Below are 102780 nucleotides of genomic sequence, written 5' to 3' on the forward strand. Positions count from 1 at the left end.
GAGCGCCTCCCCGTCCGTCCGCAGGAGGGGGACCCGTCTGCCCCCGGAGCCGCCGCCGCCCGCCCGGGGGCCGGAGCCGCTGCCTGCGGGCGCCTGGCGGGGCCGGCGGCCATGGGAGCCCGGCCCGCGGGGGGCGCTCCCTAGGGCGCGGGCGGCCCCGCTCGGCCCGGCGGCTGCGAGCCGGCGGCGCGGCCCCCCGGGCCTGCGCGGCGGGGCGAGCCCAGCGCAGCGGCCCGCCGCCACGGGGCTGCGGAGCTGCCGGCGCGGCGAGGAGCGCCCCGGGGACGCGGCCCGCGCGGCACCGCCGGTGCCCGGCGCCGCCGGCCGCCATGGGGTAAGGATCTCGCGGGGGCCGCCGGTCTGGTGCCGGGGCGGGGGGTGGAAGCGGCTGCCCGCGCGAGCTGTTGCTGTTCAAGCGGGCGCCGCTGAATGCGGACGGAGGCGAGTGGTTTTACTGGCGGGGTGCACAAGGAGCAGGAATCCTGCTGCGACCGATGCTGTGCATCAGCCCGATGAAAGAGAAGCAGTGCGCTCCGTGAGGGGCGCACCACGATGTGCAGAGGTTTGCCTCTGCCGTAGCCACATCGGATCGCTGGGAGAGCCGTCTTGGCTTCCAGATCCCCACCGTGAGGACCTTCCCCGGGTCGTTAAGGGATGGTCAGTCCTGAAAACGACTGCTTTAAGCTCAGTGTGACGAGGTGAAACTTCAGGGCAGCGAAGGCTCATTTTAACTCTTCTGGAGTCTTCGGAGGATATAAAACAACGTGTGAATCTCCCAATAAAGTGAAGAAGGCTCTAAGGAAACCTGCTTTACAGCGGGTCCCCTAGAAAACTGGGACATCCGCTCGAGGTCTTAAGGAAATGAGAAGGAATAAAAACTTTAAAATGAATCTGACTGTATCTAAATTAGTAGATAAAAAAGTGACATAAATACCTGTGGAAACTTTCCACAGCTGTATCCTTAGTAATTTGTATAGCGAAATGAAAAAATAAACCCTACTACTTGTCTGATAGCCTCTGGAGGGAATGGAAACTCATCCATGTTCAAAAGCAACAGAAACCTGGTATGATTTGGCTGCCTGCAAGGTGGAGGCAGAGTTGTGATGCTGAAACCAAGATGCTGGTTTTCTAAGACTTTATGATGTAGTTCAGAGTAAAAAAGTTACAAATCATGTCCTTTGTATTTTGGTCATTCAGGAATTTGAATGTGAAACTTGTATATTAATATGGAAGTTAAAAGTGTCTCTTTCCTCAAGCCGTTAAGGACACCTGGAATTCTCCAATTCATTAACTTTCTTGCGTGTGGGGTGATAACAGCTGCATCCTTGGCTCTGTCCTAGTCACTGGGGTTCACTGTACAAGACATAGGAAGGAATGACTTCTTAGGCTAGCTTTTATTTTCCTGTTGTCCTCCCTTCCATTTAAAAAAAAAAAAATCCCAAACAGAACAAACCCAAGCTTGCAGCTATCTACATATTCAAGAAAGTGATAATGTGTTTCAAAAACCTGCCAAAAGGCTAAATGATATTACAGTGTTTTTGAGATACATTCTTAAAACTGTTAAGCAGACACAGAATTATGTAGCTTTTAGAGTTCAAATAACGGAAAGCCTCTCATTTATTTAAAATCAGTATTGTGTTTGTAGATACATCAGTTAAGTGTATCATATTACAAATACAGAGAACTGTTGAAGAGGAGTAAACGTTCTCTCTCCAGAATTAAACTGAGCATTTCTGAAAACAAAAACCTGACTTAGACAAAAAAAAAGACTCCCCCATTTCATCAACTCCAGTACTGCTGGTGTTCTGATGTTGTAGCTTCTTAACGAACAGTACAAATCCGTATCTGTAGAGGGAGTTGAAATAATCCTAAATACTGAAGTTGTTGGTATGATGACTTGAGTAGTATGTTGGCACAGTGAGGTCAAGAAGATCTAACAAGGTGGACAAAACCAGAAATGTAGGCATGTGTTACTGATAATCTCCCCGCTCTCTGAATGTGAGCAAGCACATCCTAGCTGGGTCCAGCACCAATTCCGTGGATCTGCGGATAAGTATCAGACATTTCATAGAATCATAGATTCATTAAGGTTGGAAAAGACCTCTAAGATCATTGAGTCCAACCATCAACCCAACACCACTATGCCCACTAAACCATGTCCCTAAGTGCCTCATCTACACGTCTTTTAAATACCTCCAGGGATGGTGACTCAACCACTTCCCTGGGCAGCCTGTTCCAATGTTTAACCACTCTTTCACTAAAGAAAGTTTTAGCTAGTGTTCAGAGCAGAGGTCTTGATTCAGTAGCTATTTTGTATTAGCATCTAAATGCAGTTGCCCATGGATTTCGGAGTATTTCTGGACAAAGGTGTACTGGACACTCAACACTGCAGTTGTAAAAATAGTCTTCTGAGACTCTACTAAGGTCTTAAAATTGAGTGCTCTAGAAGCAAGTTGCAAAATGGTTGATAATCCATGTACCTGGCCACACAAGGGTCTGTGTACTATATTCGGTATTTAATGGGTACTGCTATCCTGCATAAGCTTGTACAGTGAGCTTGTAGTACCTGGCTTGTGGAGAGTTTACCTATTCCAATGGTCAGAACACAGAAAACTTGAGATGGGAGAGAGGAATTGGCTTGCCAAACCAGCAGTGGCTTTCTTAGTCTCATTTGTTACAGTGGTACAGTATATATTCAGTATAGTTCAGCCTGCTCGGTGCATTGAATACCATCAAGCAAGCCAGGTAATTATGCGTTGTGCATGTGGTGGATACCAAGTTGTGGGTGACTGGTCCCTGGACTGGTGCTGCTGTTAAATATTTGTTTTGAGAAGTTTGAAACTAGAGAGTGGTCTACAGGGTGCAGTAGTTCAGGAGACAACACTCTTCTTAGTGCTGTATCCCATTTGTCTGTGGGTGTCTGTCATCTCACAGGAGAAGGTAAACGAATCAAGCTCTGGGGATTGTATAGGCCAGGCGCATAGGATGTCCACTCCTGCTTCTCTACCTGCCTGTAGTCTGTTTCTCGTCTCCTAGTTCCTCATCCCTGTTGCATAAAGACAAGTTCTTATCAATAGTCACTGTTGAGTGATAGAACCATTTATTTGTGCAGGCCCTTCTGGTGGGTTGACCACACAGAATATAGCGTTCTTTAATAGGAAAACATGAATTTTTGTGTAAATAAGATGACCTCAGTACGTTCTGTCCTAGTTCACAACATGTCTCTCTTGTATTCCCAGTATTGAGAAATACAGAATTTGTCAGTATTGTGCAATCAGTCTTCTCTGAGCAGAGGTTTGATTACATTAAAAGTCCTCAAGAAATAGATCTTAAGTAAACATAGTCAGGATGTATATTGGCAGCCTAGATTATTGTATACATTGACCAGGTAAATTCTGTGTTAAAGCTGCAAACCATCATCGTGTTTTACTGGCTATTGGTACTGCTTTTACTTTTAGCTGGGGGCAGAGGAGTTAGAGGTTTGTATTTGTGGACTGTGATGCAGTCATTGCTTAGGCTGAAATGAATACACTTGATGCTAGGCACAGTGTGGAATCTGCACAGCCATGAATTCCGGTAGGGGTAAGAAGTTGGTGTCCTGTTAAACTTAACCTCTTGGATTAATTCCTGGTTTATTAATGGGTAGTCTCTCCATAACTACTTTCCCTTATGGCCTTCTGTGGTGGACAAGTATCCAAATTTCTCTTACTAGCTTTTCCCTTCACTCTTGCTGAATGATAAGGAATTACAAGGTAAAAGCTTCTGTAAGATGTGCTTGTCCCTGTCATGTCACGTTAATCAAGGTGTCTTTATAAAGACTTCAGCTTCTCTTAACTTTTGTTGGACTATATTTAGTATGTTATCTTCATAAAGGTGGTTGTGATATGTGTCAGTTTGAGATGGCAGAATTAGAATACTAGGGTTCTTAAGTTGGCTGGAGAATATTGTGGAAGATGAGTATTTTAGGATGTACTTATTAGCGTTGTAGTTGCCTAGAAATAAGTATTTTATTTTAATTTTTGGCAGTCAGGAAAATGTCTGTTGCTGGTTGATCCACTCCTAGCTCTTACGCTTTTTGAAGGATGGGGAGTTAGTCAAATGCATTTCTTTAAAGCACTCAGGATGCAGGGTCCCATTTTGAAGAGAGGATACTATAGTTGTAGGGGAATTGACAAATCATGCTAATTCTAAACTGTAGGATGTAATAATGTTTACAAAGCCTATTTGAAGCTTTAAAATCTGAAAATATGTGAAAGTCTGTACTGTTTGAACATATGGGATAGACAAATCTTGATGTGGAAATTGGTTTTGGTTTGCTGCCTGTTGACTTGCTTTTTTAGGTGTTTCCAAACCACAGTCTTGTCCTTGAACTTTTCAGTTTCCTTTCTCTAGCTGGGTAACAAGACATGAATACTATAAAGCTGTTAGGAGCCGGAAGCATTGTTGACAGTTGAATGTGACCTGACTCAAGTTCTTTAACCTGTCTTTTTCCCTGCCACAAGGCTTAATGATAGCTCTCCCAAAACTTTGTGTTAGCAACAGTTAGCTGTGCTCCTCTGACATAGAAATACTGCAGATAGTAGAGCAGAAGGTACAGCTTCCTGGTAGTACTTCAGTGTTACTGCAGTTCCTGGCCATCTTGCTATCTCAGGGGTAAAATGAGATGCTTATTCTGTGAAAGCAATGGCAGTGAAGAAGTTTATGCTGTCTTCTGTAGCAGCCTGGAGAGTGTAACAAAAACAGATCAACATCACTTTCTATAGATAACACCCACAAAACTTGATGATCTGAAAAAATTAGTAAGGTATAAATACCTAGACAGATGTACTGTATGTAAATCAGCTTGAAATGGTTCATGAACTACTTTGTCAGGCAGCAGTGTGTGGAGACCTCTACCATGCTTAAATTAACTTCTGTCACAGTAGTTTTATGATCATGAAATAAGCATGAGAAATCTAAACCAGCTCTTCTGGCCTGGCAACACATAAACGAGTGTCCTGAACACCGTGGGGGATGATTTCCGTGCTGATCTGGTGAGGGTATTTGTAATGCCTTAAGGTTGCAATTGATTTGTTTCAGTATTTCCATGCATTATAAAGATTATGAAGACCAGCTCTTTGGGTGAAATCCTAGTTCTGCTGAAAATAAACATTTTAGTCTGTAATGTTCATCATGTTGAGATTAATTTTATTCTCAGTGTCTCAAGGCAAACATCAGATGAATGCTTTGTGTGTATGTTCTCGTGATTTCTCTCCCAAACAGTGCTGGTCCTACCATAGTTCCCGTTATCTTTGCAGGACTTATAACCAGGTATCGAGCCTATACTTGAGGAAATACACAGTCTCAAAGCCACAGGGATTGCAATAGCTTGAAATACTGTAACAGGCCAGCACTTCTAGTCAGGGGAGGCAATGACACCTAACTGGCATTAGAGTGTTTCTGTCTGCTAGTTAGTAAAAGTAATAACTAGAATTCAGATACCACTTTTATGGGAATTTTGTTGGAAAACATTTATTCTTTATGATTGTTTCTTAAGACTGTAATTTGATTTAAAGCTCTTAGCTGATCACTATTTAAATGACAGACTTCCAAATCTATGTCTATGTGTTAGTGTACTACAAAGAGAAGAGCATTATCTCGCAATGTAACACTAATTTACTAGTAGTTCCTTATTAGTATAGGTGCCTGGGACATAATTTTAGCTGAGCCTATGGTCTTCGCGTGTATTCCAGATCAGTGACCATCTAAACAATGCAAACACTTCATATGGATTAGAAATTTAGTTCTTCTACTCTTTCAGATACCTTTAATTCTGAAGCTGTTGAGGCCTAAAGTAATTACCAAGAGCTGATGTCTCTTCTAGTCCAAAAGTTGTAGTTTAAGAGGCGCTTAGCAAGGGAGCGAGTGTAGTGTAGAGATACCCAGTGAGGCTGAGACCAGGTCTGGAACTGAACTCACATGAATATATGTATATATATGCACACAGAAATGAAGTGTGCTTGTGTTTTAACAATGTGCCCTTTGTATCTGAGACAGTCCTGCACTCGAGAAAAATCTCAGGCTTCCCCATGTGTGTGGTTATAGTCTTAGAAACAAACTGTAACAATGAACAAAGGAACAAAGTATTCTGTATTATTTAAAGTAAAAACAAAAATCAGCGTACTCAGTTCATCTTTTTTTTTAAATGCCATGTTAGGTTGAAATGTGTATTTAAAAGCCCTACATAGGTGAAAGCCTTCTGTAAAACATAATTTGCAAGAGCATGCTTTCTAGTTTAGGGTTACATGCTGTTCTCCCTGTGAGGCTTTTTCAGATGTATTCAGTCTTAAAGGTAAAGTGCAATGGGTGTGGAAGCATTGCACTATGAAAAATCGACTTTTAGATCTAATTTTGATAATAGGTTTCTTTTTCCCATTTTGTTGTGAGTATTTTAGTTTGTATTTTTTCCAAGGCTGGGCCATGTGAGATCCACCGAAATTACTATTGTGTTCAGGACAGGGAGGTTAGAGGGGAGAGGAGGCTAGAGGGAGCTGTGGTTTTATTCCACCTGGGCCTTGCACTGTGCAGCGTTGGGCTCTGTTGTAACTACACAGAGCCCTGGTAGTTGTATTAATGTCATCTGCTCCATTCTGCAAAGTAATAGAACTGTGTTTGAATACTGTATTGATTTTCTGGAACTGCATCACAAATATGCTTCTGGCAACACACTGCATTCTGACATGCTTCTCTGGTGGCAAGTAGTGGTGAATGCCAGTCATCATTAAAAAAATTAGTCTAGGGAGACACTGTTTAAACATGCAATAGATGATGCTAGATTGCCGGATACAAGCATATATTGACATTTCCAGTATCTAGTCATGAGGGTTTTTTTTAGCTATAGATAACAAGTTAGCTAACTTAAGCAGTCAGCATCACTTGTTTTGACTAATGGCTTTTACCTGAGTAAAGAGAGAAGAACTTGAAATACATAGTTCCTCTTAGGTTTTTCTTCTTCCTCCATATACATGCAAATGATTCACAGGTACTGTTTTGTCCATTTTTGTGGCTGTATTGTTTGTCAACATCTTGATCATTAAGTTTTCACTGAGCTTGCCAACAAAAAGTGGGAACAACAGAAGACGGGGCCTGCTTTTTCCTGTTGTTGTCTGCAGCACAAAACATTTGTGCAGTGAGCCACATCAGTACTGTAACCGAGCTGACTGCATGGCTGTACAAGTAGGGGGGTTGGCACAAGGGAAGTGTCATTACAGGTGGGATAGACCTACCTTTTGCTACAGCAGTGTCTATTTATTCTGGCAGGAAGTGTTCAAAAAGATCCAGACTCAGAGCTATCCCTGTCCGAGTTTGCTCCTCAGTTTTGAAGCTCAAGTCTGGAAAGGTTTTTTTGAGACTCTCTATTAGGTTGAGGTTCAGCTTTTTGAGAAATGGCATTTTTTCTCCGTTCGATAGTGTCTTTCATAGTAAAAAACAATAGGTAATATTGCCGGGGCTTAGCATTTGGGTTTTTTAAATGCTTTTAAATGACCTATTCTGTAAATAGTATGCTATAGTCTTGAATTGATAGTTAATCTTGAAGCTATTCTTGTAACAGGACATATAATGAGATCTTCCTTGAGTTTTGAAAACTGAAGAATGAGCTTTAAATGGTTAACACTTTACAGTGAAGTGTTGGTGAAATAAATCATCTTTGACATGTATTCTCACAATTCCTTCTTCTTGTGCCCTTCATTTCCAACAGTCTGCTAGCCCTGGCTTGTCTGTACAAAAATCTAAAAGAATATACTGTGTGATATTGGAGAAACCAGTGTTTTCTCCAACACGTGACTTACTGTGGAGTGTGCAGCCATGTCAGGGCTTCTTAGGGTGTGAAGTGTTTTCCATGCCAACAAAAATAAGCACATGGAATAATATATGCTGTGTAGCTCTGTTGTCAAATCATTGCATGCAGTAACAGGTCCTAAGCAGCTATTCGGCCAATTGACTTTGAAACTGGAACATCTGTGCTTTTGCACTAGCCATATTTTTCACTGACTTGTGTGTGACTAGAAGAGTTAACCTGCAATTAGACAGGAACAATTTCTCTTGGATTAACTTACTTTCAGCTTCTGGGTACCAATTTCCAAGTGCTTTCTCAACATCCAAGTGTATGTCCCTCCCATGTCAATATTTGTTCTTTTACAAAACATAGAAGGATTTCCTGTTTCTGCTTTAGCAAGCCTACTACCCAGGCATCCAGAGCTCTCTGCATCTAGACATACGTGGGAACTGGGTTCCTATCAGGAAATGATTGGCAGTGCTTGGGAATAGGTGGTGTCCTGCTGATTTGAGTCCTAGGTAGGCTTGGTTCTTCAGAAGCACCGCACAGCTCAGATGGCAACATGTCTGGCTACGTTCGATAGTAAAACTCCCAGGATCTTTGGGAAGTTTTCTGGAAAAAGACACTGAAGCACATGGTTAAGTAATGATCCATTTTGATGGGATTTCTGTGAAATGCGAGCACTAAACTCTAGATTCCCTAAGTTACCTCACATCTGAATGCAAATGCTGCCCATGTCTCTCTTACAACAGATCTTAATGGACCACTCAAGATCTGAGATAATTTTTACTGATAATTATGTATTTGGTGACCTTAAATGTGAGATACATCTTTTTAAAAAATCCTGCCTTTTTGTCCACATTAATTATGACTTTTTCAAATCAGTTTGGAACAAAAGCTAGAATAGTTCTATTACTGGGATGGACTGAAGAGCATTATAGGGGCCTTTTCTAGAACAACTGCAATCTACTTTTATCATTATCAGGATTGGAGAATTAATACTACTCTGGAGCAAAGTTCCTAGACAAAGGAAAACAATCTGCTACTTCCCCGATTGTTCTTACAAAGAACAATTTTACTTAGCATGAAAATATATTTAGAGAGTCCTTCTCTTCTTCTCCTTAGTAACAACCTTAAATCCTAGATATAAACAATACTGCTGCTATTGAGTGCTCAGAGATGGACCTGGTAATCCTCAAATCACTTACACTAACTCAGCCTTTACAGATAGGACCCAAGTATAGATCTTGTAAAGGTTACCTTCTGTTCCACCTTCTTGCTTGTCTTGTTGTCTTGCTACTTCTGCCACTGGCTATTGTTTTTGTAAAACTCAAGACTTTGCTGATTCAGAGGACTTCGTTGTCACTTAGAGCAACATGTGTAGGATCTTGCATATGTTTCTGGAATTGCTTGGAAAAGAATAGTTGAACACCCTGGTAGGGGATTCTGTTCAAGGAAGAATATTAACTGTCAACACCATGTTCAAGTTCAAAGTGGTTTTACAAAATCCAACCATCCAAACAGTTCTGCAACCTTGGAAAATGCTATTTATGTAGTGGGAACCTGGAACAGAGGTTTGATTTGATGTCCTATATGGCTCTGGACAAATCCTAGTGAGTCTATTTTAGACCCTAAAAATTGCTGGCTTGATGATCCTGCAACTTGTGTATGACAATACTTTTCTGAAGTCCCTCAGGAAGAATATGGCTGGAATTTACCCAGTTATTAAGATACAGACTTTTGTCTTCATGCTGTACAAGTCCTGCTAGCTTCCTCATTGTAGAGGAGAAATACTGGGAGTGGTAGAATGATGATTTCAGAGTGTGGGTAAGTTAACTGATTTTTGGAAAACCAGATCATTGAATGCTGTCTCATATGAATAGCAGTTTTGCAGCAAAGTACATGACTGTGTGCTGCTATTAAGAACTTAATGATAATGCACCGTTTATGATTAGCATTGCTGGTTATGATAACAAAGTGAAATTTCATCTTTCACGTTTGAAAAATGCAGCTAGTATTCTTCTATGAGAAGCTTGTATCGAACAAGAAATATCCCTAACCAGAGTGGCACAATAGCAGTTAACCTTCTTCATTGAAACTTGACAGTCATGGTGACCTGCTTATGTCACCTGACACCTTAATGAAGGCCATTAGAAAAAAGAAAAAAGACAAGGATTCTGGTTTCAGATACCATTATGCTTATAAACTAATATGCTTTGTATGCCAGAGGTTTCAAACTTCACACAGAGCCGGTTAAGTAATGATTGAAACTGATACTTTAACTGGCAGATAACAAAATTTTGCTCTAAATCATCTTGTCTTATGTGTATGCTGTTCATTTTTCTGAAGAACCGTTCCTCTTCATTTGCTTGTAAACACTGAGATTTTTTTGCAGTTGAGTATGGTATTAGTACTTCCTACTCATGGCATTCTATTTACTAGGTTAAGCAGTCGTATACCGTAGTATGTATTTGCTTCTAAGCACAAAAACCTGTTAGAGAGTGGGGAATGACAGTTTCTCCTACGTGGACTTGTATTTGATGCTTCAGTTAAGCCTCTTTTGGAAGTAAACGTGAGCAGCTAAGTGCTCCAGTTTGGGAAGACTATACCACGTTTAGCATACGTGAGTAAAATGTTTTTAAATACAGCTTTCTTTAAAACTGACTTTGTAATGCAAGCATTCTGTAAGTAGCTAGTAAACCTGCTTGTTTCTGGCCACTGTTTATTTCATGGATACAGAAACACTAGGGCTTGGCTTCTTACATTTAATACTTATTCTGATATTTATGCAAAGGAGTGGGTGAGGGAGGCTTTTCTGGTTCTTGGTTCGTACCTAGGTTTTGAATGCATTGAACCCTACCAGTTCATTCAGGTACCATGTAAGGAAAATTGTTCCTGTTCATAAAAAAAGGTCATACTGAAATAACTGGCTAGTTCTTAACAAGCACTAGTTCCTGGTCTTTGATTAGACACTTTATAACTGTAGTAGCATGTATTTATTGCTTGAATATTTTTATTGAACTATTATGTATAGGCCGCTAATGTACGCAATTCCAATTCCATATGAAATAGGTAAGAAAATTCCAGTTTTATCTGTCACACAGGCATGTAGGCCAACACCTGCACAAATTGTATGGTATGCATTTTGTTGCTCAGTTTGTCAAAATGTTGAGCAGTTTCCTGAGATCTGATTTTTTTCCTGTAATTACATTTCCAACAAGTAAAGTAACTTCCATCTGGGTGAAGTCCTGATAACCTACCTACTATCTTGGGGTTAGAACTACAGCCATTGTAGGTGCCTTTCTGAAGTATAAGCTATATTTTGAAGTATGCTTTGCAAAGTGGTTGATAATCTAGTTCCAGTACAACTAACACATAATACTTTGTCTTTACCAGCCTCCACCAGCGCAATCAAAGCAAGCACATGAGCCATCAGTGAAGAAATGTTTCTTTACATTATTTGGATAGCAATACCCAAGGGTAGTACTGATGCAGCCATTGTGTTTCCAGCACAGTTGTCTTCCCTATGAGCTGCTCATCAGTGAGACAGCCTAGTCCAGCTGTGGCCTTTCCTCTCCAGCTGTTGGGGCGCATCCCCATGGCACAGCACTTGGCACAGTCCCTTGGCTGATATTTACTGTGCAGACCTGTGTACCTATTCCCATGTCGGCCTCTGTAGCGGGCTGTGCAGGGCACCGTTTGCTCCATGCACAGTGTGTGGTCATACTGGTATATTTAAAAATGGATTGTGCCCTGTATGCTTGTTGGGAATCTCACCGTTACGGTGGGAAGTTGCCTGACAGTGCAAGGCACATTATTGGGGGAGACAGGATTTGGAGCTGTCCTAGGAATGCCTTCAGTGATCTGACAAGCAAACTGCTCTGGAGGCCTGTCAGGAACAGTATTTAGGTGTCCTGCCTTAGGAGGAGTCTCAGGACGTGTTTGGCATATGTATGGTGTGAACAATCAGGGAAACTGAGATCTGTCACTTCCAGTTACAGCTCAATATAGATGCAACCACTGCTTCAAAAATTCAATAGTGTTTACTAGGCTGTAAGTTATCAGAAGGGAGGGACTCGCTGGCATGGTAATGGCATGCTCAAAGTGAATTAAAGAGGCTTTATAGTTCCTGCAGTGCTCAGTGGGATGGTTCAAATTGATTTGTTACTTATGAATATAAAATTAATTTGTTTACCTTTCTAGGAGTCTAATTCAGTTCCTTGATACAAATGAAATAATCCAATTCTCATCTTGTGATGTGAACCAGTGATTCTTTTTGAAACTTAGCATCCAGCTGTGTAGCAGTCTGGATGGGATTGCAAATTGTTTGAAGACCAGTTGATGGTGATAGTGATGAAATGCATGTTTATTCAGCCTGGTTCATTCTGCTCACTCTATATGTAAGTTCTGATGCTTCCACTGGTGCTGATGGAAGCATGACTTCAGCTTTGAGGTGTCTGCAGTCAATGTGCAGGTTGAGCTAATGATTTTTTTCAGGGTGTTTATTTCTGAGGGTTAAGTGTAAAAGCTCTCAAAACTGACTGTTAACTGACAACTTCTTAATGCTAAATAAGGGGTTTGTGGGTTTTAAGCTGGAAATGAAAGGAATGGCAAGCTCCAGGCCCACTAAAATAAAAAGCATTTTCACATGTAGAAGGCATGTCAAAATTAGTAACTTGGAGATGTGGAAAAAGGTGAGGTGGAATTGATTGATGGGGTGAGAAGTGGTAAGGAGGTGCGATCACTTCACTGTATGAAGACCTACAAGGAAGCAAAATGGAAGTTTAAAGCCAGTAAGGAGGGTGATGAAAGAAAACTGGTGAGAAGCATTACAAGGAGGGGTTGCTAAAGATTGTGGTGCCAAGTGAGGAAATCTTATTTTGCTACAGAAATATGTTTGAGACAAATTCCAAGTGTCTCATAACGAACAAGGAAGATATGTATTCCTTGGTTTTTCTGTTGTGAACAAGTTGCTGAGAGATCTAGTCTGTAGCAAAATTATGACTAGTATTAGTTGAGTATTGTCTCTTGAAGTGAAAGATGATTGGAAAACCAGCAGTTAAACTTAACATCATCTAAAAATACTAATTTTTAAATATTATCACTGTTTACCATATAATTGCTGATTATCTCGGTGGAAACACATGATGAATTGATTCTATGATTTTGTCTTCCTTCTATCCCTCTTCAGGTTCCAAAATTCTCATCTGTCTCTGTTGTCAAATGCCCCAGCTTTGTCTCTGTTGCCTCATACCTGTGAAATACAGCCATCAGAACAGAAGTTCTTGTCATAGGCAATGATGAGACTTGATGGAGCGCACAAAATCACACTGAATGTCAAATTAGAAAATACTGCGTTTACATTGTTTGTTGAACTCTGCCATGGTTTATGGAACTTAAGCTAATGTAGGATTGCCACTCTATTATTTCAGTGCTCTGCATGACTGCGTGTCCTAGTGCCAACCCTCTGTTCATGGTTCCTTCTTGCTGCACTAACTGTGCACAGTGACACTTGTCAATGCTGCTGAAAGATTTCATTACAGCAACTAAATTGATCTAACCAAACTTTAGAACAGAGGGTGTTGATTTTTGGACAGTCTCGTGCTTTCATGTTGGGACAAAGCAAAGAGTGTCAGTCTGTCAATTGTTCGAATGTGCTACTCTGGGTGGCACTTCTCCCGTTGTTGTCTTATGACCCTTATATCCCACCAAACAGTATGATTAACATCAAAGAGTCTTAATGTGCTTGCAGGGTGCTTTTTCCCCATCTGTGCCTTAGCAACAGCACCTAAGTGGCCCCATCCAATCTGGCTTAATTCTCACCTTGTTTAGTCAGCATCAGTTGGTCTAATTAGTTATTTGTGGGTGGCATAACAGCCCTTCTCACAAACTGAAAATTGTATTGCAAAGGAAACTACTGAACTTTAGATCTCAAAGAGTCCATGAACTAATTGAGGGTGTCTGTGAAATGTGACAAGGAAAACATGCCAGGTGGAAATAGGCTTGCATTCTGGACATTGCAGTAGATTGGAAATCATGTCCCATCTGGAGCCTTTCTCCTCCTCCTCCTCCTCCTCCTCCTCCATGCCCCTGGAAAGGAGAGCACTGCTGGGCCTGCTTGTAAAGCAGAGCATGGAGTCCTGGCTTACCAACAGTGTCTGGATTCCAAAGCAACTTGGTGCTCTCGTACTCTCTGCTTCTGTATTTGGAGATCTGTGCTTGTTCTGCTGGTATAGGGGCTTTCTTTCTTTCCTCTTGAATTTTTTTTCCTTAAAACTGTAGGTCGTGTAATGGTTCTGAAGGCTATAGATACTGTCCCTGAGGACCATGTCTAGAAAATGTCTATTTATTTAAACTCGAGAAAACTGGTGGTGGAGAGGGCAGGAAACTGTAACTTACTCGTTGTACGACTCTGTGTTAAAGTGCTGTGCTAACAGTGGACGTTCAAGCTGAACAGTTAAGGTGCTCTATGTTCTCCCTTGAAATATTTGCGTGTATTCTGTAAGAGTAATCTGACTGACAGACAACTCCATTGCATGGGAGATTTTAGATGTAGATTGCAAAGGAAAGATTGCTTTTATACAGAGATTATTAAGGAAGTAGAGGCATTAAAAAGAAAACCTAGTTATCAATTGCTTTTGGACCTTTCTAAACTTTTTTTCCTAACAGGTACGAAAGACATTAGTTCTTCCTTTGCTACATTGTGCTGTGTAGGCTTCATTCCTCTCATTTCTGTTTGTGTTGCAAGTGTGGCAAAGTTGCTTTTCCATGCTGTAGAATGGAGGGAAATTAGTATTTTTAGACCACTGCCTGCCTGTTTCTTATTCCAGATGCAGCTTAGCTTAGTTTACTATATGTAAGGGCTGTTGCAGGAATGTTAAGATCTAGACTACTTTCAGAAGTGTCGCTTTAGCCTGTTGTTCCAGGGTTCTTTGTTCATAGAATAGAACCTGACATTAGGTTGTTTTTCTGCTTATTTCTGGTTAACACTTTCAGTGACTAGATGTGGGAAGTAGCTATACATCTTAAACTTCATTGTCTACTTGTAAAGATAGAAGAACTCCTCTCTTGACTTCCTTGACAAGACTTTTTGGACAGAGCAAAATCCAGGAATAAAATACAACTTTGGATCAATTTTTCCTGTCATGATTACTTAGTATTTTCACTATAGGTAAATATCTATCCTAAAATTGAACCTAACATAGTTTAGCTGCTCCTAAGTCGTTAAAAGCTGATGATTAGTTCTCTCCAATCTTGTGATTTAAAAACAAATTTAAGGTAGAAGTTAATTCAGAGATACCTTTGTCCACTTACTTGCACGATTTAGAGGAATAATCAGTTAGGTACCTAGAAAAAGTCTAAAGATGCCTATATCCCTGGGATAACTTAATAAACTGAAGTGAAAAGCGTGAAGATAAAGCTGAATACTTGTACCTGTACCTGTTGGTCAGGTCAAGTGAATGACTTGCAGTGAGGCTAGAAGGTAGGTCTGAGAGACGGATCAAATAATATGCTTTTTGTTATCTCATCTGACTCCCAAAGCTCTCACTTGATTCACGGTGTGAAAATGAGCTTTTGAAGGTTGGGTGGAAGGACAAAAAAGGAAAACCGTAGAGAGATGGACCTTCATGCAGTTATTGGAGGAACTTTCATAGTCAGTGATAAATTCTTGGTATTGATGTTTCCTGTAACACTTCGGTTGGTTGCCTATCTGCAGAACTGGAGCAGCATGTGATAGCTGGGGGCATTGGTGAACAGGCATTTATTAAAAACCCACAGAATTATAGAAGTGAAAGCAAATCCAGTATTTATCTGTTTTTCTTTTTTTTTTAGTCGGATTAACATTACACTGTACATATCCTCCAGGTACATTTTTTACTCTTTAGCACAAGCAGCTCCATGTTTACCGACATTATACCAAAAATTTAAGAGTTTTGTTGGTTTTTTTTCCTTGCTCTAGAGTAGAAGCCTTAATTTTAAGTAGTATCTATTTTATTCCAAATATAGGAGTTTGCATCTTAACTGGCAAATGTAATTCATTGTGTTCTGTTTTGATCAGGATGAGGGCATGTTGACTCTGCTTGTTAGAGCTCAGCAGGAATGCCTTTACCATCTTGGGAGCCCCAGAAAAAACAGTGCTAAACTGCAAGCTGTTCTGGGCAGTTAGGAGGCAAACTTCTGGCAGAGGTTCAGCATGGTGAGGACAAGCAACTGGTGAGGTACTACCTAGATAGGAGGATGAAATGCCTGAGCTACAGGTGTTATTGAGGCTCACATCTAAGTAAGCCGAATTTTACTGCAGAATCCTGTGCACTATGTCCTGTTCTTTCTCTGAAGAATGTGCATACATTTTCATGTTTCAGTTTTTGCTTTCCCCAATTTTTGAGAAAGCAAAACATGAGTTTTTGCTGTTGATCTGGACATTGAGCATATCTAGTAAGACCCATCTGATTTCACTATATCATGGATGAATATGATCCATTGCTTGTTTGAAGGAATGGACACTGCCATTCAGATTTTACTGTATTCTGAGAAACAGTAATACAACTAGAGAATTCACTTAAGTCTTCTCTACTGATATCTCAAATTTGCTCTGGAAATTAAGACAAGAAAAAATTTAAAACATCTGTCATGCAGTGAAGTTAACACTGACCTACCAAAATAATTTATTCCATCAATATCTCATGAATTTTAAGTTAATATGTTAAAGCCTTCCCCACCTGATGTTAGGCATCTGAAGATGGGATGAGACAAAAGACAATTCTTGGCTTGAGCGCTTTTGCATTTTCTGTGCCTTGTGATATGGTGAGGGCCAAGGAGGGCTGTGAGGGGGTTGTTCCTAATGCAAGATATTGAGGGCAGAACCTGTTTGCTTGGTGTGCTCAAAGTACGCTAACTGAATTAGTGACCAACTTTATTATTTGTATATATAAATTTTGTATATATAAACTGTGTAATATCTTTGAGGTGGATATATGTGTGTGTGTATGTAAAATGATTGATCAGAGCATGTCAAAATGAGTGTTATGTTAAGGCCATGAAGGCAAGCAGGACAAAGAAGAGTATTGGGGACAAATATGTAGGGGACAGCTGTTTAAGGGACCCTTGTTCCTGATGTTTTGTAGGGTTTCACAGTCAGTGAGATGCCTGAACAGAAGTGCTGGTGAAATAGATTGGAAAAGTGTATTTTCTAAGGGGAAGGGTGCCAAGGAAGAGTTGGTCAGGTCAAGTGAATGACTTGCAGTGAGGCTAGAAGGTAGGTCTGAGAGACGGATTAAAGCCAGGTCACTTGGTCCTGGTCTAAGACTCGCTCCATTCTCCTGTGCTTGGGTCTGCCAGCACAGGCAGTGTCCTGTCCTGCCACCACCACTGTCCCGACAATAAACCCATTGGGCCTGGTTTTTCTTGTCCTCTGTGGAGAGTGGGAACCTGGGCACTGATTTGTCCTGTACTTTGCAACTCTGCCAGCTTCCGTGCTGTTGATGTTACTAAATTTGTGAGACTGTAATCTCTGTGCTGTGCTACAGTTAATTTTAAATCTGTGCTGTGGAAGAAGCTCTTTACTGTTCTAAAGTTTGCCATAAACTACTATCCTTCAGTGGTCTCTTATGAATGGGAAGCTCAGACAGAAGAGGAGTGAGTTTAAATGAACTTTCTCATTGCTCTTCATAATTACGTTTTTTTGGTTTTTGTTTGTTTGTTTGTTTGTTTTGTTTAATAGCAAGAGCCTTATTTCCCAAGGTGTGGTAATCCTAGCTCTTGCGACTTTATATGATGACTATAAATTTTAAGTACTCTCTGCAGTTGTCTTACAGTGCCTGCTTGAGGATACTCCGCTGCCTTGCCTTTCTTCTCTCCCTGCCTCCTCTGGAAGGTCTCATGTATGAGCTTCGTGAGCATTTAGTTGAAATTGGCACATATAGAGTGGTTCATCTTTTTCCTGAATGGACTATTTTATAGGATTACATGCTCATAAAGATACCATCCACATCAGTGGATGTGCCAAAATGTTTTCAGAAGGAATTGATTCCAAAAATGTTTTCTGCCCTACATTTTGAAGTTACCTGCTTTCCTGACTTGCCTCCTGAGCCATACAGAAACTTTTATTCATTAATACAAATAATCATAAGTAGACAGTTTTTCTACTAATGAAAATTCATAATCACTGACTTCATTAGAGTTCTGTCTACTCATAGGTGTCAAATTTAGCCTAGCTTGTATAAAACTATATTCTTTGCACCTAGCTGTATACATATGTGTTTTGCATATCCTTCTTAGCCCATAAGTAAAATGTTGTGAGTTTTGGGTGGTTTTTTAAAGCCTAGGGTTTTAAGGTATGCAAATACAGTGCAACTGTTCCCCCTCTTGCCTGAATAGCTCTCAAATTTCCACTAGTCTTTATAGGGACATTGACATTTCAAAGATAACAGATTTCTGAGAATTTTATTAAAATAAAAGCCAGGTCGAAAAGAGTGCTTGTTGAGAGAGCAAGAGTTCAACTCCTAATAGTCACAGAGGAATCTCTTGGGTCAGATGTTCTGCCCCAAAATGCAGGAAGGTTTCAGGTGGAAGTTCCCTTTTGTTAGACACTGTGAGTTAGAATTTTGTTTTAGAATTTTTATTAATTCTGCTACTTGTACAAATACTTAAAAAGCAAAGTTGGTAAAGAAGAGGAAAAGAGGTTGCCATCATCATCAACAGCTCCTTATTGAATGATCAGAGTGTGGGACTGTGTGGTATGCTATCTCTTTAGGATGATACAAAATGATGCAGGTGTAAAATTGGATGAATATGAAGTTCTCTGTCACATTTCCACTGGAACGGGTACCGTGGTATTTCTGTTATGTCTAATTGTCTGCCTTCACTATAAGTAATACTGCTGCTCTGGAGTCTTTTCCTGTAGGCTGTTGTCCAGGGACTTTTATATGAATCCATCACAGAATCACTTCCAGTGGTAAACAGCTTTTACAACTTGGACAGTATCTTAGAGCATGTTGTGATTTCCCATTCACTGGACTAAAGCTACTAAGTCAATCTGAATTCTAAAACCAGCTATGACTCAGTACGTTTAACATTAGTGTCACCATTGTACAGTGCAGTTTAAGTTGGGAGTCCAGCAATGCTTTTGCTTATTTATATGCCCTTTAATGTTAGAATCTGTGTCATCGATTCAGTGGGGGGTTTGCCATTATCTTCTAAAGTTATTTGACATCTAAGGAACTTTAGAAATCTAATGTTTGAATAATTCTTCAGTATTTTCATTCTTCGGTATTTTCAAAGTCTGATCTGTAATATCATAGGATTGGAGTTACTTCAAACCATGTTCTGTATTTCTACCATCTTTGAAACTTCTTTGTTCATGTTTAAGACTAGAGCTAATGAGCAAAGAACATGGATGAAGAAGCAGAGATGCTGTAGTGTGGGCAAAGGTGGAGGGGAAGGGGCAGAGTTTACGGGCTGAGGTTTGAACCTTTCCTTCTGAAAAACAGCCAATCCTGGGCATCAAAATGTCTACTGTAGATTTATAAAAATAAATGTTAAAAACATAGGCTACAGCTTACCCTTGGAAAAACAAAGTGTTGGAGCTGGCCAGGCTGATGAAGCCAGCAGGCCTGGCAGCTCTCTTTTGGCATATCAGCATGATATCACCCATGACAAAACACTAATTTCATAGAAATGTAAATATGAGCAGATCACTAAATGATTTTCTTCTGACTTCCTGTATCTTATGTCCATTAAGTACTGTGTAATATCTGATTTCAAGCTGAAACACTTTAGTTGGTCAAAACTTCATATCCTTGAAAATCTAACATACAGTATGTAATGATGTTTCTGGCAGTTATGTATTTTTTACTTAACGTTATAGGTTTAATGAAAGGTTTTAGATAGTTTTTCTCCCTTCAAATCCTGAAAAATTGCTGGTATTATTTGTGATGGTATGCTAACTCAGAAGTGGTTGAAGATCTAATACTAAAAGCTGATTGTTAAATGGGAACAAAACAGTTCAGAAATAAGCTTGAAGGCACTGCTCTGTGCAGTATTATGTAGCTATAGAACATATTCTATAAAGTAAGCCATTGAACTTTATAGGTAAATAGGCGCATATGTGTATTAACTTCTAACTGAATACAGAAAACTTACCAAGCTTTTTAGGAACAACCTCCTAAGCTTTTGCTGACCTTGAGTAAACCTGATGCAAACCCAAAACATAACAGCAAAAGCAGATCTAAGAATGTAAGTGTAAAACTAGATAAACCGCTTGTGGTATGTGAGAGATTTCAATCTGGTTGCTCGATTGTAACTTCCTTTTTTTTACTATCTCAGTGCTTGTTTTGAGACATTAAAGTTGTTATTGTATGTATTTAATACAGAAAGCAAAATCTTAAGATGTACTAATTTCACAAGTATGCTCAGTATGTTTTGTTCAAGTACTTTATGATTTTAATTTAATTTAATAATCCTGAGAAAACATTGGCCGTGTTTGGATGCCATAGCTGACAAACTAGTTTTGACTATAGCTGCACTTTTAATCTCTCTCGTCATTTCTTTTCAGGGATCTCTCCTCAAGCTGCTTAGAGTAACAAAAGCTTGCTACAGCTTTAAAAACAAGCTAGGGAGAGTATTTTTAAGACTAGCAGGGCACTGGGAGAAAGCTGTAGTCTTGGTATGCTGTCATTCTGAAAAAGCAAAAAAGTCTCTGTCCTATCCTAAATCTGCCGATAATCAGCAAATGCCTGAGAGATCATGCAGGGGATTCATGTTGTCTGACATGGGGAGAAATTACCTTGGATGACAGATATTATAGAGGCTCAGAACTCACTGTGTGTGAAATTACCGCCTGCAAAAACATGCGTGTGATGCCTACTGAGAGAGTTTGCAGTCCTTAGGACTGCCAGAGCATGTGTGCTGAGCATGTAGGCTGCCATGTGGCAGGGTCTGCTGTGCCGGTGGCTGTAATGGGCTGAGGGCAGCACACTTTTTGCCCGATCTCCACTGTGGATAGGGAACTTGGAGTGTGGTTGTACTCGTGTTCTGAGCACAGGGATGTTGTGGTGTTTTTGGATGCACAGGGCATCATCTTTCTCTGAAACTATGAGACTGAAATCCGAAGGGTGGGATCTTGCTCTGTTTGCAACTTGCAAATGTGATGACAAGGACTTCCAAGGCACATTTTGTTGGACTTGTCTTGAAAACAGTCTTGTATGTGGAACCCATGTGCACCAAAAACAGTAAGTCCGGATAATGCACTTTGGAGTTTTTAAGATCCATATCAGGGAAATAGAAATTGCCGAAATGATTGACATAAATACTCATTCTCATGGACTTTTCATTACATGATAGATACTTGAGAGCTATCAAAGGTGAGCTGAGCAGGAGGACCCCATCATGCTGGACCTGCTTATTCATCCCCTTTCGTCCTACTGGTTGGGGAAAATAGCTCTGCTTAGAGATTTAAAACTTCTAGTGTATTTGAACGCTTTGGGGATCCAAGACGCTGTTATATAAAGTATTAGGTCTGGGTTTTGTGTTTGTGGCAGGGATGGAATGTCATGCGCAACAAAACCATTTTGATTCAGGAAATTTAATTCAATTTAGTTTATTGCCAATGAAGATGAAGACAAACAATTAAATAAACACAGAAAACACACCTCATCTTCCCTGTGGACACCTCTCCAACTCCTTCCTGGTCTCCCATCCCCTCACTGCAGGTGGCACTCAGAAGATGGCAGTCAGTGCCTGGGGTGACTCCTTTTATTTTTTTTTTTACGCAATTTCTCCATGGGCCATAGTCCTCTCAGCGTTATACCTGCTCCCGTGTCTGCTGTCTGCTCCTGCTTGGCCAGCTCTTTGCTCCAGCCCCTGCTCAGATGTCATCTCCTGTGTCTCTTTTTTTTCTCCAGCCCCAGTCCTGGTCTGTTCTTGTGTCTGCACAGGGCAGTCCCTGACCTCGTACCACATGGTGCAGCACCCTCCCTACCAAAACTGTGTCAATTTAGCCCAGTATGCAGGGGGAAGGGAGGGGGGGGTGTAATTTTTAAATTTTTTTTTAGCATCATTAACACACCATAAGGGAAGGCAAGTAGGACATCAACTAATGTTGTAGAAGTTTACACCTTCTTTTCAGTGGCCTTATTGTTTTTATAGTAACTAAGACAACAGAGTCCCAGCCTTCAGAAGTTGTAGATATTATGGCAATGAAAATAACTTTGGAGTCATGGTAAACAGCAGCGTGAGGAAAGAAATAAGAGGAAGAAGTCTTCAGCACTAGTGTTGGCACAATCTGGAAGTACCAGACATGTCAAAGAATAGATACTTTTTTAAAAAAAAGCAAATATTAATTATGGATTAGCAAGGAAAGTTCTTTCTAACCTTCTGTACTAACTTAAGCTTCTTTTGTGAAAGCTTTAATTAGTCTAACATACGGAAAAATGAAACCTTAGGTTCTTATATTCAGTCTGCATTTTTTTGAAAGGGATGTGTTAAGATGTCAAAATGGAAAGAGTGGCTGAAAACACTGTTCATTCAACTGTTAGGACACAGGCTTTTCTCCTAAGCCTAGCCTAGGACTGATCACATATCAATGAACGGATTTCTGTATCAATGATGAAAAAAACTGGTGTGACTCTACCTGCTTAAGTGGTACTTCTCATGCTTCTTTAGTCCTCACATTGCCACTCAAGTCCAGGAGGACTTGGCACTTATTTCTTTTTACTCTGTGTTTGACCGTTGTAATGTTGCAGTCTAAGCCAACTAAAAACAGCAGCATATTAGCCTTAATGTGTCTGCCATGCCTGAGCGGACATTTCTAATAGTCAGCTGTGTTACTATGGCATTCTTGTTAGTTTCTTTTCTTTTTGTTCAGCATCAGGATATTTCTGGAAAAGTGAATGACTTCTCTTTGTAATTAGTGATGAGTTCTTGTCTTAGTTCCTATTAGTTTCTTTAATGAATACTAACTACTTTCTGGTAATGAAAGAATGACAAGAAAAAGCTGAAAGAGGAAGAGAAGAGAGGGAAGAGTAAGGAACTGATAAGGTTTTTTTACAGGATTGCTTTTTCTTATTTAAAGCCATTCTCCCTATCTCAACTCTATATAGGCAAAAGTATGTTTTCTAATTTATGTATGTAAAAATATATATTATTTATTATAAAAGATAATTTTTATGTATATTAATTGTCTGAGCACTTAGAAAGGGAAAAAGGAAACTATTCTCCTATTTAACTAATATTAATACTCCTATAACTGATATTACTTCAACTGAATTAATTGAAACTTCCGGACTGGGAGGGCATCATGTCCTGTGTGGATAATGGAAGAACAAAAAATTTAAGTAAAGATTGATTAGCTGAAGTTACAAATCTTGTATATGTTTTATATATTACCTTTTGTTTGTTTCTGAATGTTTTAGCAAATCTAAAATTTAAGTAGCTCTATAGTATGTTGCTACAGAAAAGTACAGATGACCTAATTGTACAGCAGCTTCGAAACACTTCAGTGGCACATCAGTGACTGATTCCATAACACATTTAGTCCTGTAGACATTAGGTGCATAACTTCCATTTGTTTGAAGAAATAATCATTATAAATGTTGATCATCAAGTGTCAAAACGTTGGTCTAATACTAGAGGCATCTGAAGTTTAGGTTCTTTGTCAGAAAAAAATCCTGATTACCCCAGTAATCTGGCAAAATCATGATTTATCCAACTAGTTTAACGAAGGGAGCTATGCTTTTTTCCACAGTGTAGACACCTTGTCATTCAGCAAAGCTGTAGTTTCAGTTAAAACATGGAAAGAAAAGACTGTAACTCTAGTTTTATCAGAAGCGATTAAAAAAGTGTAAGTAAGCTTCATTTATGCTGTTCCATACCTAACTGTAATGTCTATGCCAGACCCACACACGTGCCCTGCAAAGTGCTCTGGTTTGTCTTTGAGCAACACTGCTGGGCAATCAGCAGGAACATGCAGGCCACCTCGTCAAACAAATTGAGGATATTTAGCTAGGGCTATGGAAGATTTTTGTGCTGACAGTGCGGGAGACCAGCAACTGAGGGCTGAACAATCGGGCTTTTACTGATGGTCCCCCTTGCTTCAGTTGTATAGTTTTTGCCTACCTTTTACATATTAAAATTCTAACCTGTGGTATGTTGAAAGTCCCAGTTGTATGATATACTGTGACAGAATTGAGTATTAGTGCTGGTCAAATTTGTATTCATTAACCACACATCTACAGTTTGGATTCAGCTCTTCTTTAGTATTTTTAGTTAATGTGGTCAGAGCCTTTATTTTCTCCTTTCAGTGTCGGTCTTCATCCAAATAATTGTCAGGCTTCTAAGATTTTTGTTTTGATGGGCTCTTTAACCTTCCACAGTTAAAGAACTGGTTGCATTGTGGTAATATGCATCACATTACATTTGAATATGCTTAATTGGGAGGTAAATGCAAAATGTATCTAATATTGAAAACAAGAACTACAGTTTAAGTATGATTGAAGAAGTAATTGTAGATATTCGAAAGAGCATAAGAATTAGTGTCAAGATTCTGTTAAACAAAAGGGCTATAAAAGTCACCTTTGCATAACCTTACTTTGTGTGCAAGGGGTTGGGATCAGGAAAACAGCTACCCAACCTCCTGTAGCGTGGTGATTTAGAAGGAGGTGAGTTGGTGCTGAGGCTACAGTGATATTTGTATGGAGGACTAGCATGTGCATTGATCCCCCTGGTCTGTATTCCTTCTCCTTTAGCTTTCACTTCAACTCTCTGTTTCACTGTCTTTGGTCTGTTCTGTCACTTCTTCCAACACCCAACATAGGAGAACACCACATCTTCTGGCAGATGAGCTTCAAGGAGCCTTAACTCCCAGCTGAGTAATACGATTCTGCTGCTGAAAGCAGCTGGTCTCAGCTGCTCTTGCTGCCAAGCAGTAGAGATTTCTGAGAGTTCACATGTTCCCCTTTGTAATGAGGCCAGATTAAAACCCTTTGACTATGAGTACCCAAAACCATAGTTTTTTCTTTTGCTTTTTATTTTGGGCAGAAAAATGTATTAAAAACTCACCTCTTAAAGGGAAATGAGGGCAGGGACAAAGGTTATGTTTCTTCACATCCTGGAAATGGGAGAAAACAAGAGAGTCCAAAACCCTAAAAAGTTAAATCCAACTTAAAGTTCTGATACTAAATATCTTTGGGATTTGGTGGCAACATTCCCTGAAGAATACAGCAGTCTTATTTGTCACTAGAATGTAGCTAAATTTAAACGGACAGCTATCTTAGAGATACTAAAATATTTTTAGATTTCTGTGCAATATTATTTGTCCTGGTAATGATCATGGGAAAAACAAGTTGTATTTCTAAAGTACAGTAGGTTTTTTTTACCTTATATAATTTTATTTGCTAAGCAGTTAGCTTTGAACCATGTATATTACACATATTTAGTGTTGCTATGAAAATGTTCAGGTGTGAAGCTCCAAAGAGTGAGGGTTTCACAACGCATGTTCCTGGCCCTAATTAATGTTAGTTTTAGAGTAATTGCATTGAATCAGCCAGTTCAGTTTCAGATTATGGCCTAAAATTGATTAGAATAATCAGAGTATTAAAAGATTTTTAAGAAGATGGGGGTTTGAAGTCCTACAAGTTCTGCAGTGTGGAGCGTAATGAGATGAAGTTACACATGTATTAATGCCAGTTAGTTTAAAGGGATAGGTGGAGAGTGAGGGCTGGGGAGATGATGAGACAGGGCTGAATCTATATTAGAGATGTCTGTCTTTATCTGACTCTACAGCTGGGTGCTGATTTTTGCCTTAGAAGGCTTGCATTTTGCTTGCATATGTATATTAATGCACTTACCTGCTCTATGTAGCAACACATACAGAAGTTCTTAGGAAAAATTTATCATGCAGAATGAAATGTGTACATCCCAGTGGGCACAACTGGCAGATAACTTGATATTATGTACAAGTTAGATTCATGACTTTTGCTCTCTGTCCTTCAGGGAACAACCCATCTTCAGCACCCGAGCTCACGTCTTCCAGATTGACCCAAACACTAAGAAGAACTGGGTTCCCACCAGCAAGCATGCTGTTACTGTGTCCTACTTCTATGACAGCACAAGAAATGTCTACAGGATAATCAGTTTGGATGGCTCAAAGGTAAGTTTTATTTCAGAAAACATGCTTGCTTCATCAATTTTTGTATTTATTTTCTAGTCTGATGTCCTTCATGTATCTTCTCAGATGCTTTTGTCATTATCTGAGTAACAGATTACTGACATGTTAAAATGGTAACATTGCTTCATTACATGCTTTAAATGCTTCCTTACATGTTTTAAGTGTTTATTCAAAAATGCTGTTTTCCAAGTGCTCATATTTACTTTGGTAAATCTATTGCTGAATTTAAGGGATGACCTGTTACTTAGTTAATATTAGGAGCAGGCTAAAAAGACTTTCCCTGTGAGATGCACTAAAAAGTACAAATAGGGTTACAATAACCTGTTTTCATCTCTGCCTTCAATGTTCTGTCAGTACCATTGGCTTCAGCATTATGAAGGACATCTGTTCAGTGCCCATAATCACTTAGTAAATCCTTTGTTACGTAATCTTCCAATTTTTGCTGTAGAGAATGTGAGGATTCCCTCCTAATAAAGCTTTCCATGGTAAGCTTTCATCAAAAGTCAATTGGTTTGGGGTTTTTTGGGGTTGTTTTTCTTTTTCTTTTTTTTTTTTTTAATTAGAAAGGATAATGTGTTGAGCTGCTGTTGTAAGAAACCTTGTCTAAGAAATTAATTTGATGTGGAGAAAATACTTGACTGTTCCTTACATTTTACCCCCAGTGGGTATAAAAACAGTAACTTTACAAACAGCATATCAGAAAATTGCAATAAGGACATTAAAGATATACAGAGTGTAACTAAAAGTTGTAATCCTTTCAAGAGACTTTCATTTGCAACTTCTGGAGATGCATCAGTTCATGATGGTTGGAACTGAAATACTTTGTGAGAGCACAGCAGTATTCACAGAGATTTTGTGGCTGTTTATTGAAAGCTGAAAAATATCACTCTGCATTTTTTAAAAATATCCAGAGTATTGCTATTTTAAGTGAGGAAGGAGAATTTCTATCATAAAGTAGTATATAGAAATAGATCTCATAGTCAAAGATCTCTGTATGATACTACTTTAAGTGATTGAGACTCTGGTATCAAAGCCTACCAGAATTTTTCCAACTTTAAGTCTTACTTTGTTTCTTCCCTTCCCAACCTTCCTTCAAATGATTCTTTTAGTTCTGTCAAATAATTAAAATACCTTTTGTGTGACTGTTTATAAATAAAGTCTTTGGGATTGGAACTAGATGCTGTATGAAATCAAGACTACCAGTCGTAATCTGTAGCACCTTAACTGATCTGCGCAGTTTACAAAATCCTTATTCTGGTATCCACTGGGGTTCCTTTGCCTTTGTCCAAAGCTGCAACTCCTGCAAAGTGGCTTCTGAGTTAAATTGTCAAGCAGTTGTTCATCTATTTATTTGTTCTTTTGTCTACTGCAGCATTTCCTTTACATTTGCAGTACTATTGGCAAGGTATATTGATAATGCAATCTATGACTTTTATTTACTCTCTGTGTGATTGCTGCAATCCTAATAAAGTTTTCATCCAAGTGTTAGATGTCTGACTAAGATCTAGGATCCCAATCACGATTAAGAAAGACCCATTGTTTTAGGAATCCCAACACTGCTCTGTAACATACACAGGTGAATAGGAGGGGGATCCATGGAAGAATTTTAAGGAGGTTTTCAGCATAATTCCCAGAGAATTTTTTTATTTTTAATTAAAGCCCCATCTTTTTTAACATGTCTGCATATATACAATATCGTATGTACAAAGGGCTAAATATAAATATAAAATATTCTTAAGTATGGAGTGCATCCAGATAGTGTCTCTGCTATGTGGCATACAGCTGGGTGTCAGTAACTACTGGCAGCTGAACTTGCAATGCCTTATATTGTTGATTGGTCAGGCAGGAGAGTTAAATTTGCAAAGGAGAAAAAGCTGTGCAATTTAATTTTCCCATTTTAAGTTTTGAAATGAAACTGAATAAAGATGATTTTGTGGTTTTTTTTTTAAAACCACATTTTACATTGAAAATGTCTCAAAAACACATGTTGCCAGTGGCCAAAACCACTTGTTGAACCATACTGCTTTTGAAGCTGTCATGCCCCTCTCTCGGAGGGAATAGATCCAACCAGGTTTTATAGTATACCTTGGTGCTGGTGGGGTTTACAGCACCCTGTGGGTTTGTATGGTGGAGAGAATGACGTGCATGTGGCTGCCCAGTGGCTCAGGTGCTGAGCAGTAGGTCAGTAAGTGTTGGCAATTCACACGTATGTTCGCTTAGACTGCAGTAAGGAAAGTCTGAGAGAGATATAATTTAGATTTGAGTGATAATCCTATTTCTGTCCCACACCCTTCCCTCTCTTTAGGTCAGTGGCTTTCAGTAGGATTTCTGGATAAAATTTAACTTTCTTACTGATTGTCTGAAAGTCATTATATCTTTCTTCTTGGAAATAAAGGGCGTTTTTAAGACGTGATCTTCATTCACCTCTGAGGGATGCTGTTGTACATTGCCGATTCCTGCTTGAATTTGCTTGTGGGGGTCTTTGTATTTTGCGAGAGAGGGGTTTTTTCCTTATTCCATATCAATGAGTCTATGAGCCAGATTCAGCTGAGATAGCTCCTATAGGAGCAAGTTCTGCTTATTTTTAATGCATTCTGTGTAATGTTGTTTTCTGAAGCTACAGTCTCCTCTTAAAATACATTGCACAAGAAACGATGCATCTCCCTCTAACTTGACTCCAGAAGATGTTCTAGGACCATGAAGTATGCAGTGTGCAGGCCATATTTTATAGTCACGTACAGTATCTGGATCCCTGATGCCCATGGCAGGGAGATGCTGATGCAAATACTCTGATAGAACTCGAGGCTGGTTTCTGTTACCTCTTGAGTAAATATCTTTTATGTGACCTTTTTCTCCTACCACTCTAAGACAAGAGAAAGCCTGAAACATAAAATTTCTTATGCAATATGACATGACAACGCTGAGCAGTTGTTGCTAAGGCTTTCAGTTCTCATTAATTATATAGTAATTTCACAGCTCCTTGGAAAAATATGTTTTAGTACTTCTTTCTCCTAGGTGACGGAAGGAAGCCTCCATTATTTCTCCAGTAACACTGCAGGCAGACACTAGGATTATTCCCAGGATCCTGCTGTCTTTTCCGTTCAATCTCTGGCAGTCACTGAGAAAAGAAAGGAGATCAAGTAATGTGGTTCCTGCAGTACTAGTTAATTCTCTGATAATTTTTTCACAGATGCAAGATACAAAAAAAGCCCTAATAATTTGTGCTCATCTAAACCAAGAGAAGACTGTGGAAAAGAGTGGTTTTCCAGTCTTCAGGTTCTATGAGCCTTGTATATATTATTTCTGAGTCAAGTCTCCCATCAGTGTTACTGCAATAGATGATCTTTACATTTTAATGACTGTTATAAAATAAACTAGTCACACATTAAAGTGATAAACCTGTTTAATGCTAAATACAAGTTTTAAGTAAGGCCTGTAAGCACAGCTCTTCAGTGATCTTCCTTTGAAGAAGTTAAAAAATACTGTGTGTCTTAATTATTATTGCCATCAGTTTTAGCAGAAGTTAAAATTATATTTGACCACTGCTGTATATCTTGCAGCTGTTGGTTTTGCAGTCAGTAAAATGAACAGCTAAGACACATGCCCTATTTTCTCATAGCTAAACTAATATGAAAGGAAACCATGAAAGCTATTTTATTATTCCGACAAAATCTAAAGATAACAAAATCAGTTTTCTTCAAAAGCTAAATGACTGCCTGTCAGATTGACTATGTTCTGTTTTTAAGATACTCTTGTACATTTATACTAACAACATTCTTAAAAGTTGATGAAATATTTGACACTTGTTATACTGGTAACTCTACAGTGAAATCTGGCGTAGAGGAGAGCAGTTAAAGCGGTACCTATTTGAGTAGACAAGACAGATTTAGTTATAAATTCTAATTTAAAAAATAAATATTTTTCTTAAGCTGAAGACATGAAGGATTCATATCTAGTATTTTCCAGAAGTGGCTGACACCGACTGTATCTGTAGTTTGCTCTAGCATTGCACTTTTTAAAAGCATAATTAATTTAGCATATGAGAGATCTAGCATACTAATGCTTTTAATTCAGAGAGGATTGAAAGCCTTGATTTCTTTGTATAATTGGTAAATCTAATGAAAGGAGACTTTTTTTTTTATCACTGGAATCTGAATGTAGTCTTCCCAGTGAGAAACTTGCTGTCTTTGGACTAATACTGTCCACTGGAGTGGAGCCGCCTCATTTTTCTCTGCTGGAACATAAAGGGAAGAATCACAGCAACTCTTTCTCAATACAATTATTTTTTAAAAAGTTTCTTCCTACCTTTCTCCCTTGCAAGGAAGTAATTTGACAGTGACTGTAACCCAGCCTAAATGCAGACTGCTGTCAAAACAGATAGCCCATTCTGGTCCCGGCAGCCTGTTCTGGGTTCTCTTGTGCAGCCAGCCACGTGGTCAGCTGAAGCAGTGAGCAGTCTCAGCTAAAAACTGGTTGGTTTCTCCAAGGCTTTTTGCTGGGTTAATTTGCAACCAGATATGCCACTGTCACTGCAGCAAATGCCAGTCCTGCAGGCTTTAAACCTGTTGCTTGGAGGTCATACGTCCCTGTCTTCAGAGTCATCTTCTGCATTGAGGAAGATAACATAATACGCACACTCTCAAATCTGTGATATAAGTTCAAATTAATCAAGCAATGGATGGAACTAAGGCTTAAGCAAGCTAGACAACGTAGCTAGAGCTTGAGTTGGGAGGAAGACTCTTTTCTACACTGTCCCCAGGATATTTAATTTCAAACATATTACTGTTGACAGCTTCCACAGCAGGAGAGATTGAGCATTAAGTGAACAGCTCTGTTCTGGGCTTCCACCAGGTTATTTCAAAAGTGGGCTTCCAAGCACTAACACTGCACAAGAAGACAAGAAGCATACAAGAAAAAAAGAGCTCCAGAAAACCACCTTTCCAAGAAGTCCACCTCCCTGTCTCATACTGTCCCTTCTGTCCTGTGTGGCATGGACAGATGTTTTCTATGAGGTCAGTTGAAGGCCATAGTGCAAGTGCAAGCCTGCTGGCTTTATGTGGGCTCTGAACCTTATGCCTAAAGAAAGGAGAACGATGTTTGAATTACAGTGACTTCACTGACCAGCTTCTCTTATCTGAAAATCTGAGGAGACATTTTGTGGACAGTTAATGCTGGAGATGATTCTGCAATCTCTGATCACACAGAAAATCCTGCCCTTGACCTGATGAGGCTTGTTGGTTCAAATATAAGCTTTCAGGCAGTCCAAAATTTTCCAGGAGTTGTTCACAATGGTAGCCAAAACTTGCATTTTGAGGCAACAGTCATAAGAGAGAACTGCCGGTTTGATATCCTCAGCTACACCCAGATTTGTTCTTCTAATTTAATGCGAGTATAGTGGAGCTGCCAAAGCTACTGCAGAAGATGCCAGTTTTGTTAAATTCATCTGTGCTGCAGTATCTTTGCTTGTCTTTCTACATGTTGCAATACAATGTGTTCTTCTGAACTTTCTTGCGATACTCCTCTCTGCCACTTCATCTGAGAATCACCATATGCACATGGGAGCTGTTTGTGGGCTTAGCTGGCCCCTCAGCTGTAAGTTTTTCAAGCTTGCCCTGTAGAATTCAGAGAAAATTTTATGTTGATGGTAGCTGTGCACCAGTGCTACCCAAATCTCAGCAAAAGCAAAGGGTGCTAAGTAAACTCCATGACTACTCATTTTAACATCCACCCAGAAGGCCATCTCACACAAGTAGTATAGACTGATTTTGACTTCTAGAAGACCTCGGGCTTGGGAGAGCAGCACTTGGTCTCTCTGATGTTGACGTTTCTCACTGTCACCATCCTGAGAAAATACTGTTATTCTCTACACATCTGTACAGTTCCTGCTATTCAAAGAATAAAAGAAAGATTTTGTTGTTTACGACAGAGAAGATGGCTTGGACTCTGTGGATTTTGTTGCTGCTCTAGGATTCTTCAGTAATCACTGGCATTAACCTGCCAGGGGTAAGGCAGGGGTTATGGTTTCATGGAAGCAGGAAATGTGCACACTGATGTTCAAAAGATTCCCAACTCGATAGATTAAGACAATTGCAGTAGGACACATATTGACCATAACTTTTGGAGCACAGTAACTGGCATATAAGAAAGATTCTTGCTGAATTGTTCTGCTCACAGTGTGTGCTATTTTCTGGGAAGTTTTAAGGACATTCTCTTTCACGTGGGTGTTACAAAGCACCCGTAATTCATGAAAAGGGCTGTGAATTATTTTACAAATGTGGCTGAAACTCTTAGTAGTGCCAGACAGATGAGAAAGCATGCCTGCATTTCACTTCAAATACACATATCTTTGGGTTTATGGCTAGTCTTTCTCGTTCACGTTGGCTGGTTATAGACTGTGCTAACCATCAGTTTTTTAGTTAAATGGAACCCATTGGTGTCACTATAAGACTTTATCCTGACATACTTTAAGTCAGCTGGACAGTTCCACATCGCAGATTTAGAATATGTTAGACAAACTTTAATGTGATGGAAATACTGTTGAAATCCATGGTAACACTTTAGTTGCTTTTAGTGGAACCAGCATATCATCTAATAGTTGCATTTTTTGTTTACATTAGCAGAAGTTGTATGCTGGAGGATGTTCTTCTTCCATCCTGTATATAACAAGAACTAGAGAAGAAAAATTATTCTAAGAGTAGCTCTTCTTCTGTAGTTGGAGTATGACCCTGTCACTGTTAAGCCTCCTTGTGTGTGTATAAAGGAAAAAGAGATTCTTGTAATACAGAAACTTAAAAAGAAATTGTGATTCTTGTTTTATTACATGTTTTCCAGTGAGAACCACATATGCAACAGGGGTGGGGGTAATGCAACAGTGAAGCTTACAGTGGAGCTTGAGAGGTGTTGCCTTAGGGGACAAAGAAATACACTTGTGAGACAAAAAAGGACTTTGCTAGTTCTTCTGTTCTGATCTCATTAGCCTATGCAGATACTTTAAAGGACTTTTTTTAGACTTGCTAATTATTAAATGACTGCTTGCAATTGCAAACAGGTGCCCCCCCCAGCTTTTGCTCCTTTTAGAGAATGTATGCGGAAATATGCTTTTGTAATTTTAGCTGTGATTGAATTAGAAAACTGTTCCCTAGTTCCCATTGTCTCTCATTCAGTGTACACAGATACTTGACTACAATATTGGCATTTTCAATTATGAGTAGTCTTCAAAAAAAAAATCAAAACCATAAAACCCCTTTTTTACAACTATTACTTTTTTTCAGGCAATAATAAATAGCACTATCACCCCCAACATGACATTTACTAAAACATCCCAGAAGTTTGGCCAGTGGGCAGACAGCAGGGCGAATACAGTCTATGGCTTGGGATTTTCATCTGAACATCACCTTTCAAAAGTAAGTATGACAGTGGCAACTATTCAGCTAGTCAAGTGGCTTAAGACTATTTGATTCCTGCTTCTTGTCTCTTGACTCAGTGCTCACTGCTGTTGTTATTTAAAAATAATTTACAAAAAAATGTTCTGTATCAATCCTTATAATGTAAAAAGACAAGACAAAGTGTGATACCTGCAAGTTTTCTTTTAACTGATGGAAGAAAGGAGGGAGATTTACGCTATCACAGTATATGTTGTTAACGCTTTCTAATTGTTCATTTGTTAGGTTTCTCTTTTTTTAAAGTTGCTCTCCCATTACAGTTTTCCATGATAGAATTTAAAGGAGTGGACAATTTAGTGTTTCTTCTGTATTTAGATCTCCTAGAAAAAAAATTGTTGGTAGTCTTCAGATGCATTTTTGTCTTTTAAGCCACATTCACTTTCACTTTTCTACTATGTATTGCATCAAATTACAGATATTTCAGTGTCTGCAGGCTTAAAGTAAAGCTAGTGGGAAATATATTCAGTGTAAAAGAAAACTACATTTTCTTGTTGGAATACAGAAGTTTGTTTACTAAAGAAGCTCTGTGCCATACGTGAGGTTTTTTTTCTGGTCTACTTGTGCAGGAGGCAACTACACCTTATTCTGAGGAAAGCAGTAACCCGTTTCTCAAAGTGATGGTATAGTTCCTCTGAGCACCAGGAACCTGTACAAGCCAGTGTCATTTTTCTCCAGATGAGGAATTTCAGTTCAGTTTAAGAACATGTCTCTACATTAAGCAGAGAATTTTCATCTTTGAAGGATACAAAAGATCTGGAAACCCAAGTGCAATAAAAGGAGTGTATAGTACATGTTTAAGTAAGGAATAATGATTGGCTTGTTATTTTAAAAAAAAAAAAAGATACCAGCCCTTTTGAGAAAGTAATTGTCGCTATCCAAGGACATGGGCCTGTTAGAAAACCATTAAAATGAGAACCAGTACCTCTGCTTTATTTGGACAAGTGTTAAACTTGTAAGATTTCTTCCTTTCATAGCCAGATAGCTTTCATTTCCATGAAGCAACACAAACACAGGAAATTCTGAATGGTACTAACTTTGCATGTGTGTTTGTGCATCTATCATTGCTTCAGTGAACTTGGAAACTTTGTCACTTACTTAAATTGGTGTGTGTGTCCTGGAGGCACTTGCTTACCAACATGGTAATAACCTTTCTTAATATTTCAATGGATTTAGTATAAATGCTAATTTAGTTTACCTCTCTCATGGACTATCTTGTTTTTCTTAATCACAGAATGCTTCTTTGGAGGCAAAGTATCATGCTGTAGTCATGCACGCTGTTTGCCAGACTTTAAATACTAGGTTATCCTTGCCAGTGAAAATATTTTGGGTTTTTTATCTGTCCTATTCTTGACTCTTTTCTTGCTCTCCCCATGTGGTACTTACTTCCTTCTTAATGACAGTTGTTTCAATCCCATTCTTCCACTGACCTCAAACAGTTGGCTAAGAGTTTTAAGTATGCCCTTGGCTTAAAACTTTATATTGCTGTTGAAAAAATCTGAAAAGCTACAGTAGATATTTTGTCTTAAGTATGTGTTTGATCAGCAGTTACTCAGATTGCTGTGTTATACGAAGAATATGTAAATCTGTTGAGAAAAATACCAAGTGACAGACCTTTTCTGAAGCTTATGGTGATGAATCTTCAGGACCTTTTCAGCAAACTGTTCCTGTTGTGTTATATCTTAATTATCAAACTGATATTCATGTGAGTTGAAATTGCTGATCATTGCTACTAAAATTCATAAAGGTAAAACTTTATTTGATGGGGGAAAGGAAACTTTTCTTTAGATTATAGTCTATTCAGTCGCTGGAGTTGGTAGATATGTTGGTCTTGGAATCAGAAAAGCTGAATTAGAAACCCTGGATCTGTTGTGTAGCTTTAGAGAAATCACATCTATATTCTCTTTCTTGTCTGTCTGCTCAGATTACTAACTCTCACTTCTGTGCACTGGCATTGTAGTCAAGTTTACCAGAGCACTCTTTGGTACCCCTAGCACTGTAGGACATGAAATCTAATTTAGGACTCAAGGTACTACTGGATTTTAGTAATAGGGCTAACAAATAAACTGTATTAATGGATTTGTTCAGAAACAGGTTGCTTCTAGAAGTTGCCTTAAAAATTGATTCTGGAACGTCTTCTGTATTTGATTTATCAAAGTCCTTAAGTGAACAGCCCTGTTGTATGTAATTTGTTTTGCGGTAGCGTCTCTAGGCCCCAGTGAAATACTTCAAGTTCCAGGGAGCAAAAGACAGCCTGCAACGACAAAAAAACTTCATCTAGTCTATGACTGATTTCAACAAGTTAATGAAGCAAATAATCAGAGCAGATAAGAATAAACTATTTATTCTCAGATCATTGTCTGCTTAGCTTATAGTACATGCTTGACTTTAGGACTATTCGTTTTTGGTTCCTGTGCCTTTGTCCTCCTAAACTAATGACTAGGGTAGAGTGCAATAGCGGTAACCTCTTTCTGTACAATTATTCTGACTGAGAATTAGCGGGGTGAGAATATCTGATAGAATAATAATGGCACTCTAATCAACTTCACATACAAACAGTATAGAAGAAAATTAATTAAACATTTATTTATCTTCATTAGACCTTTGCTCAATACGTTAGACCACAAATTCACCTCAAGGTTGTTCCATCAGAAGTCAGTGATACCTGAAAGATGATTCCTGTGTTGAAGAATATTCCTTTCACAGGATCAGGATTTGCTAGCAGAGTCCCTCATGCTGCTGCAGTAGGAGGAATAGAATGTCCCATGATTTTCAGAAAAAAAAGAGATTACTTTCTCATTCAGAATATAATTCTTTGCTTTTGATAGTATCCTGATGTACGAGAAGAAATACTCCTTTTCAGGTTTGCTGTCTGTCTTACCCCTTTGAATTAGTTGACCTGATTTATTCCATATAACTTAAGAGTATGCTAACTGGCAAAAGTGCCACCACAGATACTTGTAAGAGCCTCTTGTACTCTCCCTGCACAATTTCTCATCTTTTCCTTAAAATATTGATCCTCCAGAGAACCTTTCCATTCATACCATGAGATCTCATCTTTATTATTCAGGAATTTTATCAAGAGATTGCTGTTACCCATCACCTGACTATCTCAAGGAATTCTAGTAAATCTGTGAAAATTTCCACTACATTAGTCTTGTTGGCTCTTTCTTAGAATGTTATCTATTTCTCTCTTACATATTTTTTTACAGTTTCTACCACTGTGATACAGAAGATCATATTTACTGCCTTGTATGTCTTCAGCCATTTATTCTAAACCTCAGCATCATGTTTTCCATTTACCAATCCTTTGGTCTTAAAGCTGATTTAAATAATAGGTTACCCATCAGATTTTGAGGTCTATGTACAAGTCTTAAATAAGTATCATCTAGTTCTGGTGATCTGTTGCCGATTTTATCATCTGTTCTGAGACGTTTTTTGATGCTGGATTAGACTTTTAGGGTGGTATCTTTTGTCTCCTTCTATATTCAGGAAACGTATGCTTTTAAATAACCTGACAGGTGGAATATAGGATACAAGTGGAAAAGAATGGTATTTCCTCAAATACTAATAGCCTACCAGGAGAAGTAGTTTAAAGACAGTAAGGTTTTTTAGGTCTTGCATAGCAGGTGAAGTTCTGATTGAAAATAGTTGAGGAGATTGTGTCACACAAAGGGTAGCCTTCGTCCCTTCTAAATACATGCAGTGCAAAACAATTTCTTTGTATGCTGCTGCCGGAGAGATTTAGAAGCTATTGGTGAAGCTTCCAATGTTTTTGTAGAATCATTTCAGTCTTAAGATGATTTTAATAAGATAATGTTCTGTATAAAAGTAGTAGGAAACAAAAACAAATGCTTGGCTAGTATAGCAATTAGTGTCGTGTCAAGCTGAGATCTATGAAGCCAAATTTTTCTCTAGTCAGAGAAACTAGGTCCTATTCTTAATAAATTGATTTAATCTCTCAAATTTAAGGGTGCATGTATTTCTAAATTGCTGCTTTAGCTATTTTCTGGAAGAGGTACTTGTAGCATACAAATCAAGCTTCGTATGGCAGTTCAATGTGCAATTCTTGAATTTAGTGTTCAGTATATGCAATGTTTAGTTCAATGAATTTGTTCTTTGACTTGATTGATGTCAATGAACAATCAAGAAATGAACTTGACTCAATATTCCCACTGCTGCTTTCCTAATTAGCTATTGAAATTATAAATGCTGTTAAAATTTGGGAAGAAATCAGTATTGTTTCAGTCATGAAAGAATGAAGCCCATTGAAAGCTCTAGGCTAATAGTGACCACAGTAGGCTTCAGAACCAGATCGTTTGTTGTCAGGAGGAGAGTAAAACCTGACTCTGAAAGCAGCTGTGTAAGGCAGCTTGTCACTATTATTAGCCATCTCTGAGGTGAGGTTTTTTAACCCTATCAGGAACAGATCGAACTTTGTTGCATCATAATTTTCCTGACATATGAACAGCATACGTTATGTCTGAAAGGTACTGAAATGTATATCACTGTGTAACTCGCTTAAATAAGTATCTAATAAAGAGAAAAATTTAAAAATTCTATTGACAGAATTTGACTTTGTAAAATGTTAAGTACAGCATTCTGTTCTGCATGTAATGTACTACTTCACGCCTACTCTTTCTCTTTTTCCTTTTTTTTTTAAAACATATGTACCTTCAGTTTGCTGAAAAATTTCAGGAATTCAAAGAAGCTGCACGACTAGCGAAGGAAAAATCCCAAGAAAAGATGGAGCTAACAAGTACACCCTCTCAAGTGAGTCTTACTGCCTGATGCAAGCCTAGTACTTTATATCTGTGCTACTTACTGTATTGTATCTTAAACACACATGTATTAAAAATGAATCGGGTACTTCCAAGTTACCCTGAATCCTCTCAACAGTCAGCTAGAAGTGTCAAGAAGTCTAAGAATACATTTAACATACACTACAGAAGTGTCAAAGGGACTTGCTTTGAAATAAAATTGGCCTTTTGTTTATTCCCATTCCTTTCTTTGAGCTTTCCCCAGAAAATGAGTAAACATGGTGAATAGTTATGTAAGTAAATCTATAATAAACACCTTTTGTGGTTTTTCTTACTGTATCTATGAAACTTAAGGCGGTGCACTGTAAAGGACTTTCATAGAAGAATCATTACAACTAAAATCAAAGTTAAAACAGCAAACTTTTTTTACTTATTTCCTACTGTGTAGTATTCACTTATGAAATGTGTTGAAGGAAGATGACAGATTCACATGCTGGTTCTGGAGTTTTATTACAGTTAGCCGTGATGTAAAAGAAGAGTTTATAAAAGGTATCTCAAAACGTGAACTGGGTTAATATAGGCCTAACAGGAGGATAAATTGATATAGTCACATTTACATTAGTCATGCCTAAAATTAATTTACTTGAAAATGAATACTTCGAATTTGCTTTGAAAAAAGAAATTGCACGAGGCTTTTATGCCCTTCCAGTCCCGCCCTCCCCCGCCCAGTGTTTCTGGCTCTGTGTGTAGCTATTTGCTTTGTTTTAAGCAATAGTGAAGACAAAGGTAATTCCTTCTCTTGGAGGATGAAGCAGCTTTAAAACTACAGCAGGGGTTCCTGAGTTGAGTAGGATTAATGCAGCTGAGTCTTTTTTCTGGGGAGTCTTCATTCATTGAATCAGTGCATCTCTTGGGTATTTTGCACTGTAAAATGCTCCTGATCTTTGATGGAACAAGGATGGCAGGCAGTGTGCAACATGCTGTATGAATAGTTTTATTGCCACCAGAAAGCTACATCGTGTGTCCTTCGAAGAGAAGTCAGTGGAAACCACAAGAATGTACACAATGAACCAACCTCATGTTGTTTTCCCAGTAGGCACTTTGCCCAAGTGCTAGGTTGGCTTTTGCTATTAACAGGAAACCGCTTGCTCTGCTGTAACAGGAGAAAAATAAGGCAGTCTTTTTTTATTCATTTTCTTGACTGTCTCTAAATTTCTGATAAATTCCATAAATAAACACAGACATAATGGAAGTAGATATTTCAATATTATAACCTAATATACACTTGGCTTTAGAAACAGTGAAGTGCTTCAGCCAGGCCTCTGGTTACTCAATATTATAGGCAAAACAATTACTCTGCTTCTCTTTTGACATGTTGATTAATAGTCTGGACTCAGAAGTTAAATCTGACACTGTCGAATAGAGTGACGACTTACTTGGTTTGGACATAAATTTGAACTACTCACTCAGAGACAAGATGCTTTCGTCTAGCAGCTGTCCAGAGTTAAAGCTTTCTCTTAAACTATATGAGCTGTTAATATTGTTCATTTCCCTGTACAGATTTCCTTTTATACTTGGAACCTAACATTTTGTACTGTAGGCAGTTACAGAAGTGTTACCTTGAGCGATTCTATAATGCACGTTGAGAGCTACAATTTAATTACTGCACACTTAGGAATAATTTCATATTCAGGCCTTACTTTTCATCTCTTGGCTTTTTGCTGTGTTGATAAGTTAGCGTATTATTCTGAAAGATACAGTTAGTGCAAGTGCTGACACATCAGCATAATAGTCTTCACATACTTAATGCATCTCATTAGTTCCCCAGAGGGAAGGGAGTTGAATCAGGAACTTCAGAGTTTGGAGCAGATGAGAAGTGATGGCTTCATGGCAAACTGCAGCACTTCCATGGTGCTGGGGCTCATTCAAAGAGATTTATAACTGGGGGGAAGATGGGTGCTTGGTAGTGGGGAGCGAAGGTGGGACCCTAGAGACGTTTGAAGGAGCACTTGCTGTCATTTTGATCATCTGCCAAAAAGTGGCTGCAAGGCAAATAATTCAAGTGTTGCCTTTCTCAATCACTTTACAGCTCTTCTTTCCCTTTTGCAAAGTGATCCTTTGCAGAGAGGGAGAGTAAAAGAGGAAGGAGGTATTTTCAGTGGCCAGTCCAGACTTTGCAGGAACCTGGCTTTTTCAGGAAGCTTTGACAGGAAAGGCATTGGGAGGTAGCGTGTGAGTAGTGAGCTCTCTAACGGTAACCCAGTTAGCTACAAGTGTCAATCCCTCTGCTGACTTGGACTTGCAGATATCCTTCTGCATTAAATTAATGATAGGTAGGAAGATACTGCATATCAAAACTGGAAAATATACATGTCAAACTTAAATAAAATGTTACATTTCTCTTGGTACTGCTTTAAAAAATGCCCTTATTATTTACCAGTAAATTAAAGTACCAGGTAATGGTACATTGCCTACTCTCTCTGCTACACAATTCTAAAACAGAAAAAGTACGTGTGCTTTTTTCTGCATTCAGTATGTTCCTACAGATTGAATCTTTATTAAAATATCTATCTATAACTAGCGTAACAAAACCCTGCACAAGGTATTTGCTGTTCACTGTTGTTTGATGTAACCCTGCAAATACTACTGGTATGTGTGAGTTTCAATTCTGAATGTCCTGCAAAAACTTCTTGTGAAACTAAGGAGAAATAGAAAACGAGGTAACAACAGAAATATCTCAGAAATAGAATATGTATTTGTAGTTCAAGTACTTACCAGAGTTAGCCATGTTAAAACTTAAGAACAATCTTACCTAAAAACCACTGAAGTTAGGTTGCTTCTCTAAGGTGTTACGAGCTTTAGCAAAGTGTTGATACTATTTGGCTAGGTAGTTCCACCACAAAAGTGCCTCAATGGCCAGGAAGTAGTAGTTCCATGTTGAGTATTTTTTGGATATACTGTTTCATCTGATGGCATGTACTCTTTGGCTTTTTTGTGTGTGTGTGTGAAACATGTAGTAGAAAGAAAACAATACATAGTCCAATTTGCAATTACTTAATAGCAGGAGTTCCTTTTCCCCTAAGCTATGCTGCTGCTAATTTTAAACTCTGCATTCCTGCTGTTTCTATAATACTGCCTGTTCTCTTCCTATTTACCAGCAGGCTTTGCTTTAATTTCCCAGAATATCAGGTAATATATAAAATCACCATTTACCTTACTGTAAAAAGAACTTAACTTGTCCAGAGGAAGACAGTGACCTGGACGAACAAATTACAAGACAGATGCTGCTTTGTTATGTGTAAGTCCCACCGAGTGCACGGTGCTTTCCTGAAATGAAGAGGAAAGCATTGTTTCTGTGTCAGACAACTTGTACTTTCAACCCATCTGTATTAAGATGGATTCATATAATAATACACACTTTACCTATATCTGGAATGTCTGGGGGCTTCGGTCTAGAAAGAAGTTGTCTATTTTGGTACTTCTAAGACCACCTGTGCACACAAGTACCCCATCTGGTGTCCCTTTAACTCAGCCTTAGATAGTAAAGCATTGCAGTGCTCTTATCTTGTTTATATAAAACTAAAATACTGGCTCCCCTGCTGTGCCACCTCCTATTTCCCAGACCCGTCTTTTCATATAGGGAATTATTTTGCTCATGTCAAAAACTCACGGATTTTACAGTGACAAGCCATACGTGGTCTATTTTCAATTACAAGCTTGCCTGTGCACTGAAAGAGCAACACTTTGATCTGGAGTTCACGAATCTGCATGAAGCAATAGCCTGAAAACTGTGTCTCCACCCTCCCCCCCCTTTTTTTTTTTAAACTAACCTTAATTAGGTTCAAGTATAGAACCAAATAGAGCAGTTTGTGGGGTTAGCAGTCTCACCCCATCAGTCTTACAACCAACTGGAATCTGAACCTCAGTTCTTCTTTTTCTCTAACCAAGAATCTGTCCTCAGAATCTACTTCTTTTGACCCTGGTCATTTCAGATTAAGACCTCTGTTAATTTCTGAAATTGGTGAGTAGTTTACTAAAAATAGTCTTGTCTGTGATTCTGAGCCCCTCCTATGCAGACTATTGGGAATAGCTATTGCCTGAGAAGTTTTAGAATCACAACATTTTTTAGTGCAAGGAATGGATTGGTTTTGGCAAAATGGTCATGGTTTATCACCTGTTGGCTTGTTCTTTGTAGAAGTACAAAATTTACTTACAAAGCTTGTGAAAAAAGTAACTTTCTGGGATGTTATGTGAATTTCTATACTGGAACAAATGTTTCACATGTGTTGTGGTATCTGAATTAAGTAGCTGGCAGACTTATGCCATTGCCAGTCAGTCCTGAACAGAGAAGCACTATGAAAAACAGCAATGCCAGGGAAGGGTATGGAATACTTAATGGGAAACCAGTTTAATACTTAATAAGAAACCAAGCTGGAATTGGTTTGGTTTGTTCATGATTTTAGAACCACCTACTCCTCCTTTTCTTCTGTTCCGTATTTAGTCACCATTAAAAGGTGGCTTGATCTGTGCTGTGAAGTCTGTTTGTTTTAGTTTAAAGACTCTTTTGTGAGTGCATGTGTTTTGTTTATTTTTGAATTTGAATTTGATTTTGAAATTTAAGGCATCTTTTGATTAATTCCCCTCTGTTATGTTCAGTTTATATACTGTAGGCACTGTCATTTTTATACTGCTTGGCATCACCGGAGTTCTGCATACACATTAGGAGGACCAGAGCTCCCTTAGACAGTGCAGATCTAACAAACTCTTGAATAGCAAAATATACCTGAGTCAGACTCTCACATTTACATGTCATGTAGAAAAATAGTAATCCTCAGTCCACGTTTAAGTCCAGGACCGGCGAGTGACTTAAAGTTCAGTATCCTCCAGAAACCGATATATGATACAGTAGTGGTTTTATACCACAGCAGAGCTGTTAATCCTTTCTTCTCAAATGCGTGAAACACCTATTTGTAGCTGTCATGAGTGGGAAATATCAGGCCTTAAAATATGTCATGGATCTACAGGAAGACTTGGCATTCTCAATTTAAGCACTGTTTTTTCCATATAGTATCTATACAGTTGAATGTTAGAACTAAGTTAACTTGCTCTCCCAGCTGGAAGGGAAGGGTGAAAATCTCTTTTTAAGCTGACCGCAGTTTCTTCCCCAACTCTGTAAAGTCTGGAGTGGATGTGTGAAGCTATAATGGCATGGAATAAAAACTTCATTACATATGAACATCTCACAAAAATGTTTCTAAAATTCTTTTACTCTCTCCGATTAATATAACATGGAAACATATTATTTGTAAACATTCATAAAAATTTTGTTGAGTGTAAGTGGCTTTTTCTGTTGTCTTTGGTGCTTTATTCATAGCCAGCTTCATTATAGTTGGCTGCAAACAAATTATTTATCAGGCAGGGGTAGTTGTGAGTGTGTAAGAGCACTGATTAACCTGTATTATTGGTGGAAGAAATACATACTAGAATCTGATGCTTCTCTTGTACGTACAAAATCAGCCCCTCATGAAGGCAGTGAACCTTTAGGTATTACAAAGACTGTAATGTTTGTCTGCATTAATTTTGGTCCCTTGAATTTCATTCACATTAGAAGTCTATGAAAGTGCTTTACTGAAAAATAAGCCTAGATGGAACTTGCACATTTGTTTCTATTCTACTGAAATAATTTTTATGCATTCACACTTAAAACATTTTAATATGTAGGCTCTGGCTTTATGTATCTAATAATAGTGTTGTAGGAATTTTAGTTTAAAGATATAAGCCATCCAGATTTTGTAGGGTGTGGTATTGTAGGGTGTATTTTTTAGAATATCTAGTGCAGTTTGGGAAGAGGAGGAAATAAAGGAGAAACTCTTGGGTCCATAAAGGCTTTCATTTAATGTCAGTGGAAACTGTTTATCAAATCAGAGGATAATAATAGACAGAACCATATAATTTGTATAAAATAATTAATTTACCTGTTTATCTTGCCAACTCTGCTCTCCTTTCACACTTAATTTCAATTCAGTTTCAGTTCAGTAAAATTGTTCTGTAGAAATCAAGATTTAATTTTGACTTTTAAAGTATTAACACTTAAAATAATAGTTTTGAATATAAAATCTTGAATAACAAGATTCTTCCTGAAAGTAGGTAACAGTTTGCATTCATATAATAAAAAAATTACATTTATATTATAAGTAAGTTTGTATCTGTGGAATTAAATCAGTGTAAGCTAATTATTTCTGCTTTTTAATCAAGTAGGCATTTAATAAGAAGGTGTGGAATGGAGACACTGGTGCATGTGCATTGTATAACTTGATAAATGGTAAATATAATAGAACTTGAAGTCAGTATTAAAATGTTCTATCACCCACTAATTCAAGTGTAGAGTGAGACATCTCTCTCTCACTATGTGAGAAATATGGCAGAATGAAAGCAAAATTTTGACAGTTGTGCTGCAAATGCTTAATGTAACTTAAAGTGCAATGGAAACATTGGTTAAGGGACACCAGAAAGGTGTGGAAGGTGATGATGACAGCCAGATCTTTCTTTATTTAAAAGAACTGAGTTTTTCACCTAGTTAAGTCTCAAAGTCAAAGACAACAATTCCTATAAATGGAGGATCAGATTCAATACTGGCTTTCAAAAAGCCTTATCCTTGTAAACGAGTTGAAGGCTTCAATTGGAGGCTCAGAATTAAACCCTGATCTTGCAAGATCATGACCATCTTCAGATACTTTGCAATTCCTTCTGAGATTGCTGTTCTTCAGCTTCCTATGCAGAGCATCAAAGAGCTGGGAAGAAGAGCTGCTGGCCTTCCAGAGACTGTGCTTGTGCTTCAGTTTAATAACATTAAATAGCAGGTTTATCTGTTCCCCACGCAGATGGTAGAAGGCTGTGTGGCCATAGGAGATGCTTAGCTTTTGGAAATACTGTAATTCAACCGGTCCTCTGCTGTATAGACACCCCTCCATGACATCCATTGAACTCCATTGATGAAACTCTTCTATCTTAGAGTTAAATGTTACCGCTTGGTTACTAAAAGCCAACTAAGACATTTTAAAATCGAGAGGAGCTACTACTTAGCTTATACGACGTGCTTATCTCCTGCAAAAATAATTACTTGAAAAAGAATATAATAGGAAGGAAAATACTAGAATTAAACCACATACAGGGACTGAAAAGCCTATAATAGCCTTAGGATGTGGGCTACAAGGGTGTGCTTTATATAAAAAAAGTACTTTTTGGTGACTAGAAATTAGCAAATGGTGTTTGTTGGCCAAAACACAAATGTACATGTTGGTGTGATGAAGGGTGATTAAAACCACACCGGTGCCTTCTGCTGGGAAGCAGCCATGAAGTTTTTCAGGTGTCAGTGAACAGCAGCTGTTACACATTGGTAGCGGAAGCTGCCTGGGTGTAGCTGTAGTATTCTCCCTCCCAGATAATACCATGACCAGCAAGAGCTAGGCCAGGCTAATGTGCCTACGAAAGTTTTGCAAGGACTCTGCTGAACAAGTGTTCTTCACAGACGGCTCATAGGTGAAACTGTGAACACACCACCGATGGCCCTTCCACTGTTCACTTTGGTTAATAAACTATATGAAAGCTAGATTTTGAAACAAATATCAGAATTGTTTGTTTCACAGTGTTAGAATATAAAGTAAGAGACAAGAATCCTGGGTGTCAATAGTTACCCATTGTGTAGCAGGATGAGAGCTGAATGTAGTACCAGGTAAGGGAGAGAGGTCTGTAATAAGCAGGAGGCTGGATACTTGCAAATAATTCATAGGTCAGTTGTGTTTTGTACAAGATAATGTGAATCTTATGGTAATATACTTCTAAATTAAACACACGTGATGAAATATGACCATGAGGGATGCTGGAAATCTGAGCCTGACATTAATTCTACCTAAAATTTGTGTATCATTTAAGAATTAATGTTAGTGCTTATATGCACATAGCCTTCCTGAGCAGGTCACTTTGTAATTTTAATGTGTTGTTTGTTTTACTTAAGGAATCAGCTGGTGGGGATATTCAGTCTCCTTTAACGCCGGAAAGTATTAATGGGACAGATGATGAGAGAGCGACGCCAGAAGTGACGCAGAACTCAGAACCAAGGGCTGAACCAACCCAGAACGCATTGCCATTTACCCATAGGTACAGATTCCATTCCCACATCCTGATTAAGTGATTCCTGTCTCCTTCCTCGTTAAAGGGACCTTCTCCCATAATGTATGAAAAAAAACCCAAACCCAACCCCACCCCCCAGTGCAAAAAATGCACTGACTTTCAGATTTGCAATATAATCTTTGTTTTAAGAAAAAAACATGTATGAGAAAATCTCTTGGAATAAGATTTGGGGGAACATTACTTTATAGTTTAATCAGCTTAACGCGAGCCCTTGAACACTGGTTAGCGCAGGTGTCCCTTTAACAGGAAGCATTGTTTCAATGTCTGAGATCTTGGTAAAATTAACTGCTTCATAGAATATTCCAATTAAATTAGTTTTGCACACATTCTTTAAATGACTGATAGGACTGGATGTCAGTCTTTCATTGACGAGTTGTTGGAAGAAAAGGGACTCTTACAACACTTCCGGATTATGAAGTTTAAAGCAGCCTTTAACTGAACAGTTCTCTGACGGTTGAAAACATTTTTCAACTTTTTTTCGAAATACGAGAGAAGTGTAGTTCTGCTTCAGACTGAATTATAATTCGTTGCTCTAGGAATGCTGTGCTCTGTTGTTCTTTAAAAAAGCTAGGACTTTTTATTTAATGATGCAAATAATGAGTTAAGATGGATATATCTCGCCTATTAGAAATGATTGTAAATGGGTCACTCTCAATAAAACACAAGGTATTGAGACCATGGAGAGTAACGGAAACATTTAATAACCTTAGAACAGAGCTAGAAATACTAGATTTATTTTTTTAAACATTGTGTAATTCAGTTTAAATAGAGTTTAAGAGCTCTTGGTCAAAGGTTGGGGAATACTAGGACGTCAGCTAAGTCATGCAATTCAGAATGAGCAGAGATGGAATTGGAATTGTGCAGGACTTCTCAGTTTTTGTAAGAGAATAATACTATTAAACAAATCTGGAAAAAATAACAAACATTTTCAAATGAGAAAAAAAAAACTTTTGCACTAATTTTTTAACAGAGTGATTGTGTTTATTTTTATACTTCAACTGTCACCAGTGCATCTATTATATGTTTTAGAAGAAATGGTGCTTTGTAAGAGTGCTATGTGCATGTTGAAGGAGTATTACAAATGTTGCACATCTATCAGTGTTCTGTAATGAGTTCATTTAAACTGTTTGTGTGTTGGAATTCTCTGTCAATGTTTTTGTGAAAAGGAGTTGTGATAAAGTCCACACATGAGTAGTGTTGTTTGTTTTTCTTAAAAATGATAGCTGCAAGATCTCCCCTGTTGTTCTGCATATGTAAATATGTTTTCTGGTATGGCAATATAGTAACTACACTTTGCTCTGCATTGAGCATGACTGAAGATACGTTTTGAAACTACCCAGTTGTAATTTTTCATGATGTGGAATAGAGGTTACAAAACTTTTACATGCTTCGCATTTTTCTATCTACTTCACATATGCAGTGTGAGTGCCTGGTTTTAGTTTCATGTCCTGTTAAATACCACTCGTAGAACTGGTCTTCCGACAATAACTCTGCATTTTGAGGGTCACTTCTCATGATGATTCTCAAAAAACCAGAGTTTTGTCTTGCTAATGGTAGCTTCAAGTTTGTCAGTGAGCTATTACTGAAGAAAATGCAGATTTTTAAAACCCTTTGAAACAAATTGAATTTTGGACTAGATAAGGTTTTTACTGTAAATAAATAAAGATTATTTATTTATTATAAATAAATAAAGATGCATGAAACACATGCATGAAAGAGATGGAAAGTGAAGCCTCCAGGATTGTGTTAGTCCTGCTTAAATGGGCATGTTTTTGTAGAGGCGTTTCATAATACTAAATTGGCAACTAGGTAGACATACCTAGCTGCTTCTGCTGGCTGAAAGGGTGCTCTCTGCAGGCAGTCTGCTTGCCCTGATTTAAAAGGAAAAAAAAAAATTAAATGTAAAACCTTACACCCTGATCATTGGAGACTCCCTGGGCTTTTTATGTGTCTGGGGTACAGAAGGGGATTGTGTTCCTCCTTGTTCCCTGCCCTTCTGATGATGCTGTGTGTTGGTGGTACTCCATGTGTGATGGAGAGGAGTTGCTGAACTGAGCCTTTTCCTTGTGCACCCTGGTAACTCCTGACGATCACTGAGCCTCTTCCTCCTGCACCCTGCATTTCAGCAAAGGTAAAGTTTAGCCAGTGCTTCTGGGTGAGGACAGTAGTGCTGGAAGGGCATTTGAGTGTTGTCTTGTGTGTGGCAATGCTTTTTACATATTTGCCTTTACTCCAGGAGCTGTTGATCAATCACTAGGTGCTTTTCAAAAGAAAAGGCATTGTAGTCTTCCCTCCGATGAGTTCGGCTGTAGGGGACATGAGAGTCACTGAGCCTGGCTATGCTTCACTGAATTAACACTACCATAGCAAGTTCATTTCTTCCATAAATAGGAAAGCTATATTCTGCTCTGGCATTGACAGTACATACTTATCCTTGTGAAGAACCAAAAGGAGTGGTCCTCAGTGTAGGCTGGAGCACAGGGAAGGCATATGTGGGGCTGCAAGACAGGAGCCCAGGCAGCCATGGGGCACGTGTTGGAGCTTCATGGGCAAGATGAGGTGCCGCAGCACTGCACGGCGAGGGTGGCTGGTGAGGTGGGAACTGCGTTGCTGCTGAGAGGGTTGGCAAGCTCAGCCGAGTGCAGGTGTCTCTGTGGCAGAGGACAGGGGTAAAGGTTTGAAGGGAGCTGCTGTCAAAACAGTGATATAGGTAAGGGGTTTTCGTATCTTTGTATGAACTGGAAGGGTCTGACAGGAGTTAACAAGGTCAGAAATCACAGGTGTGGAGGTCATGCTTCAGTCTACATCTTACTACTTGTCATTTTTAATCTGCACACCTGAAAAATGTTCAGTTTGATTTTGTTATAACACGTCCTCGCTGGCCGGATATGTCCTCTTCTGCAAGCATTCTTCTCTGCGCTTTTTATGTCTCAGTGTAAGTAGTAGTTGGGGCCTGTTATTTCAGCGGCGTAAGTGTAGACTACATTGGTATTTATAGTTATTTTCTGACCACTTACACAAAAGCTGAAAAACAGAATTACTTAAGTCAGCAGAGTTTTGTTATTAGAACTCAAATTTCTTACTACTTCAGTAAATAGTTGTAAGTATTGAAATGAACATTCTCCAGTATATGTCTAAAATCCCATTCATATCCCATGAGCATAATAGAGCAGCAGTCTCATTGCTTCAATTTATCCTCATCTGGAAAGTCCTAATGCTGTTCACAAGCAGTGTAACTCTAGTCAACTGCTTGAGAGATAAGGATATTAAACAGTTACAAGCCTTGCACAGAAGATAAACTCTTGTAATTAAACATCTTGCCTTTTTTTAAACTGTCTATGATGGTTAATGTTGAATTATGAAGTAACATTATTTGGGAACTCCCACATCCTGTAATACACTATAGCCTGAGCATTGCTCTCATGAGTAAATGTTGCCAGAACAAATGAAAGTAAAATGTAGCCTTAGCCTGGCATTAGAATTTTTAAAAATCTTGGCTGAGACACTGATCAGTCCTTTTCTGAGTGATAGCTAGTCCAGGAAGGCTTTTTTCTAACAGAAGCTAGTTAATAAAATCTAATTTAAAATAATGAAGACTAAAAAAATGACGTATTTTGGTTCTTAAGTAAATCTTAGTTTCCTCAGACATCTTCCTTTTTTAAAAAAATATTTTCCACACTCTTTAAGTTGTGATTTTTTTTTTTTCCCCAGCTGAAAACCATTGATCGTAAAATGGGGTTTGGAGAGAAAAAAGTTGCTAAAAAATTTTAACTACTTCTGATGTGACTGGCTTTTAAATAAAAGTTTTAATCCTGATGGTGCATAGTATACAATTCCTGGTCATCTGAATGTGCCCAAAGAAACACTATACTAAGCTTATTCAGCCTTAGAATATAATTCAAATATTAAAACTGAATAGTGTATCTGGTGAACTTTGCAACTGCTGCTTGGGGCTTTTTGGTAACTGTTTGGTGAACTTGCTCTTTCACCCTTGAAGAGAATATATTTGTTTATAACAAGCTTTATTCCGTTTTTGGCACCTTATGAAGCTGATAAAACACACTTTCAGAAACTAAATGTAAGAGGATTCTTCTGGGACAGATCTTGAAAGTCTTCAATTTTCTGTCAACCGTGACTTGAACCTGTTACCTCATTTTTTCTTGTAATACATAAACTTGGAATTTCTATTACATAATGTTTTGATCAGACAATATATATGTGTGTTTGTTGCTTATTCGTTAAAATTCCTATTTTTGTATTCAAACACGTTTTTAATAGGGAATTTTGACGCCTTAGTGAAAATGGACTTTTTTCAAATGAAGTTTATATCTTAGATATGTTGTTGTCTAGATAGTTTACCATTTAATAATGCTGCGTGTAAATCCAATGCTGTACAACAAAGAAAAAACAAAAATCTTGCTGCTAGCTCATGTTCCTTCACTGAGTTTTCATTAAAAGTTGTATGCAGAAATCTGTTTAGTAAATTTTTCACTTTGTGTGTTAAAACTATTCACTTCTACAAGCTTAAATATTTTAGTTATGTGACAGTAAAGGTACTTTGTGGATCATGCTGAACTGTTAAGTTGGCTTTAAGGAAAAGTTTTAAGTTAATAATTTTTGTGGTGTTTGTAATTTGAATTTATACTCAAATCCTAGTATTTGGATGTTCTTTATAGGGTTATGCATAGCTTCCTTACCAAGTAGTCCTGGGGGTGTGTATTACATTTTTTTTTTTTTTTAAATTCTTGGTTTTGAATGTTATTTAACCTGATCGTAGGATAATTTCTTGTTGTGAGGAAGCTCAGGAGCTCTCTAATCCAAGCTCCTGCTCAAAGAAGGTCAGCTATGAGATCAGACCAGGCTGCTCTAATCTTTATCCAGTTGGGTTTTGAAAACCTTCTAGAATGGAGATTGATAAAGCCAGGCTTTTTAAAAAGGTTTCTCTATAACATAAAAGGCAGTAACTCTCTTCACATTGCACAGTACTATAATGAACTGTGACATTTTAGGGCTCACCGGAGGAACTCTAGTAAATTCATCGCTGTTGAGAAAAGCTTATTATTTCTGAGGCACACTCAGAGAAGAAACTTGAAGGTGGTATGTTCCTGCTGTCAGTGTAAGCTAAGAACTGGTTAATATAGCAGCTTAGACGTAGGTCTTGACTTCACCTCAGCCAACATTTGTTTGATGTTGTGAAGCTCGTAGCTGTACTGTTCTTCAGCCTCTTGTGCTCCACTGGCAAGACCCTGGTGGTCTCTGGAAGAAGCATGCCGGGAGCAATTGCTCTCCCCTCCCTCCCTGACCCAATTCCTGCTGCTTGCCACACTCCTGCACTTCTGCCTAAGCTGCTGGGATCTAGCTCAAGTAGATAAAATAAAAGTTCTTGCTAGGAAATTATTAATCTGAAAGGAAAATCTTACCTTGTGTTTGTGTAATTCTTTTTCGTGTCTCTGACTTTCCTGATTGCGACAATTTCTGAAAATTCTTTAAGGTGTCTTTGGAATACATAGTAAACCATTACATGGTTTTAAACCAGTAACATGTCAAACACAGCATAATACAGCTCATCCTGTAACATTTTCATAAGGTATGTCTAGTAATGGAAGGAGAGGTGGAGAGGACTTCTATCTGCTATTGGTAGAACGGTCATGGTGTATGTGTTGCTTAGCTCTTCAAAATGAAGAAACTCTGCAACTAATAGAGCTAATTTTAATGGCTGGTGGAATGGATGAGAGCCAAAACTAAAAATAGCCTAACACTTAGAGTAATTTCACCATCTCCCTTGTGCACCTAAGAATGTTTTAATTTGGAGCCTGTGAATTACCTACTTCCCGCCATTTATTTAGTGAGAGCTCCAAGGGGTGATTCAGGCGATGTGAGCTGGGTGTTTGAAAGTAGATGACATAAATACCATCCTCAGAGACAGGTGGGCACTCTTGAAACATACCTGTCAAGTATGTTCTTAGAAGAGGAATATAATCCTTACGCAATTTATACTTTAAAAAAAAAAAGACCCCAAACTAAAGACATAGTACTTATACTATGTAATTTTTTCCCTCTTTAGTCACATACATAAGGAAAAAAACACCATTAAAAATGGAAAAAAAAAAAAGGGAACTATCTTGCTTAAGGAATGAACTTTCATTTTCTAAAATACACCCATTGTGTTCAATGTATCCAAAGTATGGACGACATTAAAAGATTGTTTGTTAATCCTTCAGCATCTGTAAACGTTGGCTCTGTGAATTGGGATATATAATACTTAACACTAAATCAGATTCTGTAGGGTAAGTGGTTTTGGTGTTTTTTTCATTGTGCCCATTCATTCACAATCATTAATTTTATTAGGTATTTTCAAGAATACAGTTTCTGAAATGTTACTCATTTTAAGAGACTACTATTAGCACACGGTGACTTTTTTGTCATTTTTAGGCATTGGTGGAGGAGCTATTCTCTTATTCCAGATTTTCCTAGTAATTTACTTGAATAATGAACTTCTTCTCTGTGCATTTTGATACCAGTGTGTATGCTTGTTTAAATTTGTAAACAGTGTCTGTGAGGTTTGTTTTATGGTATGATTTGTACATACATTATTTAGAATCTGCTGTTTTGTGAGTTGTAAGCTCAAACATGCAATCATCTTTTCAAGAAGAATAATTAAAATGATAGTTATAGAAGATCTTAGGTAGACAGTTGATACCTCATGTTTTCTTTACTCCTACTTCCATCAGTGTTTTTGATATTGTTTAGTGTAATCATAGGAAACCTTTCAACCACTAAGTAGGGATAAGCTGCAAACTGAACTTTCCCCAGACACCATGAAGGAGTCCGAGGTGTTGTCTTTAATACACCAGAGATCTCTCTGGGTAAATTTTGCTGAGTTAGGTCAGCATTTCCAACTATAACCAATGTCTTTTCAAATTTTTTTAAGTTGAGAAGTGTCATTAGTAACAAGGAGAACAGACACCAAAGAAATGCTGCGGGTCTCTAGAAAAAACACAATGAAAAATTTTGAGAGGAAATAGCCACTTTGTAGGATTGTTTTTTATTTTGAAATCATCTGTGGGAAGACTTAATACTTTGAAACTACAAATGTCATGCCTTGTTTGGATTGGAAGCCTCAGCGCATACTTACCATTTTTCAGCCACCCATTAAAGAAAAAGAAACAGAAAGCCAGTAACACCTGAAGTTACCAGGAAAAAAAAAAAAACATAGCTACTGGTCCCCTGAGTCTCAAATTAATTTTCTAACAGTCATGACCCTTGAAAAGAGAAGCCTTTTGTGAAAAACAAATGCAGAGGGCATGTTTTGCAGGACAAACATTTTTCACAAAGTCTTGATCACTGAAACTTCACTGTCTCCTCCTCGTTGGTTAGAAAGTTGATGCGTGAAAGTATTTCACGACCAAAATAATGTGAACCGTTCAGGTCCATACCTTCAGCCTGGGATTAATTCTTGATGAGGAGGTGGGGGGGATTTCTTCAGAGCCTGGAATTTTGACTGTTTGTAACAAGACTTTCCTATGGCAGTCTGTTCTGAAGGTAAGAGTGTCACACAGTTTGCATCCATCTGCACACACAAATGCTTTACCTCTCCAAAGAGACCTCTTCAAGTTACGCCCCAATAGCCACTCAAAAGTATATGTTAGAAGATAAAGGCTCCTTGTAGCTGGTGTGTAGCTGCTTCATTCCAAGTGCAAGACTTAGTCCACTTATCTTTACCAACACAAAATACAATGCTTATGCAGCCATCTATATGGGTAGACAAATGCTAAAGAAACTTTTCCAGATTTGTTCATTTAGTGTTTTCTGTCTCTAAGTGGACTCTGTAGTTATAATCTGGTTCTATGAAATTGGAGAATAGTCTAGGACTTGGGTTTCAGGGTACATATTCCCATCCACTTAGAAATTATTGAAAAGGTTACACAGTTTTAGAGAAAGGAAATTAAAGAGAATTGAAGATTTGTAGCCTTCAGATCACTTTTAACTATGCTGCAGAACAATCTGCATCACTATCTTATTTCGATTCTTGTGTATTTTACTCATCTGAAGGTTCACTTGTCAACTTTGGATTATTTTGTAAAATTGATATACAGAACATGGATGAACTTGTGTAACTTACAGTCATTGTAGTTATGGTAGAATGTCTCTGTCATATTCCTTAGAAATAAAGGAAACTGAAGTGTTGCTGAACAATTTTAAGTTCAAAGTCCACAAGCTAACAAACAGCTTTAAAAAAAACTCAGAAAGCAAGACAAAACTTGTTTTTTTGTCAGTTTTGGTGTATTAAAATACGTTATAACTCATAGCAACAATATATTCTCAAAATACAGCTTTACTCTTTTAAAGCCCACATAAACCTGCCCCCCAAAGCCATACTTTCTTGAATATTTGTGAAATGCATGTTTTTAATGAAGAAACATCTCCAGTTGTTCAACTGCTCGGGTACTTGAATATCTTCACCCAAATTTTTTATGATGAGGGTGATGAGACACCAGAACATGTTTCTCGGAGAAGTTGTGGATGCCCCATCATTGGAAGTGCTCAAGGTCAAGTTGGATGGGGCTTTGAGCAGCCTCTTGTAGTGAAATATGTCCCTGCTCAAGGCAGGGAGGTTGGACTAGATGATCTTTAAAGGTTCCTTCCAACCCAAACCATTCTGTGATTCTGTACCAGGAATTAGTTTCCTGCTTTACTGAGAAGACAGGAGCTAAAATTAAGTCACCTGAAACATAAAAAAAAACCCTCCAGCAAAACAAAAAAAAAAGCCCAAACCTTTCAGTTAGTGGCTCTTTTCAGATGTAGGCTCTTTATGTTTCCAAGTCACTTGGCCCCTCCACCCTGCACCAGGTATAGTGTCTGTTTTGCCTGCTCCTCTGCTCTTCTGAAAGATCTCTGTGTTGCTGTACCTCGTGTCTACTTTATTCTAAGGGAAAGGATATACGTTAATTTTTTTAGGCAGCAGGGCCAAACCCAGTGGAATACTTGAGGGAAGTATTTTTAAAAAGGGGGGGGGGGGAGAACAAAGTCTGTAACTGAGTACATTTTAGTGAAGGTGAAGCTCCATTGAATGCATCTGATGATTGATACCAGTTTAGTTGTTCTCTTACTGATACCAACAAGTTACTCTGCCTTCTGTGTTATCCCAGGTGTAGTGGTGGATCATGAGATACATGGAGTTCTCATATGAGAAGCTGCACATATATATAGATAGATACCCACTTCTGAAATCCTGTATATGCTGTGTGGTTATGGTTTCCCTGCTGTCTGGAAGGCCTGATGATAAACATACAACTATGATGACAATGTTAATCTAACGTTAATAACTAAACAATTACTATTCTTGAAACAGCGTAGAACTCCATTTTCTCAAACTTCCAAGCAGAATATAAATAAACATACCTTCATCCTTTAACAACTCACACTGGAAATGAAATGATCAATTTACTTTATGGATTTTTATATTCCTTTTAGTCTTTTCTGTATTACTCCCTTCTTAACTGCCCCCTCTCCTTGGAGAAGAGGTACACTCTGGAAAGAGAAATTAGTCTGGCTAGCACTGTCTTCTGCAGAAGTTTAAGCTTAAGAGCCTGTCATTCATTTTGTTCCTACTGTCATTTATAAGGATTTAATTAAGTATGGGGTAGGGGAATTTACATTTCATCTGACCTGAGTTACAAGATGCCAAGCACCTTAAGTCATGGAATGTTTCCACTTTAAGTTTTGGTGAATTATTAATTGTAGATTCACCTAAAATGCACTACATGGATCCTTGGATCCATGGGTTTTGCCATTTATAAAGTGTTTAGATGGTGTTAATGAAGCCCATATGGACTTAAAAATTAGCTAATTTTTAATCAAGTAGGTAACTTTTTCCTAGGGGATTGACCATGAAAGTCAGAGCCAATGATAGCTGGCAAGAAATATTTAAGTTAGGGATTCTTTTCCTGTGGAAGATATGAGATAGATGTGCTGCTCTGCCAAATTCTGATTGGGTTAAAAGGAAGCAGAGATGGAGCGTGAGTTTAGGAGGTGGCTGCAGCTCCTGTTCCTTTGCTACCACTCTGATGCCATAGTTAAAGCTTCAGAATTAGCAACTGTAATTAGCAAGTGTACCTTGAGCAGCTGGTACGGGCTCATCCAGCGGTCACACAGAAAGGAGGATTGGATAGAGCTGCATGAACGCTTCTGTCCCCTGGAATATTTTTCACTCCCAGGCACATGTGGCTTAGGAACTAACTGTGCTGTGTCTGTTGACTTCTCCAGTTCAGAGCCAACATACAGTTGTCTGCGTGGTGCAAAGAAATCATGGTGAACTTGATGAAGCCACTTGCTGGTCTCAGATATTTATTGATAGGATTCAGCCAAATGGATTAGCTCTGCCCACTTCTTGAAAGAATGCGTATTTAAAAACTAAAGTTTGACAAAGCAGAGAAAAGCAGTTTAGAAAACTCTATATTAAAAATACATAGCATGAGTACTTAGTATGTTTTTTTAAAGAATTGTTTCATATTTAAATGAATCACATACAAAAAATAGCTTTCATCAAAGTTTTTTTTTCTAGAATTTATCTGGAATAGAGCTGACTGAAATTCATAATCTGTGTAGCTGTGTATTCTTTGAGGGATCATTTTGCAACCTTGCAAGAGATGTAGGACCAAGGACCAGGAGCTCTTAGTTTTCACATGAAGTAAAAACCTTGGTTTCAAGTCTAATCCAAAAGATCCATGCTGTTTTACTAATATGATACTCTTTGGAGTGTGTTGGTTTTGTCAGATGAATTAAGTTTTCTAAAGATTTCTCCCTTATTTTGAGGTAAGCTTTACAAGTAAACCTAGTTAAGGTAGTAATTCCTTTGGAGAATGCTGTGCCTGGGTCCTCTGGGGGAGAACCAGCAAATTCTGCCACATCCACGTAACACTGAGGTTGAAAAATTACGCCTGAGGGTCTTCCATAGTGCCTGATGCATTTCCTCCTAGACAAGCACCTAAGATCAGCCAGATGAAGTGCTTCTCAGGATACTTAACCTCTCTTAGCTTTTAAACATCTAAACCTGGGGAAGATGGGTTTCATCCACTAAGCCGTCTTTACCAGGTCCACTCTTAAATTGTACCTCCTGCCAACATTATGATCCAGAGTTGAGCTTCCTGTTTTCTATGGAGGCAACACAGTGTCATGTTCCCTGGCATTGCTGTCACCCTGCCATGGCTCCCTGGTGGGCTGTTTCATTCACTCTCCCTACTCCCCAGGTCATGGTTCCTGTCCAGATAGCGTAAGCCCCTGGAAGACTAGAGTAAAAGCTTGTTGATCAAGTAAAAGTCCAAAGTTGCTTTATTGTAGGCCATTTCAGAATGTGTGTGAATGCGCAAACAGTATTCAGGCTCCACCTGAACAAGTTGTGTTACTGAACATAATTGTGTCATGCTGATTATTTTCTGTCGCATTGTAGTAGGCAGACCCCTTGCAGTGGAACTTCGATAGCATTGACCTACTTCCTGCAGACACGGGTAGAGATTACGGGCAGGCACACATTAACACAGAAGTGGAATATTTTGTCTGTCAAAAATACGAAGTACTTAACATATTCTTGAAGTAAGAGTTAGCTTGAAGAATAAAATGGGGATTATAGCTAAATGGAGATGAACATTTCCTGTAGTTTTCCATTAGCTTTATGCTTTAGGGAAGCTTTCTGTACCTAAAGAGTCACATCTTTTGAGTTCCTTTAATATTGCTGTAGATGCCAGTGACATTTTGTAGTACAGGCAGAAAGTGGTTTGTGTTGATCAGTGTTTTGATCATATAACGGGGCTCTGCTGAGGTGAATTTAAGTAGCTGAATAGCAGTTTGGTGAGATGTGGACAACTGGCAATTCATGAGCATCATCAAAGTATTTCACAGTGACACCAAACAGCTGTCAAGTTTTGTCTGTAATGAATTGGGTTGGCACAAATCAGCAATGAACTAGAATATAAGAAGGTTTTTTTTAATGAGCTCTTAAGCCATTTGGCAAATGAAGGAAGCTGGAGCTGGATGAAGGTGCTGAAATAAAATGTCCAGGATGTCTAGGACTCTATTTTCTCAAGTACACAATAATAAAACATTACATGTGGTCCATTTGTTGTGACAAACTTCCATTGTAGGGTTGTTGTTTTTGCAGATTTTACTCTGAGGCACTGTGATGTAATGATGTGCTGTCTTCCTGTTGTGAAATGCAAAGGGTTTTGTTTCAAAATTAAAGTTAGAATAGTGGAAACCATTGTTCTGGGAGACTGCAACCACATAGGAAATTAAAAAGTAATTTTATTTAAACAACATGGCTCAGACAAAAAATCCAAACCAAGCCAAAACCCTAAAGCTGAATTGACTGAATTGTAGTAAGTTATCCAACTCTGTAGTTTTCCAAAGGAAGAAAAATAGACAGGGTTTTTTTTCCCCTCACTATAGTGAAAATAGGTATAGAAATAAGATAACAGGTTTGTTATCTGAAGCCAAAAGCTTTTTCATGTAGGCAATACATTCAGATTAAGTTGGCCTGAATTTTAAGAGGATAGCTAAAATAATTTCCTACATGCCCGAAGTCTGATCTAACTCATCACTGAGTATGATTGCGACTTACCTGTTCGCTTTATTTAGGAAATACTCTGAAATTTAAAACTAATGTAATTACATGACAGCACCCATTGTGTAGCACCTTCTTTCTACCCTCCCCAGAGATTTTAGTATTCTTGTTTAATTCTACTTTAGCACTTTAGGGATCATTTCTGCTGGGCTTACGTTCAGCACAGTGGGAGGCTCAGGAAATCTGGCTTTTAAACGTCTTCACATCATACTGTTTGCCCTACCCTTTTCCTAGTCTAGGTGCCTTATCAGGGAAAGTGAAATAGAGCTCACAATATTAGAGAACAACGGTGCTGAAACAGTGCCATGGCACATGGGCATAGCCTCATGAAAGGATGGGAGTTCAGCATCTGTTCTGCTGTCTGTGAATTCACAATGAGCAAAACTCATGTGCAACTTCATACTCTTGGCATCCCTACTGGGTTTGTGACAAGTTAAGTAAGAAGGGGTGGGGAGAGAAGTGGGGAGCCAAGCTTTATGTTCTTCTTTGAAACTGTTGCATCAATTAAGTGTTGAATTGGGAAGAATAGGTCTATAAATTATTATATTTCTAACTTCCAGCTGAGTTTTTGAGCCAAATCATCTGACCTATGTATTATTCTGAAGAGAAGCTGAAGGAAACCTAAGGTCACTTTGTCTAGACTGAGTAAATAAGGACTAGCAACTACCAGCGAATTAAGGAAGGTGCCGTGTAAGGTTTCTTTCTTAAAAACTGCGATTTTTACAATGGGGGAGAGAGAAAACTTATATAGGGACTGCTTCCTCTGAGTGTTAGCCTGTAGTTCATAGAAAAAGTGCCAGTATCAGAGACTTCCCATGTATTAAATTTAATCTTTTTTTCATGCATTTAATCTCTTTTTAGTAAATTTGACTCTAGGATCAACATAGTCTTTTTTTTAGTCTTTTCTTGGATTCAGATTTGGTTGAAAGAAGGCAAATTTAATAACTCCATTCTCTTAAAAAACTGGGATGGAAAAAAACATGAGTTGCAGTATCCACTTATAAGTGTTGCGACTCACTTGCAGGTTGTGTTATTCAAACCTATACAGTCAACAAATGTTTTACTGTAATCATATAGTTCATGCAACTTACTGCTTGTGCTTCAAAGTATTTCTGACAGCTCAATAGATGGTTTAGTTTGGGCTTTATATATAGGCTATTGACTCTTCAGTAATTGTATGCCTATCACAGGAGATAAATTAAACAATTAAATTTGCCATGCTCTCACATAGCTTCTGTTCCCTTAATGGGATAAAATTATTTTGTTGTCAGCATGTAAACTGACCGTTCATCTCCTGCACTAACTGTGCAATTAATGCATGTCGTTGTATTTACTGGGATAAGCAAACTGGCACTTGTAATGCAAAAGTTAATTGCACCAGTAGTTATTATTGGATATTGTAAGATAACCTAATGGAATAGTTGGCTGGAGGCCAAATAGTCATAATTCAGAATCTTTATGCAACTGCCTAATCACATATAAGTATTTCTGTAGGTCATTCTATAGAATGTCGTTCTGTTGCTGGTAGTCGAGTTGTGAGGCCCTGCAGCTGTAATGGTTGTTCTTCTGAGTTCAGTGTTTGCTATGAAAGTAAGACAGGAACCGGCATTAAGGGTTCTTAGAGGCTGAGCTATCCTGTGGTATCACTAACAGAAGGTCCGTCTAAGATCTAAAGTAGGCACTTGCATATCTTTCACGTTTAGCCACTGATAACAGCTGCTGTCTTCAGCAGAGGCACAACACACTCCAGTTAAAGCTGTGACAGTACCTAGAAATGCAGGCAGAGGCTTGTGCTGAGGATCTCCTTGCCTTGCATGTGGTGTATGTCAGATTTACAGGGTTGGGAGAGGTCCCTTTAGCCACTTCACTCCTCTACATGTGGCTGCAATTGCTCAGAGCATAGCTCTTACTGTTTTCACTCTGTTGTTGCAAAGCTGAGAATCTCTGCTGAGCTCCACAGAATTGACCTGTAGCTGCAACAGCCTCATGGGCCACATCTATACAGCTAAATAAAATGGGCCTTGGCACTGAGGGCTGTGGGCTGAACCATTTCCATGTTACAGTAATGGCACTGGATCTCTTTTGCGCCCATGCAGTGTCCTTGTGGCTGTAAGACACAGTTACTGTTTTGTATGGAGTCCTTTTCCAGTTCCACATACCTGCAATGATTTGAGGACTACGTTGCCACCCACCGGAATGGTATTCTCCTTGTGCAAAAGCACGGATGTGCATTGCATGCCCGGAAGTCTTTCAGATGGGCATGGAAGGGTTGCAGATCACATAAAGCCTTGGAAGACTGTAGAGATGGAAGGGCACTAAACCTGACTGTGCAAACTGTGCTTGGGGTCTGTCTGGCCAGCTGACACAGACCAGGGCAGTTTGCAGAGAGTGCAAACTCCCCGGTCCATATGGCCTTCAGAAGCTCGGGGCTTTTTGGCCCCATTTTACTTAGTGGCGGAGGTGTGTTCACTGGGAAAAGAATTGTTCCTTGTCCTTACTACCATAGCGTTTTTGTGGTGAAGCTAGGGAAGTTTCTCAAACTCACTGAGGTGTAATTGAGAGCACAGTTCAATGAAACTCTTGAAATCAGAATAGCACTCAATAAATGAGGGCCCAGGTGAGAGAAATGTAGGGCAGTCAAATACTCTCTCCTCTTCTGTTACATTGCTGACAGAGTGCAGATTGGTTCAATACACACACAAATTGTTGTTATAGGTAGGATTTTTGAAAGAAACATAGGGTTTTGTCTAGCCAGCAAAATTAATCCATGCTAATTCAAAGTGTGAGTTTACAGTTAAACTGCTTTAAATTCTTGTGTGTACAAATGAGTTCCAGAATGAAAGTGGTCGTAATTCAGATCATTTTAGTGTCAGGGTCACCGTGTCCCAGTATCTGACTTGCCAATAACCACATCATCTAATTGCTTTCATAAAGTGATTAAGTACCATAGAAGCCCAAGTCAATTTGACTTTCTTCACAGCCAAATACCTAGTCATTTTAGAAAATGGGACGTAAGTTCCTAAATAACTTAGGTAGCTTTTGAAAATGTAGTTTTGTTGGAATATTTGAAGTATTCAGCACCATAGCAACAGCAAGGAATTATGCCTAGTGTTTAATGCACTAAAAAAACTTACTGGGTATCAGTCAGTTGTGAAAAATATGAGATACATTACAGGCGCGAGAATAAACTACTTCCAGTGATACCAATAAACAATTCCAGTAAAGGAACAAGGGCAAATCTTTTTTTACTTTTTCAGAGTATGTGATAAAATTTTAGGTTTGCAAGGTCTCACAGGCATGAGAATAAAATACTTGCAGTGATACTGATAAGCAATTTCAGTAAGGGAGCAAGGGCAAGTATTTTTTAATTTTTCAGAGTATTTGATAAATGTTAGGTCTCCAAGGTTTTAATGTTTAGTGCAAAAAAAAAGAAATTCATTAGCTATGCTTGCTCTTGCAAAGGGCTAAAAGACATGACAGAGTTACTGATTTTGGTTTATGCTCTATAGCCTTCATGAAGAGATAACCTAGTGTCTCTTTACTATATAAAATTAAATGACTAAGACAAAAATGAGATATTTTTAAAAGAATAAAATAAAGATAAAAGTTGAGCCTCTTCAGAGAAATTGGGGATTTTCTTAGTGCTACTGTGATGATTCAGGTTAAATACAAGTCTTTTGCATTGTGATACAGTGTACAAAAGACATGCATAAAACTGTTCTTAACAGTGCAAGTTTAATGAGAAACAGAGTTTAAATGTCACCTTTGTAAACACATCCAGCGTACACTAGCAGACAATACAAGAAGCTTGGAAATGTCATTGCTTCTTGTGGAGAAGAGTGACTCCTCTCTTTGTCCCCCACTTTAACTTGGCTCAGGGCTGGGATCTAAGCCTCTGATTGATAAGGATCATGGCTGAAGCATTAGTTTTGTGTTAATACCCAATCTTCTGCATCCCGTGGAGTGCCTTTCACGAGCTCTTCTGTTGCTATTGACTCTTAGTGTTTCAATAATCAGTGAACACCACCGTACTTGGGCAATTTTTTCTCTGGCTTTGTTGTCTTCTGCAGGAATATTGCACTGGGTTACCATATAGAATATTTCTGTGAAATTTTCCTTCCTTAAAAAGAATTTAACATCCGGTCTATTCCCCAGGGATAAGCTTCCATATTGAAAGGTAGTCTGTGCTGTGGTGGTTTCTATGGGCCTTTCAGTAGCTTATCCCTGGGGAATAGACCGGATATTAAATTCTTTTTAAGGAAGGAAAATTTCGTTCTGTGATGCATGAAGGCTGTATTACAAAATATAGAACCTGGATTTAGGTGGTGGATCTAAAGAGGGTATAGCCACCAAGGTCTGCTGCAGAGTAGAAAGAGTCTGTACCATTACTCAACTTCATTGGTCGTCTTCATCCGTCAAGTCTGCAAAGACCTTGACCCTTCCCCAGTGAGCTGATAAAGCATAGCACAAGAGATGCCAAGAACAGGACTGCTTGTAACAGAACTGGAAAGGCAACTCTTCTTCTCTTCTTGGGCTGCACAGGTACTTTGGACGATTCAGAATCCAAGAGCATGGTCAAACTGAAAGGCTAAATGAAAGTGAAAGATATGAAACACCTTGAAAGAGAAATCTGCAATAGCTCCATAAGCACCCCTCTGCCCAAATTTGCAGAAAAAGCTTCTGCATCTCTGTATTCTACACTGACATAGAAATTGGGAGTTCAAGCACATTGTAGCTCTGAGTTGAGCAAAGGGGTGTGCAAAACAAAACAAAACAATATATCCTGGAGTGGGATAAACCTTCAGCATTTGTAGAGAATGATAGACTCTCAGAAAAGTCATGCTCTCACCTGCTGATTTCAGCCATTCAGCTGCCTTTCTCACTTTCCAGTAGGCGTGTGTGGCTTTGTTATTAGTCGCCTTACTTAAAGTATGATGTGCTTCAAGGGCCTCCTTCATCTTTTTTGCTATGATTGAATTTCTCATTTAACCAATCTAAAGAGCTGATTCACAACTATGTTTCCCTGGTTTTGTGCTGATGTAACTCCATTGAGATCATGTAGATATTCTTTCTCCCAAAGGGAAGAACAGATCTTTCATGCTCCATTAATGTTCCTACTTCTCTCCCCGGGGGAGCTATCCTCCTTTGCTAAAAATTCTTTCGAATAATTAAGGATAAGGATCTCTTTGAATATTAATTAGTTTTTCATTGGCCTCCCTCAAAATATTTAACTCAAAGCAATTTCCTGGTAATTATCTCGTGATTATGACTTTGAGAGGATTTACCCTTTTTTAATAAATTCCAGTTTATCAAATAAGGCTTCCTTTTCTATGTGTCCAGTTAATCACAACTACAGGTAAGACAATAAGCAGTAGCTGTAAAGGGGCAATTTTGTTTCTTAAGTTTTCTTCTTACAAAAGCTGTCATTCTTACCGTAGCTTTCCCTGTTTTGCTGGTCTTTAATTATTTAACTATACTGTAGATGACTGTGTCCCTCATGCACATGAGTTCGGAGTCTTTTGAGTGGCTGAACCTACTGGGCCTGTACAAGCAGACAGCTTTGTACAAAGACTAAAATGGCAGAACAGCTCAAACCTTTTCTTTCTTGCGTCTTCCTGGAGTGGTGAGATAGGACCTGATCCGCTCCACTGCTTCTTCTTCATCTTCCCACTCATTCTAGGACTCCTAATTAAGTATAATTAAATAAATGACAAAACCTCTTTCTGTTTCCAATTTTGCTTTGAGTGTTCAAGAGAGAGGGAGAAATTTCCATATCATTACTGAGGGCATGTGGTACTTTGGACTAGCAGCAGGACAAATCTAAAACCATCATGTTTAAATCCGTTCTGTCATGAAGTAATTTTACACATTTAATAGATGGCCACAGAAGATGCCTTTTGAAATCTCTGGAAAGGGGTGAAATTCGCAAAATGCCTGTTTAAAATTTCTTCTAAATCAAGACATGAAGTGAGGAGCTTTAGTCTCATTCTCAGCATGAATGAGAGGAGGATTCTCGTGAGCTTTTAGGAATACCTTGAGGGATGCTGCACCCATCCTTTGTTCCAGCAGAGTCAAGACCTCCCATCTAATAGGACAGTCACATCATTCCAATGTAGGCAATAGCAAGCGTAGCCTGTTGCGGAGATCTCACCCTTCCAGCCTGGGACCTCAGCATTATCTGAAGCTTATTTCATATGGAGGATTTCATAAGGACCTTGTGCAGAATTCCTTCCCAAATGCACCAGGGAGTTTTACGTAAACCCAAAAACTTGCCTTACACTTCCAAAGAGAAGAAGCTACACTACTCGAGTTCACTAGAGCTCTTGGATACTACTGTAACAGAACCAAATCATTCACAATCCCCCTTCGCTTCCTTAAGCGTGAAGAGCTGCTCCATAAGGCTCACCAGCAAGGCTGTCAGAAAGGATCACCCTTTGCTGCCAGCACAGCTAATGCATTGTTACCAGCTGGTTGACATACCTCTCCTGCTGACTGGTAATGCTCACTCCACCAGACTCTTGGGCTGCTTCCAACGCATGCCACTATTTATAATCTGGGCAGCGGCTACAGGGACTCTGCTCTGTTCATACTTGTCAAGTCTTATGGATTTAGTTACTATACCAGATGCCAAATTTTATAGTGAAAGTACTCGATTCTCTACTCAGCTGAATTCCTCCTCATTTCTTCTATCCCAAGACAGCACTGCTCACCATACACCTGCGGTGCAGATCACAGTGGCACCTGAAGAAAAGAATTTACATCCTCTTGAGTAACTGTAGTTCTTTGAAACCATGACTATGCTATAGTAAAAAATCCAATTTTTAAATCATTTTATGCAATGTATCCAATATTAAAATCCATAAAATATTAATAAAGCAGTACTCTGCACACATTTTATTTCTATAAATCTGAAATAAAGCTTAAACCATGTTTTATAGTGTTGGTACTGCATACAACTCGGCAAACAATGAACAAGCAATACTGATTCAAAAAGCAGAAAACATTGCTTGATTTGAACTGCTTTTGTTTCTTTGTTTCATGAAGGCATCTCTCAAAATAACTTCATTCTGAATGCAACTCATTAATGTGTGCTACCCACCCCCTGCCTTCACAAGCCTTCTCCAACTGGCTAAGCGTGGTGACTGGAGCTTTTTGGATTAATTTTCCTTAAGTGACCTACTTTGCAGGGAAAGATAATCGTGCATTTATAGCCTCTGGCGCTTTATTCAGGTCACAGATGGACAGATAACAAAGCTATTCCTCAGTGAATTACTGGGGTTGTAACTAATCCCCAATGAGAAAGGAGATTGGCCTGATGTTAATTGGTCAGAATGCCTAAAAATATGGGAGATCATTGATTCCTACTTTGATTTTCAGGGGGTGTCACAGTTAGGCTGTATGATAGCAGCCAGCAGTTGTTCTAGGAGTGTTTTGTGGTAGTGATCGAATTACTGGATGCCATAGATGTTAAATATCTGACTTTGAATCCTTTGCCTTGACGGTGGAGCACCATTTGGTGTTCTGACTGCGGACGTGTCTGATGTTACACATGTACCATATACCATGGCTGGCACGAAGGATCGGAGATTCAGGAGAGTTTTGACCTTTCCGTCGCTAACAAGTGCTTATGATCCCGTGAACGGTTGTCATTGTAAAGATAATCTTCTGTGCAGTCAGACCTAAACCTCTGTTACGAAAGCATTTTTTTGTATAGCATGATCAGTTGAGCCAATAAAACTCATATTTTGCTGTTATCCATTAGAGGCCCATTCTCCCTCTTGTATTTGGCACTAATGTAGTGATGTATGCAAAACAGCTTGTTCTCTTATTTTCAGATGTTCAGAAGTTTCACAAGGGAAATGACTGGGTTTTATTCTCTGTTAGGATATTTTTTAAAGTTTGGCGGAGCTTTTCACACTGAGAAACAGGCAACAAGCAGGAGTGTTAAGGATGTCTCTTTTTTTGAAGGACCGTCTTTAAACTTTGATTGTGCCAGCTGACCACTGCCAGCCAGTGATGTTAATTCTGACAGGTCTGAAGAAATAGCTGTTACAATTGTGACACTGCCAGCAAAAGGATGGATGGCTTTCAGAACAAAACAAAACATGTATGCACAGGACTGCAAATGTGTATGCCTGTGTCCCCCAGTGCAAACATACAGCTTTGCTCTTTGCATCACAGTGCAAAACTAAAAGGTGTTCTGGTAGAAGTTGCATTGCAGTTTGGATCACTTTGATCACTGAGTAAGTGTTTGTATTTCATGTGCTTCCTACAGCAAATAATCTCAGAACACAAGGAATGATTTGGGTTTGGTTTAGATATTTACAACTGTTAAGACAAGCTGACAGACCTGTGTGTGTATTTCCTGTGACGGAATATGATGCATTGAGGGCAAAATCAATTCCTTTTAGCAAAAAGCCTTTCAAACAGAAATTAAGTAAAAGGTTTTAGAGAGAAAGAGCATGTGCAGCCCTCCTGTACCTATCCTGAGGGACTGTAGTGCAGCTGTTCCACCATCAAAATTCTGGCCATGGGCTCTAGCAGTTGTTGGGAGCCCTTTGAATTTTCCACAGGTGTCCTTCAGCTTCTGGGTCTGGGTGTTCCCTCTCCTGGGTGTTAGCCCCAGCATCTTCTCTTTCGAGAGAGAATTCTCATTGTGGCTGAACTGTATGTTTCTCAGCATTTCCTCTGGAAGTGTTGATAAACTTGAACCAATGTAGCTCTACAGATACAGGCATCAATGCAGATACTCTTAGTCTAGCTTAAGAACAGCGTGCTGTAGGTGTGCTTTTATCTGGTCCTAAAATAATTAATCTAAATCCAAAAAAATCCAGTTTTAACCAAAATAATCCACAAAGCATAATTTTAATTATCTTTTTTGTTTTCTTTTTTAGTTTGTCAAGAAAGTATTTGAAAAAAGTAAATCAGCACTGCCAGGATTGGTTATGGGCTATTTTAATCAAATTACAATTTTATGAAACAAAAAATTCACATCTCTAGTTCTGTGTTTCCTGGTATGATATCCATCACATGGTTGTGTTTATGTCATGGTTGTGGAGTTTTGTAAGAAGAAACAGGATAAGTTTAAGTAGTTGGGAAGTCATTGTGTATTATCAGATACAAAAACCAAACTAATTTAGGTAATATGTTTCTATTTTATGGAGCCATAGTACAATCTGTAGAAAATACAGTAGAAATTGTTTGTAGAAAAAAACATTATATGCTACAAACAAATAACATCTGCATTATAATAGATGTGTTCATGCCCACTATGTAGATCTCTTAGGGATAAAAAGTACGATTGAGAAATAATACTAATGCATTCCAGTTGAAAACAACCAATTTAAAAATAACCCGGTCCAAAGAAACCTTCTAGCTTTTGAACCAGGGTAGCCATAGCAGTAATAGAAAATACATGCTTCATATTTAATGCTGACATTCCAGTATACAAGCAATAACTTAAGAGCTCCTGACTGTTTTCTTGGCAGGGTAGTAAGGGCACTGGGCAAAGGTGAAGGTGAAACACGCCATGAATCCCTCTCGCGTTATTACTCAGCACTACCTTGAGAGTCTGTCTTCTGGGATCTTCATGGCTTAGGAGTTTACCTTGTATCATTGAAAAAAAATCCATTCACTTCACTGTTTGCATATTAAATTAGGATATTAAGTGATCAAACAGTTCTCATCGTGTAACTGTCCCAGATACAAAGCTTTTAATCTGCTGTGTTACGTCAATATAAAATCTTGTGTGTGTATTTCTTCTGTGGGGAAAGATGAGTAGTAAGGCACATTTTGTAAACAGGTATAGGTGTCATACACACAATTTGCTACTAGTCCTGCCATAGCAGGACTACTAAATAGAACTACTCACTTGCAGGAAATGGCTGGAATGGATATTTGTTTGCCAGATCAGAACATCAAGGAGGAGTTACGAATATTATAATGAACTAGGGTTTTTTAGCATGTTTTTTACAGAATTTGTTGATCTGCTTTGCAACGGTAAGTAAAAAGTAAATCTGATTAGCGAAATGGAAGAGTAGACATTGTTACAGAAATTTGTTCTCATCTTCTGTAATATGTGAGTCAGTGTTCCCTGATGAAATAGGGTTATCATTATTTTAGTTTAGTCATTTAAGATTTAATATTTCCAGTGGTGAACTTCTCTAATTAGTTGAATAGATCATGAAATGCTAGAGCAATTGGAAAGAACCTGTATTCCTCTTCTGAAGGAACTTGTATTCCTGTTCAAGGGGACGAAGCAGCGTATTTGGAAGGAAATGCTGGAGTGTGGAAGGATCAGAGATCATGTTTTAGTGAAACAGTAGTTGTGATCTGAATTGGTAATGAATGTTCCTTGGTGCCTGGTTGATTCTGAACACCTAAGGAGCATTTATAGGAGTCATAATTTTTTTGAAATATGCTTTGGGGGAATGGGCTGTGCATATGCATGAAATGGAAGAAGGAAACGGTGGACAAAATGGTGGCAGAATATTTCATTGTTCATACATACAAAGTTCAAATAAACCTATATACTTACATGCAAAATAGTAATAATTTATAATTAAATTAAGCATATTAAAATAAATTTATTATAATAAATAATTAGATTATAATAATTCCTCATAATTCATCACAAAAATCATTTTTGCCAGACTTACAGATCTTTGGTTTTCAATGATGCCCTTAATAGTAAGCCAATTAGACAAAATTAATTATTTGTATTTTATTTATTATATAAATGTATTTTCCATGTAGGTGTGCACCTCATATGCTGTTAGCATTATACAAGTAAACATTAATGAGCTATTTGCATACTAATACATTCACCTGATGCATCTGAGATGTTTTTCCCTTGCATACTGAGTGCCAAGATAGGGTCTGCGGATGATGGCAAACTAATTACCTGTGAAAATTAAAGTCCTGTGTTTGCTCAGAGAATAACTAAACTGTAGGCAAGGATTGTTCCTCCATAAGCTACTTCAGTAAACCCCAACATTGGCTTCCTTTTTGCAATAAAGCTATATCTTTATGCTCCTTGATCTTTAGTCTCTTTGCTGATATTATTGAGGAAAAGCATATTAATAGTATTATGGTGTTGAAATTCAAGATCTTTGAGTTTGCAAGTACAAATTAAATATGGTATTTAATAAAGAAAGTATATTTCAGGGATAGAAGGCTTGCATTAAGACAACTAAGCTGTAGTTCCAAAGCACTACATTAGCTCTCTTTACTCAAGTTGGTGACAAATCTTTTTCTACAATATATTTCATTAAGTAGTAGATTAAAAAAGCACTTTCACTCAATACATATATACTAAAATAGTGACTAATCATGTACATATTCTAGAATTACATGCTGTTGCTTTTGGGAAGTTGATGTGGATTTCATCATCCTTAACATTTTATTAAAAAAAAATACTCTGTTGAACTGGGAGGGTAGAGGTTGTTTTCCAGTAATGATATATCTATATTTTCTGAATTTATAGTTTTGATGATTTGAACATTTGGATTCTCATTTGGACATTCAGTCATAGGATTTTGCATAATTCTGTTTTTCCTGGATATTTTGAAAAAAAATTACAAGACATTTTAAGAAAAAAAAAAAAAAGGAAGATATCTGGGGGCTCTGACCATTCTCATTTTGTCTGTGCAGTTCGACAATCAGCAAGCATTGGGAGGCAGAACTGGCCACGCTCAAGGGTAATAACGCTAAGCTCACAGCAGCCCTGCTGGAGTCCACTGCCAACGTAAAACAATGGAAACAACAACTTGCTGCATATCAGGAAGAAGCAGAACGTCTTCATAAGCGGGTAGGTCAAGGCAAATGGCCAGGATCCTTGGGGTGGAAGTACTGGTGACTGTATTTGCTCATTTTCAAGTAAAACAAGTTTGTTGTTGGGGCTCTAGGTTAATCTTTGAGGCAGAAATTAATGATTACTTTAAAGTGCACAGGGTTCCTCCGTTGGGAACTTCTTTCCTTTGTAGCAGTTCTTTTTCTGCAAAGGGTATTGTTGCAGAAAGAATTATCTCACCTTATGATGTGTTTGCCAGCTTTCTCTCTTCGTTTGATGCCATCACATTTGTTCCAGGATCTTCTCCATAGCATTACACTTGAGTCCCTCTTGCATTTAAGCCCATAGAAACTTGACATCAAATCTGTAAGTTAAAGAAACCCTGTTGTAGTTTCCACATATAACAAAGACGAACAGCTTCTCTCATCCTTAAACCTAAAGGAAACTGAATGTAGATTCAAGATCATTATATGCAATTAGAGATCTGCTCCCACTTTTGTACAGGAGGGGCTGGGTCCTGTTCCCTTCACTGTAAATTTTGCAGAGGTCATTTGGCAAACCAGAAATTAGTGCACAGTGGGGGAAGGAATTACAGTGTTTGAGGGAGCAATAAAGCATGCAAGATTGAAGGCTGCATTATGAAAACAAGTATACAATATTTTCATTTATCTTCTCTTTTCACATGTAACTATATATTGTATAATGTATTCACCTTTATCCATATGAATTGTCATCATAGCTTAGGACACATTTTTGTGCAAAGTGGAGGCAAGATTAGCACATGTATGGAGGGAAGATGTCTTTGATGAAGCTGTATTACTTCTGTTAATACCAGTTAACTTAGAAAAATATCAAGGAGATGTACTTAGTTAAGAAAATAAAAACAAACAAAAGCATTGCATTTTTGCATGAAAACGTTTCATATATATGCTGACAAGAAGGGAAAGGTCAAGTAGCAAACATGGCAGACCTTTTAATTTGGTTTTGTATGCTGTGCTCACCTATATAAAATAAAGTATGGCAATGACAGCCAAATCCTGCAAACTGCGAAGGATTCTTTCAGACCTGCACTGGACCTGTCCATCTGGAGGCTGTTAGTAGTCCCAAGAACAAGGCTCATACTCATCTGAGGAGGGGAGAAATTCAGCAGCCTACATCTAACCTGAGGATGTGGAAGAGGAGCAAGAACTCCCTTGAGCTTGAGAAACGTGGGGAAATGGCATGTTGTTGGGGCTGTCCTATGCCTAGACTGAGTTGCAGGCAAGGATCCTGAAGTCCCAGGCAAATGATTTGATAGGGAAGAACGACAATTTCCGATGGACTGTAACTGTGTGTGCCATAGCTGGCTGGACGAAATGCATGAAGTGTCATTAAAACTGGTGCTTTTTGCAAAGTACTTTCAGTTCAAAAAATTGGCAGTTGCTGACAAAACTGCTTTGCTTCAGAAATTCTCCCATCAGGCACAAGCTTGTTGTCTGTTTGTACGGAGGGAGACTTTCACTTTGTCTGTCATCTCATTTAAGCTTCTGCTTTGGAAGGGTGGGAGTTCTAACCTGTGCTCCAGGTTTGTGAATAGATGATAATAGTCATTGCTGATAAAATTATTTAAATTACAACCTTGTAGTAAAATTACTATAGTGCAGACATTCAGGTGGATTTGACCACCAGATAGGCGTTACAGTGAAGAACTCATTGCTAAAATGTGGACATAATGAGGTAGCATTCTTCCTAATAAAATGTATTAACAGCTTTTGTTGCAAAGCTGAAACAATACAGTCCTTACATAAGAAAGAAAAGTAACACACAACAGCAGCTGCATTTGCCATGGGGAGACCCAACCAGACAAGACGGGCAAAGATCCCTTTTCCTTGATGTTACTCACTGTTAGTCAAATCTTATTTGCAATCTGTTATTGGAAAATACAATTAATGTATATAGGAATGTTTAGCGTGTCACTTTGCTTTTATATGATACTACAGTTAACAGAAGTAGTAACCGAGTCTTTGTAGCTACATTCATTAATAGCTGATGATTTTTCATAAGCTTTGCCCAGCACATTTCCTGCAATTATTTTATATTTCTGAGGGAACGCAAAATCTTGTAACATGGGATCATCTACATATGTTCTTTTGATCACTGTTTACATGTCTTTATTAAATGTTTCTGTAATCTGTGACCTTGGGGCTTGTTGATATCTCACGTAGAATATAGGAATGCTCTGTACCTATGTCTCACTGGGCATGCCTGTAAATTACTACAGGATACATCAAGAGTACTGCCCTCTGTTGGAATTGCTTTTAGAAAAACATAGACTTGGCTAACTCAATAAATCGAACTTTATAGGCAAAAGTATGCAGATCATTAAAAAAAAAAAATCAATCTCAATCTGTTATCCATACAGTGCAATACAAGAGCTCTTCTAACCTGCATGCTGGAGACTGATCTTTCAAATTGAAATAGTGCCCCATTTCAAAAAGAAACTGCAAGTCAGATGCTTCTCTCTTACACAGATCAAAAATGTGCTGTTGAAATGGCAGATCTGGAGACTGTTGGTTATGGTACATGCGGTAGCAAGCAGTGTTAAGTCACTGTATTGTGTTACCTTTCTGTTCAGTTTATCCATTAAGCTCAGTATAAACACGTAGCTGCAGCTGATCCAAAAAATGTTCCTCAAAATCCATCATCAAAATCCATCTCACCTGAGATTATGTAAAAGTTATATATCGAGTCTAAGATGGTAATCTTTTCTTGTAATTCTTGGAGAGACAAAAGCATGAAGAGTAAGTGTCCCAGTCTTAAGAAAACTGACTAAGGTGTTGAGTTGAATTTGCTTCTGTAAGTGCTTGTCTTTCTCCATAGGATAATCATCTAGATAGTCCTATAGACTTACTTTTAGTCAGATGAAATGAACTCCATCCTTAGTTCATAGAATTACAGAATAATTTAGCATGGAGTGGAACTTTGGAGGTTATCTGGTCCAAATCTCCACTGAAAGCAGGGCCAGCATGAAGTTAGATCCAACTCCAGGGCTGGATCAGGTTACTCAGGGCTGTGAATCAAGTCTCAAAAAATGCAGATCCCACAGCCTCTCTGGGCAGCCTGTTCCAATGTTTGACCACCCTTGTCAAATTATTTTTCCTAGTATCTTATCTAATTGAAATTTGCCGTCCTGCAACTCACATCTGTTGCCAGTTCAGAAGAAAAATGGGGTTTGATCCAAAAGAAACTTTGGTGAGAAAAGTTGAACAGATCGGATTTTTAGAAATACTCATAGAAAAATTGATTTCAAGGACAAAGAAAAATTTGTAAATTAGTTTGCATATTCAGTTGTAATATAGTTGCTGTTTTATATGGAATAGTTGGCTGTCACAGCATCTTGCCCACTGGAGAAGAAGAATGCGTGTAGATACGTATGCATTGGAGGGATACACTCACCTACAAGATCATAGTCTTGTATAAAATAGACCAGCCTCCAAAATGAAGAATGGTACTGCCAACATTAGCTTCTATATTTAGTTCGATTTAATAATATATTATGTGGTTTATATATAATGTAATTGTGGTATTCACTCCTTACGTGCTTTAGGTTTATATACAAGTTTTGGTGCCTGAGTCATCGGTCTGCAAGCTACAGCAGACATATCCTCTGTCAAGTGTGGTGTGTGGAGGGAGGTAATGCATATTGATTAGTAAACTTTGCATTATTATTTCCATCTTTAGTTTCTTCTTTATATAAATAGCCTTATAAATAGCCTTATTTACATAGTTTCCTCTTAATAGTAAAAAAAAAAAAATATTGCTAATACTGTTGTACTAGTTGACTTCTTAAGGTATGTTTTACCACAGTTTGAACTTTGTCGTGTTTTATTTATAAACATCCTTTGATTTTACATTATATCTCATTCTTTTATCTTCTATTTTTTTCATTCACTGTGGTAAACTGGGTCTTTCATCTCATGTAGTATTTGTTGTAAACTTTGCTTTTTAAGTTGATATAAATTATTCTAAGCCCAACATTTTTTATTCTATAATTGTTTTTAAATCTGACTGAAATAGTTTTTCTGTGTATCACGTTCTTTACACTTTTTAAAATACAGAAACAAAGCTAAAATACCCCTTTCTTTGATTTTGATTGCATTTTTAAAAATTAATTTCATTTATTATTTGCATTTCTGATTAAGATTTACTCATCTATCAGTTCAGTTTTTCATATTAAGCTATATTTATTTGCTTTCTCTGAGGTCTTCATCTTCCTTCTTCCATTTGTTCTCTGCATTAATAATGCCTAGAGCTGAGATGAAACAGAATAAAAGTTCAGAGTGGCTGAGTGCGAAGTTCTCAATAAATTAAAGTTTTGTGCTCTCTTCTGATATATTGTGAGCTTAAGTCAGAAATACTGTACTTTGATATTTTGTCAGACATTATATTTTTCAGAAGTTTGCTAAATGAGTGTATGGATTTTTCCCTCTCAAATACAAAGAGATAATAATTCTGGGAAGATGTGATGCCCAGTCAAAAGCTTAACTTGGAGCTCAGCCTTCTCTCCTCTAATCTGCTCAGAAGCAACTTAACAAGGATTTCCCTTAAACAGGGTTGGGGAGCACTCCTACACACCTTGCATAGCGTTTTGAAGTCAAAAGGGATTCATGAGTTTAGAACAGTTCAGTGACAGAAAGAAAAACCCTGAAGTGAGCTACTTCAGACAAATAGAATAGCATTGGTACTAACATTAATCCTGATACCACAAAAAGGAAAGGATTGAATGGTGATATGAATTATGGAAAGTAACCCAAAGTTCTGTCTTTGTCATGTTAAAAATGAAAATGATGAGTTTTTTTCTTGCATGCTAACTGCTAAAGTAAATCATCCTATGACACTGGGCAATAGCACAGAGTAATAACACCAGTGCATAATAATAAGAGCTGCAGTCCTTGAAGATCATTCATCTGCAGGAAAAGAAACCTAAGATAAAAAGAGATGAAGGGAAGTGATCAAGCTCTTGGGTACTCCTGAAAGAACAGAGAGGTAAACTCTTGAATTCTAGCTTGTTATTTTACCAGGATTTCCTAGAAAATAAGAGAAAATTAGCCTATTATGTTCTGGTTCTTTAATTCAATGAATTAAATAAGTATGAGGACATCTTATGTAGTCATCAAAACCACCTGACAAATAATGGACCCTGATTTCACTACTGTGAAAAGAAATTTTAAAGTGGATTTTAAAAAAATGCATAAGCATACAGAAATAAAACCATGGTAATTTTATTGGGCTATTTCTGTGCTACTTAAAGAAAACAGCAATCTATAAAAGCAGTTATTAAAGTCCATAAGAAGTATGGAACGCTATATAAGCCATCTGCTCAGATTATCTATAGAAAATCTTTGCAGACCCTTTAGCAGTCACCTCCATGTTTCCATCAGCTGCATTAATAATTGAATAATCAAAACTAAGTTTTGAACATAGAGATGTGATAAAGTTGCTTGCTGAATCAGAGCCCATATTGTGGGCTTCTTACTTGCTGAGAAGTCTTACTAGCACCGCTGTGGGACTACCGTAACTGTTTGGTTTTATGTGGCCGAGGAAGGACGTTATCTAAAAATGGAAATATGAAAGAAGGTGACAGAAAGTGTGGTAACAAGAAATGCATGAATGGAGTTTTGATCCAAAAATTTATTGGCAATGCACTGTTTTTATGTGATGCCTATCTCTTGTCATCCTCACTTTAAGACTGTGTCCCTCCTACCCCCACTGAACAAGCCAAACTTACGTTATATTTAAATTTGGTTTGATTGATTACAGAAAAAAGTTATCCAAGTATAACTTCCTTCTTAAGATATTGTAATTAGCATGTGGCTAGATAGCAGCTTGGTACCATTTGTTTATAATGAAAATAGATGAGCATTTTGCAGGGTAGATATGGGTAGCTTGGCAATTTAATCAAAATGGTGGGATTATAGTTTTGTTAATATTTGTCTATGCATTTTTTTGAAAGAAATGTGTGTGCAGATGGACCAATTCTGAGTGCATAAAAAATGGACAACTAAGTCCATATATTTACGTATGCAGTCCTTTCATCTGGAATTGCAAGCAAACTCTTGTTGTACTAGAAGCTCCTGAAAGGGCAAAAAAAGGGCAGCTCTTGCCCAAGTGAGGTCATAATGTTAAATATTGACCAAATGTTCAAGAGAGATGTTCTGGGGAGTATTAGGGTTTTCTATGACACAGTAAGGTCTGGAAAGGCTAATTGTTCTAACTGTGATAGTCCGAGTTTTTAGAAGACATACGGGAATATAGTGACTGTTTTTTATTTTTGAAATTACAATCTTGCCTTAAAAAAGAGTTTATGTTTCAGAGCAGGCTGTAATTATCTGCGTAAGGTCGGTTATCCTTCTCGCAGTGGGACTAGTTTCTAATAAAAAGAAATCAAAGTAATATTTTAAAAATCCTTGAGAAATCATTGCAGAGGCTGACCACCTTCTTTGCATGGTGTTAGGGGATACCAAAGGAAAAATAAGAGCATCTTATTTCAGGGGATATGTATTTTTTTCTCAGATGTACATTTTTGCTCCTCCAATATCCATTTCAGCTATCATAAGTTCCATATTATTTTTGAAATGGTATGTGTTGTCAGTCTTGATGTTAGACTATCAGAGCATTTCCTAGGACAGGATTTCTGAAATCCAGCACATACTCTCAGCTCCCTTTCTGTGCGTGATTCCTAATACAAATAATCCACATCTAGCCTTTATCAAGATTTAACCCTTGGTTAATAATTAGAGTTTGCTAAAAAGACGGTCTCTTTTCAGACAGAGCAGGTGAATCAGGTTATGTTTCTGAAATTAAAATGTGAATTCGGCTTTTTTTAATGTATAGTGAACTGAAGGCAAGTTGTTTCTGTCTTTTTCCATTTGCCTGGATTTGTTTTTAGAGCAGATTTGCATTTAGGAGCCAAGGCTATTTCATTAGGTTTTTTCCTGGGAATTCACTTTCACTGAATGTGTCATATATGAGATTATAATTTGAAAAAAACCCAAACCACCAACCAAACTACTGTCACTCTGTGAAAAGAAAAAAAAAGTTTTCACAGAAGGGTGTCTCATCCCCATCTTCATCTTTCTAAAAAACCTAAGAAAAGTGTTAAGATCCATTTATCTGCAATTATAAAAAGCATTCTTTGTGGAGACATGCCACAAGATTTTTATGTAGTCAAAGCTTTCTAGAATGAAATACATCCTACAATTCCGTAACTCCGCTGGAGAATGAGGAAATTACTGGATTTAAATCCTCAGGATTAAAGGATGACATATCTGTACTGTGTTTGCTATTGCATGTATTTCATGAGCTGGCCAGATGGCTGGAGAAAGTATTTGCTAATTAGATTGCAGAGAAAGGGTTGTCCCCTGAAGTTGGTATTAGCATTATCAGTTGCAAATAATAATGCATGGCTGAAGCTCAAAGCATCGATTTTAGTAAACTTCTTATATTTTCAAATATTGCTACTGCAGTTTCATTACTTTCTTCACAAAAATCAAGCAGATGATGGATTATTCCTCTTTCATGTCTGTAGAAATGAATAACTGTGGAAAACATTTTGATATTTCCATGGCTTGAGGCATCAGTGCCCTCAGAGGAAAATGTGTCCTTTTCAGCAAAATCTTTAATTGTTTTCTCTGTGGAAGAAAGTAATATATTGTTGGTAATGCACAAAACTTCCCCCTGCCCCCAGGCTATCATTTTATCTACGGATAAATCTTGGAAAACTGCAATAATTAATTTGCTGTCAGAAGTGATGTATATGAATAATACTAGGGTGTGATTTTTGTTCTTTCAGCAGCAACCTTGAAAAGCAATTTTCCTTGTTTTCTGCATTTTCACATTTCTTAACACCAAAAATCTTTCCAGAGTTTTTTATTCTTGAAAGCTATACTGGAATTATTTTTATGGTTGGCTTGCTGCATGCTGTCTTGCATCTTACTGTCCACGATGAAGAACTGAGAAGCTGCTTCTGTATAAATTATGTGAAACTTTATGCAGTTATTCCTAGTTTTGTTGAGCCATGCAACATCATTTCTCTTCCTCTTGCTGAAAGCAAAGGGCTCTTTTTTCTTTGTAGAACGTTCATCTTGAATTATTGATGCAATAATATTGTCACAGTCACAGTTATGATCCATTTAGGGATGTAACTCAACCAGCTAAAAATACATAATTAATACTTAAATTCAGTCTTGCATGTGAGCACTCTGCCTGTTCTGCACTGTAGCCTAGGATAGTAGACCTTGGATATTGCATTCCACGGTAATTAGAAGGGATAAAAATACCTTTAGGAAACAACAGGTTAATAGTGTCAGGTATATAAAACAGGCCACAGCTACACTGAAAATATGTTCTAATCTGTCTTTCTTTGCATTTCTGTAGCAGCTGAAGTAATTTCTGTATGAAGTTTAGAAGGCATTTCATGATCTGTTGGTACTGAATTTAAGATGCTGAATAAAAACTATTGTTGTTTGAGATCAGAAATGTACAAATTTATCTCAAGAAAGTGGTTTGAAAAAATTAATCAGCCTGCAGCAAACATAGCCCAGATTCACTCAGTCCATAGTTGCTTGGGGAAGGTAACCACTCGAAATACTTCTGTCATTCCCACTTCTTTGCCTCTGTCTAACTGAAGTCTTTACTTGTGAAGGTATTGTCTGTGTTGGGATTTCATGCAGTCTCCTCTCTTGGTTTCTTGTCACTTGATTTGGTTTGTTTTCTTTGAGAGATTCTTCAGTCTTCTGAAGCTTTGGGCAGTCACTGTCTTAAGCTCACATCAAGGCTGTTACTCCTTGTTGTGTTACATGGCCCAAAGCCTCACTCCCTCAGTCTTCCCAGCAGCCTAGTGTGTGCTAGCTGTCTGCTGCAATGAAAACTTCTGCCTGGCATCCTCCTCTATTTATAGGCTGTTGACCCTAGATCAAAATTTCCAGAAAACTCTAGAATGGCCTCTGCTGAGAAGGTCTAGGCTCTGCCAGAACAAGTTGCCTTGCTGTCTTATTTCAGCTTATGTATTTCTCACTGAAGTATGCAGTTAAGTATAATGCCAGCCATAGACTAGAAGAGTTAGCTCATTAAATAGTCACTAAAAAGCCCTTTCAGATTTTTTTTTACCTATGTGCAATCCTTACCTGGATGATAAATGCAAAATAAAGAAGCAGAGGCTAAGAACAATACTTTTTTCTTTTTTAGTCTCAAATATGAAGCCACAGTATTGACTTTTTTCAGATATGCAAGTCAGCGCAGTCTTATACTAGCACGATGGAAGAACCTTGTTTAATCAGTTATTGTTCAAAGACTGTTCTTCTAGTCTGAATTCTGTACTGGAAACAAGGCTTAATCACAGGTACATTGCTCAGTGTTGCTGTGCAAAGGCTTGAATGATTGATTGAGCCTTGCTCTTAAACATGAAACGCCGAATGAGGAGATGTCCCTGAAAATAGCACATGGGTGGGTCAGATTAAAGCACTTTAGCTTCCTTTTATGCCCCTTTCTGTGCATAATGCATAAACAGTTATTTTTTATGATTTTTGGACCACTGGTCATGAGAAAAATAAATTCAACTTGAAACAAGGAAGTAGAGCAAGTAAACTGTATCCAGATTTTTGCCTAGAGCTTTAACTTTTGTTACTTCTATTTTCAATTGCATATTCTTTATATTGCACCCTTTTCCAGCCAATATTACTCTACAGATTTTTTTGAAAGGGTCACAGTATTATTTTCTCTTTTATAGGTACATTCAAGAAGATAACATCATGAAGATATCTGACATCTTTTCAGATCTCTGTAGGAATGGGCATTTAAATAAGACTGCGATTAAAGTAACCCCATTTTTTTAATCAAATTTGTTCTTCTTCTCCAACTTACTGATTTTTCAACAAGCAGTAAACAAAACAAAATGCATTCTTTTCTTGCATAAGCAGTAAGAGGTGGACGTTTGCCCAGAGAAAAGCTGGACCAGAGTAAGACATGACAGCCCTTTTAGTGGTGGTAATTAATTGCCTGTCTGACAGCAGTTGCCTCTGTTGGCAAGAAGGTTTGTGAGAGCACTCCCTGCTCCACTCAGGCAAAATTAGCTGTGTTTGCTTAAGCAATTTCAATAGGTGTCTTGAGTTAGTATGGACCAGAGCGTACTGGGAAGCGTTCAACGTGAGCCATGCAGCTGGTGGGGCTGTTGCGGAAGGTGTTTTCATCCGGTGACAATACATGCAGCTGAGAGCAGTAACATTTCATCCATCGCAGTTCAATCCACCAGCCTCCTTGGATTCCAAGCTTGCACCAACACATGCATCCTCTCTGTGTGTACCAGCCCAGAGGAAACCATGTGGAGAACAGTGGGGGTCCAAGCACTTCCTTAGTCACAGGTTGAGACACCTCTGCACACTTGCTTCCAAGGCACTAGGTGCTACGACAGAGGTGGTTTGAGGACTGGGTTTCTTCTGTCTCTCCAGTTGAGGCTCTTACACTTTGCGTAAATGAGTATTCACTGTGCCAGTGTTTGGTAAGAGCCAGTGGATATTGCTGAGTGCAACAGCTTTAAAAGAGAGGTTGACCTTCTTGGAGGTTCCAGTCTTTCACAGTGGGTGGGAGAGGACCTGACCCTGGGTTCCCCTAACAACCCTAGCCCTGGTTCACAGAGGCTTCCACCTCCAATTCAAGACTCAGTTCAGCAGAAAAGCTTGGAAATGTTTAAGAAGTTAAACATCAGAAGGGGTGAAGGTGGGCAAGGTGAGTGAGTTTGACAGTTCCAGCAAAACTTAGATATGAGCTAGAGCTCTGCATAAACCTGCAATGTCAGAAGTATACGAACCTGTGTAAAACTGTGGCAGCTCTGCTAGACGGTGAAGGGTTTGTGACTGGGCAAGACCCTGAGCAACCAAATGTGACTTCAAAATTGGCCCTATCTTGAGCAGGAGGCCTTGACCAGATGACCACCAGGGTCCCCTTCCAGACTAAATTACTCTGTGCTTCTGTGATTCTTCTGTATCTGGATGTTAGTTCAGATACTGTGTAGACATAGGTTTATCCCAGTCGGTGTGTTCCAATTCTGCTTGTTTGTGGTTGTGTAATTGTAGTGGTGAATACTGTAACAGTCACAACTGGTAGCAGTCACAGGGAATCTAAATAGATATATTTTTGTATAATTGAAGCAAATTGAGAAAATTATCTAAGATTTCAGTTGTAGTGCTCAGTGGCATATAAAACTGAGCAAACTGCTATTATTTTTTGCTGTGAGCACTGATACTTCTTTTGGGACAATTCCAGCAAACAAGATAGTTCTTTGGGGTGTGGGGTGTTGTGTTACCAAGCTGTATCTTCATCCCTCATGCCCCTTACCCCTGCCAAGAATTTGCTGTAATCTCAGTTCTCTCCATTTATAAACCTGATGTGCAAAAATGTCTAATCACAGTTTTCCCGTAGAAGAAACTAGACTCATCATGGCTGTTACAGAGGGGAAGTTCATGCCCTGTGACTCAGAAAGGAGAAGTTGATAGGGATTTTGTTTTAATTTTCTTGTATTTCATCTTGGCTTTCGACTTCTCTCTGCACTCAGTAATCTACCTTTTGAGCCTACAAATAGTTCAGTCTCTGAAATTATTGGCATTACAGTGGCTTCACTAGCTAGACTACCTTGGTGTTGGAGGGCACCAACCTTGACTCCTCAAGATGTTCTTTTATCTAAGAAATAAAATTGTCCTGGAGAATGCCTGCCCTCTGTCTAAGGGCTACTTTTCCAAGAAAGTTAAATGGAGACCTAAAGGTTTTCGTTGCAGAATTGGGTAGCACTTTCTTCAAAGGAGTTTTTGGGTCAGATTTGTTAGTTACTCTAGGTAGATGGTGCAGCTCTGTTGAAGACTGTATACTAAGTTTGACAGGCTCATATCTTCTGGAAAAAAATGAGTTATTAGGTTTTAAATAGTATTTTTAATATTTTAACAGTTTGTTGTTAAACAGAAAGGTTTTAGTGCTCACATCTACGCAGATATGCAGTGTAAGAGTTCTCTAATATTTTGATCTGTAATTTGAGAGGTACATGAACAAAGACTTTTCTGCGTAGACTCTAGCTGCCTGGATTTTATTTCTTTGGTGCAGAAGCTATTTTTTGACAACTGTTTATCTGTGAATGGCAGGATATTAAGATCTCTTTGATTCAAACATAAAATAAAAAGGGCATACCACTGCCAGGTATCTTAACTTATCCAAGGGCAGATGGAGAGTGTTTGCTGTTTGCTAATAAAGAGGAACTGTGCAAATTCAAATTGTGCCATTAGCTGTTGGCTTTGTGACTGAGAGATGAGATCCGAAACTAGAGGAAGTAAGAAGCTGGCAGCTCTACATTGATGGCTGAGTGTCTGCTATTACACTGTTGATGCCGAGTCAGAAATTGAGGCTGTGAAATGTTAATTGGCTTGCTAGGAAGTGGGTGAGCATTGTGGCTTAGTTGATTAAGATGGTGCAACATTAAAACGTGTCAGATGGAGAGGTTAGTTAGACAGACAGATCTGTGTTTAATCGTCTAGCCATTGCTGTTTCTGAAATGGTAATTCAGCTTCTTTCATAAAATTTTCAATAATTAATAAGTATAAGTTTTAATTAATGTTCTTTTCAGCCTGCAACATATTAAATTTATTGTTTCCAAGAAGTCATAGCAACCATTTTATGCTAAACAATTTGTTAAGGAATTTTATGCTAACTTCATAAGAACACCTTCACCATTTTAATCAACGTAAGTCACCCAGAACTAAGGGTATCTTTCAAATGCAGCTATTGATGCAAAGAAGTAATAGTACCTTGAAATTGTTGAAATTAATTCTGTATGTGTTGCTTCTACTTATTTCAACAGGTGACTGAGCTAGAGTGTGTGAGCAGTCAAGCCAATGCAGTCCACACACATAAAACAGAATTAAACCAGACAATACAGGAGTTAGAGTCTACACTGAAGAAAAAAGAAGAGGTATTTGCTAACATTTATTCTTGGCCTTTCTGTTATGTCATTTCTAAATGCTTTCAATATTAAGCTTGTGATGACTGGTAAATACCGTATTATTTCCTAGAGATGTTATGAAGTAAAATTTTTTTCAGCTTCTTTGAAATGATTAATATTTTTCCGTGTATATAGTTACATCAGTCCAATATACAGCTGCGTATCTGAACAACATAAAAAAGTATCATGTTTTCATGTTTGCTTTTACCAAGCATCTCTGTTTGCCAAAGTAAGTCATAAGTGGTTTCCACAGAGCAGTCGTCACACTGATGCAGCCCAAATTCACTAAGAAGGGAAGCTGCCGTAAGCATGCTTTCGTTTTTCTGAAGAGTAGGGTTTGGAACAAGTAATAGATCAATGCCTTTTTCAGGCTAAACTGTTTTTCAGGCTACGTGAATGTGGCTGACTTTTATGATCCCTAAGATCAGCCTTTTGCCAAGCCCCCGGCCTGAAACTTGATGATATTTATTATGCCGTCTGCCTTGGGCTGGACCAGCAGCAAGACAATAAAAGGAGTTGGAGTAACACCTGCACTGGCACGGGTCCTAGAGGAAAGCAGATTTGTGCCACAGAATGATTGGGAATTACCCCTTTATGGATGGGAAATGGGGTGGAAGGAGCCGCATATGAAGGATTATTTGCCCCATGTAAGACCAGATCCCTTGAGCCCTCTGTGACAGACACAGTGGGCACTGGTGGGCGTGTTCGGAGGGGCAGTGTGTCTTGCAGGGTCTTGCCTCCAGCGGGGCAGTTAGGTGTTTCCAGGGAGGATGCAGGAGAGGCACAGTAGTTGTGCCTCCCAAAATTACATATCCTCCCAAAATGGAACAAAGCCTTTTCCAAACTCCCTTATACTTAAGAGATTAGCCTCAGGTTGGTAATGTTTCCCATTTCGGTGCCCGTTCACTTCTGAATTATGCTGAGCTGTTGGCTGCAGAGATCTTTCCAAAAGGAGTTCTGGGAGGCGAATATGCCGTTCCGGGGAAAAGTACTTAGTAGTTTTAAGTGCAATACCTTTTAGTTTCATTAACTGTTTCTATTCTTGTCACCTGAAAGTAAGCTAAGAAAAGGTTTCTCTTCCGTTTATTATCTGTATTTGTTTCTTTTATACCTTACTACTTTCTTCTTGCTAAATTAAATATGTCATTTCTCTTAGACTCCCTTTTTCCAGAAATCAATGGTCAAAACAGGCAATTTTTTGACGCTCAGCCCTGCTACTAGTGACATAATGAGCAGCTCACAGATGAAAATTGGATTTTTCTCTTGAAAAAACGGAGAAGGATAGATTCTAGTAGAATTTAAAGTATAAAATGGTTTCTCTAATTACAAGCACCCTTAATTTTCTAGGAAAAAAGTATGTCATATCTTTTGTGTGGGAGAGGAAAACTTGGACTTCTATAAAAGAAAATGCTTATCTATGTTGTTGTTTATTCACAATGGAATTGCTGGTTTGGGACTGTGATTCAGGAATACTGAGAGCAGGACTTAAACTTCATGTGCTGTGATGGGCAGTAGCCAACTGCCAGTTTTGGTATCATTGCAATGGCTTGCTCGGGAGAAGCAGCGATAGCCAGCTTACCTGCACTGAGGCCAAGCCAGGTAACGTGTTGCTAGCAAGATTGTTTCTTCTCCCTTAGGAAATAGAAGGATTGAAACAAGAAATTGACAATGCCAGAGAGCTCCAGGCACAGAGGGATTCTCTGACCCAGAAGTTACAGGTGAGCTATAGTGCATTATCTTACTTTAGAGACAAGGGAAATGATGCATCAAGTGAGCAGTTCACATCAGCAACTTGTGCTATATTCACTGAAGATGCCAGATAAATATGTAAGTTAGTCTGCATTGCAAAGTGGTGGGTTGGGATGATCCTTAGGAATTTGTATCAAAATTTCCACCTGCTGTAAGTTGCTATTTTTACCCAAGGGAACAGACCCAAGTTTCATTTACAAGTCTACAGAGTACTCTCAGGCTAGCAGATGTCCTTTGTCGATACATGTCCTGGGCAGTTCTGGTCTCATTTTCACCGCAGTGTCTTCCCATAGGTCTTGTGTGCCACTGAAACTGTCAGGCTGTGTATCATAAGGTTGGGATGAGTTTGTATTCAGCTTTTAAACATGACCTAAGAAAGTAAAGGTTAAAGCGTTGTTGTGTAGTACGGACTTTAAAAACACACTTTGACGTTTTCTTTGAATTATTTAGAATCATTGTGTTTTTACTGGTTTTTCTGGATTGTTTCTTTACTGTGTGTAAAGCCAGATGCCTCAGCCTACGGGAATCAGTGTGCCCTCAGTATACCCTCCTTTGCTATGTCTGAGCTCCTGTCTGTTGCTGGGCTGACCGGCCAGCACATACGCACTTCCCTTGTGAAACCTGCCTTCAGAATGAGGCTGACCCAAAGCTTAGGTGGGTTAAACTCTGAATTCAGACTTCAGAGTTTTGATAGGACTGGAAACTCAGGCATTAAATAGCTCCAAATCTGAAGTGCTGAAAGGTGACCCTTGCTGTTCTGTGGCTCGACCTAAATCACCCTGAAAGCAAGCCCCATCACACTAGCCACAGCTTAAAAATCATTAAGCAGGTATTCTTTGAAATGCATTACATGAATTGGAACTTCCTTGGGTCTCATTTTAACCTACAGAATAAGAGCAAAATGAGCAAAATTAGTTTATTCATTTTTTCCCCATTCTTAAGTCAAATTATTTGGAAAAGGTATGTTATTACTTTAAACAATCTTTAAAGATTGTTTTGAATACACCTGAGCTTGCCTGTTCCACTATTCCAAAAATTGTTGCTGGCTTTAGGCTAAAAATGTGAGTTTTCAGCTGAAAAGGCGCTTACCTGAGAGACTCAAAAGGGAGATTATAATGAAAGTTGGAAGCAGTAGCATATGCAATAATTTCAGTGTAAGATCATATGAAAAGTAATAGTGAACCAGGAATTAACTATCCTTAGCAAGCAGAATTATAAGAGACTAGTAAGAGATGAAAGATTAGAAAATGCCAAGTTTTTATAAAATTTGTACTTTATAAAGTCAGTAGCTTCCTTTTGGTATATTTATATCTTTAGTAACCAAATGGATATATTTTGTATATATGTCCACATGTCACGTTGTAGGCAGTCAGTTTCTGAAAATAGTTCTATATGGTTCTATTCAAGTAAATTTAATGCTCACTTAGGATCTGAGTTAAAAGTTGCCTTTCTTAAGCATAAAGCTCATTACTGACCTGATGCAGCCCATCTAAAAGATCTTGAGTCTTTGCTTTGATTACACTGGCCTTCTCTGAGGCGCTTCACCCTCCATCTGTCACATCAGTGAAATGGTGTTTTCTTCTGTAGCTCCAGACTAACCATCTCACATCTGTTCACTTAGTTGACTCATCGTCTGTTTTCAGGGTGATTGTCCCCAGGGTCCGTATCTGTCTCACTCTTTTTTCTTCTGCTTTATTTTTTCCCTCTTGTGCTTGCAAATGGATTATGTAACTCTAAAATATTTTGGAATATAGCCTGTATGAAAAATGCTATACAAAGAAATTACTATTTCAAGATGTATTGCATTTCTGACACACTCATATCAGGGAATGAATTAGAAATCCATCACTGGCAAATTCCAGTGAAGAGCAGTATGTTATCACTGTGAAGGGTAAGTATCGGGGCCCTTGTTACTTAATAATTTCATTAGCAGTGTAGAGAAGACATATCAATGAGTCATGATCAGTGTGACTCTCACAGTAAGTCAGGGTATCTTTGTTACTATGTCTGATTCCTAAATATAGCTGTTGTGTATGGTTTGAATATTTTATTCGGATCCTTGCACTGAATTCCACAAAAGATTATTACAGTGCAAACAACACACATAACTTGTTAATAATTTATTTATTTTCTAAAAGAAAACAATGTATAAGAAGTGATTGTGTCCACTGTAAGAAGAGCTTGAAAAAACAGTGTAAAATACACCTTGCAAAGGGCCTGAATGTATCGGAAGGGTCAGTTTATTGTTAGATGAGATAAACTGCAAATAAAGTGAAATGACACAACTAGGGCAATAGATTACATTACTTGGACACCTCTCCACTTCTTCCAATCAAGAAGCAACAGTTTTGAGGTTGACTGATTTGTAATAGGAAACTGCACGTGAGCTGGACGTGAACTTGCAATGCAATACTATTGCAAAAATCATTAATACTAATCTAGGGTAAATATGTGTAAAGATCAAATGTAAAATTTGGGAAGGAGCATTTTGCAGAAATTAAAAGCAACAGCTCCTGGCATATTTCAATTTGTTCTACTTCCCATACGTCATTAAATATGTTAAGCATAAGTTAGGAAAGATAAAACAGGAGGAAGTGTGGGAGACAGTATATCTGAGGAAATGTTTGGGAAGCTAAATGTATATGGCTTCGGAAGGAGATGTCAAGAATGGAATATAAATAAAATATGCAAGCTGAAAATTTAAACAAAAGGGAGCTCTTCTGATTTGAAGAGATACAGGGCAAGGACTAGCAACGGCAAGTTAGCCTTTTGCTGAATATGGATGGAAGTTCCTACATCTAACATAAAGTTTTTAGTTTTACCTGAGTGCTCCCACCCTAACAGCTCACAGAACTCAGCAGAACAGTTCCTCAGTTTAAGAGCATCTGAGGAGCGCCTGAAAGATGATCTTCAGTGCTAGATACAGGCCAATGGGATGCTCTTCAGACCCAGATACCATGAAATAAAACCATGTATGTATCCATGGATTTGTTCCAAAGTGGTCCCTTTCATCACTGGCTTGCCTACTTACAGAAATTAATTATCTCTGGGGTAAAAGCAGTGGTGAGGAGGCTGCCTAGAGCACACACATTTGGTGAGTAGAAGAGGAGCAGTGACAGGAGAAGCAGGACACGTGAGCAAACATGGGAAAACAGCAGTTGGTTTTGGTGGGCTAAAGAAAGGAAGGTGTCATTCCTGCAAAGCTGAGAGGACCTTGAATTTCCATTTTTGTCCTGTACTGCAGTCACTTGGCCTCAGAGGGTCTTGAACCCGTGCAGTCACTACACCAGGTGGTATTTGTCAGTACTCGGCTTGGAGGGCAGGAGTAGGCTCAATGAAGGAGAGCCTTAAGAGGGTATGGCTGGGCTATAATAAGTTAGCTTGTTCATTTATAGCAGCGGTGGGGTAGCTAATCACTACATAAGCATGTATGTATTTTGATTTATATTGTTTCTACAAATACTCTTTTCAGTTAGCTTCCTTCAGTGCTTTGGCAACTATATTGTTCAGTGTTAAACAGATTAGACTAATTCTTCTCTTGGTCCTGGCAGCAAGGGGTAATTCCTGCTCTCAGCTGTGCTGTGCAAGACCAGTGCCCAAAACTCTGTAATTTTTAACTTGCCCATTCACAAACAAGAAGTAAGGGAGGTATTCCAGTTCAGCTTGGATGTAACCCTTGGCTGCACAAGCAGCCACAATTATGAGGAGATCAGGTTCCCAAGGCTCTGCCTTCTCCACCTGCACCTCTGCTGGGGGTCCCAGAGCTCTCCCCAGCTGCAGAGGCTGGGAGCCGAAACTGAGCACTGGCCACATCACCCCATCCCTCCTCTGGCCAGGGATGCAGCGGCCGATCAACGCTGCCATCAGACCCCTCACGGGTGGAAAAATGTCTTGGGCCATGGACTTTGACACACGGCTGCCGTTTTATACCTGTTACTCTTGACTGCCCAAGTACGTATTGTGTATGGGTCAGGTTGTTTCTTATGGTGAGCTGAGATCTCTCCAGTGTAAACATGAATATATTTGTTAGCTTTGAGGGAGACAGAAGAATCATAACAAAAACAGTGTGAGAGTGGGAGGGTAGAAAGAGGAGTCGCTCGTGCTGGGAGCAGTGACTGCTGCCAAATCTCCCTCCCTATGGCTGTGTGAAACTAGTTGCTGTAAAAACTCAGAGCAGGCCTGTTAAAGCTTTGTGACACAAAGCCACTGTAAAGGGAAGTGGTGTTGAAAAAATGTTAATGTATGTAAATATGAATCCACTATGCACTTTTTCAGAGAATGGCTGCACAGGGTGTATGGTGTACTAAATACACTGTCCCTGTGCTGCCTTTGAAAGTGCTTTTCGTTATTGAAATTATGAAATTTAGCATGAATTTACGAGACATGCAATGAATGGGACAAATAACAATATGCTATTCCAGACCCACGTGACTTCTACATTAGTAATTTGATAGAAGAGAGGGCACCCAATTTGCACAAAGCTGAGCAGCCGTGACCTCCCTCCCCTGTCAGGGGCAAGCCAGAGCTGTGAGGGGTCCCAGTGGGCTGGCGCCATGGGGCTTCTCTTCCTCGTGAATGAGAGCTCAGCTTGCTCAGGGTTAGATACCCTCGGCTGTGCGTAACATGCCACCGCTTCGTCTTTCCACCCGCTGTATGGGAACAGCTTTTCCATATGGCACCAGTGGCTCGCGCGCTTTCCCGGCTCCCCCCCACAGCTGCGCTACTGTGGGGCTTGCAGGTGGGTGCTCCGGGGCACCGTGCAGCGAGACAAGACATTCAGCTTGCACTTGCTGGTTTAAATTTGTTCCGATCAATGTCACCTTGACATCGGTCTTGCTAGTTTATGTTTCTGTCTTAATTTGCAGGGTGAAAAGTGGGACAGGAGTAAGGTAGTACTCCTCCATCCATAAAGCAGTGTTCTGGATGAGTTTCTGTATGAGACCATTTAATGGGGACTACGTCCTCAAGCAATTCATGTAGCCTAAGTCAGGGAATACTTGAACTTAAGTAAACCTTTGAGAAGCTGTTTTCAGGAGGTGGCACATTTCTGAATGATAGAAGCAATAACTTACCTGAATAAGTATATCACATCCATTGTTCGCTGACTAAATTTTATCCCCCTCCAAAAGTTTCTGTCCTTCAGATGAATTACTGAAAAAATGGAGGAAGTAGTAGTACATACGCAATCGTAATAACAATTTGGGTTCTGGTTTTGGCTTAGTGGAAACTGTGAAGGGTCACAAATTGTTTTAAAAAACAGTTGACAAAAATAGCACACGAATACCAGCAGGAGGTTAGACTGCTTTCTGTTTGCAGACAACACATTAACATGTTATATATTTTCTCTGAAGGAAGTAGAAATTCGAAACAAAGACCTGGAAGGCCAGCTGTCTGATCTAGAGCAACGTCTGGAGAAAAGTCAGAATGAGCAAGAAGCTTTTCGCAATAACTTGAAGACACTTTTAGAAATTCTTGATGGAAAAATATTTGAACTAACAGAGTTACGAGATAACTTGGCCAAGCTAATAGAATGCAGCTAAAGAAAATGGGATTTCAGTGCCAATCAGCTTAAAGATGCACTGTCTCTCTTCGTAGGACTGTGTTGGGCTCTGCATCAAAGTTGCACAAAATTAGAAAATGCTCCTCTGAGAGGGCTTGTTTTAAATTTGAGTCGTATTTCAATGTAAAATTTAGAATTCAGCTTGTAGCTAGTTGAAGAAAAAAACAACGAACAAAAAAACTTGAATTACAAATTACCTCCTTGTACATTATTGGCCATAGATAACTTGAAAGATATTAACAGTAATTGAATGCAATCCTTTTCTAATTATCAGTGATGAAAGAATTAGCAGTGTCCCAGGTCACATCCCCTTTTTGTGATAGACACAATATAGGTTATCTGCTGTTTTATTTATTTAAGATATTTAATTGCTGTGTTTTGTGCAAGAACTTAGTGATGACAGCCCTGTATTTTGTTGTTCTTAATAATTTCTCAGGATACTTTGCACTGTGGAGAAGCAGTGCCATTACCAATTTATTCTTGCCAGGAGTGAGAGAGAGTTGCATCTTTAATTGAAACAAAGTTAATATAACTGCTTGTATAAAGTTCTTCCTTTTGGGGTTTTTTTGGTTGGTTGGTTGGTTGTTTTTTGGTTTTTTATATATATATATATATACTGGAAGATACCGTATTTCTTTATGGAGCTTACTCTGGTGTTCTACAATATTGTCCAATGTAAGGTTTACTTTTTCATATGAATTCCATGTAATTACAGTGAGATACTATCTTCCACTTAACTGTATTTTGAAGCCAACCAATGATGGAAGGTGAGTCCCCCAGGAAAAAAAAAAGGGGGCAAAAAACCCCTGAGAATTTTAAATGTAAATTTGACATGCACAGATAACAAGGAATAGCCAGTCATTTGTTTTCTGGCCTTGATACATATATCGAATATGTATGTTCAATTAACTGTTAACCTGTTCTGCAGGAGACTTTTTCAGAATGTCACATGAATTTCAGGTTTTGTGAATAATGGCTTATGGGGAGCACTGTTTTATTACAGATTGCATTAAGGGCATAGAGCTATTGCAAGGGATTACTCGTACACTGAACTTGTCCAGCCAAGAAAGCTGTTTCTACAAGTTTTGTTGTCATAGCAAATTCAGATGGAGACATGTTTACTCTTTTATGGGTCTTCATATCACATCTTCGTTGAAACTACACCAGGCAATATTCTGAACTGTTAACTAAATGTTTAAAAACAGGAAATTGAATTCAATTATCCTCAGTGAGCAGGTTTTAAAGTTGTTTTGATTTAACAAGTTGTAATTTTAACAGACTTTTGGCAAACACACATTTCTTTATATAATAGATTTATTTTAAAAAAAACCTCTTTGAAAGGTAAGCCAAGTGTCATGTGTCTTGCATCAAAGTACATTCTTGCCATAAATTGCTTGTAATGTTGAAGAGGGCTTTTTTAAAATGTATGAATGAGTGTCAGACTTCAGAGTCGAAAGATGCACGGACCTCTGTTTGCTCCCCAAATTAATTTGAATGTTAAACATGAAATCTAGCTGCTTATTAAATTTGTACAACACAATTTTCTCCACTTAGAGACTGCTATTCAAAACTAGAAAAGATAAGTTTGTTTTCATGTGTGTACTGTGTGTATATACCGTATAATACACACAGGTTCTCATTTATATTAGAAATACACGCTTTATTTCCAAAATACCGTTTTCTTTCTTTAGCAGTGATTTATCAGGTCTCCCCTGACTAGTCAGGAAAATGGTTTAGGTCAAATGCTAAACCATGATGTATTATACAGTATGCAATGTACGCAATGCTTAAGTTTCCTCCATATTTTTAGAGTATTTTCTCATTTATTTTATTTATTAAAGGGGTGGGGGGAGCTTGGATCAGCGTGCTGCTGGTTAAAAACTTTGTGGTGAGCTACATGTTTTTCATTCAGTGGATTTTAGACGGTGGTGTGTATATCTTCATCAGGTCCAGATGAGCAGATACGACCAGTTTTTAATTTACCTGGGGATGTTTGGGCCTGATTCTCCTGTCAGCTGGGCTGCTGTAAACCAGATGTGTCCTTGATGTGATGTCAGCAACATTCAGTTGGCATAACATCTGTGGAAGTGCAGGGAGAATCTGGCCTGTTAATGCTCAGTGGACGTAATAACGATGAAGAAAGAATAAAAACGCAGAAAGTTGATGATGGAATAAATGTAATATTATTTTTAATGATACTATTATTGACATTTTTAAAGATATGATGTCATTTACATGTGGGAAAATAGTGGACAGAAATATTTCCACTTAAATTTTGTGAATATGTGTGGTACATGAGTATTTCTATGTATACGTACACACACATATGTATATACAGAACATGGAAAAATTTAGATGTGCACATTTTTAATATTTTCCTATTGAAATTAAATTTAAAATTGGAAATTGATATTTGAGAATTTCTTTTCTCATAGAGTAGATACGCTTCATTTCTTTTTTTTTAATGATAAAATTACTGAGGGCTGCACCTTTGAATTCCCAAATAGTTGCCAAACATAAATATGGGATAAGGTGGACATACGTGCACATATAAATAAAATCCTATTGCTAAGACTATTTTTAATGTTTATGTACAGTAGGTGAGTGTTCAGAAGTTGTGACCAAGAGTTCATACTTAGGTGGCTATACCTACTGTAGCCTCTCCACTTCTATTTTAAGATAAAAGTTTGCCTGTTTGAAACATTACTTTCCCAGAGACAGGTATTATACATTGTATCTATCTTTGATGAAACTATGGGAATATGTATACCAGAAAACAGTGTTGAGTAAGTACTATAGCCTGAAAACATGACCATGAACTTGCACTGGAGGGGAGAGCAGTCACATCGTGTATAACTTGTTATATGGCAACTACAGTCTTGTAAAAAAAAAAGGCAAAAAGTATCACCAAAAAACCTAACAGAAATACGCACACACACCCCCCCCAAAAAAAAAAAAAAAGAGAAAAAATACAGGTTTTATTTTGAAATACACTTGCTGTTCTCTGGAGAATGTACTTTAACTCTTTATTTTTTTCTTAAATCTTTTTCAAGTATGTGCAAGTGATAGCAGCAGCTACCTTAATCTTTCAGGTGCTACTGGATTTTGCATTAGCGTGTTATGTTGTGAAATCCTGACTTTGACATAAAAGATTTTTGTAAGTATATCCCCGTCTGGATAGTTAGTTTTTGGAGTGTCTTGTTCATAATCCATATGCCTCAGTGATCCAGAAATTGCATTTTTCTATGTGGACAAAGTAAAAACGTGTGAATTAATCTGTCTGTTACAGACTGGGAATTCCTTTTCCTGGCTAATATATCCAGGAAAGAGGAGAACAAAATGAACTGATAATGCAGAAATGCTGTTATAAGGTCTCTAAGAAAATACATTTTCAGGTAAAATATAAATAAATAAAGGGCTAAACCAGATGTAACACAAATAAGTATCGTTTAATGCGATCGGTGGCATTCCCAGAATAATTCCTTTAAAGAAAACCCTGCAAGAATGAACAATGCATCAATTAAAGATGAATATTTTGGGATGTGTCTTTTCAGTTGTCAGTTGTGAAAGGTTTCTGATTTCTGCTCATTTTTCTACCAGTTAGGGATTAACTTCAGGGTTACCTTCAGTAAGAGGCTAAACCTCAATCTGTTCTGTCTTTTATATTCTGTACTGAAGTGGCTACTGATCAGCGCTCTGTGAACACCGCATTCAAAAGTCAAAATCAAAACCTTTTTCAGAAATACCGCATGGAGAGAGGAATGGAAAACTGTTGCAGACCTTAATTCTCTGCAGAACTGGGGATGTCAGTAAAAGCACTTAATTTGCTTAATTGCAGAAATCTTGGATCTTGAGGCCAAAGATAAATGTGGTTAGAGATTAGGTCTGGATGTCAAAAGACAATTAAAAAAAAGGACCCTCAAGAAACTCCGTCCAAACGCGCGTAGTTCAGTCTCAGTAACTGGACGTGCCAGCTAAGTGCACAGCTATACACTGTTTTTTTCAGGAAATGGACCGGACTCTGCAAAGCAATGTTCAAATTGTCTTGTTTACATTATCTTAGTAATGCTGCATATGTGCACTACCTCTGAATGGTGCTAAGCAAAGAACATATCATGGAATTACAGATATTTTTTAAAAATCTCTATTTTTGCTTAGTAGCGTTAGTTCCTTGTTTTACTCCACTTACTTCAGACAAGTAGGATTAATTTTCCCCGTTATGTTAAATGTTTGGGAACAATGAACAGAGTTTTGTGTTAGATCCTGGAGTCAGTTCAGCTCATGTCCACTGTTCTGGCCGTGCAACATAGCCAGAATGCGGGTGCAACTGTTTATATCACAATACCTGCAATACCTCTAGATACTATAGATGGAAGTGGGTTTTCACACCGTATGGGGTCTTGGAGCTTGCCCGCCACAACCTCTCAGGGACCTGTAGCTGCCAGTACTGCCTCTGCACTGCTGGCAGCTCATCCTAGGACCAAAGAAACACAAGTGTAATTTGTACCCACTTGCCCTCATTGCCGGCTCTTGCACAAGCAAAGCTCAGCTGCGACAATACATCTGGCAGTTAGTGTCATTTTCAGATACAGCCATGGGAAGGAGGAGTAACCATCAAAGACGTTTTAGATTTGGGGCGGGGCGGGAGGGAGGGGGGAACGCAGAGCTGTCAAAAAGGTTCCCTTACATGGAACCGGTAGCTGTAACATAGGCGAGAATGGTTTGCATAGCAAAGGACAGACCACTTGAACTGCGCAGCAGCGACAAGAAGTTTGTTAGAAAGCATCTTGCTTTCCTTAGGTATTCGCATCATGCTACTGTTGAGCACACCTGGCTTGCCCCAAAACTCTGCTCTGATTGCTACAGACTTCTCAAGGGCAGCATTAGGTGTGTGTTTCATGAACACAGCCGAAGTCCTGGCAGTCTGCAAACCCCATGTCCTTTCAGCCTTTTATCTTCACAACTCTAGAGGTTTGGTATCCGTATTGGTCATCGGTAGTGGTTGATGACACACCCTAGTTTTCCTTGCCATCAGTTCCTATCACCTGTGGCGTTTGTGTAATGGAGTTCTGAGCTGAGTTTTGGGGTTTTTCTTTTCTTTTAACTTTGAAGTAGTTTCAGACCTTGTCCATCCCTGCTCTGGGGATTCTCATCTGCTCTCATCTGAGTCTCATCTCACTGCATGGATCCAGCAGTGTGTCAGCTGCTTTTGCTTCCGCTAGATTGAGAATGGCAACCTAGAAGTTTTCTTGGAAGAGAACTTGTATTTCTGTGCCTGTGGTAATTCTTGAAGAGGAAGAATTAAGAGTAGATCAAGAAGGAGGCAGAGCTGAGGACCTTCACAAACAATATGTGCATCCAGGTGCTAAGGGGAGAGAAAGAGCTACACTGACAAGGTATGTTTAAGTATAATCTGTGTGTATGGATTTCCCCCTTTTGAGTTAAATATGGTCATGCATATATTTGCAAGCTTAAGATTTTCAGAGAGGGAACAAGACCTTTGAAATTCTCTGAGTCTGGATTGTATTTTGTTAAATGATGACGGGAATTTTCTCTAAACAAAACAAAAGAAATGAGAAGGAAAATGATCTTGTACTTCCCTGCAAGAGAGACATCACAGCCCTGACCTGTGGATGGAAATGTAAGAATTAAATCTACTTTCTGTGCATCTGAATATACTGTTGTTTTTAGAATTCCAGCAGTGTTGTTTCTGAGGAATCTGCAGCAATGGAAACCAGAAGTCTATCGGTGAAAGGTACAGCTCTCTCTTTGACTTTCACTTAGTGAGAGGAGCCAGGATAGTAATGTCTAGTTGAGCAGCTCAAGTAGTATCTAGCCTGAGCATCCTGCACCGAGTCCCTACTGCTCAGCCTCGCTGCTACACCCTGCTAGCTGTGTGGAAGCCAGCCCAAACGTGGCTGCACTTGTTGCACTCGCTGTCTGTCCGAGAAGCAACCCCAGAGGGTTTGTTGTCCTTTGTTCAGCAGCTGCTGGTTCGAACTGTAGCCCCGTCATTACCAGTCGAGCCCTTTTGCTCCAGAGCATTATGCACGTGTGGAGGTCTGCTTGGAGGCGGAGAAAACAGAGGGGAAATTTCATTCTGCAGATCTGAAAGAAGCAAAAAGTAATGTGCTGGTTTGATACAAGCACCTTTTCCCCACCTCTTTGAAAGAAAAAGAAATTATGAAAGCTTTATTTGGGGTGGTTATTGTTATCATTTGAACCTGCAAGTCAAAACTTTTTTATCCCATATTTCTTGTATTTTTCCTTTTTTCTGTCTATGTATGTTCTGTTCTCCTGCATAACGTGGAGCAGCCAAGCACATCTTTACAATAAATGTAAGGAATTCCTAAACTGCTTATGGAATGAGATACATAAACATCTAGTGTCCTGCTCACCAGGCAGGCACATCAGCAACCCAAACAAAAAACCACAGACAAGATATCTGTAGGTATGGGGTGCTGTCTGTTATGCATGAACATCTCTTAGGCTCAGCGAAGAAGTCGGCCAGCCAAAGAAGCCGAGAGAAGAGGCAATGGAGAAACATCAGGGATGTTCTAAACAAGCACTACTGAAGCATGCCACAAGGAAGTACTTTGAATCAAAGCTGGCTGAAACAGTGAGCAATGCAAGTATTTTCAGAAGACAGGAGTTTGTGTGCTCTGTATTGACGATGACTGCATTGCAGCAATAGAGACTTCTTGTAAGGCGTGTTTAATTCCTCAAGTCAAAATACAGTAATGTATCAGGATTGGCAGGCTGTTTTCAGAAGAAACTAAGCTGATTTTCCTGCTAAAACAAAGGGATCATATACCAGGCAGCAAAAAGTCCCATCAAGCCAGAGGATTTCTGTCATCAGCTAGGACAGGAGACAGATCTTTTGCAAAGGAATTAAAGCAACATTTAGAAACTTCCCTGAGAGAACCAGTACAAAGATGAGAGCAGATCTCTCTGCAGCAGCTGCAATGTGCCCAAGTCGGACTGGGAAATCCAGCTACAAGACTTACAGTCTGGACTGGCAGGACGGGCAGGTAGCAAACCCTGCTGTAGGTTCAAAGGTTTTTAAGGGAATTGTGACACTTTGGCCAAATTGCAGTGATGAAGCTGTAACAAGGACATACGTATCTAAAAATAAAATCCAGAAGGAATTGAGGGCTCACAGAGCGCAGCGAAAGTCAGCCCCGTGACTGAGCAAGCAACCACACCAGGGACTCTTGGTACGTCCAAACATGCAATCACCTCTGTAACCCTGGTGGAGAGGAGAGTTTACTTACGGGATGAAAGCAAACAGATTAACCAGCTATTGAGGCTGGTTTTACAGCTCAGGAGTAGCTACTAAGTGGCTGTGGAATTCATTTTAAGTCTCTCTCTTTCAAGTGCTGCAGGAGAAGAGGGAGCCGCTACTTGAGGAAGGTGTAAGCTGACCTCCATGACCCCCATAAGCATAGCTCTGTGTCTTATATTGGATAAAAGCTGGGGTGTAGCTACTTGGAAAGTAGTTAACTGGTGACAGTGGTGTGTCAAGGGATCAGGCCTTCATCAGCGAGAAGGTCTTGGCAGATATAAGTGAAGATACAAGTATTTCAGTATATTAGAATTTTTTTTTTTAAGGAAACCCCATGACTTGCTATTGCAATATGTTGATGGGCTAACGGAAAACGTCTTCGTGTCCTCTTGGGGAACAGTTAGGCTTCTTCCACAGGGTGTGCTCCAAAGGGAGCAGGAGCTAAATTTTGCATTCAATCATTTAACCAAGCTGGTGCTGACAGTACCAAAAGCTTTCTTATTCAGAAGCATCCCTGAAACCTTGAGTATCCACTAAGGACTACAGCAAATTCATGTATCTGGGCCTCAAAAGGCAGGAAGACTTCAGATCTATTGGGCAGCTGATGGCTGGGAGCAGAACCCAAGTTTATCCCAGATGGCTGATAGTGCAGTCTTGACAAATGCTAGTTGGGACACAGAGTTCCTGTTTAAAGTTTCTTATTGCAAATTGAGATTAAAAGCTGAAGACTTGAAGTTTTTGGGGTTTTTTTCTGTGAAATGGGACATAGCATTGACTTGGAACTGTAACTGCTTTTGAGTATTTGAATGTGTTGTAGATGTAATATATGTTAGTTTGTATACAAATCTAAGCAAAGCATGTCCTGGTAGGCTACCTGCAGCTCACGTTCTCCCCAAAAACACAGCCTGAGTACACACCTTTTTTTTTTTTTTTTTAAAGAAAAGTGACAAATGTCATATCCTGAACAGAGATTTGCTCAATCAATCAAGCATGGTTAACTAATGCTACTGCGGACGAGTCCTGCACTCCTCCCATCTTTTCCCAGAGTGGATTAAATGAGAGTAGACATGCTCTGTGTACACGTCCCTTGCCAGCGTGCAGCTTTTCTTGATCCCATCTGCTGGCCATGGGCACCGGAGGAATGGCCCATGAATGGCCAGACCTGGCAAAGGCCACCCCAGTAGCGCAGCCCTAGCCCAGCGTGGCCTGTGCCAGGCTGACCCACCGAGCGCGGTTTAACTTAAAGCTGAGTGACAGAGCAAGGCAGAGTGGGGTGGGGGGTGATGGGACACATAAAATGCTGTTGCAGAGCGGGTGGGAACAATTTGTTCATACAGTGGTAGTGGGCGGGAGAAGAAGTAATGACCCTACGTTTCAGCTTAGTTCGGTATTAAGAGAAGCCTTCAACCAGTAGGCACTGCCGTGGGTCACTTGGAAAGGCTGTGACCTTCCACCAGTAGAAGCCTTCAGGAAACTATTACAGGAATGACACAGGTATATGTGCTTCAGCAACAAAAGGACAGGTTGTGTGATTTATTTTTTTATATTCTTAATTTCATTTTTAATGCCAAATCAAGACTTTTTTTTCTTTTTAACACGTCATTAGAAACCAAGAGCAATGTGCAATGGCTTCTTTGTCATACCGTTTTTGCAGGACTCTGTCCACTCCAACTGTCATTTTACTCATAGGAAGTGAGTGTGGGGGAAAAAAAAAGGCCTTCACTTTATGATGCTTCGTATGAAGTTAATTCATAAAACATCTGTTGTGTTGTTTAAATTGTGCAGTTAACATGCATGGCAGTTTGAGCATGCATTGATGATTTTGTATGCTAAGAGCTCAGTTACATTCCTACTGAAATTTAATGGTATTAAAATAAAGTGCTGAGGAAGAAAAAGTATAGTTAATATAAATGCTTTGTATGAATTGCATGATTCTTCAATTTTTCTTATTCCTGTGACTTTTAAACAGTAATATACAGAGGGAGCGTGATGCAAATTAGAGAAGTTGTTTAAGATAAAAGAATGAAGTAAACAGTGAATTTTGTTTGAAAGGCCATGAATGTGCTTGGCCTTATATAAGAAATATGGGGCACAGTGAGATGTCTCAGAGAAGTCAAGTCTGCTGTCTTCCATGGTGAGGAGAAAGAGTGAAAAGAAGGTAATACAGGTGATTTGTCTGTGGCACAAGCATCTCCAACAAACATCCCACAGAGAGCACACAAATACAGTAGGAACAAAGGGATAAGGCAGCAGATATAGGGAGTGATCTTGAATGTAATTTTTGTTTTGGGTTTTTTTCCCCCCGAGTTTTGGTTGATTAATGAGGAGGGAGTGAACCCCAGCACTAATGCAGACAGGCAGCAGCTGAAACAGCACTGATAAGAATCCCTGCCTGTTTTTATCCACCAGCCCTTCCTGTTGAGGCAAGGTTTCAAGGGAGATGTCCTGTCTGTCAGCTGATGAAAGTCCGGACGGTCAGCATGACAGTGAAGATTTGCATAAAGTTTAGAGAAAGTAAGAGAGACGGAGAGTCTCCGTGCAAAGGGGGAAAGGGCAGGAAGGCCTATCTGTGGGAACAAGTCAGGTCTGCAATTCTGCAGGATGGAGAGCTGGACAGAAACTCGCGGCACTTTGTGAGCACGGCAGGTTGTGGCGATGCTGCTATGGCTTCCTGGTAAAACCTCTGGAATCGTTTGCTGCTGCAGTGCAGTTTTTGTCAGCAAAGTGATGCTTGTAACAGTTAAATGGCCAACACGTTACATCTAAAGTTTACAGAGGCTATTTTATCATTAGGTTAACTACATCCCTCCCTCCTAAAAGGTAAAAACACAGTGGCAAAACTCTACAGCACTAGACCGAGATAAGTGACCCGTGACGTGAGCATAAAGCTCAGGTTCCGGTGGTGGCAGTGACATGCTGGTGGTTTGGCGACTCAGAGATACTGCAGAAGTCCAGGATTCATGTAAGCTCCCTCCTGCGGCAGGAAGAATAAAGCCTGTGAAATGGGCTTCTCCCTAGAACGGGAAGCAGCAGTAAGAACTGCTGAGAAAAGGAGCAGTACGTAGACTTTGGAAAAAGAGATCTGACAAACTCACTTTCCATTTTTACTTCTCTCCCTTCTCCCCATCCGCTCTGCTATTAAGCGGTGTAACAAACAAACCCTACATATACCAACGGTTTCTGTGAGAAAGAGGTGGTGTTTTATTTCTACAAGTTCGAGAAGGACTGTGGCCCAGTGAATATTCATTTACTATGTACCTTTCCTTTACATCTGACATGTAATGAACGTGAAAAAAAATAAATGATGGTTCTACCCATCTCCCATCTTCTACGTGTTGTACAAACATTCAGGCCCTATTCCGAGTAGCATACCACTGCCTCCCAAGTGCGCCTACAGATAATATTCACTAATTTGCAATTCCAATGCATGCATTAAAAATACTTCCAACCTGTAGGAATACCCAGAGAGTCGTAAAAAAGCAGCTGCTTCTCTTCTGAAGGCAATGCCACCAGTTGATGGTAGCAAATATTCTTAAATGGAAGTTTGCCCTGCAGAGCAGAAGATGTGAAGGCACCCACACCAGCGTCACACACGCTGCCGAGGGCACGGTGAGAGCATTCGAACAGACCTCAGCTACAAATACAACCCTCTTCTTTCATAAGAAAAGTCAGTGATGATCAAAGAACTTGCTTATTTCAAAACACATTTCCTACTTGTTCTATGTGTTCTGCCACAACCCAAAATTCATAGCCTATGCTATTATCACCAGAAGTGAAAAACACCACCAGAAAACCTGAGCCAGACAGGCCTCAGATTTTCGTTACGATACTTTGCAGTGTAGATTTGTACTGCAGATGCGACCTTTGTTTCACTTTGTTGTTAGAAATGTTGTACCTTTTTCTTGTTTTCTCAGGATTGTAATTGCGCTAAAAAGTTCCTGTTGCATAAATACACCAAGTTTTTTTTTTCGTATTGTTAAGGGACCAGCTGGGCATAGAACCTGCCTGCACTGACTTACCTGCACTGTAGTTCTTGCATCCTTTCACAGGAGTGAAAGGAAAAAGATAGGCAATACAAACATATCTCTGCACACCATTAATATTTTTGTAAGATTTATGTCTAGATAAATAATAACACAAAATGGCTACAGGAAAAAAAACCCAACAAACAGCTGGTAACTCTACTCTGGGACATGATCGGTCGTCTATTTTGGGATATTTCCCCTCCCCTGGAAAAGGAAGGCTAAACTCTTCAACACCACTCATAAAAGGTACTTCTGAAGTATCCAAGTTCTTCATGTACAATCGAGTTTGCTTTTGAAATACTATATCGTACATACACCAAAAAAGCAAATAGTGGAGAAGTTGCATGTTTTTGATTTGAGCTTTT

General features: G+C 38.8%; 1 protein-coding gene across 1 annotated transcript; it reads left to right on the forward strand.

Moving 5' to 3' along the window:
- Positions 1–299: 299 nt before the first annotated feature.
- HOMER1 (homer scaffold protein 1) lies at positions 300–93515 on the forward strand. Its single transcript, XM_076362109.1, has 9 exons — positions 300–334; positions 25805–25961; positions 33251–33382; positions 38099–38191; positions 46193–46335; positions 70640–70796; positions 83656–83766; positions 85434–85514; positions 90897–93515. The coding sequence occupies exons 1-9, from the start codon at positions 330–332 to the stop codon at positions 91083–91085; spliced, it is 1068 nt and encodes a 355-aa protein (XP_076218224.1). The 5' UTR covers positions 300–329; the 3' UTR covers positions 91086–93515.
- The last annotated feature ends 9265 nt before the right edge of the window (positions 93516–102780 follow it).

This window comes from Aptenodytes patagonicus, chromosome Z (genome assembly GCF_965638725.1).
Source record: "Aptenodytes patagonicus chromosome Z, bAptPat1.pri.cur, whole genome shotgun sequence".
NCBI lineage: Eukaryota > Metazoa > Chordata > Aves > Sphenisciformes > Spheniscidae > Aptenodytes > Aptenodytes patagonicus.

What these genes read in the sequence shown, in the direction of transcription:
- HOMER1 (XM_076362109.1), top strand. An exon ending in TAACAAGTACACCCTCTCAA is followed by an intron (nt 38,192 to 46,192) that starts GTGAGTCTTACT and finishes GTTTTACTTAAG; the next exon opens with GAATCAGCTGGTGGGGATAT. An exon ending in CACTGAAGAAAAAAGAAGAG is followed by an intron (nt 83,767 to 85,433) that starts GTATTTGCTAAC and finishes CTTCTCCCTTAG; the next exon opens with GAAATAGAAGGATTGAAACA.